The following is a 121896-nucleotide window of genomic DNA, read 5'->3' on the forward strand; positions in this document are numbered from 1 at the left end:
CAATATACAGGGGTGGGCTATAGGGGGAGCTATATGTGCATCACTGTATACAGGGCTTGGCTATATGTGGAGCATTATAGGGGAGTTATATGTGAGGCAATATATACAGGGGTGGGCTATATACAGGGGTGGGTTATATGTGGAGCAGTATAGGGGAGCTATATTTGAGGCACTATATACAGGGGTGGGCTATATGGAGCACTATAGGGGAGCCATATGTGAGGCACTATATACAGGGGTGGGCTATATACAGGGGTGGGCTATATGTGGAGCACTATAGGGGAGCTATGTGAGGCACTATATACAGGGGTGGGCTATATGTGAGGCACTATATACAGGTGTGGACTATATACAGGGGTGGGCTATATGTGGAGCACTATAGGGGGAGCAATATGCAGGGCACTATCTATATGTTGGGGCTATATACAGGGGTGGGCTATATCTACAGGGAGCTATATACAGGGATGGGCTACATGTAGAGCACTATTTATAGGGGAGATATATGTAGAGCACTATCTACAGGGGTGGGCTATATGTTAAACACTATATATAGGGGTGGGCTATATGTGTGGCACTATCTACAGCGGGATACATGTGGGGCACTATTCTCAGAGGGGGCTATATGTAGGGCACTATCTACAGGGGTGGCTATATGTAGGACACTATCTACAGGGGTGGCTATATGTGGAGACTACAGGGGTGGCTATATGTGGCACTATCTACAGGGGGCTGTATGGGGGTCACTAACTACAGGGGTTCTATGGGGGTCACTATCTACAGGGGTGGCTATATGTAGGGCACTATCTACAGGGGTGGCTATATGGCGGTCACTATCTACAGGGGTTCGTATGGGGGTCACTATCTACAGGGGTTCTATGGGGGTCACTATCTACAGGGGTGGCTATATGTGGACACTATCTACAGGGGTGGCTATATGTAGGGCACTATCTACAGGGGTGGCTATATGTGGACACTATCTACAGGGGTGGCTATCTATAGGGCACTATCTACAGGGGTGGCTATATGTGGCACTATCTACAGGAGGCTGTATGTGGGGAACTATCTACAGGGGTTTTATGGGGGTCACTATCTACAGGGGGATCTATGTAGGGCACTATCTACAGGGGGCACGGTGTGTGTGGGACGCAGTGTATGGTGCTATTATAATTAGAGGTGCAGTATATGGTGCTATTATAATCCCGGACACAGTGTATGGCGCTATTATAATCAGGGACAGTGTATGGTGCTATTATAATTAGAGGTGCAGTATATGGCTCTATTATAATCCCGGACACAGTGTATGGCGCTATTATCAGGGACAGTGTATGGTGCTATTATAATTAGAAGTACAGTGTATGGTGCTATTATATTTAGGGGCACAGTGTCTGACACCATGAGAACTTTATCTTTGTTCATAGGTGCAGAAATGTTTGAAAAGTGAGAAGCTGAAGACATCTGAGTTGCAAACTGCAGAAGTGGGCTTTGTCCGGGAGAAGTCATCATAGAGGTCTGGACCAGATGGAGAAGAAAAGAGAAAAAGAAAAACTAGAATCTTAGATCGTCATCTGTGAGTCACTTAATGTATATGTTTATTCTGCCTTTAATCAGCACTGTAGTCACTGTATGATCTGCAGCGAGATGATGGTGGTATGATTTTTTTTTTTTTAAACAGCAACTCCCAGCATATCCTTACTATTGTTTGGGACATGCTGGGAGCTGTATACAATTTAGGGCAAACCTATACGGCAGGGGTTGCACTAAATTGAGCTGCATTTGTGCTGGTGTTGTATTTATGTACTGAGAGAGCTTTGTTCTGGTGTTGTGTATATATGTACTGAGCTTTGTTCTGGTACTGTATCTATGTATTGAGCTTTGTATGTATTAAGCTTTGTTCTGGTGCTGTATATATGTACTGAGCTTTGTTCTGGTGCTGTATATATGTACTGATCTGGGTTCTGATGCTCTATATATGTACTGATCTTGGTTCTGATGCTGTATATATGTACTGAGCTTTGTTTTGATGCTGTAGATGTGTACTGAGCTTTGTTCTGATGCTGTATATATGTACTGAGCTCGGTTCAGGTGCTGTATATATGTACTGAGCTTTGTTCAGGTGCTGTATATATGTACTGAGCTTTGTTCAGGTGCTGTATATATGTACTGAGCTTTGTTCAGGTGCTGTATATATGTACTGAGCTTGGTTCTTGTGCTGTATATATGTATTGAGCTTTGTTCAGGTTCTGTATATATGTACGGAGCTTGGTTCTTGTGCTGCATATATGTACTGAGCTTTGTTCAGGTGCTGTATATATGTACTGAGCTTTGTTCAGGTGCTGTATATATGTACTGAGCTTGGTTCAGGTGCTGTATATATGTACTGAGCTTGGTTCAGGTGCTGTATATATGTACTGAGCTCGGTTCAGGTGCTGTATATATGTACTGAGCTTTGTTCAGGTGCTGTATATATGTACTGAGCTTTGTTCAGGTGCTGTATATATGTACTGAGCTTTGTTCAGGTGCTGTATATATGTACTGAGCTTGGTTCTTGTGCTGTATATATGTATTGAGCTTTGTTCAGGTTCTGTATATATGTACGGAGCTTTGTTCTTGTGCTGCATATATGTACTGAGCTTTGTTCAGGTGCTGTATATATGTACTGAGCTTTGTTCAGGTGCTGTATATATATACTGAGCTTTGTTCAGGTGCTGTATATATGTACTGAGCTTTGTTCAGGTGCTGTATATGTATTGAGCTTTGTTCTGGGGCTGTATAAATGCATTGAGCTTGGTTCTGGTGCTGTATATATGTACTGATCTTGGTTCTGATGCTGTATATATGTGCTGAGCGTGGTTCAGGTGCTGTATATATGTACTGTGCTTGGTTCTGGTGCTGTATATATGTACTGAGCTTTGTTCTGATGCTGTATATATGTACTGAGCTTTGTTCTGATGCTGTATATATGTTCTGAGCTTTGTTCTGGTGTTGTATATATGTTCTGAGTTTTGTTCTGGTGTTGTGTATATATGTAATGAGCTTGGTTCTGGTGTTGTGTATATATGTAATGAGCTTGGTTCTGGTGTTGTATTTATAACTATATTGCTTGTAAGATGTACAAATGGCTTTATGATCGAGTTACATTAAAAAAAGTGACACCTCATTGATTGGTAGAGAAAACAAACATGGGGAGGGGGAAGGAGATGTCGGGAAAGAGGTTGTGTGGCCGCCAGACTGAATCTTTGGCCCGGATGCTGGAGAACCTAGATACACCTCTGGCTACCCCTACCCAGCCGCACATCTCCTGCCTTGTGTAATATGTTCCATACTGTACTGTCCCTGCTACTACAACTACTACCCCTGCTACTACTACTACTACTACTCCTGCTGCTGCTGCTGCTGCTACTACCCCTACACTGCTGCACATCTCCTGCCTTGTGTAACATGTTCCATACTGTACTGATGTTGCTACCACTGCTTCCATTGCTACTACTACCCCTACACAGCTGCACACCTCCTGCCTTGTATATCATGTTCCATACTGTACTACTGCTGTGGCTACTACTACCCCTACACAGCTGCACACCTCCTGCCTTGTATATCATGTTCCATACTGTACTACTGCTGTGGCTACTACTACCCCTACACAGCTGCACACCTCATGCCTTGTATATCATGTTCCATACTGTACTACTGCTGTGGCTACTACTACCCCTACACAGCTGCACACCTCCTGCCTTGTATATCATGTTCCATACTGTACTACTGCTGTGGCTATTATTACCCCTACAAAGCTGCACATCTCCTGCCTTGTATATCATGTTCCATACTGTACTACTGCTGCGGCTACTACTACCCCTGCTGCTGCTGCTGCTGCTGCTACTACTACTACTCCTACACTGCTGCACATCTCCTGCCTTGTATATCATGTTCCATACTGTACTACTGCTGTGGCTACTACTACTACTCCTACTACACAGCTGCACATCTCCTGCCTTGTATATCATGTTCCATACTGTACTACTGCTACGGCTACTACTACCCCTGCTGCTGCTGCTGCTGCTGCTGCTGCTGCTGCTGCTGCTGCTGCTGCTACTACTACTACTCCTACACTGCTGCACATCTCCTGCCTTGTATATCATGTTTCATACTGTACTACTGCTGTGGCTACTACTACCCCTACAAAGCTGCACATCTCCTGCCTTGTATATCATGTTCCATACTGTACTACTGCTGTGGCTACTACTACCCCTACAAAGCTGCACATCTCCTGCTTTGTATATCATGTTCCATACTGTACTACTGCTGCGGCTACTACTACTCCTACACCGCTGCACATCTCCTGCCTTGTATATCATGTTCCATACTGTACTACTGCTGCGGCTACTACTACCCCTACACAGCTGCACACCTCATGCCTTGTATATCATGTTCCATACTGTACTACTGCTGCGGCTACTACTACCCCTGCTGCTGCTGCTACTACTCCTACAGTGCTGCACACCTCCTGCCTTGTATATCATGTTCCATACTGTACTACTGCTGCTGCTGCTACTACTACTCCTACTACACAGCTGCACATCTCCTGCCTTGTGTATCATGTCCCATACTGTGCTGCTGCTGCTGCTGCTGCTACTGTTGCTACTACTACCGCTGCTGCTGCTGCTGCTACTACTACCCCTGCTTCTACTACTACCCCTACACAACGACACATCTCCTGCCTTGTGTAACATTTTCCATAATGTACTAATACTGCTGCGGCTACTACTACCTCTGCTGCGGCTACTACTACCCCTACACAGCAACACATCTCCTGTCTTCTGTAAAAAATTTCCATATGGTACTGCTGCTACTAGGGACCCTACACTAGACAGGGTAAATATTATGGACATAACTCCCAATTTTTTTTTTACGGCTTTTGAAAAAAAACAATTGCTTCTTCACTTTCCAGGAAGACAGCTTGTTATAAAGAACTATTACTTGCTCCGATACCATCGTATGTGTATAAACACCAGCAGGTATCTGCCACCAAAAAAGCAGTAATTTTAGGACCGTTTTTTTTAATTAAAAAATTTGACGGTGCAGTGTGTATGGACCATCCTTTTACCCATAGACATATATGTTGCTGTTACCTTGACATTACTAATGCTGTCTTGGCATAAAAAAAAATCTTGAGAGAAATTGAATACAGACCTAGTAGACCTCCAGAGGGTCATACACGACTTTCAGGGTAATCAAGGCCCTTTCAATTTGCGACTAATATATTCGGAAAAAGTGGAATTAGTAAATATTTTTTTCTTCTCTCCTCTCATGTATGAGCCCCTGTAGATACATCGCTGAGAGCAGAAAGGAGTATAGTGCTGCAGTTCTACAAATCTGCAAAATGTCTCTGGGCACAATTGGCATCATAATGGGCAGGTGGAGGGATTGTATCCCTATAAAAGGGCGCCACCTGGTGGCTAAAGCTGGTACTTCAATGCAGAAAATCTGAGGTTTTTACTTTATTTATATGTACTGCAATAATAGAGATTTATAAATGCTAAATAAAAATATGATTAATCGAACTGACAGTGGTTATAGGGTGACACATGGGGTGAACTGGAATTACGATTTTGTAGAGGGTGGCAACTTACCTGTTCTTTGTGTGAGGGTGGAAAAGTTGTAACCTGTGCTGCTAGCATATAGCATCCCATGATCCAAACCTTGAATCGTGACAGGGCATGATAAAGAAAACTAGAAATGTTACTCGCTTAAAAAACATTCACGTACATATAACATTCACATACAGTGTGACAGATATGTTCTATAAAAAAAAAACTACCTATATTAGTTTTTTTATTCTTGTATATAGGAGAAGTATTATAGTAATATTCTTGTATATAGGGGCAGTATTATAGTAGTTATATTCTTGTATATAGGGGGCAGTATTATAGTAGTTATATTCTTGTATATAGGAGGCAGTATTATAGTAGTTATATTCTTGTATATAGGGGGCAGTATTATAGTAGTTATATTCTTGCATATAGGGGAAGTATTATAGTAGTTATATTCTTGTATATAGGAGCAGTATTATAGTAGTTATATTCTTGTATATAGGAGCAGTATTATAGTAGTTATATTCTTGTATATAGGAGCAGTATTATAGTAGTTATATTCTTGTATATAGGAGCAGTATTATAGTAGTTATATTCTTGTACATAGGGGGCAGTATTATAGTAGTTATATTCTTTTATATAGGAGGCAGTATTATAGTAGTTATATTCTTGTATATAGGGGGGCAGTATTATAGTAGTTATATTCTTGTATATAGGGGTAGTATTATAATAGTTATATTCTTGTACATAGGAGCAGTATTATAGTAGTTATATTCTTGTATCTAGGAGCAGTATTATAGTAGTTATATTCTTGTATATAGGGGGCAGTATTATAGCAGTTATATTCTTGTATATAGGGGGCAGTATTATAGCAGTTATATTCTTGTATATAGGAGCAGTATTATAGTAGTTATATTCCTGTATATAGGAGCAGTATTATAGTAGTTATATTCTTGTACATAGGAGCAGTATTATAGTAGTTATATTCTTGTATATAGGATGCAGTATTATAGTAGTTATATTCTTGTATATAGGAGGCAGTATTATAGTAGTTATATTCTTGTATATAGGGAGCAGTATTATAGTAGTTATATTCTTGTATATAGGGGGCAGTATTATAGTAGTTATATTCTTGTATATAGGGGGCAGTATTATAGTAGTTATATTCTTGTATATAGGGGGCAGTATTATAGCAGTTATATTCTTGTATATAGGTGCAGTATTATAGTAGTTATATTCTTGTATATAGGATGCAGTATTATAGTAGTTATATTCTTGTATATAGGAGGCAGTATTATAGTAGTTATATTCTTGTATATAGGAGGCAGTATTATAGTAGTTATATTCTTGTATATAGGGAGCAGTATTATAGTAGTTATATTCTTGTATATAGGGGGCAGTATTATAGTAGTTATATTCTTGTATATAGGGGGCAGTATTATAGTAGTTATATTCTTGTATATAGGGGGCAGTATTATAGCAGTTATATTCTTGTATATAGGTGCAGTATTATAGTAGTTATATTCTTGTATATAGGATGCAGTATTATAGTAGTTATATTCTTGTATATAGGAGGCAGTATTATAGTAGTTATATTCTTGTATATAGCGGGCAGTATTATAGTAGTTATATTCTTGTATATGGGGGCAGTATTATAGTAGTTATATTCTTGTATATAGGGGGCAGTATTATAGTAGTTATATTCTTGTATATAGGGGTAGTATTATAGTAGTTACATTCTTGTACATAGGAGCAGTATTATAGTAGTTATATTCTTGTACTTAGGGGGCAGTATTATAGTAGTTATATTCTTGCATGTAGGGGCAGTATTATAGCAGTTATATTCTTGCATGTAGGGGCAGTATTATAGCAGTTATATTCTTGTATATAGGGGCAGTATTATAGCAGTTCTATTCTTGTATATAGGAGGCAGTATTATAGTAGTTATATTCTTGTATATAGGAGCAGTATTATAGTAGTTATATTCTTGTATATAGGGGGCAGTATTATAGCAGTTATATTCTTGTATATAGGGGGCAGTATTATAGCAGTTATATTCTTGTATATAGGGGGCAGTATTATAGTAGTTATATTCTTGTATATAGGAGCAGTATTATTGTAGTTATATTCTTGTATATAGGATGCAGTATTATAGTAGTTATATTCTTGTATATAAGAGGCAGTATTATAGTAGTTATATTCTTGTATATAGGGGCAGTATTATAGTAGTTATATTCTTGTATATAAGGGCAGTATTATAGTAGTTATATTCTTGTATATAGGGGCAGTATTATAGTAGTTATATTCTTGTATATAGGGGCAGTATTATAGTAGTTATATTCTTGTATATAGGAGCAGTATTATAGTAGTTATATTCTTGTATATAGGATGCAGTATTATAGTAGTTATATTCTTGTATATAGGAGGCAGTATTATAGTAGTTATATTCCTGTATAGAGGGGGCAGTATTATAGTAGTTATATTCTTGTATATAGGGGCAGTATTATAGTAGTTATATTCCTGTATATAGGATGCAGTATTATAGTAGTTATATTCTTGTATATAGGATGCAGTATTATAGTAGTTATATTCTTGTATATAGGGGGCAGTATTATAGTAGTTATATTCTTGTATATAGGAGCAGTATTATAGTAGTTATATTCTTGTATATAGAGGGCAGTATTATAGTAGTTATATTCTTGTATATATGGGGCAGTGTTATAGTAGTTATATTCTTGTATATAGGGGCAGTATTATAGTAGTTATATTCTTGTATATAGGGGGTAATATTATAGTAGTTATATTCTTGTATATAGGGGCAGTATTATAGTAGTTACATTCTTGTATATAGGGAGCAGTATTATAGTAGTTATAGTCTTGTATATAGGGGGCAGTATTATAGTAGTTATATTCTTGTATTTATGGGCAGTATTATAGTAGTTATAGTCTTGTATATAAGGGCAGTATTATAGTAGTTATTGTCTTGTATATAAGGGCAGTATTATAGTAGTTATATTCTTGTATATAGGGGGCAGTATTATAGTAGTTATATTCTTGTATATAGGGGGCAGTATTATAGTAGTTATATTCTTGTATATAGGAGCAGTATTATAGTAGTTATATTCTTGTATATAGAGGGCAGTATTATAGTAGTTATATTCTTGTATATATGGGGCAGTATTAGGGCAGATTCAGACGAACGTTGCGTTTTTGCGCGCGCAAAAAACGCGGCGTTTTGCGCGCGCAAAAACCACTTGACAGCTACGTGTGTCATCCGTGTATGATGCGCGGCTGCGTGATTTTCACGCAGCCGCCATCATAGAGATGAGGCTAGTCGACGCCCGTCACTGTCCAAGGTGCTGAAAGAGCTAACTGATCGGCAGTAACTCTTTCAGCACGCTCGACAGTGAATGTCGAACACAACATCGAGAAACCTGTTAAAAAAAAAGAAAAAGTTCGTACTTGACGAGAACTTCCCGGCCGTTGCCTTGGTGACGCGTCCTTGGTGACGCGCCTCTCTTGACATCGGGCCCCACCTCCCTGGATGACGCGGCAGTCCATGTGACCGCTACAGCCTGTGCTTGGCCTGTGATTGGCTGGAGCTGTCACTTGGACTGAATTGTCATCCCGGGAGGTCAGACTGGAGGAAGAAGCCGGGAGTTATCGGTAAGTCAGAATTTCGTGTTTTTTTTTACAGGTTCATGTATATTGGGATCGGAAGTCACTGTCTATGGTGCTGAAACAGTTTAACTCTTTCAGCACCCTGGACAGTGACTATCTCCTGACATCGCGTACCGGAAATTTTTTTCCCGGGTTCGGCCAAAACGAGTTCGGCCGAACCCGGTGAAGTTCGGTTCGGTTGTCCGGGTTCGCTCATCTCAAAGACACTCCGTTTGGATGTTGGGAAACAGATAAGCACGTGGTGCTTTTCTGTTTACATTCATCCTTTTGACAGCTGGTGTGCTGTTTCAGTCGGTTCGCACGGAAGTGCTTCCGTGCGACCTGCGTGGTTTTCACGCACCCATTGACTTCAATGGGTGCGTGACGTGTGAAATACGCGGAGATATTGAGCATGTCGCGCTTTTTGCGCAGCTGACAAACGCTGAGCAAAAAGCACGGACTGTCTGTACTGCCCCATAGACTTGTATTGGTCTGTGCGTGGCGCGTGAAAACCACGCGGCCAACACGGACCCAATACACGCTCGTGTGAATCCCCCCTTATAGTAGTTATATTCTTGTATATAGGAGCAGTATTATAGTAGTTATATTCTTGTATATAGGGGCGGTATTATAGTAGTTATATTCTTGTATATAGGAGCAGTATTATAGTAGTTATATTCTTGTATATAGGGGGCAGTAATATAGTAGTTATATTCTTGTATATAGGGGGCAGTATTATAGTAGTTATATTCTTGTATATAGGGGCAGTATTATAGTAGTTATATTCTTGTATATAGGGAGCAGTATTATAGTAGTTATATTCTTGTATATAGGGGCAGTATTATAGTAGTTATATTCTTGTATATAGGGGCAGTAATATAGTAGTTATATTCTTGTATATAGGGGGCAGTATTATAGTAGTTATATTCTTGTATATAGGGGCAGTATTATAGTAGTTATATTCTTGTATATAGGGGGCAGCATTATAGTAGTTATATTCTTGTATATGGGGGCAGTATTATAGCAGTTATATTCTTGTATATAGAGGGCAGTATTATAGTAGTTATATTCTTGTATATAGGGGCAGTAATATAGTAGTCATATTCTTGTATATAGGGGCAGTATTATAGTGTCAGGGATCATTACTATGTATATTGTCTGAAAAATATTATCCTCACATATATGTATATACATTTCAGTCCTTTGTGTAATATACTGATATATATAACAAGTTCTTTGTTCATGTCGTACACACCTATGGAAGACACCGCCCCCTGGAATGCAAAGAGGAGTGTGCAGAAGAATGTATAGCAAAAGTTACAGCAGAAGAGCCAATGGAATTCAAGCAAGTCACACATCTATAGGGAGGGGCATGTGTCTTCTCTGTGTGTGTTTCTTTGTTCTGAATAAAGGGCAGTTCCTCCTGGCTGACATTGAAGCTGTACCTCAGACATTTGTGTGGTGTACTTCTTTCCAGGCATGCCTTCAGCTTTCAATTTACAGAGGTGGTTATTCGGTGTGAAATACGGACCTGACATTAGTAGTTATATTCTTGTATATAGGGGGCAGTATTATAGTAGTTATATTCCTGTATATAGGGGGCAGTATTATAGTAGTTATATTCCTGTATATAGGGGGCAGTATTATAGCAGTTATATTCTTGTATATAGGGGGTAATATTATAGTAGTTATATTCTTGTATATAGGGGGCAGTATTATAGTAGTTATATTCTTGTTTATAGGGGGTAATATTATAGTAGTTATATTCTTGTATATAGGGTGCAGTATTATAGTAGTTATAGTCTTGTATATAGGGGCATTATTATAGTAGTTATATTCTTGTATATAGGGGGCAGTATTATAGTAGTTATATTCCTGTATATAGGGGGCAGTATTATAGTAGTTATATTCCTGTATATAGGGGGCAGTATTATAGCAGTTATATTCTTGTATATAGGGGGTAATATTATAGTAGTTATATTCTTGTATATAGGGGGCAGTATTATAGTAGTTATATTCTTGTTTATAGGGGGTAATATTATAGTAGTTATATTCTTGTATATAGGGTGCAGTATTATAGTAGTTATAGTCTTGTATATAGGGGCATTATTATAGTAGTTATATTCTTGTATATAGGGGGCAGTGGAAAATAGTACACTAGTGGACTAAAGGTATTTGACATAGTTTTTCGTTTAATTCAACTCTTGGCCTAACTGACAGCCAATATCCTTATGTACAGTGAAGGAAATAAGTATTTGATCCCTTGCTGATTTTGTAAGTTTGCCCACTGTCAAAGTCATGAACAGTCTAGAATTTTTAGGCTAGGTTAATTTTACCAGTGAGAGATAGGTTATATAAAAAAAAAAAAAAAAAAAGAAAATCACATAGTCAAAATTATATATATTTATTTGCATTGTGCACAGAGAAATAAGTATGTGATCCCCTACCAACCATTAAGAGTTCAGCCTCCTCCAGACCAGTTACACGCTCCAAATCAACTTGGTGCCTGCATTATAGACAGCTCGTACATGGTCACCTGTATAAAAGACTCCTGTCCACAGACTCAATGAATCAGTCTGACTCTAACCTCTACAACATGGGCAAGACCAAAGCGCTTTCTAAGGATGTCAGGGACAAGATCATAGACCTGCACAAGGCTGGAATGGGCTACAAACCCATAAGTAAGACGCTGGGTGAGAAGGAGACAACTGTTGGTGCAATAGTAAGAAAATGGAAGACATACAAAATGACTGTCAATCGACATCGATCTGGGGCTCCATGCAAAATCTCACCTCGTGGGGTATCCTTGATCCTGAGGAAGGTGAGAGCTCAGCCGAAAACTACACGGGGGGAACTTGTTAATGATCTCAAGGCAGCTGGGACCACAGTCACCAAGAAAACCATTGGTAACACATTATGCCGTAATGGATTAAAATACTGCAGTATTACAAAGATTACAAAGATAAAGTCCCGTATTGTCACTCATGTCGCAAAAAAAAAAAAAGTTAGTCAAATTACTTTCGGAAAACAATCGTAACTGCCTTTTTTGTATTATGCACTCTTTCTTCTTTTTTTTTTTCCTTTCTCTTTCTGTAATGTTTTTACTGTATTGGTTGAATAGTGGAAAAGACAATTTAATACTTAAAGAGTCTCTGTCACCAGATTATAAGTGTCCTGTCTCCTACATAAGGAGATCGGCGCTGTAATGTAGGTGACAGTAATGCTTTTTATTTAAAAAAACGATCTTTTTTCACAACTTTAGGAGCGATTTTGGTGTATGCTAATGAGCTTTCTTAATGCCCAAGTGGGCGTACTTTTACTTTAGACCAAGTGGGCGTTGTACAGAGGAGTGCATGACGCTGACCAATCGGCATCATGCACTCCTCTCCATTCATTTACACTGCACTAGCGATATAGTTATATCACTATGTGCAGCCTCATACACAAGCCCTAACATTACTAGTGTCCTGATAATGAATACACATGACCATCCAGCCTGGACGTCATGTGTACTCAGAATCCTGACACTTCTGACTCTTTTTTGAGAGATTCCGGCAAGTGAAACCAAATCTCGCGAGATTACGGAGGTAAATGAGATTTGGTTTCACTTGCCAATATATAATTTTGACAATGTGATTTTCAGATAATCTCTCACTGGTAAAATTAACCTAGCCTAAAAATTCTAGACTGTTCATGTCTTTGACAAAATAATCAAGGGATCAAATACTTATTTCCTTCACTGTATGTATATATATATATATATATAGATTTTAGACAACCTCTGTACCGTGTGATTTTGGTTGCAGCAGTGATGTTTGTCTCAATTGTGATTGGAGCTGAGACATTAAATCTGCGATCACCTTGAGAAGAGTGAAGGACTGTTTTTGTTTTTTTCGTTAACCTTTTTCTAAAACAATAGATTAAATCAATTCTAAACAAAACTTTGTGCTCAGAATGTCATTTCCAGGTCAGTGACTGTGGCTGGGACATCCAGAGAGGACTATAAATAACGGCACTGCGTATACTCCGCTCTACCTGTCCTAGATTCTGCAGGGACAAGCACACAAACAGGTGGATTGGGGACAGTGTTGAATAGTGTTTGGACTGTATCAGGAACTACAGGAATTTTATGTCAGGAGGTTTTACAGCAGCTGATGAAACACAAACGTTTGCCAATCAAAGGGGCAAAAAATGTTTCTGAAGACATTTGCAGGTCCAAAGAGTTCCATTCCTGGCATTTTGTAGAATTTTTCCAAAAAGTTTCTGGTCTTTGCCCCCTGGGACAGTATATCCAGGTTTATGCAGGTTTACTCCTATATTTATAACCCGGGAAACCGGACATGTTCATAGCCAACAATGGAGTTTTTTTTAGGGGTGCACATACTTTTGACTCATATTTTTGAAAGTGTACACTATCCTTAAAGTGCAGCGCCTCTTTGGCAGCATTCATGAGGTTTAGAATATCTGGTGAGTGGAGCCGCCGAGTTCAGTTTTTTGCAGGCAAAAAAAAATAAATCTGCCTCAAAACTCCATTCGCTAGCGCTGTGGGTCTTTTCTGCCTCCCATTAGAGCAGTTTTTTTTTGGGGGGGGGGTTCATGTGTGGCTGTGAGCCGCCTGGGGGAGAATCTCCTCTGCCTCCTCTTGAAATCAATTGAGGGCATTTTGGGTTATTTGTCGGCGCTGATTCAGACGCGGTTTCCAAGTCAAAGTCAGTGCCAAAAAACCTTTGTGTGAACTGACCCTACTTCTCTCCTAACACTTCTGAAGGTGTAGCTGCGTTGTTTATATTAATGTTTTTGCCGGGTTTCTTGGGGGGGCCAGTACTTATCACTATAACATGTACACGGGTAACTCTTTCTCCCTAGTGTCCTGCGCTGGTTTTATAGTCAGACTTTCCCATTAATTATTGGAGCGTTTTACTCTTTTATCAATACAACAACTTCACTAACTGAACATTAGTAAAAATCATTCCACAGAGTCAGAGGAAGACGAGATTTATACCTCACCAACACGGGAGTGAAACAGAAATCATAAAACAAGCTTATACTAGTGAGATGGAGGAAAACTGTACTTACCCCAAATCATAGACAAATGTCATTACTTACAATGGGCTCCATTAGGTAGCTCTTCAAATATATTATCCTTATACTGATCCGGCGTTACATCCTGTATTATACTCCAGAGCTGCACTCACTATTCTGCTGGTGGAGTCACTGTGTACATACATTACTTATCCTGTACTGATCCGGCGTTATATCCTGTATTATACTCCAGAGCTGCACTCACTATTCTGCTGGTGGAGTCACTGTGCACATAAATTACATTACTAATTCTGTACTGATCCTGAGTTACATCCTGTATTATCCGTCAGAGCTGCACTCACTATTCTGCTGGTGAAGTCACTGTGTACATACATTACTTATCCTGTACTGATCCTGAGTTATATCCTGTATTATACTCCAGAGCTGCACTCACTATTCTGCTGGTGGAGTCACTGTGCACATAAATTACATTACTAATTCTGTACTGATCCTGAGTTACATCCTGTATTATCCGTCAGAGCTGCACTCACTATTCTGCTGGTGAAGTCACTGTGTACATACATTACTTATCCTGTACTGATCCTGAGTTATATCCTGTATTATACTCCAGAGCTGCACTCACTATTCTGCTGGTGGAGTCACTGTGTACATACATTACATTACTTATCCTGTACTGATCCTATGTACACAGTGACTCCACCAGCAGAATAGTGAGTGCAGCTCTGGAGTATAATACAGGATGTAACTCAGGATCAGTACAGGATAAGTAGTGTATGTGCACAGTGACTCCAGCAGAATAGTGAGTTCAGCTCTGGGGTATAATACAGGATAAGTAATGTAATGTATGTACACAGTGACTCCACCAGCAGAATAGTGAGTGCAGCTCTGGGGTCACTGTGTACATACATGACATTACTTAGCCAGTACTGACCCTGAGATACATGTATTAGGGTATGTGCACATGATATCGACCATTACGCCTGAAATTACGGAGCGGTTTACAGGTCGTCGGCACAGTTCGTCGGCAAACCCATTCAAATGAATGGGCAGATGTTTGCCGACGTATTAGAGCCATATTTTCAGGCGTAAATCGAGGAATAATACGCCTTGTTTACGCAAGAAAATAGGTCGTGTGAACCCAGCCTTATACTCCAGAGCTGTATTCACAATTATGCAGGCTTCCGAACGGAACTCTCCCAGTATTCCCTGCTTGTTCAGTGTCTGTGCTCTGCTTTTTCGCATTCTAGTAAAACATAAAATTTACCAAAATGCACAACTCCACAGCTATAACTTTTTCTTGCCGGTTATGCGTTCAACACGGCGCTTACATAAAGTTCAATGATAAACAGGGTCGACCCTACAATACTGATGAATAAGAATAAACTCAATGCTGACAAATCACAAAAAATCCAACAAAGCGCAATTTATTAGTTTTGGCAACCAGTTCTCACAAGTCATCAGTGTGTGGACAGAGAGGAGTCTGAGAAACAGATACAGTAACCTCAAGTGGTGTAAACAGTATTACAGTACAAGTCTGCAACCCAGGGGGCACATTTATTTGGTTTGAGGACCCCCACACCCTAGAGTTGCCAGATATTCACTTGTAGCTCTATTAAATTCAGCAGCGCTATATAATAAGCCGCTGCCTGCCCCCTCCCCATATAGTTCTTTCTTAAAGGGGGTTTACCATGAAACCTTTATGGTGCATTAATTACATAAGAGTGTGATCAGAGGAGCTAAGACCACCGGCGACCCCTTCACCTTTTTAAAATACTTGTCCACTATTCCTCCATTACAGGGAGGAATCATTGTATTATTGCCCAGAGCTGCAATGTGATATTAAATAGTAGTAACGCATTCACAATTCTGCAGGACTCAGAGCTGAACTCTTCCAGCACCCCCTGCTTGTTCATTGTCAGCAGCGCTTCCTCTGATGATTTGCATTCTGGGAAGTATCATCAATAGACTGGATAATGTACAGTCATCATCAAGTGTAAGAACTGCCCCCTACACTACAGGAGCTCAGCTTAGTTGTTAGGGTTGTGTCTGACATCCAATTTCATATTGAAAACTGTCAACAACCAGCAGAATAGTGAGTGCAGCTCTGGAGTATAATAAAGCCTGTAACTCATGATCAGTATAAAGTAATGTTATGTAGTTACAAAAGAAAATCTACGCCAAGTTTATGAAGCAGGTGCAAAATTTCATAACCCAAAGGAAAACTATCGGCCAAACTGTGCCAGGCCTTCCCAGATATACGTTGGGGGGGGGGGGGGTGAAGGGTACTAGAGGGCAGCATTGGCATTAAATTCACATACACCCGTGATCTATTTTTGGGAGTTAAATAAACATCACATACAAGTGGTGCATTAAAAAAAAGTCTGCAAAATTTCACATCTTTATGATGCCCCCCCAGTGTATCTGTCACCCTGCTGCAGAGAATAGCACCTGTGTGTACACCCCGAAGTGTAGGTTCTTTGGCCAAACATATACAATTGGTGCAGGAAGACGTCTGTCCTTGTGCTTAGTGAATAAATATATATTTTTTAAAAAAGCAGCTTTAAGACATGAGTATTTAAAAGGATATACACAGACCGGCTCATGTTCACTGCTGGGACGATGCTGTCACTTTAAATACAGAGCTGACATGTGCTGCATCCAAGGGGCAACAAAAGTAAACCTGCCCAGATATTACAGCAACCCTGAGCGGACACAAGAGGGGCGTAAGGATCAGTAATATACAAGTGCAGAGCTCCATACAGGAACATCACAAAACCCAACTCCACCAAGAATTGTTATGCTTGCATTTCAATTTCTCACCATATAAGACCTCTGCTTGCCCATCTATACGAATATTTTTGCTTGCATCCAGAGGGTTTGTAGTTTGTTACAATGTACCTATGTAGACAATCCCCTGTGAACTGAACAGAGATATCAGACTGGAGTCTGGCATTGGAGATTTGTGCTGCTGCTATCACCAGCACTGATACATTGTAACAAACCCATAACTGTGTAAGGCTGGATTCACACATGCAGTTTTTTTGTTTGTTTTTAAGCTTAAACAGGGGTGGATCAAAAAGAATTAAGACATTCTTGTCCTTTATTCTCTTCCTTCGATATAAAAAAAATTATATATCCCCCTATAGGATTAGACACGATTACATCAGAGTGTATCTGCCCATATACTGGTCCGTCCATCATGACAGTAGCTGCAGGCGATGCATTTTTGCTCGGAGTATCTCTTAAAATTCTTTTAATATCGGCCTCCCAAAGGTCTACATTCAGCTGAGGATTTGTTCACACAGCGTTTTTTTGGGAAGCAGGAAAAAAAACCTGCCTCAAAATTTCCTTCACGTTTTTGAGGCAGACTTTGCCACGCACGCATCAGATGAGGCTTTTTTTTTTTCTTTAGTAAATTAACAAACCGCTCCGAACGAAGAGTGCGTACAACTAAGTCTTCTTGTAATATAAAGCTTGTTTCTAACTCTCCAAATTCAGCCAGGAATGTAAAGCATGGAGAAGCGCTCACTGGAAGACCCAGCCCATGCATGGATTATTCCCTGTCCATCGATTTCAATAGGGACCATGTAATGCTTCATTCCTCCTATGGTGGCGCTGCAGGCAAAGTAAACACTCACAAGAGACCTTCACAGATTACAACGGATCAATGGAGATCGCAGAAGAGACCATCCTAACCAAAAGGAATTGTTCAAATCGGGCAACACCTTTATGTTTTGGGCTCCAGCATATGACGAGACCACCGCAATAGCGTGAACAATTTCTCATAAATTTTGTTCAAAGCCATCCCCAGTCCTCCACGTAGGACGACAGGTGAGCAATTACAAAAAAGGAGGTGCAAAATGCAATTAAAAAGAATGGTCATATGTACAATGTGCAATTGACATAATTTAAATAGGATGTTTGATAACGGAGAACGGACACTTAAAGACAATGTGAATCAAGTGCGGAGATGTTCAGTCAGAACAGGAACGTTCCGAAGCTTCCCTTCCCGTTACGTTTAAACTGGTTATCGGCTATGGAGACAAACATCTCCTGGGACATGATCTGCTCCTCGTCGGCTTTAGTGATCCCTAAGGTGCTGAGTCTTTTCTTGTGGATCATGGTCTTTCTTCGAGAGTTTGCAGTTAGTTCCGAGACGATGGCCTGGTTTCCATCCACCTCCTCGCTGGCAATGCAGAAGTCGCTTGTTACCTCAGAGAGGGTGGGACCGTGCTCCCCGTCTGCAGGGAGGTGGTCGGCCTCACCGTCTAGAACAGGCTCAGAGGAAAGTGGGGTGCCATTATCCTCAGTGTGACCCTCATTGTCTTCTGCCTGCATAACCTCATCAGATTCCGGCTGTATCACATCTGATGTTCCATTATCTTCTGCTACATTACTATCCAAATTATTACCTGGGGAGGGACATAAAAATTTAATTTTTACTATTAATATAGCACTAGAATATTCCACATGGTTATACGGAGACGGCACTCACATTTAATCTTACACAAACCCTTCTGTGTGGTGTAGTATAGAGGAGCCGTCAGCTCTCCTGTGTGGTGTAGTATAGAGGAGCCGTCAGCTCTCCTGTGTGGTGTAGTATAGAGGAGCCGTCAGCTCTCCTGTGTGGTGTAGTATAGAGGAGCCGTCAGCTCTCCTGTGTGGTGTAGTATAGAGGAGCCGTCAGCTCTCCTGTGTGGTGTAGTATAGAGGAGCCGTCAGCTCTCCTGTGTGGTGTAGTATAGAGGAGCCGTCAGCTCTCCTGTGTGGTGTAGTATAGAGGAGCCGTCAGCTCTCCTGTGTGGTGTAGTATAGAGGAGCCGTCAGCTCTCCTGTGTGGTGTAGTATAGAGGAGCCGTCAGCTCTCCTGTGTGGTGTAGTATAGAGGAGCCGTCAGCTCTCCTGTGTGGTGTAGTATAGAGGAGCCGTCAGCTCTCCTGTGTGGTGTAGTATAGAGGAGCCGTCAGCTCTCCTGTGTGGTGTAGTATAGAGGAGCCGTCAGCTCTCCTGTGTGGTGTAGTATAGAGGAGCCGTCAGCTCTCCTGTGTGGTGTAGTATAGAGGAGCCGTCAGCTCTCCTGTGTGGTGTAGTATAGAGGAGCCGTCAGCTCTCCTGTGTGGTGTAGTATAGAGGAGCCGTCAGCTCTCCTGTGTGGTGTAGTATAGAGGAGCCGTCAGCTCTCCTGTGTGGTGTAGTATAGAGGAGCCGTCAGCTCTCCTGTGTGGTGTAGTATAGAGGAGCCGTCAGCTCTCCTGTGTGGTGTAGTATAGAGGAGCCGTCAGCTCTCCTGTGTGGTGTAGTATAGAGGAGCCGTCAGCTCTCCTGTGTGGTGTAGTATAGAGGAGCCGTCAGCTCTCCTGTGTGGTGTAGTATAGAGGAGCCGTCAGCTCTCCTGTGTGGTGTAGTATAGAGGAGCCGTCAGCTCTCCTGTGTGGTGTAGTATAGAGGAGCCGTCAGCTCTCCTGTGTGGTGTAGTATAGAGGAGCCGTCAGCTCTCCTGTGTGGTGTAGTATAGAGGAGCCGTCAGCTCTCCTGTGTGGTGTAGTATAGAGGAGCCGTCAGCTCTCCTGTGTGGTGTAGTATAGAGGAGCCGTCAGCTCTCCTGTGTGGTGTAGTATAGAGGAGCCGTCAGCTCTCCTGTGTGGTGTAGTATAGAGGAGCCGTCAGCTCTCCTGTGTGGTGTAGTATAGAGGAGCCGTCAGCTCTCCTGTGTGGTGTAGTATAGAGGAGCCGTCAGCTCTCCTGTGTGGTGTAGTATAGAGGAGCCGTCAGCTCTCCTGTGTGGTGTAGTATAGAGGAGCCGTCAGCTCTCCTGTGTGGTGTAGTATAGAGGAGCCGTCAGCTCTCCTGTGTGGTGTAGTATAGAGGAGCCGTCAGCTCTCCTGTGTGGTGTAGTATAGAGGAGCCGTCAGCTCTCCTGTGTGGTGTAGTATAGAGGAGCGGTCAGCTCTCCTGTGTGGTGTAGTATAGAGGAGCGGTCAGCTCTCCTGTGTGGTGTAGTATAGAGGAGCGGTCAGCTCTCCTGTGTGGTGTAGTATAGAGGAGCTGTCACCTCTCCTGTGTGGTGTAGTATAGAGGAGCGGTCAGCTCTCCTGTGTGGTGTAGTATAGAGGAGCGGTCAGCTCTCCTGTGTGGTGTAGTGTAGAGGATCTGTCAGCTCTCCTGTGTGGTGTAGTGTAGAGGATCTGTCAGCTCTCCTGTGTGGTGTAGTGTAGAGGATCTGTCAGCTCTCCTGTGTGGTGTAGTGTAGAGGATCTGTCAGCTCTCCTGTGTGGTGTAGTGTAGAGGATCTGTCAGCTCTCCTGTGTGGTGTAGTGTAGAGGATCTGTCAGCTCTCCTGTGTGGTGTAGTGTAGAGGAGCTGTCAGCTCTCCTGTGTGGTGTAGTATAGAGGAGCTGTCAGCTCTCCTGTGTGGTGTAGTGTAGAGGATCTGTCAGCTCTCCTGTGTGGTGTAGTATAGAGGAGCTGTCAGTTCTCCTGTGTGGTGTAGTATAGAGGAGCTGTCAGTTCTCCTGTGTGGTGTAGTATAGAGGATCTGTCAGTTCTCCTGTGTGGTGTAGTATAGAGGATCTGTCAGCTCTCCTGTGTGGTGTAGTATAGAGGAGCTGTCAGTTCTCCTGTGTGGTGTAGTATAGAGGAGCTGTCAGTTCTCCTGTGTGGTGTAGTATAGAGGATCTGTCGGATCTCCTGTGTGGTGTAGTATAGAGGAGCGGTCAGCTCTCCTGTGTGGTGTAGTATAGAGGAGCGGTCAGCTCTCCTGTGTGGTATAGTATAGAGGAGCGGTCAGCTCTCCTGTGTGGTATAGTATAGAGGAGCGGTCAGCTCTCCTGTGTGGTATAGTATAGAGGAGCTGACAGCTCTCCTGTGTGGTATAGTATAGAGGAGCTGACAGCTCTCCTGTGTGGTGTAGTGTACAGGATCTGTCAGCTCTTCTGTGTGGTGTAGTGTAGAGGATCTGTCAGCTCTCCTGTGTGGTGTAGTATAGAGGAATATGTGAACTCACCCTCCTGCCCGGTCTCAGCCATCAGTCCATCCAGCACAGCCCCCGGCTTCACCAGCAGCACAGCGTAGCCTTCATTGTTATGGATAACATTGTTTTCAAGAGTGATTTGGGGAAGATCGTGCACCTCATCGATGAAGTCCTGAAAATACCAACACAGGGATCAAGCTGAATGTTAAACTAGTAAACCCAAATACCACCGATTCATATATGGAACATAACGGATATATTGTAACGAGTAACACAAGACAAAAAAAAAAAAAAAAAAAAAAAACTAAAATTACATATTTACAGCAAGAATGAAATACTGATCTGTCTTCGCCTTCCAATCCCAGCAAGACCCACAACCCCTGCAAAGGAGCAGAATTGAGAAACGATCATATGGAAAGTTCTCCCCCTCTAGGACACCATTTACTTACCGTGAAGCGAGCCTGTAACCGTTCTTCTCCCATCTGTTCAACCCTTTTTTTTTTTTTTTTTAAATGCACCCACTCCCGCTGCAGGTCCGGCTTCTCTTACCCCCCATGTAGGACTGACGGACAATACCTTGATGAGGATCCCGTCTCTGCAGTGGTGAATGCCGTTGTCAATCAGGCTGCAGTTGCTTCCAGGATAGATCTCCACCCCAGCGCCCTGCATCAAACATGGACAAGGTGAAAAGCCATACAGGCAGGAGCAGCCAATCAGCAAGCAGCTCTTGTGATGACGATTCAGAGGAATTATCCTTTAAGGGGTTCTCTCATAATCAATACTGATCACCCATCCACAGGCTAGGTAATAAAGATCTGATCGGTGGGGGCCTGACCGCTGGGAACCCCACAAATTACGAGAACGGGCTTACCTTACCTGGGAGCCTCATAGGAATAGAGCTGTAGTGAGCATGCTCTGCCACCGCTACATTCATTTTTATGGGCTGCCGAAGATCGTGCTCGACGGCACCATAGAATTGAATGGATCGGTAAGCCCGTCCTTGCGATCAGTGGGGGTTCCTGCGGTCGGACCCCCACAGATCAGATATTCATCACCTAATATAGATTAAGGATTATGGGAAAACCCCTTTTAATGTCCTAGAGTCATGATATCCAATATACTCCTCGCAGTCGTCCTCCTTACCTTTGCTCCATACAAGTCGCAATACTTCATCACCAACTCTGCACACTTCTTCACCGTGATGCCAGTCGTGTCGCATTGTAACACACAGTTCTCCAGCTCGGTCTTACCACAGAGGATGCCTACATAATACAGAGGAAGTTCAGACCAAACGCAGGGAATAGAGCAGCAGCCCACCGCAAAAAAACAAAAAACAGAGCTCCAAACACCTGCATTACTGAGCTCTAGTCACTTTCGATTGATTGACTTTCTGCTAAACTTGTGATTATATACTACAAGCAGAGCTGCAGTGTAAAGCATGGTTGAGTGACCGTGTCACGGTCTCAACAACTGAAAAGCAAGAGGTGGATTTAAAACTTCATACTCCAATAGACAAGTCGCTGACTATAGCTGTGCCCTACAGCACCCAGAGGTGGTGACGGACATAACCAACCCCAAAACTGGAGATTACATTTAAAAAAAATAAATTGAAATTGATCTGAGGTTCCATTCACTTACTGACTATGCCTTCCACTGCATTGTGCTGGATAAGCTTCACGTTTGAGACTTTCACATGGGCGCCGGAACATTCCACAAACTTGTCTCCTTTCCCTTTCTTCTCTATGATGATGTCATCGGGCATCCCGTAGCCTGGAAGAGGGAAAACGTAAATCCAAAAACATCTAATAATGACATCAAAAATACCCTGATCTGACAAAAAAATCCTAGTGAAGCCGACTGGACGAAGGGTCATAACTCTGGCCCCTAGAGATCATTGGAGGGGGGGGGGGGGGTCTCATTGACCAGAATATCTAAGATGTGAACCCCCTCCAAGAAACTAGTGCGTGCCAATTGCTCTCTGTAAATAGTCCGTCATACTGACCACGGAGGGCAAGTGCCACCTTAGCCCGTCACTCAGGTCTATTGTATGAATGCCTGGACTCACTATGGCTATTTTTCAGCCCTATAGGGGTTTAAGCACTAAAGCTTCCATGTTATTACCTTCTATACGTATAGAGTCCGCTATGCAAATCTGACTGTATACAAAGTAATGGCCGGGACAGACCAAGACCAAATCTCCATCAAAGCACGCGGCCGCAGCCTCCAGGATATCCTTGTGGAACTAAGAACGAGAAAAGTATTAAAAACATGAAGTCACAACCTAGCAGAAAAGATGAAGACGATGAAGAGGATGATGAGGATGATGATGGACTAGTGCCCCCCTGAGACATCAGGCAGTACTGGACAATCCTCCGATCAATGAGACATGGTCTATGTGTTTCTGGAAGTAGCGCTGGTCTGCAAGTACTATGGTGGGGACCTGCCGATTATCCCATTTGGGTGTGATCTGGGGGTCAGTATTACTAGTGTCCTACGGTCTATGGCTCTAAAAGTACGATACATGGAGAGCCAACCTCTGGGACCCCCAGCATTGCCGAGAACAAGGGACTGCAAGTCCCCAGCTGGTTTGTTGACCGCAACTGCGCAGACTCTCCATAGAAATGAATTGGGTGAATAGTGCTCGGCTGCTTCGGACGGTTCCACTCAATGCCAATTGTTCGGCTGAGAACAGAGACTGGAGGGTCCCTGGTTCTTGGCAACAATAAGGCCTTGTTCACACAGCACGTATTTGACACATCAAAAACGCATGATTTAAGCTTCCCCCTGACATCAATAGGAAAGCAGTTAGTGCATACGTCTTGTTTTTTTAATGCGCATTTAAAAAAAACGCATCAGGTCTACATCACGCACCCAGAAAACGCAACGAAATCGCATCCAAATAACCGGCAGTTTAAAAAGCGCTTTACAAAAAGTTAGCCTTCTTTTCTCTACATGATTACACGTCGCGTTTTGAGCACCGTGTGAACAAGGCCTAAGAATCGGAGAGGTCTGCCATTCTTTTGACTTTTCTAGGTTATATAAGAAGAAATGGTTAATATGGGACGAGGGGTATTCCGGGACTAAAACATGGATGGCCTATCCTTAGAACCAGCCATTGTTTGATCGGTGGAGCACCGCGACCCCTTAGTTTCTGGCGATTGTTCCCCGACGATCAAGCACTGATCACCTATTCTAGAAGGCGCTTTTACACGGTACAGTTATCGGGCAAACGCTCGTTCATCGGCTGATCGTATCGTTTATGCTGCAAGAAATATTATCGTTGTCGGCAGCAAATCTCGAGACGTGCTGCCGACATGATAGAAATGTATGGGGACGAGTGATCATATTAATCGCTCGTCACCATACAGCGCCCCTTGTGGAAGGAGCAAACGAGTGCCGATCAACGTGCTACTTTGTAGATCGGCGCTCGTTTGCACTGCCCATGTCGGGCCTAGTAAGAGGACCCTTAGGATCTTCATTAAAGGAACAGTGTCATCAGAAATTATTTTTTTATATGTTAAAGATGTTAGTGCTTTATTAAAAACTTTTATATTTATTTGTGTGTTTGTGTTTTACTTTTTCTTATTTTTACACTTTTTCTTCCCTATGGGGGCTGCCATTTTTTGTTCCATTTCTGTATGTGTTGATTAACGACACATACAGACATGGAATACGGCAGCCACAGTCCCATAGGGACTGCGAACGGCTCCCGTCCCATTGACTTCAGTGAACGGCGTCTGTGTGGGAACTGCGCATGCGCCGCTCCCACACAGTCCAATTCGAAATTGGCGCCGTCCGGCGCCATTTTCCTGTGGACCGGAAGTCGCGGCCGGACAGTAATATTACTACTTCCGGTCGCGGCTTCCGGATTTGTGCACTTGGACCAGCGGCAGCAGACGGAGCGGACGGGCCGGAGGGAGCCGCGGCGGCAGGAGCAGGTAAGAGATTTCAATGTATGTTCGTGTTTGTGTGTGTTTACTACTGTATGTAAACCTACTACACTGTGTTAGCTCAAAAAATGGCGACACACAGTGTAGGAGGTTACACCGTTCAAACCCCTCGTTTATCCCGGCACTAGCCAGGATAAAGGAGGGGGGGATGCTGAGAGCTCACTAGAGCGAGGGCTTTTTACCCAATTTTGCAATGCTGCAATTTTGGGAATAGCTCCATCTAGTGACCAAAAATGGGTAATATTATAAATTAGAATTAATTTATAATATTTCCTGACTCGTGAAAAAAATAAAAAAAATTTGAACAATGTTTAATCACCCACACACTAAATGTTTAATTTAAAAAAAAAAAAAAAACATGTTTTTCTGGCAACACATTACCTTTAAGGACCTAGGACAAAGATAAGGAATTTCTCAGGGATGAATATGGCTGGTGAATGCAGGACTCTGACCACCCTCCAGGGGGCAGTCACACACCACATATACAGATAAAGATTTTTCCTTTACCTGAATTTCCTGACTTTGGCCGCAGGATTCCGGCTCCAGACGCTCTCTGGTCAAACATGTCAACGTCTCAATGGACATACTTGAGGATACCACATGAATGACCCTTCCCCCCGTAGGTCGGGGACCCTTCTTTGTCAAGCTATAGGATCCTGTACTTTTCTGATAACAGAAGAGATACCTATAAGTAGAGAAGAGGGCACCATGAGCGTGCATTCTATTGGTCAGGTCACCCAGCCACCAGGTGGAGCCACTGAGCACTTAGTGCAAGTCAGATACCTCAGGAGGGGGTTTTCGATCAGTTTAAGTTTCCGCTTCAGATTCTCCAGCTCGCCGTCCATCTTCATGCCTTCGACCATAGAGATGTTGTCCAGCTCGCAGTCAGAATCCGAGTCCCTATTGGATAACGTGTTCCGGAGGCTGTTGAACTGGGAGTAAACTTGTTCACAGCGAGTCAGGATGGCGTGATATTCCGACACGAGCTCCGATGGGATCCGCTCCTCCAGAACGTCATAATGTCTGAAAAAGAGGGGGGAGGGGAACCCTGAAGTGGTTTAACACACAGAATCCCCTCCCGTCCAGTAACCTCATGTATGGCTCTTACAGGCGCAGCCGCGGTTCCGCGCATCTCGTGAAGTATTCAAAATAATCTTCTTCCTCTTCATCCCAGGAACGCCAAATGTTCTGGTAGAAAAATCTGCAAACGGACAAGGAAATCCCAATTAAACAGGAGACACAAGCACGCAGCCATTCCGCTTCCTTGCGCCTCCTACTTCCGGCAGGCGCCGCGTCTTTTTTTATTAATTACCAGGTGCAGCACCGTACGTTTCGTCGTGGCAGCTCAGTGCCATTCAAGTAAATAGCAGAGCTGCAATACCAGGCACAGCCACAACTAACTGTACGGCGCTGTGCCTGGTAAACAATAAGGGGGAGGATCTGATCGGGATGGCCGATCCGAAGGCTAGACCATCAATATTATAGTCAAAAAACACTTTAAAAGTTGAACCGGTGACTAAACTATAGACATTTTCCTGATGTCCTTAACCCCTTAAGGACACGGCCAATTTTGGTCTTGAGGACAGAACAATTTTTTTTATATTTCCCTCTTTGCATCCAGACGCTCATAACTCTTTTTATACGACGTAGTTGTGAGACTGTTTTTTTGCGGGACGAGTTGTACTTTTTGTAGGAACCATTTTTTGGTACAAATACATAAGTTTAATTTATATAAATTTTTATTTTGGCAAAAATGCAGAAAGAAATCTGTTCCGCTGCAATTTTTTTTTTTTTACACCGATCATAAATAATGTTTAAAACATTGGTTGTTACGGTCGTGGCGATACCAAATATGTCTATATTATTTCATGTTTTGGGACTTATATTTTAAAAAGTTTATTTTACTTTTTTTTTATTTTTTATTTAACACTAATTTAACTTTTTTTTTTTTTAATCCCATAAAGCAATTTTTCATTTAGATTTTTTAACTGTAATGTACTGGCCCTTTATCTATATACTGATTGTACACAGGCAGTTGTTAGGCAGAATGCTCGTCCTAATGCGCGAAGCACCCGCCGCTCAGGACGGAATTCTCGTCCTGTGTCGGCAACCAGTTAAAGGGGTCCTCTACTTTTATTTATTTCTACAAATACCTGATTGCCGTAGCAGGAGGATGAAGAAAAACAACGTTTGAGCGCTAAATAGCCGCCTTGCCCCTTCTCTGCAGATACAGTTTGGCCTTCAGCTGAAGATCTAAACAGTCAACAGGACGGTTGCTAGGGACATCCTGCATAGCAACCCCATATAAAAGGCTGTTAAAAAAAAAAGAAAAAAAAAAAAAAAAAGGAAGAAACCAGACTGTCTGCGCTGACAGAAGAGACGCGCAGACGTTACACCGCGCCGTCCCTCATGTATTACTAATCAGATTTTCCTAAAAATGAATTTCGATGGCGAGCTTATTTATTTGACGTGCTGGTCAGCTGATCATGGAAGGCGCAAAGAGGTGGCGCAGGAGCAGACTAGTGGCACCAAGTGGGGGGGAGAAGCAAATCCCCAACCTATGGGTCGTGTATACGAAGATTTAAAGGGGCTGTACCAGATTCGCCAATCATCACCTATCCACGCGATATGTCATAATGGTCTGATCGGTGGGACCCCAACCGATTGCGAGAACGCAGGTCCTGAACCCCCAGATCCTCCTCACCGCTCAATGGCAGTGAGAAGGGTATTGAATGGAACGCGGTCGAGCTCGAGTGCGGCCGCTCTATTCAGAGTCTATGGGATAACGGAAACGGCGCTCTGCCGTTTCAGTCAGTCCCATTAACGACGAATAGAGAGGCAGCCACGCTCGTCCTCCACACCAGGCTCGACCTCAGCGAGGAGGATCTGGGGGTTCGGGACCCCTGTTTTCGCATTCCCCTTTAATATAAGAGACCAGTCTCTTCACCCACCTGACATGTTCTATAGACATCGCGGTCTGGTCGTATTCCCCCGAATCATTGAACACCACGTGGAGCTCCTGGAGGGGGATCTGCTGTTCCTTAACGTCCAACAGGTCGCGGATACTCTGCTCATTGACACAATCCACACGACACTCACATAAGAACGGCTCGCACGGCTGTACCGCTGCTTTCAGGCTGGAGCAGGACAAGCCGGTCACCTGCCCAGATAAAGCATTTTCGGTTAAGTAACCTTGAAATTTAAAAGGGGTTGTCAGAGATCATAAAAACAGGACCACTTTCTTCCAAAAACAGCGCCACACTTGCCCACAGGTTGTGTGTGGTATTGCAGCTGTAATACATTTACTTTAATGGAGCAGAGCTGCAATACCAGACACAACCTGTGGACAAGTGTGGCGCTCTTTCAGGAAGCAAGCAGCCATGTGTTTGTAATCCTGTACAACCCCTAAGAAAAACTATGCAACTTTCTTCCATACTTTGCCACTTTCAAGATCTATTCTTGATGTCAGTGAATGGGAATCTTCTTGTTCAGTTAGAAAATCAGGTCCTGACCTTAGACCTGTTCACACAGCTGCAGCGTGTTACAATGTGTCAGTGCACATAAGAACTATCACTCTGGAGTCCAGGACATGGGAGATTAGTGCTGCGGATGTATTTATCTCACATAGGACGGTCTACGGGATTTCAGATTCGGAGTAGTAACAAGAAGGTCTCCATTCAATGTATGGCAGCAGAGATCTTTCATTTGGGGAGGATTTTTGATCGCGTGGCTCATACAAGAAAACACGTAATTTTAACAAATCGCATCAGAAATACGTGGAAATTTGTGGTAAAAATCACATTTAATTGACAAGAAACAAATTGCACAAACCTCTACAAGAACTTCGAAGATATCCGTGCGCCATATTGCCTTCCAGCCGGACGGTTCCAGGGCCCGTTCCAGGTACTCCGCTATAAAATCCGTCACCTCGGAGGGTTTACAGTCGCCTTTTAAAGGAATCGTAAGATGAAAGAGCTGCATCACCGAGGTCACCGGATCAGTCGTCCAAACAGAGGTTTAAAGGGTTGTCCAGGACTAGAAAAACATGGCTGCTTTCTACCAGAAACAGCGCCGCCTCTGTACATGGGTTGTGTGAGGTATTGCAGCTCATTGTCCCATGCACTTAGAGTCAAACTGCAATACCAGACACAAACTGTGGACAGTTGTGGCGCAATTTCTGGTAGAAAGCAGCCATGTTTATCTAATCCCGTCATTCATAGTCTCAGCTAGTGACTAAAGGAGGTTTCTACCTCCAATGGTCCTCTGATTAGAAATCTTCTCACGGTCTGCATGTAAGTCTTGGTGCGCCCTGTATTAAAGGGACAGTTCCAGGTCACGTTATGGCGTATCACTAGGATACCCTATAACGTTAATAGTTGGTGAAGGTCCAACATCTGGGAGCCCCACAGATCCCTAGAACAAAAGGGGCCTCAGGCCACTGACGCAGCTCCAGCTGAACTAGCAGCGTAGCTCCTCCATTCTGAGAATCAGCGGTGGTGCTGCAAGTCGTATCCCCACCAATCATTTGTACCAATGGGAAAAACCCCATTAACTGTTACAGTCAGGTCTCTACATTATAGCAGCTTGTAACTGTGCCCTCCATGACAACTTTTTTCCCAACACCAGAAAATGTGTCAGCCAGATATTTATTAAGTTCCCTTCACAGGCCTCAGCTGCATATACAACTATGCTCCACCCAGGCTAGGAAAAACGAAAAAAAAAAAGTTGCAGCAAGCTGTGTGCTGTACAGCAGAGGTACTGAAGCTTTCACATGTACTACATAAAGACTACGCGGAAACCACTTAAATATGTAGCAGACCCAAATTAAACGGGTTTTCTGGGCCTTTTTTTTTTTTTTTTAAGATCAATATCCGATCTGTGGGGATCGGACTCTGCGGTCCCCTTTACTTTTTACCAGGCACAGCGCCGTATGTTTGGTTGTGGCTGTGCCTGGTATTGCATTCAGGTGAATGGGACTGAGCCGCAGTACCAGTTATAGCCACTACTGAATTTACGGCGCTGTGCCTGGTAAACAATAAACTGGCCTCTTTACTCAGTGGATTGGTGGGGGGGCCGGGGGTCGGACCACCACTTATCTGATATTGATTGCCTATCCGAAGTACCGATCATCTACATCAAGTCCCAGAAAATCCCTTAAAAGGAATTTTACTATAGTTATGAAGAACCCTGGAGTCATCAGCACCCGGGACATGTCCTACAGCCGGGACTCACCCAGAAGATAGTCCTTGTAGGCCTCGAACCGCTCATAGAAGAGGAGGTTGCTGGTCTGGAATAGATCCGGAAACTGCAAATTTCCAGTTAAAACCCGTCGTGGAGACACCTTCCCGAGCTTCTTGTGACTCCCGTAGTCACTGTCCTCATCCTCCTGAAACAAGACTGGAGAGAAACGGAAACATAAACGTTATATAGGGTCATACTTTATGGGAGACGTTCTATTATAATAGATTTAATCATTTCCTAACTATTCTGGAGCGGTTACTCTAATGTTCCCATTGTTTGCACTGCTCAGCAGCTTCCTGGGGGCGGGGCCGCAGTGTGATTGACAGCTGGAGCATCTACAGCTCCTGTTATGCCACAATCCTGTGGTCGGGAGATCACTGCACAGGATCAGCACAGGTCGTAAATTGTTTAATGACGCCCGGGAGGATGAGCCGTTCTGTGAGTGATTAATCCTGAAGGAACGGAAAGATGGACGTGACATGCCGAAACATTCGTGACATTTAATAATAGTGTAGAGGTCCCTTTAAATGTCACTCACGTCAGTCAGTCTGCAAGTATGGACGTGTCCTCGAAGAATGTAGAGTATGACAGTATTATATATGTATGCAGCAGCTGTGCGTGTCCGTATAGACGTAAGAAACCCGCGCCTCCTGCGCCAAGCTGGAACTTTACAGGGTGCTAGAAACTAGGAGCGGCAACCGTCAACGCAAATGACACAGTCGCTAACAATCTCTATATTCATATGAGAACTTAATTATTATAATAATAATCTCCCCCAAATGCAAGTAAATACAACTAGATATCAATTTGATTAGTTTGCGATCTCTAAGGACGGAGCCTACACGGTGACTACTCTGCAAGTCTCACCTAGTCAAGATCATGTGACCGGTGCACAATTGTAATCTGCCCCATTAATCCTGCTACGTTGGTCACACTGCCCCTTTAAGCCTACTGTGTCACGAGAAAAAAGTTGTCAAGTAGCCCCTGACTAAATCCAGCCATACACATGAGAAAGCGGTCCGCTATCTTTCCCAACCTTACCACAAACATGTTTATTTCACTAGGGAGAGAGGAGGACGCCATTACCAGACACCTCTGATGCCGCTTATCTCCCAGGCAAAACACGATCAATCATATTCAAAGTCAATGACCGCTGATCGTGTGTCAATCACTCCCTGGCGAGCACAGAGTTTATGCAATGGGTTTACGGACAACTTTCTAATAAACTTGGCATATCTATACCTTACCATTTTCAAGATCACTGCTTGCTATCAGTGAATGCAACATTGTCTACAGGGGCTGACAACCCCCTCCCCTTCCTGATTAGACCCATCTTATACGGGTGGAGGACTTTTTTTCTAGTGTATCAGGGGCTGTCAGGCAATGATGGGACTTGTGATTGCTAACGAAGACCAAGGATATAGATCTACCCAAGCTCCGGGAACTATAAATCCCAGGAAGCCGCCAGGGCATCATGGGACTTGTAGTTCATAGAAGCGCTGCAGGTACCAGAAGCGATACTAGACTTCAGAAGAGGCTGCTGGAATTTGTAGTTCCTAAACAAAACCCAGGCTGTCTATCTGCACTAAGGAGAACTACAAGTCCCAAAAAGCCCGAGCAGAGGATGACAGGAGTGGCTGGGATTGTAGTTTACCACCTCCAAGACGAGTCTTACCTTGCTTTACGTCCTTTATGAATCCCCGGCAGCTGCCGGTCTCATCCTCCTCCCTCTCCGAGAGATCCTGCAACAGTCTACCCGACATGACAACAGCGGAGCCCGCCCGACCTACCGACCGCGCCACCGTTCAAATCTACAGGCCACACCTTCCTCTGACGTCACGGCCACCCTGCTCGCTTATTCGTTGCTGCGTATTCCACTGGAGTTTAGATCAAAGAGATTCAATTTTATTGCGGCCAGAGCATCGGGAAAAGCACCGCGACACTGGTTCTTACTACACAACGACAACTAGCGGCAGGAGGTCATCACTGCAGCAGTAGAAATAAATGACAAATTAAAGCTGTTGCTATGTATACAGTTAGAGCTGATAATACTATTCACACCTCTCATGTAAATGTTTCTGGAGGTTCGTAGTACTGGAGAAATATGACATTAAAGGGATTTCCTGAGATTTATAAAAAGCCTTCCATGCCTATAACAGTTAGGCCTTGTTCACACAGTGCAGATTTAGCATGCATTTTTTTAAGCCAAAACCAGAATTAGATCCAGAAGAGGAGACACTTTAAAGTCTTCCTTTAAAAATTTGGCTTTAAAAAAAAAAGAAAAGAAAAAAGCAATCTGCACTGTGTGAACAAGGCCTAGCACTAGAAACTTTGTAATACTTTCATCCCCCGCATCCGGTGTACAAAAGTGTTCAGCAAAATTAGTCTTATCTTCGGTACTGACATCATTTTCAATAACTGTATATTGGCTTTTATTAAATTATCATATTTTATTTAAAAAAACAACAAGGTAGCAATATTGCGCTATGCTAAATGGCAGTATATGGTACGTTTTGTCGGACGTCATACTATGTCTATTAATTCCTTATAGATTTGCACATTGTTATCACTATTTCATAGAAGTTTTAGGCACTGTTTCTTTAAGAAACGACAGCATTTATTGGTCACGTGACTTTGTGCGACTTTCCCACCAGTACACGGTACCCTAAAGCCTAAACTACACACGACCTGGAAGTACTTTACTGCATGTAATACACAATACTAAACAATATACAAGGCCGGGCCCCCGTTTCTTGGGACGAGAACCCCAGAAGCAAACTAAAGCCACTCAATATTATTTATAATGTGGCTACTATATAGCGGTATTATTTGGGTACTATATGGCGGTATTATTTGTGTACTATATGGAGGTATAATGTGGCTACTATATGGCGGTATTATTTGGGTACTATATGGCGGTATAATGTGGCTACTATATGGCAGTATTATTTGGGTACTATATGGCGGTATTATTTGGGTACTATTTGGCGGTATTATTTGGGTACTATATGGCGGTATTATTTGGGTACTATATGGCGGTATTATTTGGGTACTATATGGCGGTATTATTTGGGTACTATTTGGCGGTATTATTTGGGTACTATATGGCGGTATTATTTGGGTACTATATGGCGGTATTATTTGGGTACTATATGGCGGTATAATGTGGCTACTATATGGCGGTATTATTTGGGTACTATATGGCGGTATTATTTGGGTACTATATGGCGGTATTATTTGGGTACTATATGGCAGTATAATGTGGCTACTATATGGCGGTATTATTTGGGTACTATATGGCATTATTATTTGGGTACTATATGGCGGTATAATGTGGCTACTATATGGCGGTATTATTTGGGTACTATATGGCGGTATAATGTGGCTACTATATGGCGTTATTATTTGGGTACTATATGGCGTTATTATTTGGGTACTATATGGCGGTATAATGTGGCTACTATATGGCGGTATTATTTGGGTACTATATGGCGGTATAATGTGGCTACTATATAGCGGTATTATTTGGGTACTATATGGCGGTATTATTTGGGTACTATATGGCGGTATTATTTGGGTACTATTTGGCGGTATTATTTGGGTACTATATGGCGGTATTATTTGTGTACTATATGGAGGTATAATGTGGCTACTATATGGCGGTATTATTTGGGTACTATATGGCGGTATAATGTGGCTACTATATGGCGGTATTATTTGGGTACTATATGGCGGTATTATTTGGGTACTATTTGGCGGTATTATTTGGGTACTATATGGCGGTATAATGTGGCTACTATATGGCGGTATTATTTGGGTACTATATGGCATTATTATTTGGGTACTATATGGCGGTATAATGTGGCTACTATATGGCGGTATTATTTGGGTACTATATGGCATTATTATTTGGGTACTATATGGCGGTATAATGTGGCTACTATATGGCGGTATTATTTGGGTACTATATGGCGGTATAATGTGGCTACTATATGGCGTTATTATTTGGGTACTATATGGCGTTATTATTTGGGTACTATATGGCGGTATAATGTGGCTACTATATGGCGGTATTATTTGGGTACTATATGGCGTTATTACTTGGGTACTATATGGCGGTATAATGTGGCTACTATATGGCGGTATTATTTGGGTACTATATGGCGGTATAATGTGGCTACTATATAGCGGTATTATTTGGGTACTATATGGCGGTATTATTTGGATACTATATGGCGGTATTATTTGGGTACTATTTGGCGGTATTATTTGGGTACTATATGGCGGTATTATTTGTGTACTATATGGAGGTATAATGTGGCTACTATATGGCGGTATTATTTGGGTACTATATGGCGGTATAATGTGGCTACTATATGGCGGTATTATTTGGGTACTATATGGCGGTATTATTTGGGTACTATTTGGCGGTATTATTTGGCTACTATATGGCGGTATAATGTGGCTACTATATGGCGGTATTATTTGGGTACTATATGGCGGTATAATGTGGCTACTATATGGCGGTATTATTTGGGTACTATATGGCGGTATAATGTGGCTACTATATGGCGTTATTATTTGGGTACTATATGGCGTTATTATTTGGGTACTATATGGCGGTATAATGTGGCTACTATATGGCGGTATTATTTGGGTACTATATGGCGGTATAATGTGGCTACTATATAGCGGTATTATTTGGGTACTATATGGCGGTATTATTTGGGTACTATATGGCGGTATTATTTGGGTACTATATGGCGCTATAATGTGGCTACTATATGGCGGTATTATTTGGGTACTATATGGCGGTATAATGTGGCTACTGTATGGCGTTATTATTTGGGTACGATATGGCGTTATTTGGGTACTATATGGCGGTATAATGTGGCTACTATATGGCGGTATTATTTGGGTACTATATGGCGGTATTATTTGGGTACTATATGGCGGTATTATTTTGGTACTATATGGCGGTATAATGTGGCTACTATATGGCGGTATTATTTGGGTACTATATGGCGGTATTATTTGGGTACTATATGGCGGTATTATTTTGGTACTATATGGCGGTATAATGTGGCTACTATATGGCGTTATTATTTGGGTACTATATGGCGTTATTATTTGGGTACTATATGGCGGTATTATTTGGGAACTATATGGTGGTATAATGTGGGCTCTTTATGAAAGTATTACTTGGTCAATATTTGGTGATATTATATGGCCTGTATGTGGGGATATTGACTTGGCACTATGTGGCTGTATTGTGTGGGCACTTTGATTAGAACTAATATCTATACATCTATGCTTCCCAGGGCCGGACTGAGACAAAAAAGCAGCCCTGGCACACAAGCCCCAGCAGCCAACACTCTGTCTAAAACCGGCCCTGGCCCTAAGCCCCCAAGTCACAGCACACAGCGGATGTTGGTAGATTCGGTCCAAAGTGATTTCTGTTGAATGTCAGGTTACCGCACTTTTTTATGAGGTGGAGATGCGTTCCGGTGGAGCAGCGAGCTCACAGCTCATGTGCTCAACATTCAGCTTTCCCCCTTCCCCCCTACAGCAACACCTACAGGGTGACGGAACGTGATACTTGATTGAGTGATAAGTATATTGCTGAAATCTGCAATAATGTTCTGTAAAAGAGAACTGCTTCAGCCGCATAAGTAACTTTCTTATGCAGCAACCTCCTCACTACACCACCTCCACCCAGCAAGGTCTCCTCTAGACAAGGCCAGACTTCAGGATATGAACCAGGGTCCACACAGAAGACACTGCTTAAGCACAAGACCACCAGCTCAGGCTGAGCTCTGAGATTTCTTATTGTCCCCATAGGACCAAATGTAAACGTCACTTCCAGCAGGAATAAGAACATGTTGTCTTTGGAAGAATTTATTGGCAAGAGTTGAAAGCAGAGGTAGTGCACTGGTAAAGATCTCTGCTGATAAATTTGAGGTGTGAGGAGCATGTGAGTTCTATCCTCTTGAATTTCAGCCTTAAAAGCAGTTAACCCCCAAGCCACCGTGCTATAATGTCATCCAAGGTTTTTCTTGTTGAAGGTCCAATCACCCGTTTTTAAAAGAGGTTAAAAATGTGTCCTTGTAAGGCAGCCATGTACCTAGCTCACAGCTTGTGTGATCCAAGTTGAACACAGGAATCACTTCTGTACATTGTGGGTTCCAACCCCCACATTGTTCTCCTGGTGACATTGGGCTACTCCCCCTTTCTCAAAGTGCCACATATGGTGGAATGGATTATGATACCTGTTTGAGTGATGATTATATTGCTATAATCTACTATACAAATCGAGCTGTCTCAAAAGAGACAGATGCATATGTAACATTCTTACACAGCAACAATCTCACTGCACTGCCTCCACACCACTATAAACACCACCCAGCAAAGTACCATTATGGACAATCCACACATGAGGATTTGCACCAGGGGCTGCACAGAATACACTCACCATTCAGACAGAACTTAATCACCATACCACCAGCTCACATTGGCATCTTAGCTTTCTCATTGTCCCCATAAGACCAAATGAAATCATTACTTCCAGCAGGACTAAGAACATCTCATCTTTGGAAGCGTTTGTAGCTGGCTCTTGGCAGCAGAGATAGCACATCGGTAACGTTCTCTCCTCGTAAATTAGAAGAATCAGGAGCATGTGGGCTCTATCCCCAGGATCTCCTCCTTGTGCCTCAGTTTTGAAAATCTTTCACCAGTTTAGGTTCACAATGCGAGGCATCCTTTTAAAGGAGAAACGCATTGCACTGTTGAGCATCAGCCACTTGCCAAAATTGTTGGAAAAACATCACCAACCACATATAAGTGAGGAAACCACCATCTACCACACAAGCAGCATGCTTTGAACCTAGGGATATGGGCTAACACCATAGCAAACCAGGCCTAGGCACTTAAGCACTGAGCCACCACACTGTCATACTTCCCCCCTCCCTCCCCATGTGATCTAAAGATTTTCTTGTTGAAGGTCCGATTACCCGTTTTTAAATGATGTGTAAAATGTGTCCTCATAAGGCTGCCGTGCAGCTAGCTCACAGCTTGCGTGATCTGAGTTGAGCGCAGGAATCACTTCTATACAATGTGGGGTCTAACCCCCATGTTGTCCTCCTGGTGACCTTGGGCTGCTCCCCCTTTCCCATAGTGCCACCTATAGAGGAATGGATTATGATACCTGTTTGAGTGATGAGTATATTGCTGAAATCTGCAATAATCTACTATATAAATGCAGCTGTCTCAAAAGAGGAAAGCTGCATAAGTAACTTTCTTTACATAATTAACTTTCTACTGCAGCAACAATCTCAATGTGCTGCCTCCACACCACTAAGCAAAGTACCATTTTGGACAACCCTCCCATCAGGATTTGAACCAAGGACTGCACAGAAAACACTCACCATACAGACACCACTTAATCACCACACCACCAGCTCACATTAGCTTTCTTAGCTTTCTTAGCTTTCTTAGCTTTCTTAGCTTTCTTAGCTTTCTTAGCTTTCTTAGCTTTCTTAGCTTTCTTAGCTTTCTTAGCTTTCTTAGCTTTCTTAGCTTTCTTATTTTCCCCATAAGACCAAATGTAATCATTACTTCCAGCAGGAATAAGAACATTTCATCTTTAGAAGAGTTTGCGGCCAGTTCTCGACAGCAGAGGTAGTGCACTGGTAATGTTCTCTGCTGATAAACTAGAAGTGTCAGGGATGTGTGGGTTCTATCCCCAGGATCTCCTCCTTGTGTCTCAGTTTTGAAAGTCTTTCACCAGTGCAGGTTCACAAGGCGAGGCATCCTATTAAAATAGAAATGCGGTGCCCTGTCGCGCATCAGCCACTTGCCAAAATTGTTGGAAAAACATCAACAAGCACAAGCAACAAACTCGTATACGTGAGGAGACCGCCATCTACCACACAAGCAGCATGCTGGATGCTTTGAACCTAGGAACATGGATTAACTCCATAGCAAACAAGACGTAGGCACTTCAACACCGAGCCACCACACTGTCATACTTCCCCCACCTCCCCAATGTGATCTAAAGATTTACTTGTTGAAGGTCCGATTACCTGTTTTTAAAAGATGTGAAAAATGTGTTCTTGTAAGGCTGCTGTGAAGCTAGCTCACAGCTTGCGTGATCCGAGTTGAGCACAGGAATCACTTCTATACAATGTGGGTTCTAACCCCCACTTTGTCCTCCTGGTGACCTTGGGCTGCTCCCCTCTTTCCCAAAGTGCCACCTATGGAGAAATGGATTATGATACCTGTTTGAGTGATGAGTATATTGCTGAAATCTGCAATAATCTACTATATTAATATAGAGGTCTCAAAAGAGACAGCTGCATAAGTAACATTCTTCATATAAGTAACTTTCTTACACAGCAACAATCTCACTGCACTGCCTCCACACCACTATAAACACCTCCCAGCAAAGTACAATTTTGGACAATCCACACATGAGGATTTGAACCAGGAGCTGCACAGAATACATTCATCATTCACACACAACTTATTCACCACACCACCAGCTCACAGTGGCAGCTTAGCTTTCTTATTGTCCCTATAAGACCAAATGCAATCATTACTTCCAGCAGGACTAAGAACATGTCATCTTTGGAAGAGTTTGTGGTTGGCTCTCAGCAGCAGAGGTAACGCACTGGTAATGCTCTCTACTCATAAATTAGAATAATCAGGAGCATGTGGGTTCTAACCCCAGGATCTCCTCCTTGTGTCTTAGTTTTGAAAGTCTTTCACCAGTTTAGGTTCACAAGTTGAGGCATCATTTTAAAGGAGAAACGCATTGCCATGTTGAGCATCAGCCGCTTGTCAAAATTGTTGGAAAAACACCACCAAGCACTTGCTCATATAAGTAAGGAGATCACCAGCTACCACACAAGCAGGATGCTTTGAACCTAGGGATATGGGCTAACACCATAGCAAACCAGGCATAGGAATTAAGCATTGAGCCATCACACTGTCATACTGCTGTCTCCCCAATGTGATCTAAAGATTTTCTTGTTGAAGGTCCGATTACCCATTTTTAAAAGATGTGAAAAATGTGTTCTTGTAAGGTTGCTGTGCAGCTAGCTCACAGCTTGCGTGATCCGAGTTGAGTGCAGGAATCACTTCTATACAATGTGGGTTCTAACCACCTTGTTGTCCTCCTGGTAACCTTGGGCTGCTCCCCCTTTCCCAAAGTGCTACCTATGGAGAAATGGATTATGATACCTGTTTGAGTGATGAGTATATTGCTGATATCTGCAATAATCTACTATATAAATTCAGTGGTCTCAAAAGAGACAGCTGCATAAGTAACTTTCTTTATATAATTAACTTTCTTACACAGCAACACTCTCACTGCGCTGCCTCCACACCACTAAGCAAAGCACCATTTTGGACAATCCACACATCAGGCTTTGAACCAAGGACTGGACAGAAAACACTCAACATTCAGACATCACTTAATCACCACACCACCAGCTCACATTAGCTTCTTAGTTTTCTTATTGCCCCCATAAGACCAAATGTAATCATTACTTCCAGCAGGAATAAGAACATTTCATCTTTGGAAGGGTTTGCAGCCAGTTCTTGACAGCAGAAGTAGCACACTGGTAATGTTCTCTGCTGATAGACTAGAAGTGTCAGGGATGTGTGGGTTCTAGTCCCAGGATCTCCTCCTTGTGTCTCAGTTTTGAAAGTCGTTCACAAGGTAAGGCATCCTTTTAAAATAGAAACGCATTGCCCTGTTGAGCATCAGCCACTTGCCAAAATTGTTGTCGCCCTTAAGCACAAAACTCATATCAGTAAGGAGACCACCATCTACCACACAAGTAGCATGCTTTGAACCCAAGGACATGGGCTAACGCCATAGCAAACCAGGCCTAGGCACCTAAGCCCCAAGCCACCACACTGTCATACTGTACCCCCTCCCCCAATGTGATCTAAAGTTTTTCTTGTCGAAGGTCCGCGTATCCCTTTTTTAAAGAGGTGAAAATGTGTCTTTGTAAGGCTGCTGTGCAGCTAGCTCACAGCTTGCATGATCTGAGATGAGCACAAGAATCACTTCTGTTGAATGTGGGTTCCAATCCCCATGTTGTCCTCCTGGTGACCTTGGGCTGCTTCCCAAAGTGAAACCAATGGATTATGATGCCTGTTTGAGTGATAAGTATATTGCTGAAATCTGCAATAAGCTACTAAAAGAGACAGCTGCATAAGTAACTTCCTTCATATAAGTAACTTTCTTATGCAGCAACAATCTCACTGCACTGCCTCCACACCACTATAAACACCACCCAGCAGAGTTCCCTTTTGGACAAACCACACATCAGGATTTGAACCATGGGCTGCACAGAAGACATTCACTTTTTATGGTGCAGCTTAAGCACCACACCACCAACTCAGGTTGATCATAGGACTTTCTTATTGTTCCCATAAGACCAAATGTAATCATTAATTCCAGCAGGAATAAGAACATTTCATCTTTGGAAGAATTTGCAGCCTTCTCTTGAAAGCAGCAGTAGTACACTGGTAATGTCCTCTGCTGATGAATTAGATGAGTCAGGATCATGCAAGGTCCAGCCCCACGATCTCCACCTAGAAAGTCATTCACAAGGTGAGGCATTCACTTAAGATAGAAATGCATTGCCCTGTTGAGCGCCAGCCCCTTGCCAAAATTGTTGGAGAAATGTTGTCACCTTCAAGCACAAGCAACAGACTTGTATGAGAAAGGAGACTGCCATCTACCACAGAAGTTGCATGCAGCAAAACCAGGTACATGGGCTAACACCGTAGTGTTCCTGAACTTAGTGCTTTAGCCCTCAGTCACAGCCCCCCAGTCACAGCACTCTCATGAGACGATGAGGTCAAAAGTGACTTCTGTTGGAAGTCAGATAAACGCTCTCATTTTTTTATGAGGGGAAAAATGTGATCTGGTGGAGCCGTCGTCCTGCAGCTTATGTGTTCAGACACAACAGTAAATGCCACCAGCAACTTATTAGTAAAATGCTTTATCGCCGGCAGCTGAGAAAGATATTCGCAGGACTGACGGGCTTTTTTTAAAATGTATATTTCTTGTTAAAGAATGGCAGAAGGAGACATCGTATCTCCACAGGAGCGCTTCTTTAAGGGGTGCAGGAACCTCAATACAAAATAAATGAAACAATCAAATTACAAAGACGCAATATATATATATTTTCTCTTTTTAAAGACGATCTTGACAGAGCAAATATAACACAAGAACATTTTTATTATTTTTACATGGAAAGAAACCAAACAACAGGAGGCGAGATGATCATTTCAGGCACAACTCCGAGCAGTGACACTCATGTAAAGTGCATATGGTCTTGTCCCCCCCCCCCCCCATCACCTTCATTTATTAACCCCTCTTCTCCACACTGTAGTCGTTTACACTTCTTATTCTTACTAGAGATATTGCACAAATATTATACAAGAGAACGGTGTCAGTGACATCTAGAGAAGCCGAGGAGTTCATTAACCCCTTAATGACCGGACCTGAAAAGACCTTAACGACCAGCAAAATTTTTCTGTTTTTGCCTCTCTGCTTTTCAGCAGCCATAGCTTTTTTATTTTTTCATTGATGTGGCCGTATGAGGCCTTGTTTTATGCGTGAGAAATAGTATTTTTTTTTTCCCCCACAGTTTGGGGGTAAAAGATACAAATTTTTACAGCGTGAATATAGGAAGAAGCGATTCTCGGCATTGTTTTTCTTCTTTATTTTTTATCCCGTTCACATTTCACGCTAAAGAACCTGTTAGATTAATTCTTCTAATATGTGTAGGTTTTTTGTTTTTATTTAGTGTAGGGGCAATAAAGTGTATTTCATGCAAAATAATGACTTTTTGGGGGATTTTTTTTATTTATGCCCGAACAGTAGCGAAACGGAACAGACAGCCCTGGGGTCCTTTGTAGGTCCCCAGGGCTGACTTCAGAGGGATTCCCCGGTGTTTGATCGCATCACCGGAATCCCGGTGATGCGATCAAAGAGGGGAATTCCCTTTGATCATGCCGCGGTCAAGGACCGCGGAAATCAAAGGGTTAAACAGCTGGGGTCCGAATGTTTTCCGACCCCAGCTGTGTTCAGGAGGCTTCTCTAAGATCAGGAGCTGTTAGTTACAGCTCCTGCTTAGGCCTCATGCACACGACCGTGCTCGTAATTACGAGCACGGCCGGCCACGGGCAGCCGGCCGCTTTTGCGAGCCGTGCTCCCATTATAAAGCATAGCAGCACGGCCCGTAAAATGAAAAAATAGAACATGTTCTATTTTTTTAACGGCACGGGCACCTTCCTGTGAGAAAACAGGAAGGTACCCGTGACTAACAGAAGCCTATGGGCCTGTTATTGCGGGTCGTAATTACGACCCGCAAAAACGGGTGTTTTTACGGTCGTGTGCATGAGGCCTTAGAGGATGAGCGCTCACACGAGCGCTCATCAGCCTGACCACAGCGACGCCAATAAACGTCTCTGTAGACTGGGGACCTGCACCGCCTGACCTCAAAAGAATGTGGACGGTCGGGAAGGAGTTAAAGGGGTTTTCCAGCTTCTGACAACTGATGACCTATCCACCGGATAGGTAATCAGTACATGATCTGTGGGGGTCCGACCCGCCACAGATCAGCTGGTCCGATGCCTCCGTGCACTAGACTTACATGCCGGAAGCAGTTGGCTCCGGCCACAGAATAGCGGCTGAGCTTCTACAGGACGGCCGTTATGCTATGTACGGAGCCAACTGCTTCCGGCTCCGTACATCACATTATGTGCCATAACATCCGGTGCCCGCAGGCCACTGGAGCGGTTTAACGGTGCGAGGTCCGGGTGCCGGACCCGCACCGATGATATACTGATGACCTATCTGGTGGATCTCCGGTGGAGAGGTCATCACTTGTCAGAAGGTGGAAAACCCCTTTAACGGATTACGTCTAAACCAACTTTCTGTACCACTTGTTAGAGCCGGGTCACCACAGAAAACACATCTGAGAACAGTTTTGAGAGTGACACAGATTTTGGTTTTCACAGTTTTCTGCTTCAGGGTTTATAGATCTTTTAGTCGGATGTTTCTTTCGTTACTGAAGTACAATTATAAACATTTCATACGTTTTGAAACTTTTATTGACAAATACATCAAGTTTATGTAACGACTCAATATTTACAGTGTTGACCCTTCTTTTTCAAGACTTCGGCAATTCGCTCTGCCATGCTGGATGTCAGCTTCTGGGCCAAATCCTGACTGATGACCAATTCTTACCTAATCAGTGCTTGGTGCCTATCACAATTTCTGTGTTTTTTTTTTTTGTCCACCCACTATTTGAGAAGTGACCAAAGGGTCTCAATGGGATTGAGATCTGGGGAGTTTTCGGACCATGAACCCAAAATTTCAAAGTTTTGTTCACCGAGCCCCTTAGTTCTCACTTTTGCCTTGTGACATGGTCCATCATGCTGGAAATAGCATTGTTCATCACCAAATTGCTCCTGGATGGTTGGGAGAAGTTGCTCCTGGATGGTCGGGAGAAGTTGCTCCTGGATGGTCGGGAGAAGTTGCTCCTGGATGGTCGGGAGAAGTTGCTCCTGGATGGTCGGGAGAAGTTGCTCCTGGATGGTCGGGAGAAGTTGCTCCTGGATGGTCGGGAGAAGTTGCTCCTGGACGGTCGGGAGAAGTTGCTCCTGGATGGTCGGGAGAAGTTGCTCCTGGATGGTTGGGAGAAGTTGCTCTTGGGTGGTTGGGAGAAGCTGCTCCTGGGTAGTTGGGAGAAATTGCCCCTAGGTGGTTGGGAGAAGCTGCTCTTGGAGGATGCTTAGATATCATTCTTTATTCATGGTAGTGTTCTTAGGCAAAGTTTTAAGCCCACTCCCTTGGATGAAAAGCAACCCCACACATGAATGGTCTCAGGATGCTTTACTGTTGGCATGACGCAGAACTCATGGTAGCGCCCACAGTTTCTTCTCTTGTTTTTCTCGGAGAGAAGTGGCTTCTTTGCTGCCTTCCTTAACACCAGGCCAGCCTCCATAAGCCTTCACCTCACTGTGCGTGCAGATGCACTGACACCTGCCTGCTGCCATTCCTGAGCACGCTCTGCACGGGTGTAGAACCGATCCCGTAGCTTAATCCTCTTAAGGAGACGGTCCTGGCACTTGCTGGACTTTCTTGGGCGCCCTGAAGCTTTTTCACAGCAATCAAACCTCTCTCCTTGAAGTTATTGATGATCCGATAAATGGTTAAAGGGGTTTTCCCAGCAGGGACATTTATGACATCTCCACATTATATGTCATAAATGTCAGATAGATGCGGGTTCCACAAGACCCTAAACTCAGTTTGACCGCTCTGTGTTGCGGCTGAATGAGGTGAATTCCGACCATAAAAAAAGGTTATATGGTCTTGAGTTACGTAAACAGCGGATCTCGCTGAGCTACGCTGTTTCTGTAAGTCCCATACAACTGAATGGTAGTTACGGAAACAGCGTAGCTCGCATGCCACGCTGCTTACTTAACTGCCATTCACTACTATCGGAGTTACGGAAACAGGGTAGTTCAGCGAGCTACGCTGTTTTCTTCTTCATGGTCTGAAATCACACGCATTAGCCGCATCACAGATCGGAAAAATGGGGTTTAGGGGTACCCGTTTTAGAGATGGGTGCGGGTCCCAGAGATGGGACCCGCATCTATCTGACATTTATGAAATGTCCTGTGGAGATATCATATGTCCCTGATGAGAAAAACCCTTTAATGGGAAGGTATAGTAGAGCAGTTGCCCATAGCAACCATTCAGCTTATTGCTTTCATTTTCAAAGGGGCCTTGGAAGGATAAGAGCTAGAATCTAATTGGTTGCTATGGGCAACTGCCTTATTTTTCTTTTACCTTTTAGTAAGATATATATATATACACACACACACACACACACACACACACACACACACACACACACACACACACAATGTACTGTGCTCAGCACTATGTCTGGTATTGTATGGACACTATGGCTGGTAGTATCATGTGGCCACCCTATGGCTCTATACCACATACAGCTAAAGCGCCTGTGCCAGAAGCAAAATCTGTACTATAGGCCCCTAACCAAAGCATGTCATCCATACTACTGCTATTCTCTTACGAGACGGAGGGGTCTTTGGGGTCCAGGGTATAGAGCCTAGATGCAGTTGCATCCCTAGCGCCCCTTGTAGTTACACCACTGCAGAGGCCCCATCAGTCCACCTGCACACAGTCATGTAATACAGCCTTGTCTTGAATGTAGCAGAGTCCAGACGGTATCATTGGTTATAATTACCTGGATCCAGTCATTCGCCCTCCACTTCTTTCCCATTTGGTTGAGAATTTCCGAGTGGCACAGAAATACCGTCCCTGTCACCTCTGCTTAACACCTGTCTCTCTACTAAACGCACAGATTTCAGTGGATCGGACTGCAGCGCGGCTAAGTGACGGTATGATAAATGATCCAGTAACAGCTTGTGACAACCAGAAATGGTTCATGTATAATTGATTCGTCTCCTGGGGTTTATCAGTTTTAAAAAAATAAAATGAATTTAAGTGAACTGATCTAGTTATATTTTAATCGTCAGCTCTGTCCTGATACAATGTAACGGACCTGCTGCGCTGAAACATCCCAAGGATTGATCAATTACAGTGATGGAGAGAGGTATACCCACAAATGAACCGACCATTATACAAGTCAAGGAGAGGAGAACATCAGACAAAGTCCAAAAACTTTAATAAACTTTACATTTCAATCCCACAGCAATGCCAAGATTTCTGCTTGCTGTCAGTGAATGGAAATGAACCAAACAGTTTCTTTTACACTGATACATTGTTAAAAAAAAACAAAAAAAACTATGGTGGAAGGAGGAGACTTTCGGGGGTGTTTAAGCCTTTGGGTGTAAAGAATGAATGGCTACATGTGTTGACAGCAAGCAGAAATTTTGAAAATGGTCAGGAAATTAAACACAAAGTATATTAGAAAGTTGAATCATTATCATATTTTGCACTTTCTACATTGCTACTTACAATCTACTGATTATTGCATAGAAACACCCTACTGGCAAAGAAAAATAATGAGGGTGGGGGCTATAAACAGAACTGGTGACAGCAGGGGACAATTATCTGCTCACATGGCAGCCATACAATACAGCGACAATTCAATAAGAGCAGCGCCCCCGTGTGGGCATTGTCAGCTGCCCCATCCATTACAATAAATACAAATCAGAGCGTTCCAGCATTTTGCATGAGTTACTAAAGTCCCTTCCAGCGGCTGCCGCGCGGAGCTTTATATTATACATTATAATCAGACAATATAATTAGAACTATTGATGTCTTTGTGTTCTTTATATTATTGCTGCCAAGTTTATGGAGAATAAAAATTAAAGGAAAAGTAATAATTCAGACGAAAAGCAATCATAAGAGAAACGTCTACTATGATCAAAGCAACAAGACGCTCTTCATAATAAAATACAAGGTAAAACCTACAGCAGCGATAAAAGAACAAAAAGATAAAGATTCGATTTTATGAAAGAGAAACTCCAACAGCGAGAGAGACAAGAAACCCCCACCCCACACCTCAATGTCTGCAATCTATTATAGGGAAGATCACCTTATATCTCCAGCACTAGGAAATGTGGACTGTGGGTATCACTATGTGCAAGAGGTCTTATAGAGATTTGAGTATGTCACCCCCATTTCCTATAACAGCTAGGGATTGTACATAGGGGGCAGTATTATAGTAGTTATATTCTTGTATATAGGGGGCAGTATTATAGTAGTTATATTCTTGTATATAGGGGGCAGTATTATAGTAGTTATATTCTTGTATATAGGGGGCAGTATTATAGTAGTTATATTCTTGTATATAGGGGCAGTATTATAGTACTTATATTCTTGTATATAGGGGGCAGTATTATAGTAGTTATATTCTTGTATATAGGAGCAGTATTCTAGTAGTTATATTCTTGTATATAGGGGCAGTATTATAGTAGTTATATTCTTGTATATAGGGGCAGTATTATAGTAGTTATATTCTTGTATATAGGAGCAGTATTATAGTAGTTATATTCTTGTATATAGGGGGCAGTATTATAGTAGTTATATTCTTGTATATAGGGGCAGTATTATAGTACTTATATTCTTGTATATAGGGGGCAGTATTATAGTAGTTATATTCTTGTATATAGGAGCAGTATTCTAGTAGTTATATTCTTGTATATAGGGGCAGTATTATAGTAGTTATATTCTTGTACATAGGGGCAGTATTATAGTAGTTATATTCTTGTATATAGGAGGCAGTATTATAGTAGTTATATTCTTGTATATAGGGGCAGTATTATAGTAGTTATATTCTTGTATATAGGTGGCAGTATTATAGTAGTTATATTCTTGTATATAGGGGGCAGTATTATAGTAGTTATATTCTTGTATATAGGGGCAGTATTATAGTAGTTATATTCTTGTATATAGGAGGCAGTATTATAGTAGTTATATTCTTGTATATAGGGGCAGTATTATAGTACTTATATTCTTGTATATAGGGGGCAGTATTATAGTAGTTATATTCTTGTATATAGGGGCAGTATTATAGTAGCTATATTCTTGTATATAGGGGGCAGTATTATAGTAGTTATATTCCTGTATATAGGGGGCAGTATTATAGTAGTTATATTCTTGTATATAGGAGCAGTATTATAGTAGGTATATTCTTATATATATGGGGCAGTATTATAGTAGTTATATTCTTGTATATAGGAGCAGTAATATAGTAGTTATATTCTTGTATATAGAGGCAGTATTATAGTAGTTATATTCTTGTATATAGGAGGCAGTATTATAGTAGTTATATTCTTGTATATAGGGCGGCAGTATTATAGTAGTTGTATTCTTGTATATAGGGGGCAGGATTATAGTAGTTATATTCTTGTATATAGGGGCAGTATTATAGTAGTTATATTCCTGTATATAGGGGGCAGTATTATAGTAGTTATATTCTTGTATATAGGAGGCAGTATTATAGTAGTTATATTCCTGTATATAGGGGGCAGTATTATGGTAGTTATATTCTTGTATATAGGGGGCAGTATTATGGTAGTTATATTCTTGTATATAGGAGGCAGTATTATAGTAGTTATATTCCTGTATATAGGGGGCAGTATTATGGTAGTTATATTCTTGTATATAGGGGGCAGTATTATAGTAGTTATATTCTTGTATATAGGGGGCAGTATTATAGTAGTTATATTCTTGTATATAGGAGCAGTATTATAGTAGGTATATTCTTATATATATGGGGCAGTATTATAGTAGTTATATTCTTGTATATAGGGGGTAGTATTATAGTAGTTATATTCTTGTATATAGGGGCAGTATTATAGTAGGTATATTCTTATATATATGGGGCAGTATTATAGTAGTTATATTCTTGTATATAGGAGCAGTATTATAGTAGTTATATTCTTGTATATTGGGGCAGTATTATAGTAGTTATATTCTTGTATATAGGAGCAGTATTATAGTAGTTATATTCTTGTATATAGGGGCAGTATTATAGTAGTTATATTCTTGTATATAGAGGTCAGTATTATAGTAGTTATATTCTTGTACATAGGAGGCAGTATTATAGTAGTTATATTCTTGTACATAGGGGACAGTATTACAGTAGATATATTTTCCTGTATATAGGGTACAGTATTATAGTAGTTATAATTATCCATGTGGCTGCTGTATTCACTATTTTACAATCGCTGTAATCACGGACGTCTGTTTCCACACCGGAAAACGCCTGATAGTCGGAAAGCAGTCATTTTCATCCGGTCTTTTTGTCCAGTGATGAATAGAATCGTGAAGAGTAATTCTCACTACCCGGCCGTTTTCTGCAGAACAGTAATTTGTGCGTGGGCTTATAGATGCTAATTAGATGTATAGAGCAGATACGTTGCAGGATGTTCACATACTTATCATAACGTAAACGCTCTCCCAACGTCGCCAAATGGGGAAAAACAACAAATCAGTTCTGATCACTTTACACCGCTGGGTCCTTCATAAATAAGTCAAGAAAAAATTCCTCATTGACTGACTGCCCCCAGATCTAATGGGTAAAATACCTCAAGAAATCTGAGAAGATGTACAATTTTAAAAGGTATTTATGGAAATCATTGCTGAGACAGCTGGCATAGACTGGCATCTCTAATATATGCCAAGGCTGCTGTACTTAAAAATATCCATTCAGCTGTTTCTTAATTACATCAAGTTCTGGGAAAGTTTGGTGGCAATCAATATGGCTGCAACTGCAGCTTTTACCGAGGTTATGACCTGGCTTTTTAATCTGTCTAGTTAGTTACGCCGGTCTTCTGGAGGGTGGGATGTATCATTGTATTTATTTTATTTTAGGGGGAAGTCCTATTTAAAGGGTGTTTATATTTTTGCAACCATACAAAAGTAAAATATGAAGGGAAAAGATGATCGTACCAAAACAAATAAGGAGTTGCTTTCATTTGCTCAGCATCTCTAATAAAAAGAAAGTATCTTTGCAAATATTCTTGGTTACCGTTTTGCGTATACAGCTACTATGAAGAACAATGCAGATCCAGGGTTACAGACTAAAAACAAACAAAATCATAGCTGAATCCGATGTCAATCACCAACATTCATTGGAGTACACCAGATATTTTGGCCATTCACGAATACCATACACCACACAGGCCAGGGGGGGCGCACAAAAATTAGAAAATGAATACATTAACATCGACGTGCCCCTGTTACCCCTGATATGAGGGATGGATTCATTTTATCCTTGCAGAAAATCCTATAATTCGGCATCTGACAGTCCGGAAATTCTGATAGTCCAACACTTGTTCCTGGCACTTTTTATATACAATATATAATACACTTTTAATAACTGTCTAATAATCCAGAACATTTTCTAATCCAAACCCGGTCAAGTGCCATTAATTCCCGGATTAAAGGAATTTCACTGTTTTACCAAATGGGTTGTCCAATGAAAGTGTAAGAAATGCTACAGTCCTCGAAAAGTTTCCATTGTTTTTTCTCCCAGTAAATAGATGACATATTGTTTGTAGACAGCTGTATGCAAATGGCCCCTGATTATTCTGCCTCCCCCACTAATTGGAAGCCAATTAAGAGGCGTTCACCATCTTCCTGATTAGCAGCGATAAGAAGAAAATGTGAAGTTGCATTTAATTGCTCCGCAGCAGGTTTCAGAAGCAGCGGCATCATTTATATTGTGGGGCTGACACTCAGATGAACCGTAATCCTACATCTCACTTTAGAAGGGCATAAACCTGTATGTGAGGCAAGTCCTCGAATAGGCACATGGGCCGGGGACCTGCATTCGAGGGATAAGAGGGTCCCAGCGGTCGACCACCAAACTAATTATACTTTTATGGCTAATCTTGGAAGGAGACAGAGAGAAGAGCATCCAGCAAATATTAACAGCCAAAAAATAAAACCCCTCCGCATTGGAAAATCCTTTTTTATTAGAAGGATCGCCTGACTAAAGGCTGTTTACAGATTGTCCGTTACTGGGACCCCCAGCGTTCAGCTGTAATCTGCGAGGGAATCTAGCAGCAAGTGTTCAATTTCCCTACAGCGCCACTGCAGGGGAAATAAAGTATTACACAGAGCCTATTGAAATCAACAGGCTGTCTGTGTAATGCATGGACATGCGGAGTCCTCCAGAACAAGAGATGCTCTTTGTCACTGATCTCTGTCTGGCTAATTGATGAAAGCCCTGAATGGGGGACCCCTCCCCCACTATCAATTAAAAATTCCCTAATAGGCTATTTAAAAATAGGTTTTCTGAACCAGACAATCCCTTTAAATGATATGGTTTGGATTAATTGCCTGGCCATTAAGCAAGGACGTTAAATTGCCACACTTTAAGGGCTCATTCACACGAACGTGAATCTCGTCCGTGTGTCGGCTGTTAAAAAGGCCATCACACGGACCCATGTATTTTGATATGGCCGTTCACACGACCATTGTTTCAACATCCCTCCAAAGACTCTAGTCTGTGGAGGATCCGGGACAACGCGTCCCGCATGAGTCCAGCTCGGACCTGGAAAACGGCAGGTGGGCTATGTTCGTGTGAATGTAGCCTAAGACTTGAGAAAATCTTTGAGATCCTCCATGTCAACTGTGTAATACATCCTATATGAAACAATTAGTATTTTGGGATTAATAATATGATGAGACTATAACAATGACCATGTATCTAATTCCATAGAAGTAGCTAAGCTGTAAAAACCAACTTGTATTAAATTTGCTTCTACAGTAACGCTAAGTTCAGTGGGGTGTGCTAAAGTTTAATGAACCTATGGCGCCATCATGCAACCTTGCCAAGTACCCTTTTAGACAAGATTGTACTGCCAGTTGTCAATCACACTTCTCTAGTTCGGGCACCTGACGATCTACCGGCTCGTTGACCAGCAGTTCAGGTGGAGAGTCTCCTGGATTTCGAGATCTATTGGAGGATTTCTTCTTTGTCTGAGTAACCGAGTGAACTGTGCACCTTCCAGCAAAATTAAATTTTGGGGAAAAATTTTAAATGTGATTAACTTTGTCATTTCTGTTGATACAAGATGACAAAGAGAGACAGTCGTCAATTTAACATCACATGCAAAATAGAAATGTATGAATCACAAATGGGTCTATCTACAAATAAACTCCCCCAGACTTCTTCATATGAGATAATGCCTTATGCTGGTTTGGCGCTGGATAATCTGAGATTCGGAGTCTAAGTAATCTCACCTGTTCTTCGGCCCTAGAACTCCCCTTAAGGGGGTTTGGTCTGTCCAATATATATATTCCTAGGTGACGGTCCCCAGAGTAGTCACCGATTGGCAGCGGGTGAACCACAGGATAGTCTGAGGCAGAAGCGGCGTCAGAACAAAGCCGAGGATCGATACCTGGGGAACAGACAAAAGATGAAACAAGTCAGTGGAGCAGACAGACATAGCCAGGATATGAGCCCAGACTCAATAACACGGTGGTCAAACCACAAGTACCAGAACACAAAACCAGAAGGAGCCAAATGATGGCGTATTCCAGAGACAAGGATAAGGTCAGGATCAAGAGGTAGGACTAACAAGCTAATAAGACCAAAATACCTCACTACACAGGTAGTGCTTCCATGCAGAATCTTCCATTAAGTCACATCATGACATCATCAGAGCAGGCCGGTTGTCATGGACCCGCGACGTTGCCGGTATCTCAGAGCAAGGAGCTGGGAGTCCGGTGCTGGATTGGGACGAGGTGGGTAACAGTGGAGATATCAGGACTACAACAGTAACAAGAGCCGAGGAGAATTAATACTGACCTCCATGCACCAGCAACCTGGCATTATCCTGGAGGTCAACTACAGATTAACAAGACAACCAGCCATTGTGTCAACCATGACGTAAAATGTGATAGGCAACATCATTAGTCATGTCACACCATAACCATGTAAAACTATATCATGGGATAAGTTCACCATGAAGCTCTAGCCTCCTTCTTCACAGCACTCCATGGCTCCTAACATGAATGCCATCTTCCTCGGTCTACCTCTGGTCTATCGAGCGAGAATATCAATTGTCATCTACATTCTATATCAGATAATTCCAGAATACAACTGTGGGGCCAAAATATCTGCTATATTTGTCCATCAGACCCTCTTTCCGATGCCTTCACAACCATCAAAACCAAGTTTACGAGAGCAAAATCGAGCAAGCTATGGACTATCATCCCAACACATGCCGAGAAGGGGAGGTAAGAGGTGGGTACATCTGAGCAGCACAGAGGGGTTCAGGACGGAGGCATAGGCTAGGCGGGAGGTAGGTTAACATATCTTAAAAGAGATATGCTTGATATACACCGTAAACCTAGAACTATTATAGACCACCCAACATGTGCTAAAGGTCTTTGAGGTACCACATATTTTTTGTAGGGGGGTTTGCTGTTTTAGGATGGAACTTAAAAAAAAAAGAAAAATGTGCCCTAAATATAATCCAGCGATCATGGAGAAGGAATTTTAAGTATTTTTGATTTTCAAAAGTTGGATGTTTGCTGATTTAGAACAAAACGAAACCTTCCACTTGAGCCACCAATGATATATGAAGCTTTATCTTATACCGTGAGAAGCCCCAGATCATTGTAAAGATCATAATGCTATGACGAGGTCAAGGGAAACGAGGTCAAGAACGACCAATGAGAATGACGGAGATGATCACTGAAATCATGATAATGAGAAACCTGAAGACCCAAGCACAAGAGAGGTCAGTAGTAAACTTACGGGGTCTCTGTTCTCAAATGAGGTTGTTCTTCTGCACAAGACTAACATTATTTTTTGTTTTCTCCTTGCTTTTTTTTTATTTGGTTTGTCATCTATGAGTTCAATATGTAATGTGAGCCTGAACACGATGTAATTATATTTTAGACAGACCTCTTCACCTGTAGGGATTGAGAGCTCGAAACTTCACAGAACCATCAATCGCTCTCATTGACTTATTCTTCATTCTGCAGAAAACTAGACACAAACCCTGACACTTGTATGAGAGCCTTAAGGTTAAGTGTGCAGAGATATTTCTAGCTCGTTCTTGTCTTCGTCAGCTCTGTGCCGCAACCAGTTACCAATTTGACATTCAGGCCCCTGACCACAGCGGTTTAGCAGATCCTGCCTGCTATTCTCTGTATCTCAAAAATAATTGACAGATGGAATACCTGTTGTCCTGTGATCCAGGGAGCGCTATTACAAAACTGGTAAGAATACGAAGGCCAAGAAATACAGAAGACCAAGGTGACCCTTGTGAGGAAAGGACTTTATAACCATGGAAATGCAACACTCGTTTGTACAGGAAAGTTGGTTAGAAAAATAATCACATTAATCTCAGCTTGAAATACTATTTATACCTTCCGTCCACGCACAATAGTTAAGTTATTTTGAAAGCCCATATTTAAGCCAAAGACATTTAAAACATAACATTTTCCAAATGCCTTTACTATAATTTACAATGTAATTTCCATTATTCGTCAGAAAAGAAATTTGATCTCCTCTTTACCATGGAGGAAGCTTCATTTTTTGCTCATTGTCGCCCCCTTGCTCAGCTTTCAGTGAGCTGCCAAATGGAGTGGGGAAGAAAAGTGACAATTGCTCTACGGACACGGATATCTAAGTAAATGGGATGTGACTGTTAAGTCTATTCAGTCATTAGTCTGATAGAGATACATATTTTGATTCAACCAGCACTAATCTGTAATACCGCCCCCTATGTACAAGAAAAAAAAGCTTATATAATACTGCTCCTATATACAAGAATATAACTACTATAATACTGCCCCTATATACAAGAATATAACTACTATAATACTGCCCCTATATACAAGAATATAACTACTATAATACTGCTCCCTATATACAAGAATATAACTACTGTAATACTGCTCCTATATACAAGAATATAACTACTATAATACTGCTCCCTATATACAAGAATATAACTACTGTAATACTGCTCCTATATACAAGAATATAACTACTATAATACTGCTCCCTATATACAAGAATATAACCACTATAATACTGCTCCTATATACAAGAATATAACTACTATAATACTGCCCCTATATACAAGAATATAACTACTATAATACTGCCCCTATATACAAGAATATAACTACTATAATACTGCCCCTATATACAAGAATATAACTACTATAATACTGCCCCTATATACAAGAATATAACTACTATAATACTGCCCCCTATATACAATAATATAACTACTATAATACTGCCCCTATATACAAGAATATAAATACTATAATACTGCTCCTATATACAAGAATATAACTACTATAATACTGCTCCTATATATAGGAATATAACTGCTATAATACTGCTCCTATATACAAGAATATAACTACTATAATACTACCCCCTATATATAAGAATATAACTACTATAATACTGCTCCTATATACAAGAATATAACTACTATAATACTGCTCCTATGTACAAGAATATAATCACTATAATACTGCCCCTATATACAAGAATATAACTACTATAATACTGCCCCTATATACAAGAATATAACTACTATAATACTGCCCCTATATACAAGAATATAACTACTATAATACTGCCCCCTATATACAATAATATAACTACTATAATACTGCCCCTATATACAAGAATATAAATACTATAATACTGCTCCTATATACAAGAATATAACTACTATAATACTGCTCCCTATATACAAGAATATAACCACTATAATACTGCTCCTATATACAAGAATATAACTACTATAATACTGCCCCTATATACAAGAATATAACTACTATAATACTGCCCCTATATACAAGAATATAACTACTATAATACTGCCCCTATATACAAGAATATAACTACTATAATACTGCCCCTATATACAAGAATATAACTACTATAATACTGCCCCCTATATACAATAATATAACTACTATAATACTGCCCCTATATACAAGAATATAAATACTATAATACTGCTCCTATATACAAGAATATAACTACTATAATACTGCTCCTATATATAGGAATATAACTGCTATAATACTGCTCCTATATACAAGAATATAACTACTATAATACTACCCCCTATATATAAGAATATAACTACTATAATACTGCTCCTATATACAAGAATATAACTACTATAATACTGCTCCTATGTACAAGAATATAATCACTATAATACTGCTCCTATATACAAGAATATAACTACCATAATTCTGCCCCCTATATAAAAGAATATAACTACTATAATACTGCCCCCTATATACAAGAATATAACTATTAGAATACTGCTCCCTATATACAAGAATATAACTACCATAATACTGCCACCTATATACAAGAATATAACTACTATAATACTGCTCCTATATACAAGAATATAACTACTATAATACTGCTCCCTATATACAAGAATATAACTACTATAATACTGCTCCTATATACAAGAATATAACTACTATAATACTGCTCCCTATATACAAGAATATAACTACTATAATACTGCCCCTATATACAAGAATATAACTACCATAATACTGCCCCCTATATACAAGAATATAACTACCATAATACTGCCCCCTATATACAAGAATATAACTACTATAATACTGCTCCTATGTACTAGAATATAACTACTATAATACTGCCCCCTATATACAAGAATATAACTACTATAATACTGCCCCCTAGATACAAGAATAAAACTACTATAATCCTGCCCCTATATACAAGAATATAACTACTATAATACTGCTCCCTATATACAAGAATATAACTACTATAATACTGCCCCTATATACAAGAATATAATGACTATAATACTGCCCCCTATGTACAAGAATATAATTACTATAATACTGCCCCTATATACAAGAATATAACTACTATAATACTGCTCCTATATACAAGAATATAACTACTATAATACTGCCCCTATATACAAGAATATAACTATTATAATACTGCCCCCTATATACAAAACTATGTATTCATTTTCTTTGCTTTTCTGTATTAAGACGTCATGGCAATACTATGAGCCACACAGTATATGTCCTAGCCTCTGCCATCCACCTCCACCTTCATATCATGACTAAAAATAATTTTGTGTAGGATTGGAACGTGTGAAACTGCGCTGGGATTTGGTCCATTTCCTCGGCTTATTTTTCCTATGAGCCAAAACATGTGATGATATACTTGGCCATCCGGTGTGATACATATTTTCCATTGTACATCATGTTATGCTGTTCTAAGATTTAGGACTCTTGTCTTTTTTTAGCTGGCATATTATATATATATATATATATATATATATATATATATATGCATATTTTATTCCGTTTGGACAAGTTGTTGGCAGAGGTCTGGCTGCCGGGAGCCCCTCTTAAGCAGCTGCTATCACCAGGCAAGCTGCAGGGTAAATGCTGCCGGGATGCCGGTGGTCTTCCAGGACTGACGACTATGATGTCACAGCTCAGTCCTCCAAATTGATGAACCTTTAGACACGAGAACCCAGCTTGATGTAGCTCTTAGATCTAGATAATAGATGGGAATTTGGGGCAGGAAGTGTTGGGCAGGCAAGAAGAGGAGCCACTGAAAAGAGCGGGAACTGGAGGTGTTTGATCGGTGGATGTCCGACCCTTAGGACCCCTACTAATCAGCAGAATTAAGCTCAGCCCCATTGTACAGCCCTTCATACTGCTGATCGAGGAGGTCCTAGGGTCGGACCCCCACTGATCACATATTGGTGGTCTTATCTTAAAGATAAGCCACCAATGTGTATTCCACTAAATATGTGAAGACCCAGTTTAAACGGCACCTGCTAAGCTGACAAACATAGTGCTATGGAGGATGCAGAAACTTGTCTAGTTTGCCACCGTTATTGGTTGTATTTTGAATAGTGACGCCCGAGCGAAGGTGCTGTTTTTCATAATCATTAGTGGGTGTATGGTAAGGATCATCAGTATTTTGCAGGGGGAACCAGAATATACCTAATGCCACGTTTATAGACAGACCTTGGTAAATAAATTCCAGACTGAAATATGAGGCAAACAAAATAGTTTGCGCTGCTTATCTGTTCATAATTAGCATAATTCCGCCCATGCTTAACAAAGTCCCACCCCCTGTTAAAGGTAAATGCTCTGGACGGCTTACACCAAACCAGAACCATTGGTGAGCATGATCTTGGTCCACACCTGATGTTACCCCATTGCAGTTTCCATGTCAGAGACTATTCTACATCTGGTTCCTTTAAATATTTCCCCTTAAAACACACAGTATCCATGACAATAACAACGTCCTCCACTTTGGTGAAATCTACATAATTCTGCCAGCTTAAGGGACCGAATGTCGTCCTCCTGCATGATTTATGTGGAGCAGCGTTATTGTTGTAAGAGCAGAAACACTTTAATTTACAAACCTATTATTTGCATTTTATGAAAGAGAAGTGTGCTTGTTCTCGGATAATAAAACACATGATATCTCGGCTCGGCGTGGGAAATTAGATGATATTACAGACAGTCGACAATATTCAAAGTCTCAATATGCGCTCTTTTTGTGACACAAAGCAACGCACTGCAATTAAAATTTACCCTACACCTACATAATGTGGGGGCCGGCATTTCACGTAGCAACCGCTGGTTTTTACAAAGCAGCTTCTGATTATATCCACCAACAGGGACATAAATAATTACCTTAAAGGGCATGTCTACTCAAACAGATTATTCTTCCATTACCCTTAATTTACCCCTTCAGCAGTTTTTTCCTTGCCATTAGAAATCTATGTCATTCTCGTAGTTTAATAATTTTATTTAAATTGAGTTTCGAGAAAATCACTTAGAGGTAGTCACAGCCCCGCCCATGTTTATACCACCGCTAAAGAGAATAAAAATAAAAATTCTCACTTATTATAAAAACTTGAGTCGTCCTATTCTGTTAAGTTATTAAAAGGGTTTTCCATGATTGGGCGTCAATGTGTGATCAGCGGGGGTGGGGGGGTTTGACCACCGGGACCCCCCACCAATCAGCAATGCTCCATCAATGCAGTACCCAACACGGACTAGAGTGGCTCGTGGACTGCAGTGATTTTGAGGTTAAACCTGGAAAACCCCATTATTTTATTTAGCGGTTTGTTAGTTAAAGAGGCTCTGTCACCAGATTTTGCAACCCCTATCTGCTATTGCTGTAGATCGGCGCTGCAATGTAGATTACAGTAACGTTTTTATTTTTAAAAAACGAGCATTTTTGGCCAAGTTATGACCATTTTTGTAGTTATGCAAATGAGGCTTGCAAAAGTACAACTGGGCGTGTTTAAAAGTAAAAGTCCAAGTGGGCGTGTATTATGTGCGTACATCGGGGCGTTTTTAATACTTTTACTAGCTGGGCGTTCTGATGATTAGTATCATCCACTTCTCTTCAGAACGCCCAGCTTCTGCCAGATCACGCTGTGACGTCACTCACAGGTCCTGCATCGTGTCAGACGAGCGAGGACACATCGGCACCAGAGGCTACAGTTGATTCTGCAGCAGCATCAGCGTTTGCAGGTAAGTAGCTACATCGACTTAACTGCTAACGCCGATGCTGCTGCAGAATCAACTGTAGCCTCTGGTGCTGATGTGTCCTCGCTGGTCCGACACGATACAGGACCTGGGGCAGGAAGTGAGTGACGTCACAGCGTGATCTCTCGAGAACACGGCTGTGTCTGCACTGCCAGAAGCTGGGCGTTGTGAAGAGAAGTGGATGTTACTTCTCTTCAGAGCGCCCAGCTAGTAAAAGTATTAAAAACGCCCCGATGTACGCACATAATACACGCCCACTTGGACTTTTAAACACACCCACTTGGACTTTTGCAAGCCTCATTTGCATAACTACAAAAATGGTCATAACTTGGCCAAAAATGCTCGTTTTTTAAAAATAAAAACATTACTGTAATCTACATTGCAGCGCCGATCTGCTGCAATAGCAGATAGGGGTTGCAAAATCTGGTGACAGAGCCTCTTTAAAGGGGTTGTTTGTAAAGTTTTGGATTCTCTGATTTCCGGGGTTCACTATGCACAAGTTGCAGCAAAATTTCAGCCACCATTTTACAGATTAGAAAAAGGATCACAGGGAAGGGTTGGATAAAATCCTAGAAGACTTCAGAGAGTCATACAAGAGTTTTCCGGGCAATCACGGCACTTGTGATTTGCGGCGAATTTATGCAGATCGAATGGGTTCGGAAACTAATTTCAGGAAATTTTCTCACCTTTAGTTATTTGCTTTATACAGTCGATTTTTGTTAGAAGGATTTCTTGACAGCAAGCCGATCACAGTGTGTACTGATTCTAAAACCTTTTGTGGGCAAAGTGTTTCATTCCCCTGCAGTGCCATCACAGGGGAAATTAGGTATTACACGGTTCCCATTGAAATTAATGGACTGTCTGTGTAATGCACAGACATCCCGGGTCCTCCAGAGAGAGAGATGATCTTTGTGGTGAATTGTTGGGGGTTCCAAATGTGGGGCTTTCCTATATTAACTCAGAATGCCCTGCTTAGATTTATTTATACAAGATTATTATGAGGGTATGAGCGACACCCTCTAAAACCCTCATAGCCTCCAGGTGGGTTGTTACCCAGTTTTTCCACAGTTTTGAGAGACAAGACCATGTAGATATGCATTGATATATCCCCACTCCTTTATCACTGCCTTTCAGGGATTGGGAAAGTGAGGGGACGCCCCCTGTATGAGCGGTTATGGCGGCCATATTGCCTCAAAATGCAAAATAACAGGAATATCTCTCATTATTTTTGTAGGATAGCTCATGGGTATAATGATTTACGTACAAAAGCTTTTGTGCTATAAAGACCAATGCTAATTATTTCCCGGCTTGTAAATAACAAATCCACAAGTTCTTATCCTGCTCTAATAAATCCTATTACGTAAAGAAAGTGTTAATCAAAAAGGTGCGCCATTCCGAGCCACTCTACAAGAGCGTTGTATTTATAGTGTTTTCTTGGGCTAATCTCTGTAATTTTGCTGCTATTGTTACATTTTTCTCGCTAATTAACTTCTTATCACGTCAGGGATCCAACTGTGACTTACGTCAAAGTCAAAGCCGAGGGCAAAGACAAAGCCGAGGGCACAAGTAATGTTTCCACACCGTATTTAAGAGGATAATACCGTCTATTCAACATAGGATTTTGTCCTTTTAATTTATTTATTACTTAATTGATAAAAGTGTATTTTTTTTTTATTTTTTAGAGAAGAGGCTTCCAGACTGGGGAAATGGCACCATACCAAATTAAATGCCACCCCCAGCCACAATACCCAACACCAAGAACAAGAGGATCCCTTGCTTGCATGACCTGTAGCTCAGTCTCCCTTCCACAATTGCAATACCTGTGGAGAAGGTATGACCTTTACTGGTTTACACTTCCAGTTGGGAAATGGGATGGGTCCAACCTAAACTGGGGTTAATTCTCAATGAGCCCCATAGTGGCCACATGGGCTGCCCCTGGTCTATGCCCTTGGGTTATTTCCATTCATGTTTCTAGGTTTGCAGAAGTTGGAAAATTTAGGGTCTGTTCACATCTTAGTTTGAGTCTTTCCGGTCAAATTGTTGGACACCCGAAAGGGACTTAATGGATCCCATTGTAAATCAATAGGGTCTTCTGGGTACCAGTGGCATTCTGTGTACTACGGATCCAGCAATGCACTGGGTTTTCCGCTATAAATGGATGAAAGACTGAACGTTATCTGTTTTCACTTATATTTGAGTTTATTTTTACCCTATACAGTGTAGAAAACAAATCTGTTACTAATTGGAGAATGTCAACAAGAAGGTTAAGCTGCTGTTTCTGGATCTTATTACGGCTTTATTATTATTGAAATAAAAACGGAATATCAGAGACTGCTGAGATCATTAACACTCAAATACCGGAGGTGCATTAACACTTAAGCTGTAAAGGATCTGCCAGGCACAACTTCTGTGGATACGCCCATAGGTAATCAGTCTGCACCTGAGTCTATGTCTCTGAGACTGACTCCATCTTCCACCACTCAGGATGGCAGGCTTAGGAGTGGGAGAGCCTATCGCAGCCTGGCCAGACGGAGCTAGCTCCCGCCCTCTGTCTATTTATACCTGCCTTTCCTGTTCCTCCTTTGCTTGTGATTGTTTTTGTGTGGTTTCCTGGCCCAGCTACAGCTTCTGACTATTTGATCCTGCTCCATACTGACCCCGGCTTACTGACTACTCTCCTGCTCTGCGTTTGGTACCTCGTGCACTCCTGGTTTGACTCGGCTCGTTCACCACTCTTGTTGCTCACGGTGTTTCCGTGGGCAACTGCCCCATTTCCCTTAGCTTTGTGTTCCCTTGTCTGTTTGTCTCGTGCACTTACTGAGTGTAGGGACCGCCGCCCAGTTGTACCCCGTCGCCTAGGGCGGGTCGTTGTAAGTAGGCAGGGACAGAGTGGTGGGTAGATTAGGGCTCACTTGTCCGTTTCCCTACCCCCATCATTACATAATCACAAGCCCATATACCTAGTCTACCCTGGTCCCTGTCACTACTATGGACACCCTTGAGACCCTGGCCCAGCAAATGCAGGGTCTCTCTCTACAGGTCCAGGCCCTGGCTCAGAGGGTCAACCAGCCTGATGCTACCATGGTAGTGCCCCTCACCTCAACTCTTGAACCCCACCTCAAGCTGCCTGACCGGTTCTCAGGGGACCGGAGGACTTTTCTCTCCTTTCGGGAGAGTTGTAGGCTTTACTTTTGCTTAAAGCCTCACTCCTCAGGTTCTGAGAGCCAGCGGGTGGGTATAATTATGTCCCGGCTCCAGGAAGGGCCCCAAGAGTGGGCCTTCTCCTTGGCTCCTGACGCCCCTGAACTTTCCTCCGTTGATCGTTTCTTTTCTGCTCTCGGACTCATTTATGACGAGACTGACAGGACTGCCTTTGCCGAGAGTCAGCTGGTGACCTTACGTCAGGGTAAGAGACCTGTTGAGGAGTATTGTTCTGACTTTAGGAAGTGGTGCGTAGCTTCTCGGTGGAATGACCCTGCCTTAAGGTGCCAGTTTAGGTTGGGTCTGTCGAACGCCCTGAAAGACCTGCTAGTTAGCTATCCCTCTTCTGACTCCCTAGACCAGGTTATGGCGTTAGCGGTACGACTTGACCGACGTCTCAGGGAACGACAACGTGAACGTTTATGTGTTTTCTCCTCTGACTCCCCCATGATGCCTCCCGAGGTCCCGTTGCTTCGCTCTTCCACGGAAGACTCGGAGGTACCTATGCAAATCGGGGCCTCCGTGTCCCCCCGACAACGTAGAGAGTTCCGCAGGAAGAATGGTCTCTGCTTCTATTGTGGGGATGACAAGCATCAAGTGAACACCTGTCCTAGGCGTAAGAATAAGCAGCCGGAAAACTTCCGCGCCTAAGTGATCATCGGGGAGGTCACTTGGGCACACAGGTATTTCCCGTAAATATGAAACGTAATAAAATCTTGCTTCCCTTTCAGGTCTCTTTTGGTGGTAGGTCTGCTACCGGCAGTGCCTTCGTGGATTCAGGGTCTTCTGCTAATATCATGTCTGTGGAATTTGCTATGTCTCTAGCTATGCCTTTGATTGATTTGCCTAAACCTGTCCCGGTAGTGGGTATCGACTCCACTCCTCTTACTAATGGTTATTTTACACAGCATACCCCTGTTTTTGAACTCCTTGTTGGCTCCATGCATTTGGAGCAGTGCTCTGTACTGTTGATGCAGGGATTATCGTCCGATTTGGTTTTAGGCCTTGCCTGGTTGCAGTTGCATAATCCCACGTTTGACTGGAATACTGGGGAGCTCACCAAATGGGGTAATGAATGCTTGACGTCATGCTTTTCTGTTAATTCTATTTCTCCCCCTGAGGAGGTGAACACGCTACCTGAGTTTGTTCAGGACTTCGCGCTGATGTTTTCTCTAAGGAGGCCTCCGAAGTGTTACCTCCTCATAGAGAATATGATTGCGCTATCGAATTGGTACCAGGAGCTAAGCTCTCTAAGGGTAGGATATTTAATCTTTCTTGTCCCGAACGTGAAGCCATGAGAGAGTATATCCAGGAATGCCTGGCCAAGGGTTACATTCGCCCCTCTACTTCTCCGGTAGGTGCTGGCTTCTTCTTCATAGGGAAGAAGGATGGTGGTCTTAGGCCATGCATTGACTACCGTAATTTGAATAAGGTCACTGTAAGGAACCAGTATCCCCTTCCATTGATTCCTGATCTCTTTAATCAGGTTCAGGGGGCCCAATGGTTCTCTAAGTTTGATCTACGGGGGGCGTATAACCTTATCCGCATCAAAGAGGGGGATGAGTGGAAGACTGCGTTTAACACGTCCGAAGGTCATTTCGAATACCTCGTCATGCCCTTTGGGTTGTGTAATGCTCCTGCGGTCTTCCAGAATTTCATAAATGAGATTTTAAGAGATTACCTGGGGGTATTTCTTGTAGTGTACCTTGATGACATACTGGTGTTTTCCAAGGACTGGTCCTCCCACATTGAGCATGTCAGGAAGGTGCTCCAGGTCCTTCGGGAAAACAAACTGTTTCCGAAAACCGAAAAATGTGTGTTTGGGGTACAGGAGATACCATTTTTGGGTCAAATCCGCACTCCTCATGAATTCCGCATGGACCCCGCCAAGGTCCAGGCTGTGGCGGAATGGGTCCAATCTGCCTCCCTGAAGGCGTTACAGTGTTTCTTGGGGTTCACTAATTATTACAGGAGATTTATTGCTAACTTCTCGGTCATCGCTAAGCCTCTTACGGACCTCACTCACTAAAGGTGCTGATCTCCTCCACTGGCCTCCTGAGGCTGTCCAGGATTTTGAGGTCCTTAAGAAGTGCTTTATCTCGGCCCCGGTGCTGGTTCAGCCCAACCAATTGGAGCCATTTATCGTGGAAGTTGACGCATCCGAGGTGGGAGTGGGGGCTGTCTTGTCCCAGGGTACCAGGTCCCTCACCCATCTCCGTTCCTGTGCCTACTTCTCCAGGAAGTTTTCGCCCACTGAGAGTAACTATGATATTGGCAACCGCGAACTCTTAGCCATTAAATGGGCATTTGAAGAGTGGCACCACTTCCTGGAGGGGGCTAGGCACCAGGTAACGGTCCTTACCGACCACAAGAATCTGGTTTTCCTAGAATCTGCCCGGAGGCTAAACCCGAGACAAGCTCGATGGGCGCTATTTTTTACCAGATTCAACTTTTTGGTTACTTAGAGGGCTGGGTCTAAAAATATTAAGGCCGATGCACTGTCGAGTAGCTTCATGGCCAGCCCTCCTTCGGAGGAAGATCCTGCTTGTATTTTCCCTCCTGGTATAATCATTTCTTCTATTGATTCTGATTTAGTCTCCGAAATTGCGGCTGATCAAGGTTCAGCTCCCGGGAACCTTCCTGAGGACAAGCTGTTTGTTCCCCTGCAATTCCGGCTAAGGGTACTTAGGGAAAATCATGACTCCGCACTATCTGGTCATCCAGGCGTCCTGGGTACCAAACACCTCATTGCCAGAAACTATTGGTGGCCTGGGTTGCCTAAAGACGTTAAGGCCTACGTCGCCGCTTGTGAGGTTTGTGCTAGGTCCAAGACTCCCAGGTCCCGACCAGCGGGCTTACTACGTTCTTTGCCCATTCCCCAGAGACCTTGGACCCATATCTCCATGGATTTTATCACCGATTTGCCTCCATCTCAAGGCAAGTCGGTGGTGTGGGTTGTAGCAGACCGCTTCAGTAAGATGTGCCACTTTGTGCCCCTCAAGAAACTACCCAATGCCAAGACGTTAGCTACCTTGTTTGTCAAACACATCCTGCGTCTCCATGGGGTCCCTTTCAATATTGTTTCGGATAGAGGGGTACAATTTGTTTCATTGTTTTGGAGAGCCTTCTGTAAAAAGTTGGAGATTGATCTGTCCTTCTCCTCTGCCTTCCATCCTGAAACTAATGGCCAAACTGAGAGGACTAATCAATCTCTAGAACAATATTTAAGGTGTTTTATCTCTGACTGTCAATATGATTGGGTCTCATTCATTCCCCTCGCCAAATTTTCCCTTAATAACCGGGTCAGTAACTCGTCAGGGGTCTCCCCCTTTTTCTGTAATTTTGTGTTTAATCCACGGTTCTCTTGCGTTTCACCTGGTAGTTCCAACAATCCCGAGGTAGAGGTCGTTCATCGGGAACTGTGCACAGTCTGGGCCCAGGTTCAGAAGAACCTAGAGGCGTCCCAGAGCGTCCAAAAAACTCAGGCTGATAGAAGACGTTCTGCTAACCCCTTGTTTATGGTCGGGGATCTGGTGTGGTTATCGTCTAGGAACTTGCGCCTTAAGGTCCCGTCCAAGAAGTTTGCTCCCCGGTTTATTGGGCCGTATAAGGTCATTGAAGTCCTCAATCCTGTCTCCTTCCGACTAGAGTTGCCCCCTTCTTTTCGAATACACGACGTGTTTCATGCCTCCCTCCTTAAACGCTGCTCCCCGTCCTCGGCTCCCTCGAGGAAAGCTCCTGTTCCCGTTCTCACCCCTGAGGGGGTGGAATTCGAGGTGGCCAGGATTGTGGACAGCAAGATGGTCCAAGGCTCCCTCCAGTACCTGGTCCATTGGAGAGGATACGGGCCTGAGGAGAGGACTTGGGTACCCGCCTGGGATGTTCACGCTGGGGTATTGGTCAGGAAGTTCCACCTTCGTTTCCCCAATAAACCAGGTCCACTTAGAAAGGGTCCGGTGGCCCCTCATAAAAGGGGGGGGTACTGTAAAGGATCTGCCAGGCACAACTTCTGTGGATACGCCCATAGGTAATCAGTCTGCACCTGAGTCTATGTCTCTGAGACTGACTCCATCTTCCACCACTCAGGATGGCAGGCTTAGGAGTGGGAGAGCCTATCGCAGCCTGGCCAGACGGAGCTAGCTCCCGCCCTCTGTCTATTTATACCTGCCTTTCCTGTTCCTCCTTTGCTTGTGATTCTTCTTGTGTGGTTTCCTGGCCCAACTACAGCTTCTGACTATTTGATCCTGCTCCATACTGACCCCGGCTTACTGACTACTCTCCTGCTCTGCGTTTGGTACCTCGTGCACTCCTGGTTTGACTCGGCTCGTTCACCACTTTTGTTGCTCACGGTGTTTCCGTGGGCAACTGCCCCATTTCCCTTAGCTTTGTGTTCCCTTGTCTGTTTGTCTCGTGCACTTACTGAGAGTAGGGACCGCCGCCCAGTTGTACCCCGTCGCCTAGGGCGGGTCGTTGCAAGTAGGCAGGGACAGAGTGGTGGGTAGATTAGGGCTCACTTGTCTGTTTCCCTACCTCCATCATTACATAAGCATCCAAACAGTCTTAATATCATATGACTACACTGAAAATGTACATATCAATAAGTCGAGCTGCAAGGGATTTAAGTGTTATGGAACCAATCAGACCCACAGCCCATTCTTAGCATTTAAGCCCTCAAAATATTGCACAGAGTATATAATAAGAAGAATAAATTATAGAAGATCTGTCAATGTCAGCTTGCTGATGGTTTCCCCGTAGAAAAAGACAATTAATAATTCGACACTACACAATTTGAAAAAAATATGAAAAATATGCGAAAATAAAAGCAAGAAGAAGATGTTGCCTGATTTTACATTTGTTGACTATAGACTCAATGCAGCAGAAAGGTGGAGCTGAACTTTAAGAGACTTGTCCGTCTCACGCTGCTGACATCTGGCTGACATGTTCATTGTAATTATTGCAATTTTAATTATATGAAATAAGTTTTTATTTTCCATCAGCAGCAAAGAAAATATTGAAGGCGCTTCCCTTGAATTTGAAGGGTTGAAGTAGAGAAGTTGAGCACTCGTAAACCTCTTCATTCTGCGCGGTGATACCAGTTAATGCATTTTCATCTGGCAGAACACATCTCCTAATGCTTTCATCCCAGTCGAGGAGGCGGCATTCACCCTCCAAGTAGGAGAAATTGATTTTTGTTGAGATTTCACTAGTACATGAAGATAATTTCATGCTCTCTGCAATATCTGAATATCATTCCCTATCAATAGGCAAAACCCTTTCAACCTCTAAAAGCAAAATGTGTTTGTTTTCATATTTCAATGGGTCTGTGATAAATTAATAGAGATCAAAAAATCTTCTTCATGGGGTCAAAATCAGGGACGTAACTGGATTAAGGGCCCCCCCCCCCCATACTTATATATCAAGCTTGGCAGGAATGGGAAGCAACTGGTGTCGAAGTCTGTAGTTATACAAAAAGTTGAGCCTTGTTATTATTTGGTCGTTGTATGTTGGTATTATTTGAGCTCTGTATGTTGTTATTATTTGGTCACTGTATGTTGTTATTATTTGGTCACTGTATGGTGGTAATATTTGTGCACTGTATGGTGGTAATATTTGAGCACTGTATGGTGGTAATATTTGTGTACTGTATGGTGGTAATATTTGAGCACTGTATGGTGGTAATATTTGAGCACTGTATGGTGGTAATATTTGAGCACTGTATGGTGGTAATATTTGTGCACTGTATGGTGGTAATATTTGTGCACTGTATGGTGGTAATATTTGAGCACTGTATGGTGGTAATATTTGAGCACTGTATGGTGGTAATATTTGAGCACTGTATGGTGGTAATATTTGAGCTCTGTATGGTGGTAATATTTGTGTACTGTATGGTGGTAATATTTGAGCACTGTATGGTGGTAATATTTGAGCACTGTATGGTGGTAATATTTGTGCACTGTATGGTGGTAATATTTAAGCATTGTATGTTGGTATTATTTGAGCATTGTATGGTGGTATTATTTGAGCTCTGTATGTTGGTATTATTTGTGCACTGTATGTTGGTATTATCTGAGCACTGTATGGTGGTATTTTTTGAGCTCTGTATGGTGGTAATATTTGAGCTCTGTATGGCGGTAATATTTGAGCTCTGTATGTTGGTATTATCTGAGCACTGTATGGTGGTATTATTTGAGCTCTGTATGGTGGTAATCTTTGAGCTCTGTATGGTGGTAATCTTTGAGCTCTGTATGTTGATATTATTTGAGCTCTGTATGGTGGTATTATTTGGTCGCTGTATGTTGGTATTATTTGAGCACTGTATGTTGGTATTATTTGAGCTCTGTATGGTGGTATTATTTGGTCACTGTATATTGGTATTATTTGAGCACTGTAGGGTGGTATTATTTGAGCTCTGTATGTTGGTATTATTTGAGCACTGTATGGTGGTAATATTTTAGCTCTGTATGTTGGTATTATTTGGTCACTGTATGTTGGTATTATTTGAGCTCTGTATGTTGGTATTACTTGGTCACTGTATGTTGGTATTATTTGAGCACTGTATGGTGGTATTATTTGAGCACTGTTTGGTGGTATTATTTGAGCTCTGTATGTCGATATTATTTGAGCTCTGTATGGTGGTATTATTTGGTCGCTGTATGTTGGTATTATTTGAGCACTGTATGGTGGTATTATTTGAGCTCTGTATGTTGATATTATTTGAGCTCTGTATGGTGGTATTATTTGGTCGCTGTATGTTGGTATTATTTGAGCTCTGTATGGTGGTATTATTTGGTCGCTGTATGTTGGTATTATTTGAGCACTGTATGGTGGTATTATTTGAGCTCTGTATGGTGGTATTATTTGAGCTCTGTATGTTGGTATTATTTGAGCACTGTATGGTGGTGTTATTTGAGCTCTGTATGTTGGTATTATTTGAGCTCTGTATGTTGGTATTATTTGAGCACTGTATGTTGGTATTATTTGAGCTCTGTATGTTGGTATTATTTGAGCACTGTATGGTGGTATTATTTGAGCACTGTTTGGTGGTATTATTTGAGCTCTGTATGTCGATATTATTTGAGCTCTGTATGGTGGTATTATTTGGTCGCTGTATGTTGGTATTATTTGAGCACTGTATGGTGGTATTATTTGAGCTCTGTATGTTGATATTATTTGAGCTCTGTATGGTGGTATTATTTGGTCGCTGTATGTTGGTATTATTTGAGCTCTGTATGGTGGTATTATTTGGTCGCTGTATGTTGGTATTATTTGAGCACTGTATGGTGGTATTATTTGAGCTCTGTATGGTGGTATTATTTGAGCTCTGTATGTTGGTATTATTTGAGCACTGTATGGTGGTGTTATTTGAGCTCTGTATGTTGGTATTATTTGAGCTCTGTATGTTGGTATTATTTGAGCACTGTATGTTGGTATTATTTGAGCTCTGTATGTTGGTATTATTTGAGCACTGTATGGTGGTATTATTTGAGCACTGTTTGGTGGTATTATTTGAGCTCTGTATGTCGATATTATTTGAGCTCTGTATGGTGGTATTATATGGTCGCTGTATGTTGGTATTATTTGAGCACTGTATGGTGGTATTATTTGAGCTCTGTATGTTGATATTATTTGAGCTCTGTATGGTGGTATTATTTGGTCGCTGTATGTTGGTATTATTTGAGCTCTGTATGGTGGTATTATTTGGTCGCTGTAGGTTGGTATTATTTGAGAACTATATGGTGGTATTATTTGAGCTCTGTATGGTGGTATTATTTGAGCTCTGTATGTTGGTATTATTTGAGCACTGTATGGTGGTGTTATTTGAGCTCTGTATGTTGGTATTATTTGAGCTCTGTATGTTGGTATTATTTGAGCACTGTATGTTGGTATTTTTTGAGCTCTGTATGTTGGTATTATTTGAGCTCTGTATGTTGGTATTATTTGAGCTCTGTATGTTGGTATTATTTGAGTGCTGTATGGTGGCATTATTTGAGCGCTGTATGGTGGCATTATTTGAGCACTGTATGGAGGCATTATTTGAGCACTGTATGGTGGTAATATTTGAGCTCTGTATGTTGGTATTATTTGGTCACTGTATGTTGGTATTGTTTCAGCTCTGTATGTTGATATTATTTGAGCTCTGTATGGTGGTATTATTTGGTCGATGTATGTTGGTATTATTTGAGCACTGTATGGTGGTATTATTTGAGCTCTGTTTGTTGCTATTATTTGAGCTCTGTATGTTGGCATTATTTGAGCTCTGTATGTTGGTATTATTTGAGCTCTGTATGGCGGCATTATTTGAGCACTGTATGTTGGTATTATTATAGCACTGTATATTGGTATTATTTGAGCTCTGTATATTGGTATTATTTGAGCTCTGTATGTTGGTATTATTTGAGCACTATATGGTGGTATTATTTGAGCTCTGTATGGTGGTATTATTTGGGCTCTGTATGTTGGTATTATTTGAGCACTGTATGGTGGTGTTATTTGAGCTCTGTATGTTGGTATTATTTGAGCTCTGTATGTTGGTATTATTTGAGCACTGTATGTTGGTATTATTTGAGCTCTGTATGTTGGTATTATTTGAGCTCTGTATGTTGGTATTATTTGAGCTCTGTATGTTGGTATTATTTGAGCTCTGTATGTTGGTATTATTTGAGTGCTGTATGGTGGCATTATTTGAGCGCTGTATGGTGGCATTATTTGAGCACTGTATGGTGGTATTAATTGAGCACTCCCTAGGCAATTCGGTAAGGTCCGGGGCCTAGAGATGGCCAAGCTGCATCTCCATATTCTTATGAAACCGACTTCTATTTTGGATAATTGCTAGTAGTATATATTGGCCAGGCATTTTCAAGGAGAACTTTGTATGAATGGGGCTAGACAGTGACTTGGGCAGGATCTAAGGATACGATGGTGGAATTGGTGGCAATAGTTTAACACTGGAGCTCATAGACTTAATATTATGTGGCAAGAACATATTCTACAGCACTGAACAAAGAAGTTAAAAACTCACATTGGTCATTTCCCCCATTGGAGCTGACAATCTCAGGTGCCCTAAGGTGCCAGCAAAGATGCTATGACCAATTTAGGAAGCCAATCAACCTCTAAGCATATTTGTGGGAACAAATTAGAACAACTAGAAGGAACCCAAGCAAGAATGGGGGAAACATACGACATCCATGGAGATGATAAACACTTTGTCACTAATCTATTGATGATCGCCAGCCATGAGAACCTGAAATAACCGGCAGGAACTGATGTAGCTTTGGCCTAATAATAATGGAAGCTTGTGGCACGGTTTCTTAAAATCGTAAATTCCAAATGTTATTTACATTTTTTATATTTAAACATTTAAATTTTATCTATCCACGGAAACAACCTTGAAAAGGTCTCTAAATTAGATAAAACAAAACTTATTGAACGTGTTCTGGTGATACATAGAGAATCGAGAGACAAAGTGTAATTACCGACCACTCAGCAATTACACTAATGGCGTGTACATCCTATCTTTATGCAAGCCGCTTAATAATTGTAGCGCAGAGAGAAAAAATGTGGCATTCTCTGATTTTACATTGAGCAGCAGGTGCTGATGACAAAGACCTTAAAAATACAGGCATTTAATTACGGCCTATTTCATGCTACAACCTACTCTGCCCTGAAAATCTATTTAAAAGGAATACTCCACATATCCAGAACGAAGCTGCAAAATAAATAAAAGAAAAAAAAATCCTATGTTTAGTGTTTTGACCAGCAGACATCTTCCTCTGAGAAATTCTGGGATCAAAAAGTACAGCACTTTAGGTAACAATGCTGGTGTCTAAATGATCAAGGAGATCCATAGTAGTCACTCACTGACTGCAGAATCTGTTGCTAGGCAACCATCCAATGCTATTTGGGCACAGCCTGACAAACACTAGATCTAGACGCGATTAATAATTATGAAGGAGTTTTCCCTCTAAAAAACAAAGTTTCAAATAAGAAGACAGGTGGTGTTACTTGACCGCCAATCAAAGAGCGACCATATAATATAATAGTCACGTTAAGTTCTTCAGAGCAGGAGACAATCATTGAATTGTCTCTCTGCTCTGGCTAAATTCAGGGGTGTCTCGGGAATAGGGTCCTCCTAACAGCGCATAAGGAAAAGGGTTGTCCTAATGGGACAATCCCTCATTAGGTCCCATTCATGGAAGGGTTGTGATCCCACTAGAGTCATGACAGACGCCAAGAGGAAAAAAATGCTACAAACCCACGAGGGATATTGGATACTGTGGGGGCTGCAGAGTATGTACAGGCTCTAAAAAGGACAATATTTTATGTTTCTTTTAGTTTTTACTTCTCACCGCAATCTTTCATCTCATCTAAGATGTAATCAATAAAGCTTTAAATGTTTATTTTTTTATTCCGATAAGAACCAAAAATGTGTCTGTAGCAGGAAGTTTCTGTACCTATGGTATAGATTTAGTAAAGCAGAGAAAGGTCAAAAACAAGTCTCAACAATCTCAGTCTAGCGGATTTCTGGTGCATTGTGGTCCAGTGATTTATTCTTAGCTACAGAGAAAAAAAGACATTTCTGATTTCTATGCATTGCTTTCCATGATGTAGCAATGAACCCATAGCTGTTAAAGGGTCAATCATCTTACACATTGGGGACACACTATATACACAAGAATATATCTAGTATAAGACTGCCCCCTATGCACAAAAATATAACTACTATAATACTGCCCGCTATGTACAAGAATATAACTTCTATAATACTGCTCCTATATACAAGAATATAACTACTATAATACTGCCCTTATATACAAGAATATAACTACTATAATACTGCCCCCTATATACAAGAATATAACTACTATAATACTGCCCCCTATATACAAGAATATAACTACTATAATACTGCCCCTATATACAAGAATATAACTACTATAATACTGCCCCCTATATACAAGAATATAACTACTATAATACTGCCCCTATATACAAGAATATAACTACTATAATACTGCCCCCTATATACAAGAATATAACTACTATAATACTGCCCCCTATATACAAGAATATAACTACTATAATACTGCCCCCTATATACAAGAATATAACTACTATAATACTGCTCCTATATACAAGAATATAACTACTATAATACTGCCCCCTATATACAAGAATATAACTACTATAATACTGCCCCCTATATACAAGAATATAACTACTATAATACTGCCCCTATATACAAGACTATAACTACTATAATACTGCCCCTATATACAAGAATATAACTACTATAATACTGCCCCCTATATACAAGAATATAACTACTATAATACTGCCCCTATATACAAGAATATAACTACTATAATACTGCCCCCTATATACAAGAATATAACTACTATAATACTGCCTCCTATATACAAGAATATAACTACTATAATACTGCCCCTATATACAAGAATATAACTACTATAATACTGCCCCCTATATACAAGAATATAACTACTATAATACTGCTCCTATATACAAGAATATAACTACTATAATACTGCCCCCTATATACAAGAATATAACTACTATAATACTGCTCCTATATACAAGAATATAACTACTATAATACTGACCCTATATACAAGAATATAACTACTATAATACTGCTCCTATATACAAGAATATAACTACTATAATACTGCCCCCTATATACAAGAATATAACTACTATATTACTGCCCCTATATACAAGAATATAACTACTATAATACTGCTCCTATATACAAGAATATAACTAATATAATACTGCCCCCTATATACAAGAATATAACTACTATAAGGGCACGTTCAGATGTGGCGGAAATGCTGTGGAAAACTCAGCTGCGGACCATAAACTGTGGTGCGGAATGTCTGTTGCGGAGAAGAAGCGGAATTTCACTGCCGATTTCAGCCTTTGCAATGCAAAAACTGAAATCTGTGGCAAGTCCGCTGTGTTTTCTGCAACGTCTGAATCACCTGTCAAATATGCAAATGTTGGTGCAGATTCGTGGCGTAATTGCCCCAACATTTGCAGCGGAAAAATTCTGCCACGTCTGAACATACCCCAATACTGCTCCTACAGTGAAGGAAATAAATATTTGATCCCTTGCTGATTTTGTAAGTTTGCCCACTGTCAAAGACATGAACAGTCTAGAATTTTTAGGCTAGGTTAATTTTACCATTGAGAGATAGATTATATAAAAAAAAAAAAAAGAAAATCACATTGTCAAAATTATATATATTTATTTGCATTGTGCACAGAGAAATAAGTATTTGATCCCTTTGGCAAACAAAACTTAATACTTGGCAAAACCCTTGTTGGCAAGCTCAGCAGTCAGACGTTTTTTGTAGTTGATGATGAGGTTTGCACACATGTTAGATGACATTTTGGCCCACTCCTCTTTGCAGATCATCTGTAAATCATTAAGATTTCGAGGCTGCCGCTTGGCAACTCGGATCTTCAGCTCCCTCCATAAGTTTTCGATGGGATTAAGGTCTGGAGACTGGCTAGGCCACTCCATGACCTTAATGTGCTTCTTTTTGAGCCACTCCTTTGTTGCCTTGGCTGTATGTTTTGGGTCATTGTCGTGCTGGAAGACCCAGCCACAAGCTATTTTTGATGTCCTGGTGGAGGGAAGGAGGTTGTCACTCAGGATTTGACGGTACATGGCTCCATCCATTCTCCCATTGATGCGGTGAAGTAGTCCTATGCCCTTAGCAGAGAAACACCCCCAAAACATAATGTTTCCACCTCCATGCTTGACATCGGGGACGGTGTTCTTTGGGTCATAGGCAGCATTTCTCTTCCTCCAAACACGGCGAGTTGAGTTAATGCCAAAGAGCTCAATTTTAGTCTCATCTGACCACAGCACCTTCTCCCAATCACTCTCAGAATCATCCAGATGTTCATTTGCAAACTTCAGACGGGCCTGTACATGTGCCTTCTTGAGCAGGGGGACCTTGCGGGCACTGCAGGATTTTAATCCATTACGGCGTAATGTGTTACCAATGGTTTTCTTGGTGACTGTGGTCCCAGCTGCCTTGAGATCATTAATAAGTTCCCCCCGTGTAGTTTTCGGCTGAGCTCTCACCTTCCTCAGGATCAAGGATACCCCACGAGGTGAGATTTTGCATGGAGCCCCAGATCGATGTCGATTGACAGTCATTTTGTATGTCTTCCATTTTCTTACTATTGCACCAACAGTTGTGTCCTTCTCACCCAGCGTCTTACTTATGGTTTTGTAGCCCATTCCAGCCTTGTGCAGGTCTATGATCTTGTCCCTGACATCCTTAGAAAGCTCTTTGGTCTTGCCCATGTTGTAGAGGTTAGAGTCAGACTGATTCATTGAGTCTGTGGACAGGAGTCTTTTATACAGGTGACCATGTAAGAGCTGTCTATAATGCAGGCACCAAGTTGATTTGGAGCGTGTAACTGGTCTGGAGGAGGCTGAACTCTTAATGGTTGGTAGGGGATCAAATACTTATTTCTCTGTGCACAATGCAAATAAATATATATAATTTTGACTATGTGATTTTCTTTTTTTTTTTTTATATAATCTATCTCTCACTGGTAAAATTAACCTAGCCTAAAAATTCTAGACTGTTCATGTCTTTGACAGTGGGCAAACTTACAAAATCAGCAAGGGATCAAATACTTATTTCCTTCACTGTATATACAAGAATATAACGACTATAATACTGCTCCCTACATACAAGAATATAACTACTATAATACTGCCCCCTATATACAAGAATATAACTACTATAATACTGCCACTATATACAAGAATATAACTACTATATTGCCCCCTATATACAAGAATATAACTACTATAATACTGCCTCCTATATACAAGAATATAACTACTATAATGCTGCCCCTATATACAAGAATATAACTACTATAATACTGCCCCTATATACAAGAATATAACTACTATAATACTGCTCCTATATACAAGAATATATCTACTATAATACTGCCCCTATATACAAGAATATAACTACTATAATACTGCTCCCTATATACAAGAATATAACTACTATAATACTGCTCCTATATACAAGAATATATCTACTATAATACTGCCCCTATATACAAGAATATAACTACTATAATACTGCTCCCTATATACAAGAATATAACTACTATAATACTGCCCTCTAAATCCAGGAATATAACTACTATAATACTGCTCCTATATACAAGAATATAACTACTATAATACTGCCCCCTATATACAAGAATATAACTACTATAATACTGCCCCCTATATACAAGAATATAACTACTATAATACTGCCCCTATACACAAGAATATAACTACTATAATACTGCCCCTATATACAAGATTATAACTACTATAATACTGCCACCTATGTACAAGAATGTAATTACTATAATACTGCCCCTATGTACAAGAATATAACTACTATAATACTGCTCCTATGTACAAGAATATAACTACTATAATACTGCTCCCTATATACAAGAATATAACTACTATAATACTGCCCTCTAAATCCAGGAATATAACTACTATAATACTGCCCCCTATATACAAGAATATAACTACTATAATACTGCCCCCTATATACAAGAATATAACTACTATAATACTGCCCCTATATACAAGAATATAACTACTATAATACTGCCTCCTATATACAAGAATATAACTACTATAATACTGCCCCCTATATACAAGAATATAACTACTATAATACTGCCCCCTATATACAAGAATATAACTACTATAATACTGCCCCCTATATACAAGAATATAACTACTATAATACTGCCCCCTATATACAAGAATATAACTACTATAATACTGCCTCCTATATACAAGAATATAACTACTATAATACTGCTCCTATATACAAGAATATAACTACTATAATACTGCCCCCTATATACAAGAATATAACTACTATAATACTGCCACCTATATACAAGAATATAACTACTATAATACTGCCCCCTATATACAAGAATATAACTACTATAATACTGCTCCTATATACAAGAATATAACTACTATAATACTGCCCTCTAAATCCAGGAATATAACTACTATAATACTGCCCCCTATATACAAGAATATAACTACTATAATACTGCCCCCTATATACAAGAATATAACTACTATAATACTGCCCCTATATACAAGAATATAACTACTATAATACTGCTCCCTATATACAAGAATATAACTAATATAATACTGCCACTATATACAAGAATATAACTACTATAATACTGCCCCCTATATACAAGAATATAACTACTATAATACTGCCCCCTATATACAAGAATATAACTACTATAATACTGCCCCTATATACAAGAATATAACTACTATAATACTGCTCCCTATATACAAGAATATAACTAATATAATACTGCCACTATATACAAGAATATAACTACTATAATACTGCCCCCTATATACAAGAATATAACTACTATAATACTGCCCCCCCCTATATACAAGAATATAACTACTATAATAATGCCCCCTATATACAAGAATATAACTACTATAATACTGCCCCCCCCCCTATATACAAGAATATAACTACTATAATACTGCCCCCCTATAGATAAGAACATTATTCTGAATTAACTGTAATTGTTGGTGTGATATCTAAATACATTTGTGACAGAATACATGAATTTATAGTCGCTGTTCCACTTTGTAGGCACTTATAATTCTGGAATTGTATGCTTATATGTTTTATCGTACTGTGGGCCACGAACAAATGTTCTTTGTATACAGAAGTGGCTCTGCAGGATCGGCTTTGTTCGTCCTCTTGCTGTTATTCAGCATGGTAATAACTGGATGAGTCACTGAAAAGTAAAACTAGACTGTATTTCCATACTGCGGTGCTTGGTGCTGCCACATTGTGCAGTTTCTCATACCCCAAAGACTATTCCAAAACATCTAATCCCAACAAAGTATTTGCTTGTATTTAGGTACTTTAAGATAAGCGATTATGGAATATACGCCTATTAGTCCCTATGCTCGCTACAGTTAGGGAGTTCTACTTCTATACTGCTCTAGGAGGAAGGGGGTACTTCGATTTACAGTGAAAAATAAATGCAATCAATTTACCCGTTTTTGCAGTGCACTTCCTGTCCTTTGGGCATATACAGTATTTATGTGCTATATATTTTTAATTTATAGCGTAACATTATTTGGAAACTTTATGCTATTATGTGGTACAGTAACGCACTATTATGTGGTACTGTATGGCACTATTATGTGGTACTGTATGGCACTATTATGTGGTACTGTATGGCACTATTATGTGGTACCGTATGGCACTATTATGTGGTACCGTATGGCACTATTATGTGGTACTGTATGGCACTATTATGTGGTACTGTATGGCACTATTATGTGGTACTGTATGCCACTATTATGTGGTACTGTATGGCACTATTATGTGGTACTGTATGGCACTATTATGTGGTACTGTTTGGCACTATTATTTGGTACTTTATGGCACTATTATGTGGTACTGTATGGCACTATTATGTGGTATAGTAAAGCAGTATTATGTGGTATAGTAAAGCAGTATTATGTGGTACTGTATGGTACTACTATGTGGTACTGTATAGCACTTATGTGGTGCTGTATGGCACTATTATGTGGTGCTGTATGGCACTTATGTGGTGCTGTATGGCACTATTATGTGGTACTGTATGCCACTATTATGTGGTGCTGTATGGCACTATTATGTGGTGCTGTATGGCACTATTATATGGAACTGTATGGCACTATTATGTGGTGCTTTTAGGTACGAATATGGGTCACTGCATGGGGATAGTATTTAGAAACAATATGGCACTGTTATGTAGACACTGTATGGCATTTCAATGTGTGCACTGTATGGTACAATTCTTAAGCACTGTATGTTGGTATTATTTAGGTGTATGTAACGATTATGTAGCTATTGCATGACAATATAATACTGACTCTCTACAGTATGGCACTATATGATGCCTTTTTATTAGGCACTTTATAGCACTATTATGTAGTCTCTGTATGGAACTGTAATGTGGTCACTTTATGTCACCATTATGTGGCACTGCAAGGTTGTATTAATGAAGTACCATATAGAACTATTATGTAGCCATTTTATGGCACTATTAAATGCGCACTGTAACTTGGTATACATGATATTATAATGCTGACACTCATCAGTACTGTTTATGGCACCATATGATACCATTTTATTAGGCACTGTATGGCACTATTATGTAGTCTCTGTATGGAACTGTAATGTGGTCACTGTATGGTACCATTATGTGGCACTGGGAGGTGCTATTATTTAGGCACCATATGGCACTATTATGTAGCCACTTTATGCCACTATTATATGGGCACTCTATGGCATCGTTATTAAGCACTGTAGGTTGGTATTATTTATGCACAGTATGACAATATTATTTAGCCATTGAATGACACTATTATGTGGACACTGTATAGTACAGTTTTTGGCACTAATATTTTAGTGATCTTTTGCCAGTAATATTAATTTCCTGTTTTCCAAAAAACCTCACTGAAGATTTTGGCCAGGAACCTCCATAGACTTCATCCAGCCGGGAAGAAGATCACATTAGACCAGTTGACTGCAACCAGCTGGTGGAAGACGTACAAATTTTTAGTGTAATCGTGTAACAAAATTTGCCATGTAGCCCTCATTTTTACAGTGTGACATCATCATCAGTCACAGCGTGACATCATCAGACACAGTGTGGCCCCAGCTTTAGAGTACGCAATGGGGACAAAGAGCTTTGAGCTGCACTTCTATAGGTAAGTGCATGGATGATACAGCAAACGCGGCAATAATAAATATACGAGTTTAGAATATTCCGGTAATTAATTCTAGTTAACAAAAGTTCTGATTACACTCAGGGATCTTTTATGATTTGGTATGAATACAAAACAACAGCCCGGAGTATGTGTCTCATTATAAAGTAACATGTAATCATTACTGCCAGCGTCAGGACAGACAATTCCTAATTTCAAGTTTATTAAGCATTATTTTTGTTCTGTCTTTTTTTTAGTTCATTTTTTAAGTTAATTAGATATTTTAATGTGTCTCAAAAGGAGCCAATTAAAGATCCGCAACACCAAAAACAATCACCACAAAAACAAAATGTCATTTTCACAGACAATAATGATAATAATAATTGCCAGTTAAAATCTGTTTGCCCCCCGCTCAGGGAGTACTCCTCCTAAGGGGGTTTTACATTGGGCAGACAAGGGTTCATAGAACGATCGTTACTGTGTAAAAAGGGCAGCGATCAGCAGATGACCGAGCAAACGCTCGATCATCTGCTGGTCGAATCGTTTTAAAAAAAAGTTAAATATTATCATTGCCGGCAGCACATCTTGGTGTGTAAATAGATAGAAGCGCTGCCGACCGGATAATAATGTGTGAGGCGGAGCGATCGGAGTAACGACCGCTAGTCCCCATCCATATCTCCGTGTGACAGGAGCAAACGAGCACCAATCAATGATGTCTCGTTGCTCGGCGCTCGCTACACCGGCCGATGTAGAGGACCCTTAACTGTGATCAGGCACAGCGCAGCGCTCCGCCCAATCATTCCCTCCCTAATCTAATCCCTGTTATCAGTGCAGGGAACTAACAGAAAACTGAATGTGATAATTACAGAGCCTGGGGAGGGGAGTAATCCACCAAACAACTACCGTAGGTATGGTTAATATCTTCAGCACACTAGACCACCAGGAATGCTGACATTAAACCTTTCCCTAACCTATACCTCCAGGGATACTTACATTAACACATTCACCACACTAGACCACCAGAGATGATTGCATTAATCCCCCTCCCCTGCCCTAAACCACCAGGTTTGCTGACGTTAACCCCTTTACAACGCTAGACCACCAGGGATGCTTTAATGAAACCTTTCCTTGCCCAATACCTCCAGGGACACTTACATTAACACATTCACCATTTTAGACCTAGAACACCAGGGATTCTTACATTGATCTCTTCCCTGCCCTAGGCCACCATGGATGATTGCAGTAACACCCTTCCCCCGCCCTAGACCACCAGGGATGCTGACGTTAACTCCTTGTGCTGGAGACCACCAGGTATGCTGACATTAAACTCTACAAAACACTAGACTACCAGGGATGCTTACATTGATCCCTTCCCTGCTCTAGACAATCAAGGATGATTTTATTAACCTCCCTGCCCTAGACCACCATGGATGCGGACGTTGACCTCATTACAATGCTAGACACCAAGAATGCTGACATTAACCCCTTTACAACACTAGACCACCAGGGATGCTGACATTAACACATTCCCCACCCTACACCACCAGGGATGCCTACGTTAATCCCCTCCCTGCCCTAGACCACCAAGGATGATTGTATTAACCCTTTCCCTGCCCAAGACCACCAGGGATGCGGACATTAAATCTTTCCTTGCCCAAGGCCACCAGAGAGTCTTATAGACCCCCAGGGTTCATTGACCTTTTCAGTACACTAGACCACCAAGGATGTTAGCATTGACCCCTTCAGATTCTAAACCATTAGGGAAGCTGGCGTGAACCCATTTACTACCCAAGACCACAAGAGATGTTGGTATAAATACTTTCACAACCGTAGATCCCATGGGCAGTATTTTTTGTTGGTAAATGTGACAACTGAAGATGTAGCGTCTAGGTGGAAGTGTTCTATAATCCAGCGAAGAAGCAGAATGTATCCATGGGCTTGGAAATAAATAGCGCAGCCATATGTGATATCTCAACCTGTGATTATAATTGAATATCTTTATTTAGACGTTTGACAAATGATTTATTGAATGCGAAGTGAAAATGGCGATTAATCAGACGAAATCCAGCAAAAGCAAAAAATAAAAATAAAAAAGAAGTATTTACAAGTTATTCAAATCCTTCAACACTTTATCGTTTGTGATCTGAATTTTTGGAGAACCGGACAGGAAAATTGGCACCTGGGGAGAAATCATTTTGGCATCAACCAGAGACGGTGAAGAATAAACTTGTGTAATTAGAGAAATGTTTTCATCAGCCGGGGCGGGAGGCTGCAGGAAGATCACTGCTACCTGAGGACGGAGCGCTCGGGGGGAATCATCAGGCAGTTTCCATGGTTTCAATATTATTGCCGCTTATTAAATTTAATAAAATTATAGTAGAAAGCAGGACGTTCACAAAAAGGATTGCATTTGGATTATGAAAAGAGCAGGCGATTCTCACGTGGCCATCGAATTGCCGAGTCTTGGCTCTGCTCTGTAGCACAAAAATTTGTGAGACAAAAATTTGTTTTGAAGACTTGAAGTCAGAGTCCCAATATGTTCTGCCATTACCAACTATCCATAAAGAGAAACCCGAGAAAAAAGTCCCTTTTCTGTACATTAAAAAGGAGAAAACCGTTTTTTAATATCTTATTTCTTTGCGAAGATATGATGACTTGAAGTTGCAAACTCAAAGCCTGAGGCTGCACTACTGAGACTTTCTGATGACAACATCTTCTTCTGATCTCTGTCAGGTGCAGTGTTGACATGGTGGTCATATATGACTCCAAGTCACCAAATACACCAACGTCTACTTCCTACCTGGGTTATTAATGTGTTTGCATTCACACCAGGGCTCTATGACAACACTGCACCTGTCAGAAATCAGAACAGGAAATGTTGTCAGAGTCTCCCAGTAGTGCAGCCTCAGACATTGGGCCTGTAAAGTCAAACAGTCGAATCTCACCTTTGAAGCGAGATATTAAAAAATGGTTTTCATATGTTTCTTGTAAACTTTAAGCGGCTCTGTCAAGTCTCCTGGGTATCCTATCGGAGTAAATGTTTCATCAACACTGTTGGGTGTAGAGACATATGACCATCCTCAACCCCGTTCAGATGCCAAGTGACACGTTCTTTTTGGGATCCATTGGAGATTTTCTTACCTCTTAACTTTTACATGACTTGATTGTCTCCTTGGATGACGACTCCTAATCAAGCAACGGAAGGACGTCCAAAAGATGGCGATAGACATTACGTATTCGCCAGCCAGTCCTGTTGGCCAACATGCTGACGTCTATGAGAACTGCTAGACCCTTCCTTGAATTGAACACTGGAGGGAAATGAATCAGACAAATTGGATTTTACTATTGAATTGCTCTAATTTCCAGAAGCCGTTGACCCCTCTCGTTTCATAGATTTTGCATTCCCAATTGGTGGACAAATCCCAACACATCACCGTCCGCCCGCCATAGATATATCTGTAAGAGAGAAGTATAAAGAGCATTTTCAGAAGTTCACCTCCTGCTTTATCTAATGCTTTCTGGCGGCAGTTACCGGGTGAAGGATCGTACATTATGTCTCCTGTAAATGCCGCACGTCTTCTCTGCTCCCACTGAGTCTAAGTGACGGAGAATGCAGAACGGTTATCGAGCCTCCAGCTATTTATCTGCTTCCTTATGACTTCAGGCTGTTTTTGAGGTTTGCTAAATTCCTCCGTCCTCAGCTCCGAATAAAAAGAATGACAAAGCACCGGGGGGGGTCCGCAGAACATTTGATGTTATAGATTTGCGGTGGGATCAGAGAATGGACTGCAGCGCTCGGCATAAAGCCGTTTCTTAGATAATCCTCTATAGCGTAAAAATCATTTATTTTTGCTTTTTTAAAGAATTTCTGACTAAAATATTAAATCCGGTCATTAAAGAGAGAGCAGAAAATGAATATAACTAACGACTTAATATAAAATGTAACTTCAGAATTTAAAGCCAAGCGACGTTCCTCAATATGCCATGTCCTTGCCAACTTTCTCTAAAGGAGAAAACGAAGAGGCCTTAAAGGGTTACTCCCGTAACATAAATCCATGGCATACCGCTAGGATAGTTACTTTCTGATAGGTGGGGGTCTGTTCTCTGGGACCCCCGCCGATACGGAGAATGAAGGGACCGCAGCTTTAGCACTTTACTGTTTTTTCCTGCACAGCGGCGCTTCCGGTCCCTGCTTATGCAGGAACTGCAGGACTGCTCCGTTCAAGTGAATGTGGCCAGACTCCCAAAACAGCTGGTTGGCGGCTGTACAGAATAAAACTTTGAAGGATAGGCAGTGGTAAAAAACAGCACCGTGGCCCCATTGATCGCAGGATTGGTGGGGAACCCATAGATTGAACCCCCACTGATCAGAAAGTAATGTCATATCCTATTCATATACTGTAATGGGAGTAACCCTTTAAAGTGGCTCTATAAGGTCCCCTATCTGAGGGCAACATAGTATAGAGGGGAAGACTATGAGCTCGGGTATATATAGTTTTTGATGAGCTCGGGTATATATAGTTTTTGAAAATGTCATTCTATTCATGTAAAAAGCTGTATCAATGCTGTAAAGACTCATACACAAAGCCTGTGAGTCTTGCTCACCACAACCACACAGAGAAAGCCTGTGAGTCCTGCTCACCACGCCCACACAGAGAAAGCCTGTGAGTCCTGCTTACCACACCCACTCATAGAAAAAGCCTGTGAGTCCTGCTTATCATGCCCACACAGAGAAAGCCTGTGAGTCCTGCTTACCACGCCCACACACAGAGAAAGCCTGTGAGTCCTGCTTATCACGCCCACACAGAGAAAGCATGTGAGTCCTGCTTAACATGCCCACACACAGAGAAAGCCTGTGAGTCCTGCTTATCACGCATACACATAGAGAAAGCTTCCCAAAAGATTGATGGTGGTCATACAGTATGTCTCACTACCAAACAGTGTTGATGAGTCATTTTTAATGTATACGTTGTCTCAGCTAGGGGAAGATCTTTGGTATGATAAGCTCTGTGAAGGTAAGAAGTGAAGGAGTATAAGTGAAGCGTATAAGCACGTAGTACATGCTGCGGATTAAAACACCGCGCAGCAGGTCAATTTCTGAGCGTTTCTTCCGCTTATCATTTATGCAGCGTGTGGAGAAGATTTGTTCAAATCATCCACTCTGCTGCTACTGTAATATGCTGCGGTTTTTCCTCAACGAAATCCGGAGCGGAAAAGCCGCCGAATTTACGCTACATGTGAACTTACTGTAAGCGTGGGGCTCTTTTACAGATTTTATATTTGGACCAAGGAGTTATGCGTCTGCCCTACACGCAACGTACACCTGTTTGACCTTGAGCGCTTTTTTTTCCTGTATTCGAAACCTTATTTTTATAAAACACAAGAATAGCAAAAATAATAATAATAATAATAATTAAGTAAGAAACGTAAGAAAAACTCTCCATCGGCTCTGAACAATTTTCTGAACCTGATGACAAATAAAGTGCCGCTACAATTATAATGTTTCAATTTAAACCGCGATCTGACTCACCGCGCAGACGTGTCGACTCTACAGTCACAAATTAGACGTTGATGTTACATGGCAATCGGGTTCTACTTGATCGGCTGAACTCCCGAAAAGTGACGTCTGTGAGGGACAAGAGCCGTAATTGTCAAAAGAGCCAAAGTTAAAAAAATCAGAATGTAACTGCGAGCGAAGACGACGAGCTGTAGAGAACATACGCAGGAAAATGACTATTTCTCTGACCGCAAGACTTCATAGCTAAAAAAAAACGTGTGTCAAAATCTTCCAGACCTTAAGCACAAGACGGAGCATTACATTACAGAGTCCGGCAATACGTATAGATACGCACTTTGTGTGCCGCATTACGGCGCCCCCGTACGTCACCATATGATAATATGGAACAATGCACGATTTTTTTCTGTTGGATTCCATAAGCATCTGGGAGAAAAAACTTCCATGTGTCTCTTTATAGCACACAGAGGGAAGGTAGGGAACATAGTTTTCTGTGGGTGCCTAAAAATTGTTTAGGGTCGTTATACAATATACCCTTAAGGGCTCATGCACACTTCAGTGAAAGGCTTCAGCGTGCTATCCGGTTTTAATTTAACGGACAGCACAATGACCCATTCATTTCTGTGGCCCCCATGCACACATTAGTTATTTTTGCGGATCTGTGTGTCCGGTCCGCAAATTATAGAACAGGTCCTATTCCGTTTTTGCGGATCAGTCTTGGCCATTCTATTCATTGGTCCGTTAAGCCATCCGTGTGAGGTCTGTTTTTTGTGGATCCGTGATTTGTGGCCGTATAAAGGGCCACGGATGTGTGCATGAGCACTAAAATTGGCGATTTTCAAAAACAGTTGTAAATGGGCCTTTTTTTTTTTTTTAAGACCCATCAGACTATGTAACATCTGATCCCCGTGGGGCCAAACAAATGCAGCAAAAATAGTACATGTGATGTGAACATACCCCTAAGAGATTGTATGGCTACACACATCCCTGCAATAACAGATTGCGGACCCATAGCCATCCAATGGATCATGGCGCAAATTTTTTTTCTCATAAATATAAGAATTTGTAAAAAAAAGAAGCCTGGTTATGAAATATGTGGCACAGCATTTGCTCATAGATTTCTATGCGTGCCATATTGCGGTTTGGTACAACACTGATCCATGGTGTTAGATCTTCCCTATTCACTACTCCAAAATGACCTTCATAGAAGTTGCCCCTTTTTTTGCTTCCAGCATTATAGCCAAGGAGGGAAAAAATTCTGGCCAATGATGTAGTATGAAGGGTATTTGCACATAGAGAAGATAATAACGGTGGGAAACTGGGTGATGGAACTTCTGCCAATTGCTACAATGAAGGGTCCATGGTCATTGCCCCTTCGTTCCACTCATCAGTAGAACCCAACCATTGATATCTTCTAACAACCCATTTACCATTTAATAATTTTGCTCAGTATCAACCTTCTTGTGGAGCAAATCATCCAACGTCATGAGTTATTATCTGGGAGAAGAACCTTTTTCAAGGGAACGCATACCATGTAATTGCTATGGGGCCCATGGAAAGACAGGGCCCAGTCCTGAGTGGTCCCACCCCCTTGTCTATTAGGTGGTGGGAACCTGTTCAGGACTCATCCTCTTGAGAGGAACTGCATTTTTGCAAACAAAGTAAAGAGGAATTAGCCCAAGGATCATGCATGGGGCATGGAGGGTAAAATAAACACTGGGCCCTTCTGTCCTGTGGGGCCAAACCTGGCACTTTCATGGGGGTTTAATTTTTGTTCGTCACTAACTGGAGATATTCCTTAGCCCCTGACATTGAGAAGAACAGAGGCCGGGATATTTGTAGGTGGGACATAGTCCAGCATTTATCAAGGGAAGTGATTTTTGCAAATTTGTAAACTTCCACATTAAAGTCAAAGAACACTTCGGTTTACCTTCATCTTCTGTCCTGAGCACCGTCGTCAATTTTGGCAAATATAGCGACTGCTTTTTTGCATAATAAAAATATCCCTAGCAACAGTACGAGCGCTAAGTAACTAGCTGTGACATCTAATGAATAGTCCAATAGGGACACCTGCGGAATTAGTAACTGCGCCTAAACATCTGACACCCCTCAACGTGTTTCAGCACTTTTACAATAAGCACTAATGCAGAAATATGTAAATTCTTTAATAAAAAGGATAGATCTCTGGGAAGGCTGGCTAAATAGAAGATTAATTTAAAGGAAATATTTTTTTTTATATTAAGAAGGGATATATATGAGATTGTTTGAGATTACCCTGGGATAAGTGACATCCCTAAATGAGTTAAGCACTTTAAGATTGCCCCCTATATACAAGAATATAACTACTATAATACTGCCCCCTATATACAAGAATATAACTACTATAATACTGCCCCTATATACAAGAATATAACTACTATAATACTGCCCCTATATACAAGAATATAACTACTATAATACTGCCCCCTATATACAAGAATATAACTACTATAATACTGCCCCCTATATACAAGAATATAACTACTATAATACTGCCCCCTATATACAAGAATATAACTACTATAATACTGCCCCCTATATACAAGAATATAACTACTATAATACTGCCACTATATACAAGAATATAACTACTATAATACTGCTCCCTATGTACAAGAATATAACTACTATAATACTGCTCCTATATACAAGAATATATCTACAATAATACTGCCCCTATATACAATAATATAACTACTATAATACTGCCCCCTATATACAAGAATATAACTACTATAATACTGCCTCCTATATACAAGAATATAACTACTATAATACTGCCTCCTATATACAAGAATATAACTACTATAATACTGCTCCTATATACAAGAATATAACTACTATAATACTGCCCCTATATACAAGAATATAACTACTATAATACTGCCCCTATATACAAGAATATAACTACTATAATACTGCCCCCTATATACAAGAATATAACTACTATAATACTGCCCCCTATATACAAGAATATAACTACTATAATACTGCCCCCTATATACAAGAATATAACTACTATAATACTGCCCCCTATATACAAGAATATAACTACTATAATACTGCCCCTATATACAAGAATATAACTACTATAATACTGCCCCCTATATACAAGAATATAACTACTATAATACTGCCCCCTATATACAAGAATATAACTACTATAATACTGCCCCCTATATACAAGAATATAACTACTATAATACTGCCCCCTATATACAAGAATATAACTACTATAATACTGCCCCTATATACAAGAATATAACTACTATAATACTGCCCCCTATATACAAGAATATAACTACTATAATACTGCCCCCTATATACAAGAATATAACTACTATAATACTGCCCCCTATATACAAGAATATAACTACTATAATACTGCCCCTATATACAAGAATATAACTACTATAACACTGTCCCTATATACAAGAATATAACTACTATAATACTGCCCCTATGTACAAGAATATAACTACTATAATACTGCTCCTATATACAAGAATATAACTACTATAATACTGCCCCCTATATACAAGAATATAACTACTATAATACTGCCCCCTATATACAAGAATATAACTACTATAATACTGCCCCCTATATATACAAGAATATAACTACTATAATACTGCCCCTATATACAAGAATATAACTACTATAATATTGCCCCCTATATATAAGAATATAACTACTATAATACTGCCCCCTATATACAAGAATATAACTACTATAATACTGTCCTCTATATGCAAGAATATAACTACTATAATACTGCCCCTATATACAAGACTATAATTACTATAATACTGCCCCTATATACAAGAATGTAACTACTATAATACTGCTCCAATATACAAGAATATAATGACTATAATACTGCCTCCTATATACAAGAATATAACTACTATAATACTGCTCCTATATACAAGAATATAACTACTATAATACTGCTCCTATATACAAGAATATAACTACTAATACTGCCCCCTATATATAAGAATATAACTACTATAATACTGCCCCCTATGTACAAGAATATAACTACTATAATACTGCCCCTAAATACAATAATATAACTTCTATAATACTGCTCCTATATACAAGAATATAACTGCTATAATACTGCCCCCAATATACAAGAATATAACTACTATAATACTGCCCCTATATACAAGAATATAACTACTATAATACTGCCCCTATATACAATAATATAACTTCTATAATACTGCTCCTATATACAATAATATAACTTCTATAATACTGCCCCTATATACAAGAATATAACTACTATAATACTGCTCCTATATACAAGAATATAACTACTATAATACTGCCCCCTATATACAAGAATATAACTACTATAATACTGCCCCTATATACAAGAATATAACTACTATAATACTGCCCCCTATATACAAGAATATAACTACTATAATACTGCCTCCTATATACAAGAATATAACTACTATAATACTGCCTCCTATATACAAGAATATAACTACTATAATACTGCCCCTATATACAAGAATATAACTACTATAATACTGTTCCCTATATACAATAATATAACTTCTATAATACTGCCCCTATATACAAGAATATAACTAATATAATACTGCCCCCTATGTACAAGAATATAACTACTATAATACTGCTCCTATATACAAGAATATAACTACTATAATACTGCTCCTATATACAAGAATAAAACTACTATAATACTGCCCCCTATATACAAGAATATAACTACTATAATACTGCTCCTATATACAATAATATAACTTCTATAATACTGCCCCCTACATACAAGAATGTAACTATTATAATACTGCCCCTATATACAAGAATATAACTACTATAATACTGCCTCCTATATACAAGAATATAACTACTATAATACTGTTCCCTATATACAATAATATAACTTCTATAATACTGCTCCTATATACAATAATATAACTTCTATAATACTGCCCCCTATATACAATAATATAACTACTATAATACTGCCCCCTATGTACAAGAATATAACTACTATAATACTGCTCCTATATACAAGAATAAAACTACTATAATACTGCCCCCTACATACAAGAATGTAACTATTATAATACTGCCTCCTATATACAAGAATATAACTACTATAATACTGCCCCCTATATACAAGAATATAACTACTATAATACTGTCCCTATATACAAGAATATAACTACTATAATACTGTCCCTATATACAAGAATATAACTACTATAATACTGCCCCATATATGCAAGAATATAACTACTATAATACTGCTCCTATATACAGGAATATAACTACTATAATACTGCCCCATACATACAAGAATATAACTACTATAATACTGCTCCTATATACAAGAATATAACTACTATAATACTGCTCCTATATACAAGAATATAACTACTATAATACTGCTCCTATATACAAGAATATAACTACTATAATACTGCTCCTATATACAAGAATATAACTACTATAATACTGCTCCTATATACAAGAATATAACTACTATAATACTGCTCCTATATACAAGAATATAACTACTATAATACTGCTCCTATATACAAGAATATAACTACTATAATACTGCTCCTATATACAATAATATAACTACTATAATACTGCCCCTATATACAAGAATATAACTACTATAATACTGCTCCTATATACAAGAATATAACTACTATAATACTGCCCCTATATACAAGAATATAACTACTATAATACTGTCCCTATATACAAGAATATAACTACTATAATACTGCCCCATATATGCAAGAATATAACTACTATAATACTGCCCCCTATATACAAGAATATAACTACTATAATACTGCCCCATATATGCAAGAATAGAACTACTATAATACTGCCTCCTATATACAAGAATGTAACTACTATAATACTGCTCCTATATACAAGAATATAACTACTATAATACTGCCCCCTATATACAAGAATATAACTACTATAATACTGCCCCTATATACAAGAATATAACTACTATAATACTGCCCTCTATATACAAGAATATAACTACTATAATACTGCCCCCTCTATACAAGAATATATCCACTATAATACTGTCTCCTATATACAAGAATGTAACTACTATAATACTGCCCCTGTACAAAAATCTGGAGCTTAAGAAGAAAGAAATTGGGAAAGAAAAGTGTAGGAAATGAAAGACAATGTAGGGTGAGAAGTGATCTGTATTTATCATATCACACATCTCAGTTTAGTGACCCCATTCTCTCTCAGCAAGAAGCTCATTTGAAGGTGATACTGAATCTTATTTCCACCCACCATCCGCATCTTTCTCATCTATTTCCTCTCCATGGCATTAGACCACACGCGGTATGATTGAGGGAGCCGGTTTTTGCTTTTCTTCCTGTGTGAGATATTTACTGTCACGGATAATATTATATTTAAATTCTAAGCGCAAATGAGCTGCAATCACCACTGATCTGTATGATGAAATCAGCATGGACACTGCGAGGAAATATCTGATTGGCTGCCCTCAGTTACACCAGTGGGCAGACACCTTTTTGATGAGGCTCCCCCGTCTTGTAAATCATAAACTAAATAACAGCACAATGTCAATCAGCTGCTTCATCGCCAGCAAAATATTGTCGTGTATCAAAAGAGGCATGGACTCGCGGGACAGGGATGCAATATTACCACTTTACAAAGCATTAGTGAGGCCTCATCTAGAATATGCAGTTCAGTTCTGGGCTCCAGTTCATAGAAAGGATGCCCTGGAGTTGGAAAAAATACAAAGAAGAGCAACGAAGCTAATAAGGGGCAAGGAGAATCTAAGTTATGAGGAAAGATTAAAATAACTAACCCTATTTAGCCTTGAGAAAAGACGACTAAGGGGGGACATGATTAACTTATATAAATATATGAATGGCACATACAAAAAATATGGTGAAATCCTGTTCCATGTAAAACCCCTTCAAAAAACAAGGGGGCACTCCCTCCGTCTGGAGAGAAAAAGGTTCAACCTGCAGAGACGACAAACCTTCTTTACTGTGAGAACTGTGAATCTATGGAATTGTCACCGCAGGAGCCGTCACAGCAGGGACAGGAAATGGCTTTATAAAAGGCTTAGATAATTTCCAAGAACAAAAAAATATTAGCTCCTATGTGTAGAAATTTTTTACTTCCCCTTTCCCATCCCTTGGTTGAACTTGATGGACATGTGTCTTTTTTCAACCATACAAACTATGTAACTATGTAACTTAGGTTTTAGGGCATGGGTGCAACCCCAACCTCTGCACCCTCTATATTTATGCCCCAGGGCCGGAAAAGTCCCAACTGGGAGACCGACGGAAAGTCTGCATTATATGCCAAGGTTTCACAACTCCATTGAGCCTGTCAGGTGACCAATCTCACCCAGTTAGCCAAAAAGGAAGCCGTACTTTGCATATAAAGCGATCTTGCCCCAGCACCACTGTTGGATATAATGTCTAAAATATAGCAACTTTACAAATAGTCTTCTTTAAAAATCTCATTCCATTTTATGTATACAGCTCTTATGCAGACCTATGTGTCTCCAGGTTTACAGACTACAAACAAACTTTGTATGTATCCTGACCCTGTGGTCATGTGATACTCCTTCAACTTGAATACCTACAGACAGTAGAAGGGGCAACTATAATGCATATAGTTACTATATAGACCCGTGTCTCCATGGTTACAGACTACAAATAGCCCTTGCGTAGTCTGGTCCTGTAGTAGAAGAGGAGGCAGATAGAATGGAGTAACACATGACTACAGGATCAGACTACACAGGACTTGTCTGTAGTCTGTAACCATGGAGAAACATAAATCTGGATTAGCATATTTTAAAGCTTCTTGGCTCTGATGATAATTATGTACAAGGGGCACCCGACCATCATATGCCAATTATAACACTGATCTTTTTATGTGACAAATGGGCCATTTGGCCCCCAAGGTACCAGGGGCCGGGTGTGACCGCAACCTCTACACCTCCTATAGCTATAATATGCCTTGCCCGTCCACTACTGATGTTTCTATGTAGACTTAGGCTGGATTCACACAAGCATATTATATCCGTAATGGACGGAACGTATTTCGGCCGCAAGTCCCGGACCGAACACACTGCAGGGAGCCGGGCTCCTAGCATCATAGTTATGTACGACGCTAGGAGTCCCTGCCTCACCGTGGAACTGCTGTCCTGTACTGAAAACATGATTACAGTACGGGACAGTTGTCCGGCAGCGAGGCAGGGACTCCTAGCGTCGTACATAACTATGATGCTAGGAGCCCGGCTCCCTGCACTGTGTTCGGTCCGGGACTTGCGGCCAAAATACGTTCCGTCCATTACGGACGTAATGTGCTCGTGTGATTCCAGCCTTAGTCTAACAATAATTCTTCTTTGTCCAAATTGCTTAATTTTGGATCATCCGTCCTCCCCTTCATGAGCCGCGCCGAATTAGATATTCAAGTAGCGCAATTAATTCTGTCAGAAACTTTAGGACACATTTCCCGTCATCTGCCTAAATCCCCTGGTTCCATTTATACCACAGGAAGAAGTTTATTTAATGCGTTTAGCAATTAGGATTAACATATATTTGTATAAAATTAAATCTTATCTACATCAAGGTCTCCAAAGTTTTCATTCCGCGTATTATTTGCCTCTTTCTAGAGTTTTTGGTAGAACTTATTTGCATTAAACAATTTCTTCTGCTTCTGAGTTGCTTTTTTGACGTCTTAGCAGGCTGTGGAGCGCGACAATATTCTATTCAGATGAAATTATACAGAAGTTTAGAGATAAAGTGCGGCCGCGGTACAGAATCGGACACCGGCCAAGAAAAGGTTCCCGCGTTGTAACCACTTGCTGGATTTGTAGTCACTCGGATGAAGAAAAAAAACTTTAGAGAAAGGGCCGCACCTACCATATATCAGCACGGTCAACTCCCAGAATCCTTGAACTTATAGGTAACCTCCACTTTTGGGGGTAAATTAGCTCAAGTATTTGAGAACAGTCGGTCTCAGGGGTGGCCTTAAATCCCTTCTACAGTACAAACCATAGATCACTAATGGAATAGAGCTACAGAAGGTTGTAGACAATTCTACAGCCCATTGTTGGACTCCAAGGTAGTTTTAGATCCTCAGGCGGGGGAACAATTTGGTATTGATGGTTTCCCTTTAAGAATAGCATGGTGCCCAATGAAATGGATGGATGGATGGGAGAGTTGGGTCTTCTAGTGTAAGAGACTTTTTGCAGCCACTCTTTGCTCTGGTTAATAGAAGTGGTAACAAGCAGTGGACCTCCCCCTTTATTGCTATATAGTAGAACATAGAGAAGTGGTTGTCGAAAGAGGACACGGTCAGTTTCTTTACTATAGGTCACCCATCCTCCATACATTCTTTAATGCACACCCACAACTTGGGTCCCTGAAGTTCGGCATGATAGCGGTCAGATGGACAATCATTCATTAATTTGCCCCTGTCCCCTCCCTCATCCCAACCAATTCCCCCGTATATACTTATCACATGGTAGGTGTAATGGCTGCCGCTTACCACGACTGCCGTAAACTTACCTCTCCATGGTATCCTCTGGCTCATGGCTGGCACCATGTCCCTCTCTCTCTCTCCATCGCGCCGCTCTCCTCCTGCCTCTCCCTAGTGTGCGCACTGCCCTGACCCTTCCGCTTTTAAAGAGCCAGCATGCGCCAAATTACTACCCAGCTTTTCTAGACTATACCCACACCACTACAATGCCTGAGCAATTCGTTTCCTCCTAGCTTTCTAGTGAAACGCTGCATCATTTGTTTGGATTACCGGTTATTGACCTCAGCCTGTACTTTGACCATCCCTGCCTGCCGCCTGACCTGACCTCTTGCTTGTTACCCCACATGACCTTCTACCGTCTGCCCTGACCTTTGGCTCCGCTAACCGTGAATGCTTATCTGCTGCGTACTCTGACCTACATTATGCCGGACCCCGTATATTGTCTACTGGTTCTGCACAACGCCTGTCCACGTCAGCCATTGCCAAGGTAAATTACTCTGGGGATAGCGACCTGGGGATACTAGCGGCAAAGGCCACATCTCTGTATGGAGGTCTAAGGGTGCAGACCTAGTCATCCCTTAGACACAAACTCCTCAGATTATCCCTACGTCAAATCCCTTAGTGACACACCGGGTCCACGCCATCCTCTGTAGACCCTGTGACAGTAGGTGGGGGGGTCTGTTACAGAATCTGCATTATAACACAGGAGCCTCAGGTTGTGCCTTTGTCCTGACTATTGTACTAAATGGAAGAGCTCATCCTACCCCGATACCTACAACATTATCAACAGCTTGGGCAAACCAGTTGGTTGCCAAAAGTAGTATGATGGCATAGCATTGTCTTTTGTTTGTGGTTTTTTTTAGTCCATAATTTGTGCTGCCCACCTTAATGGTGCCCTAGGCAGCTGCCTACTCTGCCTACCCCTGGAGCATGGGTGCTCCATAGTAAACACATAGAGGACTAATCCTGATTAAGTATAGAATATATACATGTTAAGACTGTTATATATATATATATATATATATATATATATATATAATATATATTTCATGGTAATTGTAGATTCCATGGTATTGGTAAAACGTAGGGCAATGATTTCCTAAAGGTCACATGTATGTAAGAAGCTGTATATAAATATATATAGAAGTACATGGATTCCGGATAGTCAAAGGCATATACTTATCATTGAAATTTAGAAAATAAGATTAAAGATCCTGGAACAAAACAATATTTGTATCATTGGCCACTTTGATCCGCAGATAAGCAGTCCACCTTATTTACACTACAATCCCATTCCTTTGATACAATGTTGATGTCATCAATCCGTTGCTATGGTAGCCAGTAATTTCGTGGTGCAAGCAAAGGAACACTTGTTAAATCAGAATCCACTAAAACTCGGTTTACAAAGTGGAAAGTTTGTAAGGAAACAAAAGAGCAGCTGAGGAGAATGATTATATCAATGCACCAGAGCGCCCCCAATTGATCACACATTGTCATATACAATTCACATGGATTGACTCGATCAAACATGGTTATCTGTGGGTATCTACTTCATATTTAGGTGTCATAAGTCAGGCAGGATATAAGGATATAGGAAAGGGAAGGTATTTGCACTGCCTGGAAATATAGGGGGTACAATACTCAGCCCAAATCTCCAATTTGATCTCCAAAGGAACAAGGATCTTCATAAGATCGGCTAGTGGTCGTTTCATCTAGATAGGACTTAAAGGCACCAAATGCAGAGCCATCTTGCTAAGAGTTGTTCCGGGCTTGTTAGTCCTCATCAGAGACAGACATGAAACCATGACTTCCATGGTGTAGAGCTTGAAGAATAAAATCCAGTGATGGTTTCCATATTTTACCGCTCCACACCATAACCTTATTGGTATTCCTATCAGGTTTCTTCCCAAGCCTTACCCTACAGAGCCAAAGTTTCCATATCTTCCCTGATGATGCCCAACAAGCCTGAAACAGATGGATGGATCCTAAACAGTTTCATGCAATAATAGCCCATTAAAAGCGGAGTAATCCCATAATGCAATTTTTGAATAACTGAAGGGATATTACAAATGCAACTGCTTTCTCCCCATTCCAAAGTATACGACCGGGACCTCCTATGATATCTCCTATACAGATATAGCATCCAATCGTCTGAATTGCTCTAGATGGTATACACTTATCTGTATAGGACGTAACAATTGGTTGTGTGGATAGAATAAGCTGAAAGGGAAATACCTCATTAAGTTATCCAACACCCATATCTCCAAAATTGAAAAATTAACTGTCCCCTTAAACTTTCTAACTAGTAGCACCAACTTTCCCATTAAAAACACAATAGTTTGATATTTGGTTTTCACATGACTGTTGGGGTTGTGATTGTAAAAATGGCAAATAAACACCAATAAGGGACATGTGGAAGGGGGCAAATACTTTTTATATGACTGTAGTTAATAGATTATCTGTGCCTGAAATGACAATTTCTATAATTTGTCAATAGTTTAAAGTTGATTAACCGCAGGTTAGATAAGAGCTCCCCCAGCCTCAAAACCTCTAGAATTTTATATTCAGGCGATATCTGCGGGGAGGAGAGATAATGATGCTGTGATGACAGGGATAGGGAAACAGACAAGTGAGCCCTAATCTACCCGCCACTCAATCCCTGCCTACTTGCAACGACCCGCCCTAGGCGACGGGGTACAACTGGGCGACGGTCCCTACACTCAGTAAGTGCACGACAGACAACCAGACAAGGAAACACAGAACAAAGGGAAACGGGGCAGTTGCCCACGGCAACACCATGAGCAACAAGAGTAGTAAACGAGCCGAGTCAAACCAGGAGTGTACGAGGTGCCAAACGCAGAGCAGGAGAGTAGTGAACAAGCCGAGTCAAACCAGGAGTGTACGAGGTACCAAACGCAGAGCAGAAGAGTAGTCAGTAAGCCAGGGTCAATACGAAGCAGGGACAAGTAGTTCAAGAAGTTGCAGCAGGGCCAGGAAACCAACAGAGAAGAATCACAAGCAAGGAGGAACAGGAAAGGCAGGTATAAATAGACAGAGGGCGGGAGCTAGCTCAGTCTGGCCAGGCTGTGATAGGCTCTCCCACTCCTAAGCCTGCCATCCTGAGTGGTGGAAGATGGAGTCAGTCTCATAGGTGCAGACTGATTACCTATGGGCGTGGATACAGAAGCTGTGCCTGGCAGATCCTTTACAGATGCGCTGCATACAAAAGAGACTAACTTTTCCAAAGTCTTCCACAGTTATATTGAGCATTGCAGAGCAAACCCTATTTACACAACTTCTTGCAATCTCAAGTGTGTCAATATATTAAGTTTCTACACAACCTGCCAAAAAGTTTCACTACAAGAGTCTCCGAATGTTACTAATGCAAGACCAGTTTCACGCGGCCGTAATTCAGATACATTTTTGGGTCCATATTACGGTGGAAACACCCTGACCCCCTGTTGTGCTACTAAATTAAACTTCGATCACCACCGGGTTCCTGGAGGATCTTTTGATTCTATTGACCTGTGGGGGGTCCGGTTTTGCAGCCGTAATATGGACACTAAACGACATCCACATGATGACCACGTGAAACCAGACCGAGAACATGAAGTTTATTTCACCAATCAGCAGCCTTGGCTGATAGCAGAACATATGATTTTGGGCATAGGCATCATAACCCCCCCCCCCCCCTTCCTAAAGTGGTGTTTGCCATTATATGCTATAAAAGCAACAACATAACAGCCACAGTGATGTCACATGACACCAGCAGCCTTCGCTGGTGACATCATAGGTTGGCCAAAGTGGTTATGTGACATCCCCATAGATGCTACGTCATGTTGTCAATTCCATAAACAAGGACTGTGCTTTATGGTCCGATTTATGACCTGGTCAGGTTGCGTTTTCCAATGGCCACCACCAATGGGTCACATAGAGGTCATTGTATGTCTGCCACTCAGCTTTTTCAAGTGCATTAATGGCAAATCTTCCGAAGCTGGATGACCGCTCCTTGTGGGAGCTGCAATGACAGCCATATTATTAGTGAATTTTAGGGTTAAAAATGTTAATTCGTTATTCTTTGTCAGGATTCCGGTTTGCCCCGTACATCTCACCAGGGATGGCAGCCACATAGAAGTGGACGCAGGATCCTGATCTACGTCTATACTAAGCCTCTTTGTGTTACATATCATTTTGTGACAATTTCACTTACAGTAATTAATGCCACCACGGGACACTCCAGGCTCTTACAGGAGATTAATCCACCCGAGTAGAAAAAAAATCTCTTCTAATCCTCTAAAACTATCCAAGAGGAAAGTTCCCGGTGTTTAAACGTGAAAATCCGTTCAATTAAACCCTCAATTACTAGAGAGATATCTCGGCAGCTGATACCACACACATATATATTACAGCGCGCCATGTATGAACACTGCCGGACCGGATAATCGTTCTGCCGGTAACACGTTCCTCGTGGCTGCTGTGAGAGCGACTCATGAGCTGCTAGAACTGGAAGGACTGATGGGAAGGAACAAGCAGGAATTGACTTTGGTCTTTGTCAGTGGTAAATTCATAATGTGCTTCAGATGTGTAGACGGATTCTATCCTTATACTAGAAGTCTAGATAACAAGAACAAACTCATCTCATTACATATTAATTATCAAAATTAAATTCATTTCTCAGATCCTTTCTTTGTTTCATTCTTTTTTTTTTTTCCCCCTTCACTTTTTCCCTACCCATTCCTTAATATCGTCTTCCTTTCTCTACATCTTAACTTCCTTACTACTGTTCTTTTTTTTCTTTTCTTTTCATTCCCTTTTACTTATTTCCTTCCTTCCTCACCTTCCTTCCTTATTTCTTCCTCCCTCTCCTTCCTTTCTCCATTTTTTCCTTTCTTCCTTCCCCTCTTAGTTTCCTTCCTACCCTTTCCTTTCTTCCTCCTTCCCTTCTTTCTTTCTGCCCTCTCCCCATCCCTCCTTCCTTCCCTTCTTTCTACCTTACTTACTTCCTCCCTCTCCTCTGTCCTTCCTTTCTTCTTTCCTTAATTGCTTCCTTCCGTCCTCTCTTTGGTCCTTCCCTCCCTCTTTCCTCTTCTTCTTTCCTTCCTTGCCTCCTTCCATACTCTCTTTGGTCCTTCCATACTTCTTTCCCTCCCTTCCTTCATCTCATTTTCTCTCCATCTCTGACTTTCCCCCTCCCTCTCCCTGCAGGTATATCACTCGCCATCACTGTTTTCCTAAACAAACCTGATGGATTGTTCCACAGACATTTTCCACTGTCCTTGAATAATGAGGCTTCTATGGCCAGGACAATGAAGTCCATAAGGATTATTTATTCTGTGTCATAGAATCCTGTGTGTCATTTCTGGGTTGACTTGTGATTATTTTGAAACAAGTAAAGAGAATCCAAGTAGAAAATGATTGATTCCTTAGAACCTTTCACCCGTCACTTGTTCTCTCGGGAGGTTTTGGCCCTGACCCTTCTCTTGTCTCTTACAGAATACAGAGGTTTGCTCTTGTGCTGCAATACTCACTGTATAATTTATAATATATCTTTATATTTTACCCAACAAGCTCAGAAAACCCGAGAACGGAGACATCACAAAGTCAAAATGAGGCCTCTGTCAGATGCTGGTTCACTCTACAACACCCCAGCTCGTGTCCCCGTTCCCATCTTCTATCTTGAAAAAGAAAAGCTGACATGACCCCAAGATTGGTACCCACTCTCCTTGTTTGCTAACCTTGCAATGGCCCATGCCCTAGAAGAAACCCTACACATTCACACCCACATAGGGAATACAAAAAGGGTGAAAAACCTAAGCTGGGACCTCCTTCTCCATGTCACCAATATACTTTTAGGGAAGTTCTTAGAAACCACCAAAAGGTGCAAAAAGTATGGCAGCCATATCAAAAACAAATAGTGCTCACCGTAGTGTGGATCTATGCCACCACAACCCACTTCACCATCAGCTCAACCTCAGCTCAAGACCTTTTTCTAAGGAAACCCTAGAGCAGTGGTCTCCAACCTATGGTTCTCAGGCTGTTGGGAACCTACAACTCCCAGCATGCCATGACAGTCACAGGTCGTCAGGGCATGGTGGAAGTTATAGGTTCCCAACAGCTGGAGAGGTACAGGTTGACGACCACTGCTATAGTCATTTTAGGGCTGCCTCTGTGATATTCCTACAATTGCCATCTGCTAAACGCCAATTTATATTAGAGTTCAGGGTCACGAGCAGCTGTGAGTCTCCACTTCACCATAGATAGTCATACATCATCGTTGTTGGCCGTGTACTTAACTATGATACATTTCAGCAGGATTTTTCTGGTGGTGGTGGTGGCACCATAAAGCTTTAACTGTGGTCCATTAAACCGGAACGGATATCCATAAGGACCAGAAGGGCACAATTAGTATCATAACACAGACACAAATTGTACTCAAATATCTAATGGTGGACACCTTCTCCAGTGCGGCGGTACCACCACAGAAGCCCATAGATCCGGCCGTGTCATCAACTCCCTGTGCCAACTGTTTAAAGGGGAAATCCAGTGAAAATGATCTTCTAATCACTTTGGTACTTGGCACTGGGACATGGTGCTTACCAAAGAAAACCACCTTAAGAAAATATTCCCTAGAGAGTTTATTTTCTTTACCAATTGGTTTAGTTTCCTTTCAGCTACCAACGTACAGTATTTAGTGTACACGAGGCTTTCCCGTCTGGACAACCACTTTATTTAAATGAGGAACCACTGGAAATCAGCTGATCGCCACCGGTACGGCAGCATAGACCCACAGCGATCTTCTGTGGTCAACAGGGAAAAGCTGTGGGTGGGCACACATTTTTTTTTATACAGCGGCCACTGCAGGAGAAATGGGGCATGACATGGTGCCCATTGAGTAACCATGTAAGAAGGGATCGAAATGAGTCCTCCAGAGATGGAGCCACTTTCTACAAAGGCTCTGCTCTAATACAGCGGAAACCTGAGCTAGGAGCCCCCTATATAATGTCTATATGCCTGAATAGAGCATATGGGCAGGAGCTTGACCTAAATTGTACAATTAATATAAAACGTTATTTTTTTTTTATAGTTACATTTTCCACATAGAACACTGTACTTTCTATATTTAGTATTTCTGCCTGTCCCGTCATCCTATGCCAGCTTATTATTACTCATTACAGCATTGACTGTGAGCACAACCAAGAGATCAAATTCACAAGATATATTTGTTTCCACTTTAAATCGACTTCCGCTTCATTGCACAAAAAGATTATTGTTTCATTTTTTCCTTTCACATTAAGTGTCGCTTTTGGTGAATGAATACTTCAAGGAAAGTTCTGTTAATAATGCAACAAAGAAACATCTCTGTCATCATTTTCAAAAGACCCGTCCAGAATATCACCAGCGGATCCACCGCCGGAGGCTACAATCTAAGGAGCAGTAAATAATTATATAATTACAACACCCACGGAGGGTATAGAACAGGTCATTTCAGATATCAGGTGTCACATAATATTATAGTCCTAATATTATAAGCATTTAAAGGGTACCTCCACCCTTTAAATTATACTTGTAGTCAATCTCCAATCTCCAAGGAAGGAAAAAACTAGAACACACAACGATGGTTACATTAGTAAAACATGGCTGCATTCTTGTAGAAACAGCGCCACTCCTGTCTATAGGCTGTGCCTGGTATTGCAGCGGACTTGAATGAGGTTGATCTGCAATACCACACACAACCTATGGATAAGAGTGGCGCTGTTTCCGTGTTTTAATCAACCGTGTTAATCAACCGTGTTCCGTTAATGTGACTAGCAAAGACTTTTTGTGATTCACTACCAGGTTTCTATGGTTATTTTTGAAGCTCAGTGCATAGATTATTCTTCAGAGTGTCTGCTTTAACCCTTTACAGCGCACATCCTCCGCTTGGTAGCGATTATTTTTTTAATTGGATAATGCGGCTCCGTGTTTGAGCATCACCATAAATTATTCCAATATGCAAAAATAAAGTTGACTTTAGTATAACGCGCCATTATCGTGTCGAGTGGCTTTCATCATGCAGTGGATAATAAATGATGTTTTCCTCCGTGCGCTATTGTTGTTCTGCAATTCTACATGTTGTATAATAAGACTCATCACTAATCATTGTGAAGGAACATGTCTCCATAACAAAGCACAAATGTCAAATGTCTCCGAAAGTAGCAACCAAGTGCGAAATATACGTTTAACTGATATCCGTCAATGTCATATTTCATTGTAGACCTAAGCTCAGGCATAAGGAGTAAAAGTGACACTCCACCTTCACTGACCATTGGCTCCTTTAGCCAGAGAATGTCAAATCTACAGTTCATTGTTTTCACTTTTCGTTTTCAGTTTGTGGCAGTGTACATAATATATGCTTCTACCTGGAGATCATCAACAAGCAGGCTTGCTGTTGACAGATCTTATTATAGCTTTAGTTTGATTCTAATCATGGCTTGCAGATTTGGGTTGTCCAGGATTAGAAAAAAATGGCTGCTTTCGTTCAAAAACAGCGCCACACCTGACCATAGGTTGTGTCTGGTATTGCAGCTCAGCTCCATTGAAGTGAATGGGGCTGAGCTGAAATGCCTTACACAACCTGTGGACAGGCGTGGCACTGTTTTGGGGAAAAAGCTGCCATGTTCTTCTTATCCCGTAAATAGCCCTTTAATAAATGCCGCAGCTCAGTTCATTATCACATAAACATCCAAATTATCCAGATAGTGTGATGGACATTTGTATAACGAATGCCTGTATTGGATAGTCATGTGTTAATAAGTCAGCGAGACAATCAGACCCACATAAAAAAAATTCTGTACAAAAATGAGACATATCGATTAGAGATCTACAAATCTGTCAACAGCAGTTTGTTGACAGTTTCCAGGTAGAAACAGAGATATTTTTTTTCTATACAAAAATGCTAAATTGTAATTGGTGCAAAATTAATAGGACAGTTAAGTCACTGGTATTGGGGAATAGCACCAATGACAATCGGGCAGTAAACATTCCTAGGTTAGAGATATTCCCATATCAGATATTTTTGGCATATTCATATCTGGAGAACGGTGCTCCACCAACCAGCCGCCGCATCCAGGTGGAGAATGAATGGAGAGGTGGCTGTACATGTAAAGAGTTATGGATTCAGCAGAACATGTGCACGGTCACCTCTCCATTCATTCTCCGCCTGGAGGCGCCGGCCGCTTCACCAAGTGGGGCAGGGATCGGGGGATAGGTGTGGGTCCCAGAGGTGGGACCAACATCTATCCCACATCCTGTGGACAGTCCATAAATATCCGAGATGGGAAAACCCCTTCTTTAACCTTTAATCCCCTGCTATGCCCTTCTAGTGTCCTTGTCCCCTTAGTCCGTCCCCCACCACCACCTTTTCTCCATAGTATAATAACGTTTTAGTACAAATTTGGGATTCTGTTTGTTAGACTCCATACAGCAGTGATCTTTAACCTGTGACTCTCCAGAGTGAAACTACAACTCCTACCATGCTATGACATCTGCTGGGAGAGAACGTTTCACAACATCTGGATAGCCGCAGGTTGCAGACCACTGCCCTAAAGAATAGATTATGCCCATATTGTTCGATCCTGGCAGGTAAGGAGAGTTAGGGTAATGATCATTATTAGTATTCACAATTGTGACACAGAACATGCAAAACAACATCAGATCCTGAAAGAAGTGCAGGAATTATGGATACTTATGACTCACTCAAGACTCCGTTAGTAGAGACGTTGCCTGAATTACCCTCACGTCCCTTGTAGGGGTTAATACATGTTCTATCATATCAACACTAAATGAGGATCCAACAGATTTTCTCTTGCACATTGATCATCTTTGGCTGGCGTTCCATTTTCTTCCTAGAGGTGGCGCTCTAGGGTTGTCCTTTACTCTTCGGTACTCCCATCGCCTCCTATGTATCCGCTGCTATTCAATGGGTCTTTGCATTGCATTTAGAAACCAGAAGACTTGGAGTTTGGGTTTTCAGTGCACAGATGAAGCAAACTCCTTGTTGCCATATCCCACCTGTCAGTACAGCAGGTTCTGCTCTTGAATGATGTGACTCTTTGCATTGGGTTTTATGCTTTTTTTCCCCCCACATCCTTCGCTGACTCCCAGCCACAGCTATGTCAGGAGTGAATGGCTCAGCAGAAGACAACCAGCTTGGGAATAAATGCCTGGCCAACGGTGAGGAGCAATTTCAGCACTATGGACAGTTCACTCCCAGTGTCTCTATACTGCTGGCTGTCCTCATGATCCTCATGGTGCTAGCAACTGTGTTGGGCAATGCTCTGGTCATTCTGGCTTTTGTGGTGGATAAAGGGTTAAGAACGCAAGGAAATTTCTTCTTCCTCAACCTGGCCATTGCTGATTTCTTAGTGGGTGAGTATTTTATGCAGCAATAGACCAAACTGTGGCTCTCCAGCTGTTGCAAAAACTACAACTCCCGGCAGGTTGGCAGTCAGGGCTAGTTGGGAGTAGTAGTTTTGCTACACGGATTAAAGAAAAATATAAAGGAATGAGTAGGAGTATAGCAAAAACAGGTGGACTCCTTGGGTAGTAATGCGGAGACCTCACTCTGCCGGGGCATGATGGGAGTTGTAGTTTTGTAAAAAAAACAACAAAAAAACAGTTTAGAGAATAATAAGGTCCAAGCATTAGGACCTAAGGGAGTCCATCTACCTCTTTCTCTTTTTCCTCTACTAATTCCTTAACCTCACTGGTTTACAACCTGTGTTGCAAAACTACAACTCCCAGCAAGCCCCGACAGCCAAAAACATCCAAGGAGTTGCTGTTTTGCGTCAAGTTGGAGACCTCAGCTGTACTCAAATGTAATGATAGAAGTAAAATAAATATAATTTGGAGCACTACCATGTAAATGTCTAATATCGCATGTAACTGATATATTTTAAGTGGCTTTCTATGGTCAGTGTACAGCTGATTGACACCAATTGAGATTGTGATGGAGATTATGGTCTTTCACTGTTTTGTCTGATCCTCAGGTGGGTTCTGTATTCCTCTCTATATCCCTTATGTCCTGACGGGACAATGGAAGTTTGGGAAAGGATTGTGCAAGTTGTGGCTGGTGATGGACTATCTGCTCTGCACTGCCTCGGTCTTCAACATTGTCCTCATCAGCTATGACAGATTCATCTCAGTCACTAAGGCGGTAATAGAGCTTCTTCATTTATTTTATTGCAGCCATGTAGACACCTACTATGGTGAGACAAGATAATGGTTTCTGTATAAAGGCTTCCTATACAGCACAGGCAGCCTATGGTCTTAATGGGCGTTATATGGGGTTGTGGTGCCATTCCAACATGACACTCAGAATATCAAGCTGGACCCGCAAATATTGTATTTGTAGGCTACAGATGGGTTAAAGTCATAAATCTGAGCCTAAGTTTACCCTCTCTGCTCTCCGACTTAAAAATCTGTTACTTTTGTTCTGATACAGAGCTCCAAATCCCCTGCATAGACAGTTAAATGATACATTTCTATATGCCATTAGTCACCACTAGGGGGAGCTTACTGCTAGAACTTATAGTTAATAGAGTACATTGTAAACTTGATACAAGGGAAGCCTACAATCCATATAGGGCTGAATACAAGGGTTAAAGTAGTGATCTAAGTTGAGTGGGTTTGATTGTTAGTTTGACTCTTAGTTGAATATCTCACAAGATGTGATGTCACCACCCCAGGTTGGATGACATCATCAGTCCCAGCCGGAGGACCCAAGGGAGTCTGAATCTATCTCTTTATCCTGTTCCCCTATTCATTTCTTTATCCTCGGCTATTGAAAACTACAACTCACAGTCAAAGGCTGTCAAAGCTTGCTGGGAGTTGTAGTTTTGCAATAGCTGGAGAGCCACAGATTGGAAATCACTGAGGATAAAGAAAAATATAGGGGAACAGGAGAAAGAGGTAGAGTCAGGCTCCCTTGGGTTCTCAGGCTGGGACTGATGATGTCATCACACCTGGGGTGGTGACATCACATCTTGTGAGAATCAATTAATAATCCAAACCCATTCAACTCAAAGTCTAGGGCAGAATCACAATTTCCTGACCAGACACGAAGGGCTGTCGTGATAAGAGAAATGGAGTCCTGGATATATATGAACCATCAAAACGATTAGAGATCCTTAGACTATGTGATTAAATATTTTTGGGGTCTCCACAATGGGGGGGGGGGCAATAAGGAAATAAGGACACAGAATGTAAACATCAGAAGATCTTATCTCCCTCCCCCTCCCCCCCCCCCCCCCAGTACTCCCGCATTGATAGGGTATGCGCCAGTGATCTTAATTTCCCATCTCTGGTGATAGATATTTCGCAGCACGAATGGTTTTCTATCTCCGTTCTAAAGAAGTGACAAAGACTAAAAATAAAGGTAACTTATTTCCAGCAGAATGTTTTGTGCCTCGCAGGTGTCACCTTACAGAACTCCCTTATTCTTAGTAATGCAAAAATTGATCTAAGAAGTAGACACTCTCCATAATAAAAATCCGGAGGAGCATCACTGCAGGATGATAGGAGTGGTAGTAAAGTTAAAAGTAATTCAGTTATACATTTGTTTTATATAATATTAATGTATTTTTCTTACAAATTTCCCTAATCTTCCTGATACACGATAAGAAATCTTAGAAACTCTTAATTTCCAGACCTGTCACCAGGATAAATTTATAGATTCCTAAGGAAATTATAAAACTTGCCACAAACAGCCCCTCCCTCTCGGAGCTCCTTAAACCATTCAGTAGAGCCAAAGAGGGTCACATGAGTCCTATTTCTAATAAGTCAGGGGCGTGGGGCTCACTTTTCCTGGCCGCCTCCATTTTAATTCTAGCACTTTTTCGTCTTTTTTTTTTTTTCTTGAAGGGGGCGCAATTAGGTGAAATTTCTTCCACTAGATCAGGACAAAGTACAAAGGCTTAAACCTAAAAAAAAACTGTGGATAGTCAGAGGGTCCCTTTAAATCCTTGTGTTCCTGCTCTTTTCCCAGTTCCATTACTTTCCACCTTGTTATAATATACTTATCCAGGAACGAACAGAATAGTTTGAATACAGGATCTTTTGGGGATCAAGGGGCAAGTAAGTGGCTGCTGGGATCCTGCACTGAAACCCTCAGAAATTATAAGTGGGCATTGAAATTCGGTATTGGCAAAAAAGGGGGCCACCTGTGGCTTTGGGTCCACCCTTTGAAGTGCCTCTCTACTCTGACCAATAGAGGGTGGTGCTGAGCAAGCCCCCCCCCCATTACATCCACATGCACCTATGAGATATATAGAACTAGGTTGCCCAAAGGGAACAGTCACATTCATCATCCATTCATGTCCGACCGGAGGTACGAGACCTCCGGTTAAGAGCAGCAAATGATTTTATAACACGGAATTTACAAACAGCCCTGTAAGCTTCCTATCAAGTGACCCTCCGAGGTCTCAACAAATCCCGTCCGTGAATACTGATTATCCGGTTTTCTGTTCTTTTTATGGAAACTATACCTGATGCACTTCCCTTTCCAGACATATCCGAACCTGTAATTACAGTAACTGGCTCAGCAGAGACAAGACCAATGAGCAATTTGTGCTCTTTGAATTCAAGGTACATGTAAACCAGCCGGTTACAACCAGTTACATTAAGAACTAAATAGCTTTACAGAAAGAAACACGGTAATTAAAAGTGTTTTACCATCGCCGGCGGCATCCATGGGGTCTGTAAATTATAGCGGAAGAACAAATGTAACAAAATAACGGTCTGCACAAGTGTATATTTATATTAGTAATGATGTCGCAGCGGGACTAGGAATATAAAACTGGTACATGCTAAAGTCTCCAAAATCAGAAATACTAAATAACAGTGAGATTATGGTTCCCAAATAATACAAATCACATGTTCCTGCATTCACTACTCCTATGTATAACAATATAACTACCACAATATTGCCCCCTACATAAAAGAATATAACTACTATAATACTGCTCCTATATACAAGAATATAACTACTATAATACTACTCCTATATACAAGAATATAACTACTATAATACTGCCCCCTATATACAAGAATATAACTACTATAATACTGCCCCTATATACAAGAATATAACTACTATAATACTGCTCCCTATATACAAGAATATAACTACTAGAATACTGCCCCTATATACAAGAATATAACTACTATAATACTGCTCCTATATACAAGAATATAACTACTAGAATACTGCCCCTATATACAAGAATATAACTACTATAATACTGCTCCTATATACAAGAATATAACTACTATAATACTGCTCATATATACAAGAATATAACTACTATAATACTGCCCCTATATAAAAGAATATAACTACTATAATACTGCTCCTATATACAAGAATATAACTACTGTAATACTGCCCCTATATACAAGAATATAACTATTATAATACTGCCTCCTATATACAAGAATATAACTACTATAATACTGCCCCCTATATACAAGAATATAACTACTATAATACTGCTCCTATATACAAGAATATAACTACTATAATACTGCTCCTATATACAAGAATATAACTACTATAATACTGCCCCTATATACAAGAATATATCTACTATAATACCGCTCCTATATACAAGAATATAACTACTATAATACTGCCCCCTATATACAAGAATATATGTAGTAATTATATTCATGTATATAGGGGGCAGTATTATAGTAGTTATATTCTACTATAATACCGCTCCTATATACAAGAATATAACTACTATAATACTGCCCCCTATATACAAGAATATAACTACTATAATACCGCCCCCTATATACAAGAATATAACTACTATAATTCTGCCCCCTATGTACAAGAATATAATTACTATAAAACTGCCCCCTATATACAAGAATATAACTACCATAATACTGCCCCCTATATACAAGAATATAACTACTATAATACTGCCCCCTATATACAAGAATATAACTACTATAATACTGCCCCTATATACAAGAATATAACTACTATAATACTACCCCCTATGTACAAGAATATAACTACTATAATACTGCCCCCTATATACAAGAATATAACTACTATAACACTGCTCCTATATACAAGAATATAACTACTATAATACTGCCTCCTATATACAAGAATATAACTATTATAATACTGCCCCTATATACAAGAATGTAACTACTATAATATTGCTACCCATATACAAGAATATAACTACTATAATACTGCTCCTATGTACAAGAATATAACTACTATAATACTGCTGCTATATACAAGAATATAACTACTATAATACTGCCCCCTATATACAAGAATATAACTACTATAATACTGCTCCTATATACAAGAATATAACTACTATAATACTGCTCCTATATACAAGAATATAACTACTAGAATACTGCCCCCTATATACAAGAATATAACTACTATAATACTGCTCCTATATACAAGAATCTAACTACTATAATACTGCTCCTATATACAAGAATATAACTACTATAATACTGCCCCTATATAAAAGAATATAACTACTATAATACTGCTCCTATATACAAGAATATAACTACTATAATACTGCTCCTATGTACAAGAATATAACTACTATAATACTGCCCCTATATACAAGAATATATCTACTATAATACCGCTCCTATATACAAGAATATAACTACTATAATACTGCCCCCTATATACAAGAATATAACTACTATAATACCGCTCCTATATACAAGAATATAACTACTATAATACTGCCCCCTATATACAAGAATATAACTACTATAATACCGCCCCCTATATACAAGAATATAACTACTATAATTCTGCCCCCTATGTACAAGAATATAATTACTATAAAACTGCCCCCTATATACAAGAATATAACTACCATAATACTGCCCCCTATATACAAGAATATAACTACTATAATACTGCCCCCTATATACAAGAATATAACTACTATAATACTGCCCCTATATACAAGAATATAACTACTATAATACTACCCCCTATGTACAAGAATATAACTACTATAATACTGCCCCCTATATACAAGAATATAACTATTATAACACTGCTCCTATATACAAGAATATAACTACTATAATACTGCCTCCTATATACAAGAATATAACTATTATAATACTGCCCCTATATACAAGAATATAACTACTATAATATTGCTACCCATATACAAGAATATAACTACTATAATACTGCTCCTATGTACAAGAATATAACTACTATAATACTGCTCCTATATACAAGAATATAACTACTATAATACTGCCCCCTATATACAAGAATATAACTACTATAATACTGCTACCCATATACAAGAATATAACTACTATAATACTGCTCCTATGTACAAGAATATAACTACTATAATACTGCTCCTATATACAAGAATATAACTACTATAATACTGCCCGCTATATACAAGAATATAACTACTATAATACTGCCCCCTATATACAATATAACTACTATAATACTGCCTCCTATGTACAAGAATATAGCTACTATAATACTGCCCTCTATATACAAGAATATAACTACTATAATACTGCCCCTATATACAAGAATATAACTACTATAATACTGCCCCCTATATACAAGAATATAACTACTATAATACTGCCCCTATATACAAGAATATAACTACTATAATACTGCTCCCTATATACAAGAATATAACTACTATAATACTGCTCCCTATATACAAGAATATAACTATTAGGGTATGTTCACACGGCCTATTTACGGACGTAATTCGGGCGTTTTGGCCCCGAATTACGTCTGAAAATAGCGCCTCAATAGCGCTGACAAACATCTGCCCATTGAAAGCAATGGGCAGACGTTTGTCTGTTCACACGAGGCGTATATTTACGCGCCGCTGTCAAATGACGGCGCGTAACTAGACGCCCGCGTCAAAGAAGTGACCTGTCACTTCTTTGGCCGTAATTGGAGCCGCTATTCATTGACTCCAATGAATAGCAGCGCTAATTACGGCCGTAATTGACGCGGCGTTCAAGCGCCTGCACATGCCGGTACGGCTGAAATTACGGGGATGTTTTCAGGCTGAAACATCCCCGTAATTTCAGCCGTTACGGACCCCCGCCGTGTGAACATACCCTTATAATACTGCCTCCTATATACAAGAATATAACTACTATAATACTGCTCCTATATACAAGAATATAACGACCATAATACTGCCTCCTATGTACAAGAATATAACTACTATAATACTGCTTCCTATATACAAGAATATAACTACTATAATACTGCCTCCTATATACAAGAATATAACTACTGTAATACTGCCCTTATATACAAGAATATAACTACTATAATACTGCTCCTATATACAAGAATATAACTACTATAATACTGCCCCCTATATACAAGAATATAACTACTATAATACTGCCCCTATATACAAGAATATAACTACTATAATACTGCCCCTATATGCAAGAATATAACTACTATAATACTGCCCCCTATATACATGAATATAATTACTACAATACTGCCCCCTATATACAAGAATATAGCTACTATAATACTGCTCCCTATATACAAGAATATAACTACTATAATACTGCCCCTATATACAAGAATATAACTACTACAATACTGCCCCTATATACAAGAATATAACTACTATAATACGGTCTCTATACACAGGAGTATAACTACTATAATACTGCCCCCTATATACAAATCAATATATGCACTCCAAAACGCATTAGTACTAAGGGCTAGGTCAAGGTCATAGGCCGACCTCCCATATAATCAGATAGGCAACTCTATTTAAATATTGAAACCACAGAGAGAAAAGAGCTTGTAGCCAGGAAATTATGTTAAACATTAGAGGTTTTTATTAACATATACACAAATACATTCATATAAAATATATATGGGATGCAATATATAAAAAAGGACAAGACTCTAGAAAAAGTTTCAAGGAGCACACATCAAAAATGTCAATATGCAAAAATAGGTTTGGCTATATTATCCATTTACACAGAATTTAGTAACTATCGTGGAAAGGTACCTCTTGTGGGGCAAGGTCACATTACAAACGGCCCCATATAAACAGAGATATTGTATAGGGATCTAGATACCAAGTGTTGCATCAAGATCAACTACCTTAACTTTGTAGCTAAAAGATAAGAGGTGTTGGATACAGCTTACCTATATTGAATAGTAGTAATAATACGATGTGTGCTCCAGCACAAAAGCCCCAACGCGCGTTTCGCTATGGTATTGCTTCCTCAGGGGGAGATGTGTAACTGTGTCCTGTGTCAAGGAACCCTTTTATACTATATAAAATAACAAGGAATCGCCGATGATTATCGGCGCATGCCCAGAACAAAAGCCGGAAGCGAGGACTGCCCCACTTCCGCCTCCACATGCTGGAGCTCACATCCGGATACCCGACGCGTAGCGGGATTTCCGGACATGCGCAGTGCATCTACAGAGACGGAGCAGGACAGCATCGCGAATCAGGCTGGATCCGAGCATGCGCACACATCGCAATATCAAAGTCAGTGTAAGTGAAGTGATGTAAAGTGTGTTGTGTCATATGTGTATGTCAATAACCCTTCCTTGTCCATTATTGCAGATAGCGGAAAAAATATATCGTCATGTGTTGCAATAAAAGTTTAAAAATATGACAGAAAAGAAGAAAGATTGTGTAGTAGTGATTACGTGACAGTATACTTCACAAGAATAGTGTATTGATGAAAAGCAGTAATGAGGATGCAAAATATATAGATTACTATACTCAGAATATATGTGTAGAGTGAAAATGTGTATAACTGAAGTTTTTGCTATGTGTATAATTAGTATGGGCAAAGAAGAAGCCTTGTTGTATTCAATGCTTGATTTGCAAACAAAAGATATTGAATGCTACATTAACGGGCAAATCACTCGGATTAGTAATAATATACAAACATAGTACAAAACTGAAAACAGCACTAAAGAGAAGGTGTATAAAAAATAAAAAATACAAAGTTAAGACAATAGCAAAAACTATTGATGTAAAGGTGATCATATTACATAGTACCATTATATAATATATAGCAGATCAAACTAAATTCGGCGTAAGCCGGTGCATTGGTCCAAAGATACGTGTTCAGTGTTAACAATTATATATATATTACAACAAATCCATAAAAACATGGCAGATGATATATATAAAAATGACAGTTTGCGTCAATGTCAAACGAAGTTATAATTGACAAGAGACCATTATATAGGGTTTAAGACATATATCAGCCACTCCAAGTTATGAGAATTAGGCTGAAAGGTATTAGGAGGTCATCTGGATCCTCACATATAGGGGAGACCTATCAAGAGCAGTTGTAATCGTTACAAAACACATATATAAGATTGAGAAGAGATATCCACCACTTATAGTGATAAAATTTGAATATGAAAAATATCTACATTCATACTACATCTCATGTCATAGTCATACAAATAAGGTCAGACAAAACAGTATACTGGATATAGTCATCAAGATAGAGTGTCACTCTATTACACCATCATATCGTGCGATACAATAAGTGGGCATTCTTGTTATTCAGGTCTTCTAGATAAAGAGAAAGGATTGAGGGCATCAATCAAAGTCTTCGGGCAAAGAGACACAGGAGCAAATTTTAGAAACCTAGATTAAAAGCAAAAAGTTAGAAACCAGTTCACAGTCAAAATTAAAAGGATTTAAAAAAACTCAATAGAGACAGAGACTACAGAAATGGGGCGAAGCTCAGGTTTTCATTAAGGCCATGGGGTTTCATGGATCCGATCATTACGATCCATTTACATTCCCTTTGTGCCAACATTTTCTTCACGTTGCCCCCTCTGATGCCACAGTGTATTTTGTCAATGCCGCGTATCGACAGATTTGGGGTTGCAATCATGATGCTTTTTAAAGTGCCTAGGTAAGGTTTTTAGACTCTACAGATCATCGATTTCAGCTGCTTTCACAATATCACGTACGTGTTCTCTAGTCCGGGTTCTAAGTTCCCTGGATGTGAGACCGATGTAAATTTTCCGACAGCCACATGTTGCGTAATATACCACGTGTGTGCTGCTGCACGAGATATATTCCCTGATCTCAAATTGCTTGAGTCCATCAGCTGACACAAAGTTGGTCGCTCGACAAATATTACTACAGGCCCTGCAGTCACCACAGGGATAACAGCCCTTTTTGGGTCCACGGGAACCAAATGGGCATATCTGCCGCGGTATGTAATGACTTGTGACCAAAAAATCCCTCAAATTCTTAGCCCTCTTTGCCGTCATCATTGGCCTTTCTGGTAAGGTCCGGGCTAATGCTGGCTCAGATCTTAAGATTGGCCAGTGTTTATCCAGTATTGCCCTCATCTGACTCCATTGTCTATTATATGTGGAGATAAATCTAATTTCGGGATCACTGGGTTGGTAGCATTTGGGTCTCAAGAGCTCATTTCGTGGTGTTTTCCTTGCTCTTCCATATCCTGTTTTAATCACTCTATTACTGTACCCTCTTTCCCTAAATCTAGTTTTTAGATCATTGGATTGATTTTCAAACAGGGTATTGGATGAGCAGATCCGCCTGATCCTCAGAAACTGTCCAACCAGGATGGCCCTAATGGTGGATGGAGTGTGAGCTGATGAAGCATGCAGCAAAGAGTTAACTGCCGTAGGTTTGCGATATACATCAGTGTGCAAGAAGCCAGAGTCATCAGTGAATATTTGAATATCCAAAAATTCGATCCTCTGTTGATGGTATTTATAGGTCAACTTGATGTTATATGGATTTATATTCAATTGCTGCATGAAATTCATCAGCCCAGACTCCGATCCTTGCCAAATGAAAAAAATGTCATCTATGTAACGTAACCATAGATGCACATGGTCCGCGGCACAGGCGCCATCCCCATGGAAAATCTGCCTCTCCCAAAGGCCAAGAAACAGATTCGCATAGGATGGCGCACATGCCGCGCCCATGGCTGTACCTTGTTGTTGTAAGTAATAACAATCCTTGAACACAAAAAAGTTGTGTCCAAGGATGAATTTTAGCAGTTCCAGAATCAAATATTTTATATATTGTATCCCATATATATTTTATATGAATGTATTTGTGTATATGTTAATAAAAACCTCTAATGTTTAACATAATTTCCTGGCTACAAGCTCTTTTCTCTCTGGGGTTCCCCTATATACAAGAATATAACTACTATAATACTGTCCCCATATGTACAAGAATATAACTACTATAATACTGCCACCTATATACAAGAATATAACTACTATAATACTGCTCCCTATATACAAGAATATACCTACTATAATACTGCTCTTATATAAAAGAATATAACTACTATAATACTGCCCCCTATATACATGAATATAATTACTATAATACTGCCCCCTATATACAAGAATATAGCTACTATAATACTGCCCCTATATACAAGAATATAACTACTATAATACTGCTCCCTATATACAAGAATATAACTACTATAATACTGTCCCCATATGTACAAGAATATAACTACTATAATACTGCCACCTATATACAAGAATATAACTACTATAATACTGCTCCCTATATACAAGAATATACCTACTATAATACTGCTCTTATATAAAAGAATATAACTACTATAATACTGCCCCCTATATACATGAATATAATTACTATAATACTGCCCCCTATATACAAGAATATAGCTACTATAATACTGCCCCTATATACAAGAATATAACTACTATAATACTGCTCCCTATATACAAGAATATAACTACTATAATACTGCTCTTAAATACAAGAATATAACTACTATAATACTGCCCCCTATATACATGAATATAATTACTATAATACTGCCCCCTATATACAAGAATATAGCTACTATAATACTGCCCCTATATACAAGAATATAACTACTATAATACTGCCCCTGTATATGAGATATTTCAAGACTTCAACCTTTTCTTTTTCCATGTATTAGGTGTCCTACAGAGCCCAAAAGGGAATGACTAGAAATGCGGTCTTAAAAATGTTGACTGTTTGGGTTGCCGCATTCCTTCTTTATGGTCCAGCCATCATAAGCTGGGAGTACATAGCAAGGGCCACCATCTTACCTGAAGGAGAATGTTACGTGGAATTTTACTACAACTGGTATTTCCTAATGATCGCTTCCACAGTAGAGTTCTTCACACCTTTCATCAGTGTCACCTATTTCAATTTGAGCATCTACATCAATATTAAAAAGAGGACCATGATGAGGAACGAAGAACTAGCCCAAGGCCAGGAACACTGTGAGATGAGTTTCCAGAGGAAGAAAAAAGAACACTTAATCTTCTTTGTTAAACCGGCTGAAAGGCCGCACATTGACGTTAAAAAACAGACCACCTGTTTGATGTCCACTGACACTTGTCCTACAGGTCGGCGGTCCCATAGACTCAAGGGCCACACTTTGGACCTCAACATAAGCCAAGATCTACCACCTTTACAAGTCGAGGTTCAAACCAAGAAACACCAAGACTGTTTTTACAAAACAGTGGAAAATGCTTGTAGTAATGTCAGGACGGACATGGCTAGCAGTATCGCCAATAGATTTAGGCTTTCGAGAGACAAGAGAGTAGCCAAGTCCTTGGCCATTATTGTATGTGTCTTTGGTCTTTGCTGGGCACCCTACACACTGTTGATGATCATCAGGGCGGCTTGCCATGGTCGTTGCGTTCAGCATTACCTCTATGAGATCTCCTTTTGGCTCCTCTGGTTGAATTCAGCCATTAACCCTATACTTTACCCCCTTTGCCATATGAGTTTCAGAAAAGCTTTCATGAAGCTGCTTTGTCCTGGAAAAGTCAAAATACATCCTCATATTTTTATGTAAATTGGCCAGAGGAATATGAAAACATTTTTACCGACATTATGATTGTGGGATCAAGAAGAAGGGGGGGGGAGACTTTGGGATATTGATGTAATTTAATCAATTGGGTTGTCACATGGAGTAGAAGCTGGTGGACGAGCCAAAGCTCTGACAGTGCAGAGCCATCTCTCTCATACTTTGTATTCAACGCTATATACCTGGACAGAAGAGTTTGCATTTCCATAGGGATCACAGGTTCCCAACCCTAGTAGATGAGAGAATGAGATGAACCCAAGGCTAACCGATGCCTCAAATTTTCCTTTAAGGGCATTATATAATAAAGACAAATAAAGAAGTCACTTTTTCTCACTCTGTCTGATTACTAATTCAACCCATCCAATCGTATTGACTTATTTGTTCATCGGCATATTTGTATATGTGAATTTTAATGAAGTTCCTGGGTAGAGGATCATCAACATCAGTCATATCTTTCTCATTTAGATGTCTGTTTAAAGAGAGCTCTTGATTCTAAATTCCCACAAATCCAAGTCTTAGTACATAATAGGGTTAAACTGGCCCGAAGGAAACACTTTTGTGGGCCAAGGTTATGAAATAGTAACAAGGACAGCAGCCACCAGGACCCTGAGGCTCAGCATCCCCTGACTTGTGTCTCGTCTGTTTCTAAGTTTTATCACGTTTTAAGAAATAACTACTTTTTACAAAAAAATAACTACTATAATACTATCCCCTATATATATAAGAATATAACTACTTTAATACTGCTCCTATATACAAGAATAACTACTATAATACTGCCCCCTATATATAAGAATATAACTACTATAATACTGCTCCTATATACAAGAATAACTACTATAATACTGCCCCCTATATATAAGAATATAACTACTATAATACTGCCCCTATATACAAGAATATAACTATTACAATACTGCTCCTATATACAAGAATATAACTACTATAATACTGCCCCCTATATACAAGAATATAACTACTATAATACTGCCCGATATATACAAGACTATAACTACTATAATATTGCTCCTATATACAAGAATATACCTACTATAATACTGCCCCCTATATACGAGAATATAACTACTATTATACTGCCCCCTATATACAAGAATATAACTACTATAATACTGCCCCCTATATACAAGAATATAACTACTATAATACTGCTCCTATATACAAGAATACAACTACTATAATACTGCCCCCTATATACAAGAATATAACTACTATAATACTGCTTCCTATATACAAGAATATAACTACTATAATACTGCCCCCTATATACAAGAATATAACTACTATAATACTGCTCCTATATACAAGAATAACTACTATAATACTGCCCCTATATATAAGAATATAACTACTATAATACTGCCCCCTATATACAAGAATATAACTACTATAATACTGCCCGATATATACAAGACTATAACTACTATAATATTGCTCCTATATACAAGAATATACCTACTATAATACTGCCCCCTATATACGAGAATATAACTACTATTATACTGCCCCCTATATACAAGAATATAACTACTATAATACTGCCCCCTATATACAAGAATATAACTACTATAATACTGCTCCTATATACAAGAATACAACTACTATAATACTGCCCCCTATATACAAGAATATAACTACTATAATACTGCTTCCTATATACAAGAATATAACTACTATAATACTGCCCCCTATATACAAGAATATAACTACTATAATACTGCCCCCTATATACAAGAATATAACTACTATAATACTGCCCCTATATACAAGAATATAACTACTATAATACTGCTCCCTATATACAAGAATATAACTACTATAATACTGCCCCCTATATACAAGAATATAACCACTATAATACTGCCCCTATATACAAGAATATAACTACTATAATACTGCTCCTATATACAAGAATATAACTACTATAATACTGCTCACATATACAAGAATATAACTACTATAATACTGCCCCTATATAGAAGAATATAACTACTATAATACTGCCCCCTATATACAAGAATATAACTACTATAATACTGCCACTATATACAAGAATATAACTACTATAATACTGCCACTATATACAAGAATATAACTACTATAATACTGCCCCTATGTACAAGAATATAACTACTATAATACTGCCACTATATACAAGAATATAACTACTATAATACTGCCACTATATACAAGGATATAACTACTATAATACAGCCCCCTATATACAAGAATATAACTGCTATAACACTGCCCCTATATACAAGAATATAACTACTATAATACTGCCTCCTATATACAGGAATATAACTACTATAATACTGCCCCTATATACAAGAATATAACTACTATAATACGGCCCCCCATATAGAAGAATATAACTACTATAATACTGCCTCCTATGCACAAGAATATAACTACTATAATACTGTCCCTATGTACAAGAATATAACTACTATAATACTGCCCCTATATACAAGAATATAACTACTACAATACTGCCCCCTATATACAAGAATATAACTACTATAATACTGCCCCCTATATACAAGAATATAACTACTATAATACTGCCCCCTATATACAAGAATATAACTACTATAATACTGCCCCCTATATACAAGAATATAACTACTATAATACTGCCCCTATATACAAGAATATAATTACTATAATACTACCCCCTATATACAAGAATATAACTACTATAATACTGCCCCTATATACAAGAATATAACTACTACAATACTGCCCCCTATATACAAGAATATAACTACTATAATACTGCCCCTATATACAAGAATATAACTACTATAATACTGCCCCCTATATACAAGAATATAACTACTATAATACTGCCCCCTATATACAAGAATATAACTACTATAATACTGCCCCCTATATACAAGAATATAACGGCTATAATACTGCAGAGCCTGAATTCGTTTTCCTATGCTCCTTTGGAGACCCAGCCTTGTTACCCCATATAGAGCAGTATGACATTATATCTGACATTATGACAGTGATCTGATGCAGCAATCACACGGAGGTGGATGGGAGTAATTAGTGCAATTGTTGTCATTTTGCATCTGTCTTTATTTGATTTTAATTTCACAATTTTCCAGCTCATCGACACCAGAAATATAGAAGAATAATGCAGCAATTCAGATATGAT

General features: G+C 40.6%; 2 protein-coding genes and 1 long non-coding RNA gene across 3 annotated transcripts; 1 reads left to right on the forward strand and 2 right to left on the reverse strand.

The window, feature by feature from the left end:
• Positions 1-15694: 15694 nt before the first annotated feature.
• SHCBP1 (SHC binding and spindle associated 1) lies at positions 15695-32356 on the reverse strand. Its single transcript, XM_075838420.1, has 13 exons — positions 32128-32356; positions 30444-30608; positions 29043-29158; positions 28163-28371; positions 26320-26412; positions 25995-26234; positions 25719-25896; positions 23383-23503; positions 22900-23031; positions 22405-22523; positions 21838-21924; positions 21295-21433; positions 15695-18703 (listed from the first exon to the last, which is right to left on the reverse strand). The coding sequence occupies exons 1-13, from the start codon at positions 32213-32215 to the stop codon at positions 18270-18272; spliced, it is 2121 nt and encodes a 706-aa protein (XP_075694535.1). The 5' UTR covers positions 32216-32356; the 3' UTR covers positions 15695-18269.
• A 19623-nt stretch (positions 32357-51979) lies between these two features.
• On the reverse strand, positions 51980-84281 carry LOC142660489 (uncharacterized). The gene is made up of 4 exons (XR_012850498.1): positions 84179-84281; positions 83771-84085; positions 52237-52394; positions 51980-52054 (listed from the first exon to the last, which is right to left on the reverse strand). It is a non-coding gene; the product is annotated as an uncharacterized LOC142660489 (long non-coding RNA).
• Positions 84282-105628: 21347 nt separating this feature from the next.
• On the forward strand, positions 105629-119039 carry LOC142661136 (histamine H3 receptor-like). The gene is made up of 3 exons (XM_075838421.1): positions 105629-106163; positions 106784-106950; positions 117804-119039. The coding sequence occupies exons 1-3, from the start codon at positions 105908-105910 to the stop codon at positions 118692-118694; spliced, it is 1314 nt and encodes a 437-aa protein (XP_075694536.1). The 5' UTR covers positions 105629-105907; the 3' UTR covers positions 118695-119039.
• Positions 119040-121896: the final 2857 nt, after the last annotated feature.

This window comes from Rhinoderma darwinii, chromosome 9, assembly GCF_050947455.1.
Source record: "Rhinoderma darwinii isolate aRhiDar2 chromosome 9, aRhiDar2.hap1, whole genome shotgun sequence".
NCBI classification, from domain to species: domain Eukaryota; kingdom Metazoa; phylum Chordata; class Amphibia; order Anura; family Rhinodermatidae; genus Rhinoderma; species Rhinoderma darwinii.

Bases quoted from the DNA above. Each gene is read 5' to 3' on its own strand.
- SHCBP1 (XM_075838420.1), bottom strand. From the start codon at position 32,215: ATGTCGGGTAGACTGTTGCAGGATCTCTCGGAGAGGGAGGAGGATGAG. The intron at 28,372-29,042 runs GTTTGTGCAATT...TTATCTGGGCAG, and splicing joins TCTTCGAAGTTCTTGTAGAG to GTGACCGGCTTGTCCTGCTC. The intron at 18,704-21,294 runs GTGAGTTCACAT...GTCCCTCCCCAG, and splicing joins GGCTGAGACCGGGCAGGAGG to GTAATAATTTGGATAGTAAT.
- LOC142661136 (XM_075838421.1), top strand. From the start codon at position 105,908: ATGTCAGGAGTGAATGGCTCAGCAGAAGACAACCAGCTTGGGAATAAA. The intron at 106,164-106,783 runs GTGAGTATTTTA...TCTGATCCTCAG, and splicing joins CATTGCTGATTTCTTAGTGG to GTGGGTTCTGTATTCCTCTC. The intron at 106,951-117,803 runs GTAATAGAGCTT...TCCATGTATTAG, and splicing joins TCATCTCAGTCACTAAGGCG to GTGTCCTACAGAGCCCAAAA.